Source organism: Myodes glareolus, chromosome 13 (genome assembly GCF_982192425.1).
Source record: "Myodes glareolus chromosome 13, mMyoGla1.1, whole genome shotgun sequence".
NCBI lineage: Eukaryota > Metazoa > Chordata > Mammalia > Rodentia > Cricetidae > Myodes > Myodes glareolus.
The window spans coordinates 47,434,681-47,554,539 of NC_142038.1; the positions used below are offsets into that span (position 1 = coordinate 47,434,681).

Sequence of the window (119,859 nt, forward strand, 5' to 3'; positions counted from 1 at the left end):
AGTCAATGTTGGCAGTAAGCTCGTTTCATTAAGCTAACTTTAAAAATGGAGTGTATTCTCTTAACGCAAAGCCACATGGATGAAGATGTGCATGCGTGAGCAGCTACTGGGTATGCGCAGGTGCAGTCACTCGCTCCTTGATACCGCCCTCTCTTCCCCCTACATCTACAGTTGTCACTCACGGTAGCAAAGTGACTGAAATTTCACATCAGTCCGGTCCACATCTAGAAGGAGATTTCCTCTCTCCACACTGTTAAACCATAGCTCTGGTTTTCCCTCTAAGGAAATATAAGTCAGGATCCTCCTCTGAGCTACCGCTCCCTTCGCTCAAGTCAGCGAACGCTGCTGTCTAAATCCAGAAGGAGGTCACCCTGAGCCTGACGTGATGATTTCTGGTCATGGAACTGTGCAGAATGGAGACCTGGGAGGATGGGAGCCACATCCAAGCGAGAGGAGTGGGGAAAGGGGAGGCTCTGCCCAGGACCGAGCTCAGAACTCCATTGTCTGCAGAGTATGTCATCAGCTAGTGTGGCAGGCAGTACAGAACTGTCCCCAGTCATGGCACAAACAAAAAAGATACGCGAAAGCCTATCTATGCAGCATGACTCAAAGGCTGAGAATCTCTGCTCTCAACCACCAGCAGGAAGATGGGTAAGGTACATTATTTATATCTCTTGCTCCAAGACCTGCTGGGTGTGAGGTGGATTCACCCCAGGCTGCTTTGCCCCCAGCTGTTTCGTCCGCGACATGCTTCAATTATTCCCTTCCTTTACCCCCTTAGTTTCCCTGTCCTTGGGGGTGTCTCAAAAAGAAAACAAAATAGTCTGGCACCCGTCCCGTTATCCACCCATTTTCTGGATAATGTAATTTCGGGGGGAGTTAGAAATGCCTATCATGTGATCAAGTAAAAAAGGCTGGATGAGTGAGTCAGAGTGCTGCTTCCTGTGTAATCCCCATCTGAGGACTCTGACGTCATTTGCCTTGGCTCCGCATTGTGCGAAGCTTCGATATCATTCTTCTTCACAAAAGTTAGTAATAAATTCTATTTCATAGAAAAGCATGATTTAGGGGGGCTAGCGAGATGGCTCGGCCCTTAAGGGCACTTGCTGCTCTTGCAAGTTCCAAGCCTCCAGGTCTGATGGCTCCCAACCACCTGTAGCTCCAGCCCCCGAAGGGTATAAGAGCCTCTTCTGGCTTCTACAGTCACCGCCTCCACACACATGGTACAAATAAACACAAAAGTGTGTGTGCACACACTAAATAAATAAACCTCCTTTTTTAAAAAAGTGTTGTTTAGACTGAACACACCCTCTTTGTTACGTGGAGAGAGTCCACTGGCTGAACGTGGTCACAATAGGTGTGTTTCCTGTTCTGTTCACGTAGATGTGCAGACAGAGAACAGAGGTACAGGTTTCCTTCCTAGGCCCCTGGGAACAGAACCTGGGGGGGGGGGGTCTGGGAATAATCTGTAGCCATGGAGAAGGGGTTCTTCCAGTCAAAGAGAGCAGGTTTGAACAGGCTAGTATGTTGTGTGTAAAAGACATAGGCTTTAGCAGGTTGCACACAGATCTGAAATTAATAAAAAAAAAAATGGTGCTCCACTGGATCACCCGAAAGACATTCCTTCAAAAACAATAATGATTTTACCTGTCTTTACACACGGTAAAACCCCAGTGCAATCAGCTGGCCTGAGCTTTTCTCTCCTTTCCACACCTACACGTCTCTGCTTTACTGGTGGGATTTCAGTTGTGTGCTTATTTTAAATAAGCCAGGCCTGAATCCGTAAGGATATTGGCTCTCTACCTTTTCTTGGAGCTTCACTCTTCCAACACACTGAGTGAACTTTTCATGGCTGTGTGTGTGTGTGTGTGTGTGTGTGTGTGTGTGTGTGTGTAAGACGCCTGCGTGCATGAGCACCTGCCTGCATGAGCACCTGTGTGTGTGTGCATGTGTGCATATATGAAGATTAGAGGCCTTAGTATGAGCAATAGCTATCTATGATCAAGTCAAGTAAGACTCTAGCCCTCTGCGTACTAAGTTCCAGTCAGTGCAGTGACCAAGGAGAGCAATGCCTTCTAGTTGAGCAGGAAATGACAGAGCTACTCACGAGTTCCTTTCCCATGTCCTCACTGATGGGTGGCTCTCCTAGTCCTGAGGTTTCTACACTTGCACTGACTTCAATTCCTCCAACTGTACTGAAAGTTATTTTTCAGAAATTCTGACCTCCCTCTGGCTCACACAATTAGAACATTTCTCTCTTGCTAGCCCTCTCCGTGTAGCCAGTGTGACGTGCTGCTTCCTCGCTCTTTGTTAATAATGACAACATCTGAATGACCCCCAGGACTGTCGCCGATTCCCCTGCTGTCCCTTCAGGTACTCAGAAATGAACTCAGAGCCTCCCACTCCTGCCCATCCCCAAGATCTTAAGTCCACTCTGACCATGTTTCCCCTCTACTTCATCAAAAGAGCGCTCCCATCAAGGTCACCCCTGAACCCCACATGATGGAGCCCAGTCATTCTGTCTTGACTCCAACCTCAGCTTCCAGGACACTTCTCTGTCCTGTGTTTAGTCCTTCTTTCCTACAAAGTTGGAGCACAACAAGGCTACTGGTTTTATTTTCATTCACTCCCGTGGTTACTTCATTCATCCTACAGTTTTAGTCTCATATTGACAGCTCCAAGAAACGGATCTCCAGTCCGGAGCTCTGCCTTGAACCTCAGACTCACAGACAATGGAAAGCCTACATCTCCACTTCAACGTGACATCAGGTAGAGATTGTTTTCACCCAGTAGGCCCAAAATGAGTTCTTGCTTTTCCCACCACTCATTCGTCTCTACCTGACCCGTTAAATTCCTGTACTTCCCTATTTCAGTTAACAGAACCCCAAATCTCCCTTGTACTTGATCCAAACAACTTATCAGCAAAAATTGAGCCAGAGTGCAGCTTCTCCAGTACCCTTTCCCTGAGTCAGACCTTGCCAGGATTGCTGGCCACTCTGTTTCTACATGTACCTCACCACAACAACCACACCAAGGTGCATAAACATCAGACTCTTGAACTTCTGTGACCCAGGGTAAAAGCTGAGGTCCCTTGTATCTCAACTCCCCATCACTCACTGAATCCTCTCCCACCATGCTCCCCTTTAGTCCCACTGCAGGGCCCTGGTCCTCTTGCTCTGCCTCAGTGACACTAGACACACTTCGACCTCAGAGGCTTTGCAGTGGTTCCTGATGCCTGGGAGACACCACAGACATGCATAGTTATTTGCCCCTACAGATATTTGTTGCAGTATCTATTCCTTGATGGATCTTAACAGAGAATCCCACTTAAAATTAAAGCCCACTTTGGAGGTTCCTTTCCTTATGATATCGTGTCAGGGTTTTTTTTATCTTATTTTATTTTTTGGTTTTTCTGTGTAGCCTTGGCTGTCCTGTAACTCACTCTGTAGACCAGGCTGGTCTTGAAGTCACAGAGATCCATCTGCCTTTGCCTCCTGAGATTAAAGGCGTGTGCCAGCCAGCTTTTATATTTTTAATCTTTTTTATTTTCATTTTCATATACATATGAATATATATTTTAATTCATGAATGTATATGAGAATGTAGATAGATAAATAGATAGATAGATAGATAGATAGATAGATAGATAGATAGATAGATAGATAGACTCATATATGTTTATGTATGTGTGTATGTATGTATATGCTGACAACTGAACTACACCCATGCCTGGAGGAGGTTGGGAGGAGATGTTCCTCTAGACAAAACCAGTACCTTTATTCGATCTTAGGCAGCTCACAGCAGAGAGAACTGTCCTGTACTGGCTACTGATCTGCAGAGATGAGGGGCAAGTCTGTATGTTGTTGACTAGGAACATGCAGAACTACCAGCTACCTAGCTAGCCTTCATACAGGCATACCTGCTCATAAAAGCCTCCAGGTAGCATGGCATGAGTAGAAACATACATGCTGATCTCATGTGTGACCCCATGATGGGTCCTTTAACATGTGCCATCTCATTTTAAACACATGTCTTCTCAGTGTCCTGGTCAGACACATGTCATGAGCCCTTTATAATAAGGGGGAATGATTAAAAATTACATAAAGAGCCAGGGCTGCAGCTCAGTTTCCAGAGTGTTTCCCCAGCATGCATGAAGCTCCGGGTTGACACTGGCACTGAAGAAATCAGGGTGGTACCATATGCTTGTCATCCCAGCATTTGACAGGTAGAGGCAGGAGGGTCACAAGTTCAAGGTCATTCTCCGATACATAGGAAGTTTGAGGGAACCCTGGGATACTTGAGATCCTGGATAAGAAAAAAAATAGGCAATGATGATAGTAGAGAGAAATTGTGCCACATACTATAGATATAATTTAATTTCATTTGAAAATAGTTTATATGGAAATGTGTGATTTTTATTATAAAATTTCAAAGGTACACAGCAGGACAAAAATCAATTTATCGACCATCTAAACTTAATAAATATAAACAGTTTTTTATCCTTAATTCAAATATTTGCAGAGTGAAGGGAATAACAATGCCTCACACCCCTGTGACCATACATCTCTTCTCTCCTCTTTCCCATGGGAAGCACTACCCTGAAATTTCTGTCTGGTTTCTACACTTTAGTCCTATGAGGAGCAGGCAGATAACAACACACAGTGATGGTGTCATCTGAACCCTGTGTAGTACAGTGTAACCCTTTCATTTTGCAGTTTGTTCTTGCCATTCTGTTTCCCAGCATCCATTCACATTGTTTATGTGGATCTAACATCTCACTGGATAACCGAATACATAAACCATGGCAAAATTGCAACTTATAGTGTTGCATAGGTTTGTGCTGGAAACCCAGTGACCAGCCAGGAAAACAGTGCTGAGAGCTGGGTCTTTGAAGAGGAGAGTAGGATTATGAAGGCTCTACCTTGAGTGGATTAATGTTGCCACCACAGGGATAAGATCATTATTGTAAGATTTGCTTTGCTATAAAACCAATGCAGCTCCCTCTCTGTAAATGGAGACTACTCTTTCATTTCCTGGTTGCCCATGCCTGAATAATCAATCACACAGAAACTATATGAATTATAGCACTGTTTGACCAACAGCTTAGGTATCTTTCTATCTATCTCTTATATCTTAAATTTACCTATTTCTATTAATCTGCGTATCATCATGAGACTATGGTCTACCAGCAAGGTTCCAGCATCCTTCTCCTTTGGCAGCTACATGACATCTGCCTGACCCTGCCTTCTTTCCTCCTCTATCTCTACTTGGAATTCCCACCTTGCTATAATCTGCCCTGCCATAGGCCAAAGCAGCTGCTTTATTAACTAATGGTAATAAAACATGAGTATGTTTTATTGCATATAGAAGGGAATCCCACATCATCTCCCCTTTTCTGTCTAAATAAAAAGGAAGGTTTTTACTTTAACATAGTAAATTTACATATAAGAAAACAGGTATCAAACAAGAATTACAATTACAATATCTGTTTATGAGTAAAGTTTAATATCTAATTTATCTTTTATCATAACTAAGGAAAACTATAACTATAATCATTTGTCTTCAACTTCACCTAAGACCCCAGAAGGATACACACACACACACACACACACATATATATATATATATATATATATATATTTACCTAAATAAACAAGAAGTAAATTGTAAGCAACTTTCAAAATGCTAGAATTGACAGAGACATCTTGTGGCCTGGACAGTCACCCAAAGTTCTTCTGTAATGTTGGGGCATCCATATTCAGCCTACAGGCCCATAGTATTCAGCAGACATTTCAGTGAAGGAGGGAATTTGAAAGGCTGTTTCACCTATATTGGCAGTTTGTTCGGCTCTTTCTTCTGAGTTCTGCAAAATGTCTGGCCGACTCTTTCATGAAGCAGGATCCCTGAAGAACTGTCTCACCTTCTTTTGGCAAGTTTAGCAGCCATTTTCCTGTGGGTCCAGCATGTCCAGTTCATACAGCATACCATAAAGCAGTCCAGGCAAAAGCAGTTTCTTGCCCAAAAGGCTAGACTTGTTACATTGAAGGCAGATTCCATGATAAGTGTCTTCAATGCCCATCAACCTCTCTGAAGTAATTGATGCTGCCAGAAGCAGGCATGTCTCACTATTGAAAAAAGTCTAAGTTCTTAAAATATTTTAAATGTCATATTCTTTAGGTCTTTGAAAGATTTGAAGAATACCTATCCATCTGAAATATATCTCTCTATATCTAGAAAATCTAACTAACATAATTAAAAGTTTGATTAATAAAGATGACTATCTATTAATCTGTATTTCTTAACTATACATTACATTTTACAATAAGCTATATAAATACAATTCCTTAAACAAGAGTAGAAACATGTATATAACAAAATTGACCTTAAATTTGTATCAATAGACCAAGATCCATACCAATGCAAAGTATTCATCTCTATATCAAATCCCTCTTTAAATGAAAATAAACATTGATAAACACTCATTCTTGGAATTTGGGTATAGTTTTCTCCAAACTGCTTCCTGCTGTTTGTTGGACAAAGTATTTTTAGGGTTCACAAAGACCTTTCGGGGGGGAGGGTCTTGTTCTATCAAACCATATTAGCCTGGAAGGAATCCACAGGTTCCCATCTTCTGTGGAGACAAAAGCAGAACTTCTTTTCAAAAGCAACTTATCTTTAAACCCAAATTTTGAAGTCAAGACACCTTTAAACTATATATGTTGTTTTAGCTTAGCAACCCCCAGAAGCAAATGTCTATTTCAGGCAAGAAATTCAAAGAAAGCACAATATACATAATCCAGACTCTCTTTACATGGTTTATATTTTTGTAACTCTATTGCTTTTAATATTTAATTATCTTTACTCCTTTAATCTATGACTTTCTGTACTCTCATCTATACTCTTGTTGCAGGGGGCTGCTTATAAGTTCCCAATCACTTAGCCCTGAAATAATCACATAGAAACTGTATTAATTAAATCACTGCTTGGCCCATTATCTCTAGATTCTTATTGGCTAACTCTTACATATTAATTTAACTCATCTCCATTAATCTGTGCATCACCACCAGGTCATGGCCTACTAGCAAATTTCAGCATATCTGTCTCTGGCAGTGGCACCATGGCTTCTCCCTAAATCTTCCTCTTTTCTCGAGACCCAGCAATACCACTGAAAGAAGAGTGTTCTTATCCTAGCCCTGTCTCAAGTTACAGACCATTGAGCTGCCTATGTGAGTTCTGATTGGTGCTTCAGCATCTGGTGGGGCACATTCCTGTCAAGACTTCATTCTCAAAGTCAGTAGGGCCCCTGCCCTTGCTGTCCCTCCCAGGAACAAGATACTGCTTTTGGTGACCTCAACTTCCACCCTCTGGGCTTTTCATACCGATTCACCATCCCATGTGTGATATGGGAATTCCCTCTGTGAGCTGTGATTACCATTAATGAATAAAGAAACTGCTTTGGACCGAGAGCAAGGCAAAACTTACATAGGCAGGGAAAGCTAGGCTGAATACTGGGAGAAAGAAGGGCGGAGTCAAAGAGATGCCATGGAGCCGCTGCCAGAGTAAGACATGCTGAAACTTTGCCGGTAAGCCCTTGTCATGTGGTGATACACAGATTACTGGAGATGGCTTAAATTAATATGTAGGAGTTAGCCAATAAGAAGCTAGAGCTAATGGGCCAAGCATTGATTTAAATAATACAGTTTCTGTGTGATTATTTTGGGGCTAGGCGGCCTGAACCAACAAGCAGCCTGCTGCTACACATACGGGCAATGAAGAGGCATGCCTTTCCTGTCAGCCTTCCCACTCTCTCAGCTCCTCATCTGAGAACTGAGTTCCTTTTATACCAGGAAGAAAAAGAACTTATTTTTCCTAGTGAAGGCTAGATAGCCCAGATTCTCTGGAATGTTTTATTTTGAAAGACATTTATCCTTGGGGATAGGCTCCTATCTCTAGCAAAAGGACAAGAAGAAAGGAAAGAAATATCTCTATTAACTCTGCTTTGCTCCGCAAGCTTTTTCGCTCCGTCACCATATTTACCTCCTTTTTTTTTCTTTTTACATTTTCTTTCTTAGCTGCTCTCACAGTCCCCCTCTACTCCTGTGCTATGCAATTTAACTTGCTCAAGTTTCAAATGAGCTGGCTTCTCCGCTTGCCTGCGTGATAACATGTTTCCAGGCCCGCTGCCCCCGGCCGTCACCCAGCTTTCTGGACTAAAGGCTTGTTTCTTCAAGAATGTGCAGAACTATTCCGAGCACAGACAAGGAATCCCAAATCTCCTAAGAAAGGCATGCAGAGCGCTTTCTCATACCTGCTCAGCGCAGGACTTGAGTGCAGCGTTTCCTTTAAGTGATAAGAATAGTAAAACTAAACACTCAGACAAAGTTCGCCAAACTCCACCCTGGAGTATGCATTGGCCTAACTTCCACTGTGGGTCAGTCTGTGGAAGCTTCCCCAGGAAGTCTTTGTTTCACGGGAAGTGAACTGTATTAAAAAGAACTCACTGATTTCCCGCCAGATTGCGAAAGGCCTCAATGCTCAGCTCCTAAAAAGCAAACTGGTATCGCCGACTAGCAAGCAAGTCTGCGCTCAGAGAAATGGGTACCGTTCCTCTCACCAGCTCCTTTCAAGTACAGAGGAAATAAGCTCGCTACTCACAAGGCCCTGGCAGGCAGACTGTAACAAAGAAGAAGAAGAAATGATTTCCAGAGTGACCAGAGCTTGTGTGTGAGAGAGGTTGAAGCTTACGGACTGGCAGCCCCAGCGCTGCAGAAAAGGGTGCTGTGGGCATCTGTAGGGGCCAGAGCTATCTACAGGACATGGGGTCAGAGGGGACTGGGAAGACAGGAAGCTGGCACTAAATATTACCCCTCCCTTCTCTTCCCACCTCTCATCTCCTCCCACTGACCGAACCCAGACAGCAAGCAGGCCTAGGAAGCCTGAGAACCTGAAGAAGCAGCCCCCAGGACAGCGAGGAGAGGGAAAATAACTCCCACTGGGCTGATAGGGAGCAGGTTTGGAATTTGCTTTGGACTGTTTTCAGGGATGGTCTCAGCTCCTCAGACAGACTGTGGGTGTCGGCAGGCAGGGAGTGGCGCGCGGTTTGATGTACTAGGAACAGAAATCTGACTCTCGGAAGGATCTGGACCTGCTATGACACACAGCTGGTATCAGGGAATGAGAAAGCTTCTGGCCTGGTGGATGAGTAGACATCAAATGTCAGTGCTGGAGGCTCACGGTGGCTTTCTCCCTGCCTTGTCTGTTTCTCCCTCCTCCAGCGTCCCTTCTTGTCCTCCAGAACAAGATGCTATTTATTAGATGAAATGCAGCTGTGAATGGAACAAAACCTTGCCTCCTGCAGCTTCTTTAGGGTACCAAGGAGCAAAACCCAACAGCAAAAACGTATGTTGTGAGAAGGGAGTGCAAGCCGTGAAGACACCCAAGGCCAGACAGTGGGTTGGAAAGTAAAGAAAGCGGGGAGTGGACTCGTCCTTTAGCCAGAGACAAGGAAAGCCTCTCTGACTGGCCCTGTTTGGTTTCAATATGCAATGTCATATTCAAACACAGATTCATGTCGGGAGGTTCTGAGGACTTTGGGAGGTGGGAGCTAGCTGGAAGGAATAGGTCTCTGAGTTGGTCCTTGGATGTATCTTGTCTCTTTCCCATCCAGACCTGTCTTCCTACCTACTAAGGAGTGAAGAACAGCCTTTGTGGCAGGCTGCCACCTCCTGATGCTCTGCCTAAGCACACAGGCTGAGAAACCACAGTCAGAACCTCTGAAACAATGAGCCAAAATGAATTCTTCTCCCTCCAAGTTATCACATCACATATTTAGTCAGTGGCAGGGGTCGGGGGGGGGGGGGGGATGAGAAAAGCAATTAATATAGACAGCATGCGACTTGGAAGTGAAGAGCTAACAACATAGTGCCTATTCATGGTAGCCGTTCTTAGCGAGTTACCTGACTGACCTGCTGGATATCCCAGAAAAGAACCCCAGGGGAAAACAGGAAGTGAAGAGCCCAGAAGAGGAACCTACGGAACGTAGAGTGCAGCAACCAAGGCCTAGGGTGCTGGGAGATGAGGTAGACAGCCAGCGGTGGGTCAGACAAGGGGACTTGTGAGTTTGGGGAAACTTTGTGCTGTATTCTCAGGGTGATAGGAAGCCTTTGAAGGCTGGCAAGCAGGCCAGAGTCTGATGCAACTTCAATTTTCACAAGATCCTTTTGGCTCAGTGAGAGATCAAACTGAAGGGGAGTGTTTTAGTCAAGCTTTTCCTTGTCATGGCCTAAAACCAAGGTGAAAACTCAGGGAAAGAAGGAACTTATTTGAGTTCACAATTTCAAAGGTGTCTATCAATCATGGCAGAGAACACAATGACAGAATAGAGCAGCTCCCATCACTGTGACCAGGAAATGGAGAAGGAAGGGCACTATAGGGAAAGGTCTGAGTTCGAGCAAGACATGTCCACAACTAGACCCCACTCCCTACTTTTCACCCCCCCCCCATGGTCATTACACAGTGCGTCTTTTGTGAGACTGATCCATTCCTTTTATTGGAGCCTCCAGGATCTAATTATTTCTAGAAATACTGTCACAGGCACGCCCAGAGGTGTGCTTCACTGACTTCAGAGGTGTTTGTTGGGCTCATTGAATCAGTTAGATTAACCAGCACCGTGAGCAATGGCGGTGGCAGGGAGAAAGGTGAGGAGGCCTTGGAACTGTGAGGAAGGAAAGGGGATGGCTGAGGTTCAGTGATGGCTGTCAGGAGAGGTGCTTGGATTCTGGACGTCCTTGAGCACAGAGGCAGGGATGACTTATGGGTGAGACAGGAGCAGTGAGGAGGTGCCCAAGAGGGTGTCGTGCCAAGCCTTTTGGCTCAAGTATTGTGAAAGACAAAACTGGCACCCCGGGCTTAAAAAGAAAGCTTGGTGGAATAAGGAATAAACAGGTGTTAGATGATGGGATGATGAGCTTGTGGCGCTGGAAAGACTCATTGAATACGTGTGTCTGTGTGTGTGTGTGTGTGTGTGTGTGTGTGTGTGTGTGTGTGGTGTGTGTGGCGCATATGTGTATGTGCATGTTTGCGTCTCTGTGCGTATGAAGTTCATGAGAAGTGTGAAGACTTTGAAGTCCAAGTATGGAGGTGGGATTTAGCCTCATGGAAGGATACAATCATGCCCAGAGTGAATGTACCATTAAAAAATAATAGTAATAAAATAAAAAGACAAAAATGGAACTTAGTGCTGTTCCTTAGAACAAACCAATGATATTGTTAATATTGGTTCATTTTATTATTTCTTCAATTTTATTTTTTATTTTTAGTTTCTGGAACAAATTATTGTCATGCACCCTAGTTAGAGTCAAACTTATGACTCTATGGCCCTGCCTCAGCCTGCAAGCATGTGCCAACATATTTGTGCCCATTGTCATAGCTAGTGTTTTTCAGCACTGCCTGCCAGGGCTAGGCACTTCACATTCCTTGTTAAACTCTGGACTTTCCCAGTTCTGCACATAGTAAAACTGAAGTCAGAGGAATTGTCCTTTCTCCTCAAGTCATACAGCTAGCGAGCGGCAAAGCTGGAGGGCAATCCTGGGGGTTTTGACCCTATCAGAAGTGGAAGGCCTAGGCCCTCAGACACTGTGACAGATTGGGCTAACCTGTTCCCCAAGCAGCACTGCTTCTGCCGATGGAGCACTTCTGCTGCTGTGCAGAGGCCTCTCAGAAGCTCAGGATCACATGGGAACACAGTTTCCAGGTATTAAGCACCTAACCAGTTGCCAAATTGATCTCATCCCTCCCTCTAACACTGAGGAACTGTCTTATTCAACAGCCAGGATTCTATTTCTCCTTTGTTAACGTGTATCTGATATTCGGCACAGGACAGTAGCTCTCTTCTATGTTAGTAGGCTGCCTGGCTTAAAGGTCACTGTAGCTTAAGGAGATTGTTTTAGTGTGGCAGAGCACAGTGTGGGGCCGTATCTTTGTGGCAGAAATCTTTGGCAGAGATTGAAAACTAAGTTTACTTTTTGGAAGATACCCAAGACAGACAACTATCCAATTATATCTGTGACCCATTGAATTGTGTGTGTGTGGGGGGGGGATTAATTAACAACTAAGAACGTGAACTTGAAAGGTAACCCTTGTCTGTCCACTCTGAAGGCTATGCTCAGAGCCAGCGTCTCAAGCAGTGTGGTTGTCTCTTCTCCTGAAAGAGCAGCAGTTTGTTGGGTCTGTGCCTAATTGGGCAACACACAGAGTGTGGCTTTGGCTTTCTACCACTGGCCTTCAGAGATGCGGCAGAACTGCGGGCTGAGCCTTCTAAAGAGCTATCCAGATAAACAGGCTGACAGTTCTCAGTTATAAATAAACTGCCATCAGCGGTCTAAAAGTGGTAAAAGGATAGCAATGTACCAAAATGCAAAGGGACACACACCTCAGAAGGCCCAGCTAGCCAAGACCGGTTACATAATCTGTAACTTCACATATTTTTTTAAGTTAATAGGGTGTAATGTATGAAAAACTTCAGTCTACAGTCAGATGGATCTGAGTCCAAATCCTACTTCAGATGCTCTTTCTGAGGATTTGGGGCAAGATAATTAAATCCTTACAGCTCCATTATCCACACTTATAAAGTGGTTCCCAGTTCACAAGGCTTCTATAAGGATTGAAATAGAACATGGAATCAAGATAGGAGCTGGGATGCCATGGTACCTGATAATAATATTGATGGTAACAAGCATGGAGGTGATGCTAGTGATGCTGCTGCATCTGGGGACCCATGCTGAGCCCAGAACTCTGGGAGACATAAACTAGAAGTCTGAGAGAAAGAGTTGCTGTCTTACAGAAGAAAGTTTGGCAAGCAGAAACTAAAGTGTTTGCATAACAACTCAACTGTTGTTATATTAACAATGATAGTGTTTATTTTTCAGTGTTTGCCATGTGCCAGGAATAGTCACAAGAGTTTATATGTATTTCATTTAATCCTCACAATATTTCTTTGAAGAAAAGAGTAGAATTAGCTCTGTGTCAGATTAGAAACTTGAGGCTCAGAAAATTTGAAGCATCCCATGCGAGGTCATCCGGCTAGAAAAACAAATGCAGGGATCGGTACCCAAAACCCTCCCACTGGGAACCTATTCTCATCCTCATCTGCTCGATTCACTGGGCTCCCCGCAAGAGGGACAGTGAGCAGCTATTCCAATAGAGAGCCTGTCAGGGCGTTTTGAAATGAGTGGCTGCATCCGCCTGAGGTATGCAGTTCTCGTAACAAATTCACATCGATCCCTCAGAGCAGATTTGAGGTGTATGTGAGGGCATGAGCCAGACAAGAAAAACAAGCAAATCCGATAGCTGGTTCCTCTTCTCTCATCACCTTTCTACGTTTGCGCTTAGGAGGTTTGACTATAACATCTACACTGCTAGGTAGAGACTCCAGTGAGGGAGCGCTCGCCTAACATTTGTAAGGTTCGTGATTCAGTCGTCAGAACCACAAACCAATCCGGACTCCCTACTTTCTGAACAAGCTGATGATCCAGGAATCCTGGACTGTGTGCCAGCTGTTTGCCGTGGGCTGGGACAGCTGCTGTCCCTAGCTCCGGTGTGAGCTCTTACGTTTTTTTCCTGTTTCCCTAACTCCTCGTTTCTTTTCCTGCAAGGCATCTTGTTTGACTGATAGATACATGAGCATGACCTTCTGCTAAGGCTCACGTACAGGGCATGGGCACAGTTCAGATTGTAATTCGAAAAGCAGAAGATGTTGCCTAGCAAACCCCACAGCGAAGGAAGCAGTACCCAGCCCTCTTATGGGCTGGGCATTCTTCATCCAGGAAGATCACTCTGTACCTGTTTCAACAAGATAATGCTCTTCTCATCATCTCCCTCTGCCTCTACCACCAACCGTGACCTCCACCACCAACCACAGCCTGCTCTCAGCCACAACCTCTGCCATCAACACAGCCGTTATCATCACCATCGGTCGTGGTCTCCACTATCAGCCATGGCTTCTGCCATCAGCTATAGCCTCCTCCATCACCCATGCTGGACTACACACCCAACCACAGCCTCTGCCATCAATAGTCTCCACCCCCAACCACAGCCTTCAACAGCCACCGCTTCCATCATCAAACATGGCCGTCATTAGCAACCCTAACTGCCACCATCAAGCATGATCTCTACATCAGCCATGGGATCCTGCCCAACTGCCTCTTCTCCTTTCTGTCATACTCACTTGCCGTTGATCTTTAGTTCCGTCCTTTTTTCTTTCCCTACACTATTCTCACCAGCTTCACTCTTTTGCCATTTTACTGTGGACTTTCTAAAGGTGTCTAGGACACTTAACTGTTGTCCCTGCTCTGAAATGTCTTTCTTTCAACTTCCCACATGCGGTTCCCGTGTTAATGGGGGTTAACCAGCAAAATCACCAGGGGTCATCCCTTAAGCCTCTTGTTGAGAAGGCTAGGGCTGGATGAGTGGGCACAAAGTGGAGAGAGGAAAGCTCTTGTCTATGTCCTTTATCACAATTTTCGTGGCATAGTCAAACAAGCCTCAATTCATCCTTGGAACAACTCAGTGAAGTGGGCAGAACAGAAGTAATGCATCCATCTTCAGAAGGGACTTCTGCTCAGAAGTGAAGGGCCTTTTCAAAGCTCAACAGTCAGTGGTCAAGAGAATGTGGGTTCGTAACCAGCCTGATCCAAGATGAATCAGCAAATCTCAGCATTGGTCCAGGACAGCTTTCATGCAAGCCCTAATGCCTTATCTCTTTGTCATGGAATTGTGCTCCAAACTGAAAGCGAATCCTGGGTCCCAAGGACCTTCTCATTAGACTGTCTCTCCTCACTGCTTTGCTTTCCTTTCTTCCACAAAAGCTATTAAATTAACACTACGCTAACCTGGCCACAGGGTAATGTCTGCTGATAAGGACAAAGGAAGGTGACTCAACACTATGATGTCACCTTGTTTTGGTATGTGCCCTGATTTTCAGTGCCCCTTTGCAGCAGTCCTGTGTGGTGAATGTGTACCATTTTGCAGGTGGAAATGAGTCTCTGAACAGTAAAATGGCACACAGCTAGGAAATAGTGAAGCTAAGACCTAAAGTTAGGTCTTAACACTTTGGGTGGAATGTTCTTCTCGCCTCTGCTACCACTAGCTCCTAACTGTCTTAAACATAGCAAATGTTCAGTAAAAGCTTGATAGATATAAATTAGTACCATGCCCCATTTCTGAATGACTAAAAGCATCAATCAGCATTTCTCCATCGCAGTCAGAAACCAGGCTCCTTGGGAGTTGCTCAGTAAAATCCAGTGATGCCTGGGATTAATCACCATTATTTTCACCTAAGGCAACACAGGAAGGTAGAGAGAAAACAAACACCACTGATGAGGCCAATAACTGCAAAGCTTTTATTCTTAGACTTGTTGACATAGTTCTTTGCCTCAGGAGAATCTGTTAGGAGGAAAATGCTTTTCCCCATTGACTTCAAACTAAATTCCAAGCCGGAAGTCCTGAATTCAACAGCAGATAGCAAACTGTACAGTCTTCTTTGGTCCATTTTCTCCAGGTGAGATTACAATTCTACCAACGAGTTCCCTTGCAGTTTTTCTTCTGTTTTGTAATTTGTTGTATCATGAGGGTATAATCCATGGGAAGAGGTCTGATAGGAAAACTTTGGCCTGTCATGGGTTAATATCAACATAGAAAGAGGTATGAGTGTGGCCAAGGCAAACCTAGTCTGAACCAGCCCTGGACTGCCAGGCTGCCCACATCTCTTACCTGGAGCAGTCTAAGACCAGCTGCCTACTACTGTTCTAATCTGCTTCATCTTCTTCGAACAGGGCCAAGTCAGAGTTCAGACTTGCTCTGGAAAGGGCCAGGTGGATGCTGGCAAGGAACAGAGGGCTGTGATGGTCACTGGGTTCCTCTCCATTCTTGGTCTTTATGGCCTTTCCTTGGTTCAACCATGTTTTCACCCCTTCTAGGATTCATAGGCACCTGCACATCATCAGAAATGCTGGTAGGAGTAAGAGACAGAAAAGAATGGACCCCAAACCTCAGGATACGGGACTTAGGAGAAAGAATTTTCCACTGTGTGTGTGGGGTGTGGCTGTGTGTGTGTGTGTGTGGTGTATGTACATATGTATATAATTTTATGCCCTGGCCCCCATTCTCTCTCTCTCTCTCTCTCTCTCTCTCTCTCTCTCTCTCTCTCTCTCTCTCTTCCTCTCTCTCTCTCCCCCCCTCTCTCTCTCCTGTGCATGTGTAGAGCCAGAGGTTAACCTAAGGTCTTGCTCCTCATCCATTCACCTTGCTTTTTAAAGACAGGATCTCACACTGGGACTCAGGCATCACTGAGTAGGCTAATTCCAAGTGTCTCCCTCTCTCAGCCTCCCTAGTACTGGGATTAAGATGCGCTTTGGCACTTTGTATGTGGGTTTCTGGTTTTGAACTCAAATTCTCATGCTTGTAAGCCCTTGATTGACTGAGCCACTTTTCTACCCCCTTCTTTCCCATTTCTGTTTCTTCATTTGTTGTGCGTAAGAAGCCCCTAGAATTCTGTCAGAAGTGCAGATTCTCTGGTCTCACTCCTGACCCACTGGCTGTCTGTGACACCCCACTCCAAAGGAAAGTCTGGTACACATGAGTCTGAGCGGCGCGGGTTCCGGTGTTGTCTTCTTACTGACTTTTGTCCTCCTGACTCTGTCTCCAATCATACTACAGGTGGACAAAGATCGAATGATCATACTAACAAACAAAGCCCTAAAGTTATAACATATAAAGCCAGTTAAGGTGGCATAATTTGTCATTCCAGCACCCGAGAGAAAGAAACATGGGGATCATTATTCCAAGGCCAGCCTGGGCTACATGAGATCATGTCTCAAATAAGAAGAAATAAAATTAAATAGCATGTATTAGAACATAGTACACTATCATAAGAAATTATACCCTCTGAGAATTCAGCTTTAAACACTCCATAAATTGTCTTCAAAGAAACGTGAACATTGATGTCAGATATTGTAACGAGGGCCAGCTTGTTGGGGTATCTGTTTGGCACAGTACCCCACAGCCAGCAAGTCCCAGAGAAAATCAACCACACAGAGATCTCTTTAAGTTATAAAGCTGATTGGCCCATTAGGTCAGGCTTCTTGTTAACTCTTATAACTTATGTTACCCCATTATCCTTATCTACATTAGCCACATGGCTCCGTACCTTTCTCAGCTGGGCAAGTTACATGCTGCCTCTTCAGTGGTCTGCACAGGAGTGGCTGAGGGAGCTTTCTCCTCCCTAGCCTTATCCTATTCTCATTGCCCCGCCTCTACTTCCTGTCTGGTTGACCCGCCTATACTTCCTACCTGGCCAATCAGCGTTTTATTAAAATACATGCTTGACAGAATACAGATAATTCTCCCACACCAAGATATGTTGAGCTCAGGTTAGCAGCTCTTCAGGTCCAGGCCCCCCTAGCAGCAGAATCTTAGACAAGGCAGACACACCTTTGGACACTGTGAATCACGGGTGGACAGATCAATGTTACAGGCGTGTCATGAAGATGAGGTGAGGCAGCTAGCAGGTGTGAGGTAGGCTGAGACACCCAGGGAACATCCGCAACCCACTCTCCACCCCATCTGCAATAAATCACAACAAAAATGCCCAGCCTGCACCTCACTCTTCTTCTTCTCCTCCCCCAAGGCTTTCTCAAAGGGGAGACCCCGAGATCTGTCAAAGGCCAAGTTTTCTCTCAACCTGCTGTTGAGCAAAATGGCCAGCCTCTGACCCTGGGGTTAGAGTGTGCTCAGTCTAGGAACCCTTGATAAGGAAAGGTGATAAGGTATAATATAATATAAATACCTCGGCCCTGCCATGGTATCTAATGCTATCGTCAGTGTTGACGGAAGAGGGTGGAGGTGAATAGGAAGTTCAGAGAAAGGAGACTGCACATTTAAGAGTTTATCAGCATTCGCTCCAAACTAAACGATTCAACAGAAAGTAACACATACTTTATGAATGGAATCCAGTAATTCTGACCTCTGAGGAGGAGCAAAAGAATTTAAAAGATTTTTGACACTCTAGACTAAGGCTTCTAAAGATTTTCTCCACTCATGGCATCTTTTTGCCTGAGAAATTTTAACATAAACTCAGGTTTATAAAATAGGAATACAAGTCAAACATTCATTCATTGGTAGCAAATAATTAAGACATTTATCTTAAGATAGTTATTTGTTAAGAAAGAAAATTTGTGTTCTAATGAAATAAGACATTTTATCTATTTTTAAGTAAAGAATTAAATCTGGGTTGAGTATTTGACACAGACATTGTCTACAGTTCTCAGAATTTGTCTGCATTTTGACTTTATATTCACCAATTCACTACCTTTTTATAGGAACATGCAGTACAAAATGGCAGAAGAATGTTGGAGGCTATTTCAGAAATTGTTGGGAGGTTTATCTTACTCCCGAGTCAAAAGTCATATAATTATTTGTTATGGTATTCAGTCGGCAACTTAAGCATTATGTTGGCACATTTGTGAAAAGGAGACGCAGATACAGACAGACAGACGGACAGGAAACCAGAAGTTGACACTGATTGTCTTTCTCTATTGTAGCATCTCTCATTGCACCTGCAGCTCACCCTCTCAGACTGACTCCCAACGAGCACCAGGATCCACACATCTCCTCCCATAGCACTAGGGCTACAGACTTGTATTGCCATGCCCAGCTTTACATAGGGGCTGGAGGTGCAAGTCCAGGCCCCCATGCTTAGAGAGTAGGACCTTGCCCGCTGATCCACAAACCCAGCACTTCAAGGAGCATTTTTAACACAATACAATCCTATACTAATATATTAATTGGATATTTACAATAATAGTAGGAAAATATCAAAAGTTCTTTTTCCATAATTAAATTATTGTTTCTACAAAAACAGAAAGCCTAGTATATACAATAAAAATATGACAATTCCTAACATATGATAGTCTAATGTTTTATCTAAGGCATTTCAGACAGTATGGGGACACACATATAGTGTTCATGGTCTGTGTTCAGAGTCTAGGCTGCAGTGATGTCACAGGGTACATTGCCGGGAACACCTCAGACTTACTCCACATTTGACTCTAAAAAATATTTTATCTTTGTTGGTTTCCCTTCTAGCAATTCTCATATTAATTTAAGAAATTGAAGTCTAGACAAAGATATCTCTTAAAATGTATTATTCCAGTCTATGGCAGGAATTTAAGATTTTTTTGACTTCCTAAAAGGCCCTATTTCAGGTTAGTAAATGGTTTATTTGCATACTGAGAGGAAATTGCTGCTCTCTTCTTTCTCAAGGTGAAGATGATGTTCTGAGGCAAAAAAAAAAAAACCCTGAAAGCATGGAGACCTTAACCTCTGCTCAGAACCATTACTGTGGAATAATGGTCTTGTACCCTCTAAAGATTTGTCACTTGTATTGGTTTAATAAAATTCTGAGTGGCCAGTAGCCAGGCAGGAAGTAGGGGCAGGGTGGCCATAATAGAGCTCAGTCTGCAGTTATCATCCAGACACAGAGGGAGCAAGATGAGAATGTCTCACTGATAAAAAGTACCAAGCCACGTGGCTAACAGAGACAAGAATTATGGGTTAATGTAAGATATAAGAGTTAATAATAAGCCTGAGCTAATAGGACAACCAGTTTATAATTAATGTAAGTCTCTGTGTGTTTCTGTGGGACTGAACATCTGTGGGACTGGGCGGGACAGAAACCTCTGTCAACAAACCAACAAACCTGCAATCTGTAATTGAGTCTCCCAGGAAGTTCTTTCCTAAGGAGAAAATCTCTGGGATAGCAGAAAGCAGAACATCTAGGCCTTTGTAGTCTTGTGTCTTCATCCCTACCATGATCAGTTCATCACCAATTCAATCCCAGTTCTGAGACAATTCAGAGGGGAAGAAATAAGATGATTGTGTTGGAAAGAGTAAAGTCTAGGAGCCCCGAGGAGGTAGTGGAGATAAATACAGCCAGAAATTCTAGGGATACAGTAGGTTCCTATTTATATGATAAATCTAACCAGTCAGTAGTGAGTTTCTGAGTTTCACAATCGAGAATGGCATAATTGATTAGTCCTGTCTGTCCTGTTGGCAGGAGGTGGCCATGGGATCCATGTATCAAGCATTCACCAACTCTCTTCTAAATAGTAGGATCTTGGGTGATATTGGTGAGTCTACTGAATGCAATGTCTAACTACATTTGGGGAAAGAGTTACCTGTCGTAAATCACATGAGATCACTGCTGTCTAAAAGGGTTCCTGCTCATTCCTGTGCAAACTTGTAATTATTTTTTCAGTCCTTCTGCCCTTGGAGATAAGTTCCTTCCCTCACTTGATAAAAAAGAAAAGAAAAAATCTCTCACTATAAGAAATTGGAGTGTATATGTCGAAAGTGAATTTTCTTGTCAACGGGAAGTTGGTGATGCTTGGGGAAACCTAAACCTTTTTAGCCAACATAATCACAAAATCACAAAATGAAATTGTTAAAAAGAAATTTGTTTCTTTATTTAATTTTTGTGATGGAAGCATGTCTATTTTTTTGAGACTGGGTCTCACCATGTAGCTCTGAATGTCCTTGGATTCATTATGTTTAACAAGCTGTCCTTGAACTCACAGAGATCCACCTGCCTCTTCCTCCCAAATGCTAGGATTAAAGGTGCGTACTACTATACCTGGCTCATGTTTATTTTTTAGATTGAAAATGAACTTTATATAACTTAATTTAGCAATATTCAAAGACTTAAAAAATGGGCATTTTCTAAACTGATAATCTGAAGCAGGCATAGTGAACCCAAGGGTGACACTAGTGAACAAGGCCCAGGCATCTCCACTGAGATACTGAGAGAATGTAAGGAAGTTGGGGGGGGGGAGTGAAGGACTCTACCATGATTTCTGTTTAAAAACAACATTTTTCTTCCCAAATTAGGCTGTAATCTGAATCAAAATCTCAGTAGGGATTGGGTGAGGTGTGTAAAATTGGCAAGTCATCAGTAAATATATCCTTGAACAAAATGAAAGCAGGAAGACTCACATTGCCAAATCCTTTAATGTATCACAAAGTTACAGGGATTAAGAAAGAATCATGATGGCATTCCAAGAGACAAATAAACCAAATGGACTAAAGGAGACCAGGTACATGGCTAACAGACGCTCTGCCAATAGTGTTCGTACTCAGCAATGGAGAAATATTGGCCTTTGCAACTAATAGTGTTGAGCCCATGAGATCCTCACATGGTCAAAGAGACTCATGACCTCTACCTCCTGCCACTCAAAAACATCAAATTCTGATGTGAAAAGGGAAAACTAAACTTTTAGGAGACAACTCAGGCAAATACTGCCACCACACTCGGTTAATAATAATTCCTTAAGCAGAGCATTTAAAATATCATCCATAAGAAAAACTTTTAGAAAATGAATACTAAAATCTAAAACTTCTGAGGTCCAAAGATATCATAAGAAAATGGGAAGAAAAACCATAGAGTAGAAGCATGTGCATATGTAACGTAAGATGCATTGCTCACCTATATGGAACAAGGAGGTGTCTGCATACCTATATGCAACATGGGATGTGTGTGCATGCATATATGCAACATTTTTGGGATGTGTGTGCATACCTATATGTAACATGTGATGTGCATGCATGCCTATATGTAACATGTGATTGCGTGCATACCTATATGTAACATGTGATTGTGTGAATGCATGCCTATATGTAACATGTGATTGTGTGCATACCTATATGTAACATGGGATGTGTGTGCATGCCTATATGTAACATGGGATGTGTGTGCATGCATTTATGTGACATGGGAAGTGTGTGCTTACTTATATATAACATAGGGTGTATATCCACAATATATCTCCTAAAGTTCACATTGATCAATAAGAAAAAGACAGGAAATACAACAGAAAAACAGACCAAGTGACAAGCAGACGTTTGTCTAAAGGAGATGTGGGAGAGACTCCCATCTGAAGCAAGAAATGTAAACAAAGGTACAGTGGGGTAAGAAACACACTGCTGCAACGGCTGCCTTACAGAAGCCCCGTAATCATATATTTTGGTGAGAATGCAGAACAGCCAGAGCTCTCCTAAACTGCTGTCATGGAGAAGATTCATATAATATTGAAATTGTGGTATCATTTACTAAATTTAATTGTGTGTGAGTCTCGTGGTATAGCCCATTTCATCTTTAAAATATAAAACCAGAAACTGGTACATGTGCACATCCAAAGTTGTGTAAAAAACTGCCCTCCATGCATTATTTGCAACAGAGAAATGCAGCAGATGCACAACTGCTTGTGAGCAGGAAGCCTATCTCACTGAACATTCACACAGCACAACAGCACACTGTAATGTGAAAACAAAATGGACACCTGCTACACATGATACCATGGAGGAATCTCACGAGCATGTGGCTGAATTACACAATCCAGCCACAGAATCGCACACGCTATATGATCTGCACAATGTCACTTACAGAAATACAAAACATCCGTTTCTTATAGGAAATGGAAAGAGCCGTTACCTTTGGGTGGACTGGGGATTGATCTGGGTGGCTAGCAATAGTCTAGCTTCGTTTAGGCAATGGTTGAAGCAATGATCTCCCTTAGAGCTCAGGCCTGTATAGTGATGGTACTCAAAATTGTAGGAGCAGTGACTAGAGAGGGCACAAGAGGCTTCAGAGAGCTGCCCGCTTCACAACACACAGACATAGTCACGGGGTGGGTGGGGGTATTCATTACCCCATTTTTTTCAGTGTGGGTTTTTTAATCTCAAATAATTTCTGCTTTTTTATAATCTCAAATAATTTCTGCTTTTTTATTTTACTAAAAAGCAGTATTTAGGGAAAAGGTTACAGACCATCCATAATGGCTTGCCATCTTCACGGTGATAACAAGAGAGAAAGTCTCCTGAATTTGTGACGTGGATAGAGCACCGCTCTAAGCACAAGAATACGTTCTTCTAAGTCTCCTTTTTCCCATTAAAATCGGCCTGTCATGGTCCCACTTTATATACGGAGGGTCTGAGAATCAGCAATTTCTGAGCTCCAACAGGGAGGGAATTGAGGGCTGAAATTACAGCCCCAGGTCTGTTAAACGGGAAAAAAAAAAAAAAAAGGAATTCAGTTAATGTCAAAAAAAAAAGAAAGAAAGAAAGACAGACAGACAGACAGAGAGAGAGAGAGAGAGAGAGAGAGAGACAGACAGACAGACAGACAGACAGACAGACAGACAGACAGAAAGAAAGAAAGAAAGAAAGAAAGAAAGAAAGAAAGATAGACACACACAGGGAAAGGAGATGTGAGAGAGATTCACCTCAGGTTGGCACTCTGCTCTCAGGGCCTGAGGAAGGACGCTGAGAATTGCCTTTTCCTCACAGGGTGTCGTTCCTCAGGATAGGAGAGGGGTGGGTTTGTTTGACTTGGATCTCAGGGAATACTGCTGTTGGCACACTCTAGGTTTCCTCTAACTGGAAGAGTGATGTCATGGTTTTCAGCCATGCTGGAAAACAGACCTCACTGAGAGCCATGTGTGAGGGCTCCCTGTGCTGTGTGGCCTCAGACAGGCCCTTGGGAGTTCTGCCACAACCTGTCCCACTGCCCTTCACACTTCCTCTCTGAGCCCCTTGAGACTGCACTCTTCTAGGACCCCAAGACTAGAAACACCAGTGTTTGCTTTTGTGCCCCATCAAGAACTTGGAGTTGTTTCTCTGCTCAGATGTTTCCTGGCTTAGGGCTGGAGATGGGATGGAGTTATTCCCCGGATCTCTTGGACATCTTCCAGAATGTTTTTAGGTGCCTGTGCTGAGTGACAGATCTCTATCATTTCATCAAGAGGGCCCTTAAGCCTACAGAAATCAAGAGCCAATTGGGTTCTGGAGACAGGGGAGCATCACCATATCCCCAGCTCAGAAGCCTCTTGGCACCTAGGCGGAGAAGCAGGCACCAGATGCAGGAACAGCCTTCAGTGCCTTCAGAAAGCTGTGCATGACAACACAGCCAACAAGGCAGAGCCAGGGCACCAGCTACTAACACGCCTGAATGTGCGGTTCTGTCATTCCTGTGTCCCAGGATGAGACTGTGGTCCTGCTCTTCCCACTAAGAGGTCAACAAGTGCCCAGGCAAATCTTACCAATATTCCTAGAAAACACTAAGATTCAAAGAGATGGCTCACTGTTTAAGGAACCCACGCAGTGGAAGGAGAGAACAGACTCTTGCAAGCCATCCTCTGATCTACACAAATGTGCCATGGTGTGCATAGGTCCACACACATACACTACATACAGAAACGAGAAATACTTTTTAAACTTTTAAAAAATTAAGTAAGTAGCTGGGGTGGGTGGTGGTGGTGGTGGTGCACACCTTTAATCCCAGAACTCATGAGGCAGAAGCAGGCAGATCTTTGTGAGTTCAAGACCAGCCTGGTCTACAGAGAGAGTTCTAGGACAACCATGGCTACACAGTGAAACCCTGTCCAAAACAAGAGAAAGGTAAATAAATAATCCTCTGCATTTAGATCTGAAAGGTCCACGCTCATCATCTCTGCTTTCATTTATTGAGTGTCTGCTGTGTGCTCTGGGAATCAGCGGTGAGAGAGATCCCCTTGTCTTTCCCAAGTCACAGACTGTTTGCATTTCAACATGTATATCTTTCCTAGTTTAGTTTTGAGTGCCAAGAATGAAAGCAACTTGGCAAGGAAGGGGTTTATTTGGCTTATGTGTCCCAATCACAGTTCATTATGAAGGGAATCCAAGGCAGGAACCTGAAAGCAGAAACTGAAGCAGAGACCACTGAGGAGTGCCACTTACTGAGTTGCTCACTATGGCCACTGAACCTGTTTTCTGATACCATTCAGGACCGCCTGCCCAGGAGTTGCACACCCACAGTGGGCTGGGCCCTCTCACTTCAATCATGAATCAAGAGAATGCCCACACAGAGTTGCCGACAGATCGTTCTGGTGGAGGCATTTTCTCAACTGAGGTTCCTTCTTCCCAGAGGACCCTGGCTTACATCACGTTGACAAAGAACAATTAGCACCTCTAAGTAACATTCACGGGTCCCTACTATTTACTGAGCATATTCTATATTTTACACATATTGTCTTGCTAGATAATGCAATTCTCCAGAAAGAGTTCTACTTTTTCTAGCCAAGGAAACTGAGGCAAACAAGCCAAGAGTAATTTCCCTTTGAGCTCCATAGCTAATAATTGGCACAGTTAGAATATAAGTCAGAAAATGCTATTTCATAATCTATGTTCTTAACTGATGAATATGTCTACATAATGAAAGAAACAAATCTCAAAGGTCAAAACCCAATGTCAATCAAATGTTGTTACTTGGGATGAGAAAGAGAGTGGACTACCTGGTATTATTTATGATCCACGATTGCTAGAAATTCTTCTCTCCCTGCCCCCCTTCTTTCCCTCTCCCCTCCCTCTCCAGATCACTTGATTCCCTGTCACACGGACAAGCAGAAGATGGTGACTACTCTCTGAAGCCTTTACAGAACAGCTGTGCTGTAGGGCAGCACCCGCAGGAAGACTGAAGGATGACGTCCCATAGCCTCTACCTCACAGAACAGGACAGGAATAGAGGTGAATCCTCACCTCAGGAACTGGTCAGCGCCTCAGCCAGGAAGGTCTTTCTGTGACATTGCCTGGTACTTATGAATAGGAAGGCTGTGAGCGGGATTTTTAGCGATGGTCCTGTCCCTGTGAGAACAATGTGTGCTTAGGGAACAAACATGTTGCGTAATCACCAGCCCAGTGAAGGTTAAATGCACAAAAATACCTGCTGAAGAGAAGACTTTGGTGTCGGCTGAGATGCTGTGACAGGTTACCAGTCTCCCAGGCGGTAGAAGTTTCGTGCCTCCGCTGTTATCTTGCTGCGAACTGAAGAACCATGCTCTTATTTCAGGGACTTCTCTCATTCTGCTGTCAGTAAGTTCATCTGCAATCAAGGAGGAAGCGTGTCTGTTTGCTTAAAGGGAAGAAGGAATTAAATGTTCATTTGGGAGCAGGGAATCAGGTCCTTTGAGTCAGGTGGCGGAGGGAAAACACAGCCATCCCCGCTTTATGGATGAGAGCGCTGAAGTCAGATAGCTTGTCAAGTTCAGCTTCCCAGGAAATGGTCTGGTAATCAAAGGGAAACTGGCCTTTTAAAAAATATGGAGTGCACTTGAGAAAAAAAAATACTCGTGCAAAGGAAACTGGAGATGATAAAGAAGAAGGGACTGGGGAAAGTCCTCGTTCTTTGAAGAATCCCCTTGATTCTCAAGACGCAGATCTGATGCCCTGTTTGTTCACATAATGTGTGCCAACCAAAGTAACACCTTGAGTCGATGTGGGTAGGTCATGTTTGTTAGTTGTATTTTACTCTGCTTGCCTCAGGAAGCCATTGAGAGGTTTTTAGCAGACACTGACCTGGTCTGATTTGTGTGATGTTAGCTCAGGGCACTGAGGGATAATAGATTGCATGTCTGTCTTCCCATCGGACAGTAGGCACTGTTCTTGATTGCTATTTATTCCCTTGTCTGTGTCCATTCAAATGTCTGCTCCATGACAGTGAACGCCTGCCATTTTTCACTACTGTATAACCAGTGACTGGAACAATATCTGGACCAGAACAGGCTCCCAGTAAACATTTATTGAATGTAGCTGTAAATGAGTTAATAAAAGAAGGAAGGAAGGAAGGAAGGAAGGAAGGAAGGAAGGAAGGAAGGAAGGAAGGAAGGACACAAATGAACATTAAAGCAAGGTGAGTGCTTGGAAAAAAAATAGCTTGCCATGAAAATGTATTGAGAGAAACTTTTGGAGATAGGAGGTTATAGCTTAGAGGGACACATTATAAGACGTAGACTGGGAACACTTTTGTGACCGAAAACTGATGGGGTTTGTTGAGAGTGGAGCTGGAGGTGCATCAGGTTCACAGGCGGCTTCAGCCTCTCAGCCCTTCGATCTGAACGATTCAGTTCCCTAAGATCAATGTGCCACTATTTTCTGAATCCCCAGTTAGTTTTCAGCATAGCAAAGCTGCAGATTTGTAAGCATGGTTTTCCAAACAACGCTCTTGGCAACAGTCTGTCCATGGTGATTTCTTGAACACTTCTCCTTTCGTAGCCTGATATTTCTATCAGGTTTCCATGGCTAGGTTTCCATGACACCACAGCAGCCAGTTCCATCTACGCTGTCAAACATATGACTGGTCAGAAGGAAAGGAAAAGTCTTTTCCTGCACCTGCATGCATGCATCCCCTCTATACACACACACACCCATGAACACCCATACACGCCCATGTACACACATGTTGCTTCTAGCATAGCACACAGAAATTCACAACCACGAGCTGACTTACCCACTTGAGTTTTAATTGCTTTGCTGTCAAACAGACCTTTGTGGACCATTCAATTAATATTTGTAAAGAATAATTTCCAAGTTAAGTGTTCCACTCCATACTCAAAAAAGCAATTATTCTCTTGAGACTAGCTGTTTGATAGGCAGAGAGTCTTGTTTATAAGTTATAAATAAATTCCTTTCTTCTTATTGTGCCTGAAGACTTGCTGTCATGTCATAAGCTGCACCAGAGAAGACTACATTCATATGTATGTGTGATACACATCTTTTTCTTTTTCCTTCAACTTCCTTGTTCTGAATTTGTTGACAAACGAGCCCTTTTGAGTTTGCCTGGTGATGAGTGTTCTTCAGGATTTCCACAGCCATGACATGAATGTTTCAGCTGAGTTCACAGAGCGTCCTTTTATCTATTTTGGGAAGTCTGTACTCTAGATCCAAGACCTCTCTTTCTGTGTCACAGTAAGCTACTGGCTCACTGACCTGGTACCCCGTGGATGTGTGCCATTGGGAACATGATCAAATCACAGCACAAGGAGTAATGAATGTTATGGTCTCAGTCACACCGGGCATCCTCCCCTGGCTATGGCATGCTGACTTTCCATGGGTGGGTTTGTCTTTAGATGGTGGATGAGTTCTGAGAAACAACTGAGACGCTGTGGTCTGCTCAGGCCAAAGGCATTCTGCAGGAAGTCACCACGTAGGACACCTCTTACTCATCAAAAGTTTCTGCGAATCAAACAAAGGGGTGAACATGCATGGGATTTCTTAAACTAGAATTTTTTTGTGGAGGCTCCATGGGCACCCTCATGAGTTGGCAGCCCTCCTATCTACTGTGCTACCCACTAACTTCTAATGTGTTTTCTCACTTTTCTTCAAATGTGAGATTCTTGTAGTTATAAAAGTACAACAAATACCCAAGCAAAGTACATCTGGGTTGAAACATCTTGGGACCTCAGGGGTTCAGCTGGGAACCCTGTATCTTCTCTCTAGTGCTAGCAGGTTGGTCGTGGACACTCATGTCTGTAAGCTGCACCAAGAGCCCAGTGAAGGAACTCTGTAGTGAAAACCTCACAGGAGTGAACCTTTTTGGAAATGGTGCAGTTGGTAACAGGCTCACTGCCCAAACGTGAAGACCTGAGTTCAATTCCCAACACCATGTGGAAAACTAGCAGTGAGTTTATAAACTCAGAACCAGAGAGCCAGAGGCAGGTAGATCCCCAAGGATCACAGACCGGACAAGCTGGCTTAACTGGTGAGCCCCAGGCCAGTGAGAGATTCTTTCTTAAAAAGCAAGATGAGAGAGAGGTCATGACATGTCTAACAACTCCACCTGAGGGGGGGCATTTGCAGCCGTACCTGGAGGCAACTTTCAGTTCAACCCACGGAGCCCACGTGATGGAAGGACAGAACTCACTCCTGGAGGCTGTCCTCGAACCTTCAGATGTACACTGTGGCATGCACACACACACACACACACACACACACACACACACACACAGAAACAGAGACAGAGACATAGGCTTGGGGGGCATGCAAGTATCTTTTAATGTATGTATGTGATTGGTGGAAAACACAGTATGCTTAGAGTTTTTCATCATGGCCCCTTTAGGTGTTTTCTTTATTGTGGTTTCCAGGGCCCTGATACTTTGGTCTTCCTTTTCCTAGTTGCAAGCGCAATCATTTGACCTTATTTCTCTGTAGTCCAGGTGCCTGCCATGTTTCTCTTCAAATCCTTGATATTTCATTTCCCCTCCCACCCAGTGTGTGACAGTTCACACACACAGACATGTGCCCCACCTGCACGCTCACCAGCACTGGACAGTTGTCATGACACACCCGCTCGTTCTTAGTTAATCCTTAGACACTGGAATCCCAGGAAAGTCAGCCTGGACTTTCCTGAGCTCGCTCTAACCTGCAGGGTAGGTCTGCTCCTCCCCTATTTTACATGGTACAGTCTCACGGAACGTACTCTTTTCTTTCTGAGTATTTGCCTCTGTTGGCAGCCAACCAATCACTTGTGGAATTCTTTGTTGACGTTCGTCTCCACCCTAGCTTTTGTAAGCCCTCTGAGAACACACAGGAGCCTCAAGAGTTGGATTGCAGTAAATATTGGCTGGGTGGATGAACCGATGCATGCATGAATGAATGGCTGTCTGGATGTGCCTGAGTTTGTGTGTCTCTACATGCCCATGTGTGACTTTCGGGGAAATAGCCCTGTTCCTAGCCAGCACACACAGTGTATTTTTTTTTATTTCAGGCTACCCTGAAAACAGAGAGTAGACTAGCATTCTTCAGATGAATCAGTGTCTTTGCTAATTCTGCTTAAGGAATTCATTTAGTGATATAAACACTATGAATGATTCATGGGCCTCTGGCTGCCATTCAGGGCAGAAAATTCTATTCATGCAGCTTACAGATATCATGTAAATACTGTCTTGTTATCTGTGCGCCTTTGTTCCTTACATCTTAATCACAGAAACAGCAATTACCCCTAACACCATTAACAAGTTTCTAATGTGCCAGAGATAAATCGCTCACTAAACAAACGTTTAAACACATTAGCAGTGACCAACAGAGTGTTACGTTACCCACCCCGGTTGCCCAGCAGCAGTCTGACGTCACCTTCCCCTTCCCGCTTATCTCCCACCATGAAACAGCCCGTGGTATTTGGGACTGCCCCAGATAAATAGGATGAAGCATAGTACACACATACCTTCAAGCTTAAAGAGACACAGTACTCGAAAGCCCCATCGCCCTTTACTGACTGGTACATATGGCTGGAAATGTGGTTTTGATTATGGACCAGAAAACTTGAATAGTTGCAGAATGGAGAAAGGTTGATTTAAAAAAAAAAAACTACATGAGGAGGCTGAGAACTTAAAATAGTCAAGATTGCATACCAAGGCCAGATTTGAGTTCTAACAACTCCTGGTACATGTCTGCCCAAAAGCTGGCTTAGGAAAATATGGCTACAGCATAAGCCTGCTAATATTATAATTCAATATAAGAAATGAATTAAGAATCACCGTATCTTTTGATGTTTGAGTATATACCGCTGGCCTTGCCTACAGGGCCAAATCCACGGAATCGTGGAACATATTTTCTCTGATTCCTGAGCAATACTAGCTTACGGAGACATATTCATGAGTTCTGGGGTAAACGGCCTCAGCTGTGGATAGTATAGGCATCGTTCTCCCACAAAACCTGTCAGGCTTAAAATAATTCATTTTCTAAAACATGAACTAATTTACATGGACTTTCTATCATATGAATAATTCTCTAAATTTACTATTTGAGCTTTTTAACTGTTGTATATCCTCTTTGAAGTGCTTATCTATATATCTATATGAATAGATTAATATAGAGGTCACCACATTATAGAAGAGACACTTACAAATTTAAAAGTTCAAATCCCTCTGCTGCTTTTCCTGTACAGATAGTAAGTCACTCTCCAAGGATACAGCGCTCACAATTTAATGTATTTACTTTTATTTTGACATTAATAGGATTTTAATCATGTTTGCCAATCTCCAGCCTACTTCAGCTGCCTTTAAGACATACTTTTGTCTTTAGAGAAGGCTCCATGAAGTGTATACAAAATTTACCATAGCCTTTTTCTCAATGTCAAATGAAACTATAAATACTTAAAATACAATATTTTATAAGCAATCACTGGAAATGTATCTTTGTTCAGAGCACCAAGTATAAACACCACATTTATCCCCATTCTGGTGGGTATTTTATCATTAGGATACATGGTACTGCCTTTAATCCATCTCCTGCCTGGGGATGTTCCATCTTTTATCCCATTTTCTAGTATTACTAGGACTACACAGAAGACAGCCTTCTAATTTGCCTTCAATTGGGATCCAGTTTGGCAGGGTAAAACTTCTCAGCTGATCCTACTCGTCAGAAGCGTGAGGCACGTTTTTGAACTTTGCAGTCTTCTGCAACTGTGTCAGGAAAGTTTTAGACAGTATTAGATTTGCCTTTTTTGTGGGAATTTCTCCATCAGAAGGAACATCAGAAAATTACTCAGGGTCTGTGTCTGCTCCTCCCGCGAGGCCTCTGCTTTTCAGCCACACCCTCCCCCAGGGGAGGCAGGAGGCCTGCATTTGCCAGACCTGTATATTCTAAGAGTCCTTCATAGCCTTGAATGGCTGAGTGCTCTTCCACCTTAACATAAGCAAATAAAACCATATACAAGTTCAACAGAGAAGAAACAAGGATTTCCCCCCAAGTTGATTTAAAAAAAAATAAAAGTAAAGAAATAAACTTCTAAAAAATAGTTGCTTAAAAGTGTGCAGTAGCCAAACTTTCTAAACTGGCACCTCTTCCTGTTTGACAAGTGGTGACAGATTTGATCAGGATCCACTGTCCCATCCCTGGGATGAAGCTATGCTTGCCTGGAATATTAGTGCTTGCCATCCTACTACACATACATATTGATACTAAATATAATGCATGTAGGATGCTTGCAATGCAATGGGCACTACGCCATCTATGCATATTCAGATACCAGACAAATAAGACCTTTGTGCACCCCAAATATTCTGCCTATACCAACACTTCTTACCTCATTTTGTAGTTTTTCTTAATTACTTTTCTTGCTCTTGTAAAATATCCAACAAGAGGCAGCTTAAGGGAGGAAGGGCTTCCTTTGGCTTACAGTTTCGGAAGTCACAGTCCAGTGTGGCAGGGAAGATGTGTCCGTTTGTGGTAACAGAAGCATGCAGATGAGACTCCAGGCTGTGCTGACACTCACTTTTCCCTTTTTATTCAGCCTGGGAGCTTAGCCTATGCAACAGTATTGTCCTCTCTCTGGCTAGATCTACTTCAGTTAAAGCACTCTAGAAATACCCTCATGGACAAGCCTAGAAATGTGTCTCCTAGGTGATACCAAATCCAGTTGAGTTGACAGTGAAAATTAATTAACACAAATACTCTAAGAGCATGATGAAAGCTGAAGAACAAAAGAAAAGCATGCCTGTTCATAGAAAACACACACAGAACTCCGGGTAGCTTAGCTAGTAACCAGACTGGGAAGCCACGCGTTCATTCACCTGCATTCAGATTCTCCATAGAGAGGATGACCAACTGAAGAATTAGCAATCACAGAGACATCGCTAGTGAAGACTAGAGCCACACTATACATTTATGGCGCTTTTCATCTTATGAAATGCTTTCCATATCGACAGCCTTCTAGCCACCGTGTCAGATGGGCCAATAGCAGCAGAGGTCTCAAGACTAGTACAAGGTCACTCAGCTGGCACAGCTCTGACAAGAAGCCAGGTCTACGGCATGTGCTCTGTTTTGCCAAAGGGAATGGATAGCTAGCATGAAACGCCATGAGCAGGGTTTGTTTAAAAAAAATACACATGTGCCTCAAATAAAGATGAATATTCAGGAGGCAGAGGCAGGCGGATCTCTGTAAGTTTGAGGCCAGCCTGGTCTAGAGGGAGTTTCAGCACAGGCTCCAAAGCTACACAGAGAAACCCTATCTCAAAAAACAAGAAAAGTTTAGTCAAACTAAAAATTTACTTGCATATATTGTTCAGTTTTAGTCTCTCTCTCTCTCTCTCTCTCTCTCTCTCTCTCTCTCTCTCTCTCTCTCTCTCTCTCTTTCCCACACACACTGCTGGAAGACAGAGACTACAGGTCCCTAGTCGTTGTTCCATTCCCTCAGTGCTTAGCAAATGGCCTGGCACACAGTCAGCATTTATTGTCTGTGAATGAAGGTTCTCTATACAAAGAAAGAGATTAGAGAGATTAGCTTCCGGCTAAGTGTGTTCCTCTGATCGTGCTCTGCCTTCAGCGGGGAGTTCTAGGACAGGAAAGTGTGTCATTGGTTCACTGACACAACACTCATTGTCCCTCCACCTCCCCTTTTTAACTATGATATTTGATAAGTGGAGCCAAGCTGGATTGGGTCTAGTTTAAGCATCTAGCACTAAGCAGTCTTTCGCTTCTTATAATGAAAAAAAAATTTCCATCTTCTATGCCAAACTGGAAGAAATCTTAAGCAATAATTTAATTATTTAAATTAGTTGCAGGGTTTGGATTTTTTTAAAGCTGAAAGCTTATTTGAAAAAAAAGAAAGAAAGAAAGAAAGAAAGAAAGAAAGAAAGAAAGAAAGAAAGAAAGAAAGAAAGAACGAAAAAGGCCAAACTGTAACTGCCCAACCCAAGCCAAATAACAACTTTGGAAAGCAATGTGGTTGCTAAAGCAATAAATGAAGGGTTTAGCCCCTCCTGGGTCTTGGAAACTGTATCCACCCTTGCCAGGAAGGAATAAAAAAATATGTCTGTATTTCATTTAACCGTATTGAACTCCCTAAGGGCAGAATCTATTCCTGATCCATCTTTGTATTCTAGAAGGTTCTCTGGCATGTAGTGAATGCTCAGTAAATTATTATTGAATTAAAATGGGGTTTTGCAAAATTTACACACATCTGTCTGTTTATGTGTGTGCATATGATGTGAATACTCCAAATAGGTGGACAAGCTCTGCCTCATATCTTCTTGGATACTGGCTGGAAAGACGCCATAATATTCATTTAGCTACAATTGTGTTACAGATTTCTAACTAGCGTGTATCTAATTTGGGTAAAGTCCCCCTTGGGTAATGTAATACCAATTCTTTACAATTCTGCCTCTGAAATCCTTTCCTATCTAAGTAGGTAAAGTTCTCTACCAGGGTCTGTGACTAGTGTATACTTCATCCTCAAGCCAGGACCAGGGGTTGTTATTTAGCCTTAGCTAAAAACTTCCACTGTTTTGAACAACCCTTCTCAGCCACAGAGGGTGCCTGATGCCTGGAGCTGAGTATGGTTCTGTATTGTGAACCCGCCCTACATGTATGGCTTCTTCAATTCACATCCACACTGGCTGGGACAGGCGGACACGGACTCACACAACGATGCGAAAGGAAGGCCTACGAGGATGCTGACACACAAGTTCTGTGAAGGCCTAGTGTGTTTTGAAGGAAACGGTTGACAAAGCAGAGAACAAATATCAGCAGGCACTGGGAGATTTGTGAAAGTTATGTGAAAATATAGGAACATCCCTGTGGCTGGGAGGGCAGCTTGTGGTTGGGAGCAGTGGCCTGAAGTTAGCGTGGACTCGGGAGAATTAAGGAACCAGCAGAGGAATCATGAAATTCCACCCCAGGAATATACTTAAGCCCTTCTACTGAGCCAATTCCGTCAACACATTATACCCAGGAGTATATGGATTACTTATCATATACTATCAAGTTACTATGTTTCCTGGACTTGGAAGCATCTTGACATTTCAGGAGAAACTAGGAAGCTCAAAAGTTCCTTTCCTATCTTCTAAGCTTAATTTCCTGTGTAACAAAGAAAGTTGGAGGGCTGGGGATGACTATGTGCCATTAATCCTCAACTCATAGTGACCCCACTTTCTCCACAATCCCTTCTCCCCAACTGGAAAGAGAACCCCAAGGCCTCTCAAAAAGGAAACCAGGTCACCCCCACAACTCTCTCTCTAGACCCACAGTGGCTGAAATGAAATGCAGCCCCTCACCACCAACACCTAGTGTAGGACCTTGCTGTTTAATGAATATTTAGCACTTGCTATAAAAGGGGCTTTGAGAGGAGAGGTGGAAGTGAACTGCCTCAACTTCCAGCAGCATCTTGAGAGCTGTTCATTTCAAAAGAGTTGGATGAACTCCCTCATAAGCTATCACATGTGTTGCATGATATCCTTTCAGGGTTAGTTTCAAGGACTAGGGCTTTAGAAAATAGGTCCCTTAAAAAGAGATACTAGGGCGCAGCAGATGCTGCTCAGCAGTGAGGAGCACTGGCTGCTCTAGAAAGAAGTAGAGTTCAGTTCCCAGCACCCACATCTGGCAACTCACAAGCAGCTCCAATTCCAGCTCCCGAGGACCAGATGCCCTCTTCTGGACTCTGCTGTCAATACACACACACACACACACACACACACACACACACACATAAATAAGAATAAAAGAAATATTTTTTAAATAAAAAATAACTCAATTTTAATTGAAAGAAATGAGGAAAGCCCATCTGAGAAGATCTCATATACCTCATTTTATCAGAAGCAAGCAGAGTGCCGCTGAGAAGAGGCAGACAGGCAGACAAACCTCTGTGGTGACTACATCCTGGGAAGTGAAAGCACGTACGCAGTCACGTGACATAGGCTATGTCATCTGCTCGACAGAAAGAGAAAGTGAGATGGGGAGATAGGGTGAGGACTCCTTTGCAATGGATAAGTGACATATCAGAAGAGATGACAGTCAAGGAAATGCCCAAAATGAAGCTAAGTCCATGTCTAGGAATAGCTGTGGAGAGAGGCTGTGGGTGAAGAGTCAACGCAAAGGCCCTGAGGCCTGAGCAGTCATGGACCAACAGCCACGAAGTCAGTATGTTTGTATGAGCAGGGAGGAACGTCTGAGAAGCTGAGGTCAGGAGGCAGCAGGAAGTCAGAGCTGCCAGGCTTTGTGGGCCATCCGATGGTGGAAAGTTACTGGAAGCTTTTGAGGAAAGCGTGACGAGGTGAAGCTTTGAAAGAGACACCCCTAAACCACATGAGAGCCATCCAAACAAAGCCTTCTGTTTCGAGGCAAAGCAGACTGGCTATTTAGACTTTGTTGGCTTAGCACACCTAAAGATGCTGGACACACACATGTGTGTGTGTCGAGCTGGCAGAAATGTAAAGGAATTCCTTAGGGGCTAAAAATACAACTCCAGAGGGTTGAGTTTGTTAGGGTGGTGTTTATGAGGGGATTACTGGACGATCCCTACTGACTGAGACTCCGGGGCTTAGGAGTGCTTTCTTCTCACGGACACTACGAAAATTCTGAACTCTAAGCAGGAAGTCCCAGAGGAGACTCCTTGCAAAGTCACAGTGCTCAGAGTTCATAGGTAAGACCTCATTGATAAGGAGGAGGAGCAGTAGAGAAGGAGGAGAAGGATGTACGTGTAGACACTATGGAAAGAAATGCTGGGCTGGGTCAGGTCCCGGATGACAAAATGCTGATAAAGTCTAACCATCATTTCATTAGTGTTAGAGAAAGGTCAGAGAAAATGACAGTGGAAATCTCTGAAGAGCAAAAGGGCTTAGAATTTTGCAAAGGTCATGAAGACAGTAATGATATTCAAATCATGGACCCCAATGCATGATTTAGGAAAAAGAGAAAGAAACTAAGAGCCAAGATGAGAAAAAACCAAGAACTAACAGGATGGCTAAGCAGGCAAAGGTACTTTGCCACCAAGCCTGATGACCTCAGTTCAGTTCTCTAGACCTACCGGTAGAGAGAATTAGCTTCTGCAAGCAGTCCTCTGACCCCCACCCACCATGGCACAAGTGGACACATGCATGCACACATGCACAAACACACACACACACATACACACCAAAAAATAAATAAAACTGTAAAATATTTTTTTTAAAAAAATAAAAAATAATGAATAAACTAAAAGAAACAAGCCAGACGCGGAGATACAGGGATACCAAGCAGCAACCAACAAAGAGAAGATGTCTAATTTTCATTATTTTAAGCATCAAAAGACAGAGCTCGATTCTTTGATAGTCATCATACAATACTGCTGCTGGTCAGAATGGAAGTATGACAGTTTAAAAAAAAAACTAGAAAAGGCTTAGCGCCACCCAGCTACATCTCTGTTTGATTGGCTAGAGAAATAAAGTAACACAGAATGATAATAGACAGAAGCACTCCCGCCATAAAAAGAGGCACTAGCGTTTGGGGAAGTACCTGCCTAAAACCACAAAGGACTCGAAGGTAAACTCCACCCATGTCCTTGGAAACAATACACACACCTTGCCTTTGTCTCTAAAATCCCCGGATTAGGTGTCGTGAATTATTGACCTCTGGACTACATTCTACTAGTTAAAACATTACTTTGCAATCAACTTGTGCACCACAGAGCAAGGCCATCTAGGCAAATGCAGAAGTCACTTCTAATAGCTCCCCAGACTGTACCCCTGTCTGTACTGTTAACAACGTATTACTGGTCCTCTCCAAGTTTCAAGGGAACATATGGTCACCGTACGAGCCCCAGACTTGGTGCTCTCAGGAAGACACCACTGTGAAGCTGGGTAAATCTTCTAAACCTTCAGAGTCCCATTTTCCCCATCTCCAAGGAGGTGATTGTTATCACAGAGTCAAGACTCTCCTGTCAAGCAAACAAGAAATAGTTTAGGCTTGAGACAGATTTGAGTGACATGTCCTGGAAACATGGATCCAGGTTATCCCAGAGAGGAGTTCTCACTTGGGCACAGTTTCAGGCAGCAGTCTAAGGAACACAACAAAGAAAATAATAATTACGGGTACTTTTTAAACCATTGGTGGAAACATCAGCTAGACAAAGCACGGCAAAGAGGGAAATGTTACAGGTCTTAGATACTATCCAATGACACTCTTAGCCTTCGGGTTGGTGCAAACCAGGCTGTTTGTACATTCCAAAAGGATTTACTTCACGGTCACAAGGGTGTTAGGTCACACACAGAGGTGCACAATAACTGGCTATTGTGCGGGGCTAAAAAGAGCCCAAGAAAATTTGACTCTCAACTTGTAACCTTCCAATTCTATACAACTCAGGTCAGTGAGCCGTGTAGAATATTTAACACATGTGTGGCTTACCACCCCACTAGACCTCAATCCACGCAATACGTCCCTCGGCCTGTCTACCTCACTGGCTAGCTCTGGGTGGGGGCATGAAAGGACTCTGTGCCAAGGTCATGTTCATTACTGAATAACCAGCATGAGCTGGCTAAGCATGCCCCATCTCACATGCTTGAATCATTTGGACATCTTGTCGTTTACCCAAGGAAAGCCTGTACTTGTGAAGCACACTGTCTTGGAGGACAATGCTGGTTTTAAAGTGCAAAGAATAATTCATGCATGTAATTGATCATCTCCCTTCAGCATTAAATAAACAAAACAAACAAACAAATAAAAGACAGCGCCCTTTAATACAAATTTGCATGGCATTTGCCCTTGTTACAATCCGTTGACACTGTCTAACACAAGCAAATTCCTCACATTCATCCATTGCAGAAACAGTGTTCAAGCCTACTGCAAGAGCAAGTGGTACCTCAGCTCATCAGTTATTAACAACCCATCTTCAATGATCTCGAGTCTGAGGAAGGCAGAGTCTTTTCTGCACAGTCTCTTTGAGAGACAGAAATGACTCCCCATCTCCCCAGGACAGTTTTCTGTCGTTTGGACTGAACTAAAATGAAGCTACAATGAGACTGGGGATGTATGTTGACTAACATGAAGAGATCTGTTATACGGCTAAAGGAAAAATAACCCACTATGAAGCAGTGGTGTGGTATGATCATACAGTTGGAGTAGGAGAAGTGAGCTCTAATCTTCACACAGCTTTAAGTCTGGATAAAAGAAACCTAGGGATGTTATCAACACCAGCGTCAGAGTAACGTGGATTCAAATCCATTCTCTGCCTGGTTGGATTCCCTTGGGCAGATTGCTTCATCTTAAGTGTCGTTTTCATTTTTTGTTTTATTTATTTAATTGTCATAAAAAATAATAGGTTACATGGTGACATTTTCTTACATGTCTATCTTAGTACTTTATTCACCCCCACACTTCCTCTCTTGTCTGTCTCTCCCCACCTACTCATCCTCTCCTTCCCACATTCTGCTTTAAAGACAGGAGTGTGGCCAGGCAGTGGTGGCGCATGCCTTTAGTCCCAGAGGCACTCTTTGAGTTTGCGTCTAGCCTGGTCTACAAAGTGAGTTCTAGGACAGCCAGCGACACACAGAGAAACCCTGTCTCAAAAAAAGCAAAAAAGACAGGTGTGTGTGGGGGGTGAGTGTGTATTATGAGAGTATGTATAAGTGTGTGTATATGTATTATGAGTATGTGTGTGCATGTGTGTGTTTGAATATGTCTGAGTATGTTATGTATGGGTATGTGTTTGCAAGTGTGTATGAGTACTTGCATGTGTATATTTAATCATAATTCTCCATATGGAAGAAAGGTATACTTTTTCTACTTTGAATCTGGCTTATTTCACTTGACATGTCTCCAGCTTCATATGTGTGTGTGTGTGTGTGTGTGTGTGTGTGTGTGTATGAAAATAGTAAGGGTTACTCATACACTGGCTCTATTCTTAGTGTTTTAGAACCTTCTGCATGTATTGCCATAGTGGGATAAGATGGAATTTCAATATGGTTTTAATTTGAATTTCCCTGATAGTTAAAGATGTTGAACATTTTAAATGTATTTACTGGATAATTGTATTTCTCCTTTTGAGAACTGTCTAGTGCATTTGTCCATTTATTGACTGGATTTTCTGGGGTGTTCGATCTTTTAGTTATTTATATATTTTAGTATTAATCCTATACCCAATGGTTGCTCCCATTTGGAAGGCAGTGTCCCCACTGTCCCCCTGTCTTCTCTCCTCACTGCAGTCCACTTCCTGAGCCTGAGACTTGATGTTAGGTATTTTGACTATCACCCAGCCCACAGAAAGTGATCTAGAACTGACAACCATTATTACCATCATACAGATCTATCTATCATAATAATATCTATTGTCATCTATTTTGCATATAGACACAAAATGTCCATTGCTATCACCTCTGGGTATTGGTTTGGGCTGCAGGGTAACTCTCTGTACCTCTTTGGATTCCACTCCACCTTAGTCAATCATCACGGAGCAGGAGAGAGGGAGAAGGGAGAAAAAGAGAAGAAAACAGGCATGATTGTGTAATGTGTTTTCAAAATTGTATGAGATTGTCATCTTTTTAATCACTGAACTTCCCTGTGGGATAATTTCTCTTTCCAATATATTATTATCCCATCTAAAAATATTATTATAAAGACTTTTTCCATTCACTGTATTTTTTTGCTATTTTAGTAATACAACGAATTTCTGTATACTTAGTAGAATTCACGCTAATAGGAATAATGATCATTATCTTCTTTCTGACTGGCTAGTGCTTTTGACCTCTCCCTCTCCGAGGAGTGGATGGGAAGTGTTATACAGGAGGTGGGGCGGAAGAAGGGGAAGGAGACAGAACTGGGGTTGGTATGTAAAATGAAAAAAAAATGGTACCTGTAGACCAAAAAAGCACTGACCTCATATGTTATAATTTTACTTAGTTTATTGCTGTTTCTAATACATGGAATTAGGCTTGCTGGATGGGTGATCAAATATACAAGTGAGATACTTCCTTCTTTCTGAAGTAGGTTGCTCCTCTGACTTACACTGCTATGAGACACAGTTCTGTGCACTCAGTGATGCTCAATAAGGTGTATCTGTCTTTTGTCCATGTGACATGATGAATAGACAACATTGCAGGTTCCTGGGTTGTCCCTTACCCTGGTATATAACCTGAAGGAACAGCCCCAGTCAAGAACACATCAGTCTCACCGCAGAGAAAATCCCGGGAGCCTACAAATCCTCACCATGGCTGCTGAGGCTTTTGCTCAGAACTGGCACACACCCACTGCCCCAAACAAGCCTGTGGTGAAGTCGAGAGAAAATCAGGTAACAAGTGTCCTCTCTCCAGAGGACAGTTCCACATGTCACAAGACACTGGACAAACAGTGGAAGCTTGCAGAGAGGCTGGAAGAAGAGGTGAGCGGAAAGCATGCCCCGCTAACCTTTAATCTGATTAGTCTTCTAGTCAGCTTCAGTCCAGACCTCTTGCGGCAGCAGGGAGTGTGCATTTTCCCTTAAAGGGAGCTATACTAAAGGACTAAGCACAAACACCTACTTAGTGGAAATAAACTTTATTAAGTAAAAGAACCTAATTCATATCTCTATCTTCCTAAGCGTGTTGAATATGCTTTTAGTTGAAACTAGTATGTTTTTTGGTTTTAGTTGATAAAAATCGTTCCTTTTTTTTCTTTCCTTTAGCTAGTTAATGCACTGGTGTGCTCAGGAGTCTCTGTTGTGCTAGCCTTATCTATTCCAGGGGAATTAGAGTTTATCACCCTAATATTTTATTTATGGATCTTGAATGTATAATCTGCTGCTAAGAAAAACTGACCTATCGTGTTAACATGTTATTTTTAAAATAGATAAAACCATGTTTATTGCATACAAGATGTACGTGTGGATTTCCCCCTCTTTATGATTTCCTGAACAATTTATAATAGGTAGGAATTAAGGGGGCTGGAATGATGCTCAGGGGCTAAGAGCACTTGCTGCTATTACACAGTACTCAGGTTAGGCTCCCTGCAGCCATAAGGCAGTTCACAAACATCCATAGCTCCGGTTCTAGGGAATCCACGCCACTTCTCACCTCCAGGCACCCACCAGGCATGCATGCAGTACACAGATCTACATACAGGGAGAACACTCATACACATAAAATAAAATTACAGACCGTATTTTAAAATGTTGAGATAAGAGTTAATGTCCCTGGACAGTTTAGAAGTTTCTAGATCATATGGGCTCGGAGTCCTTTGAGAAAGGCACCAAGTCTTTGTGGTTTCGAGTTATTTAATATACACTGAAGTATTCAATTTATCTATGTAACTGTGCCAGTTTGGCATTTAATCTTTTGTCCTGAGAGTTTATCCAATTTAGCAAGGTCTTTGAACTTACTTCCCTGACAGTTAGCGCATTACAAGTGGAGCCTATCGAGGGCGACTTGCAGTAGCGTGAGCTACAGTGTACGTGGCCCTCCAGTTCCCTGGGTACTGTCAATATTTCATAAACAGTAATAATTACCAGCGCCACCTGACAGACAGAACTCCACCGACTTCAGTGGGATGAAGGGCAATCCCCACCCCTGCTATTGTCTCTGTCCTTTCTGTTTAATGACAATGTTATGTTACCTTGACAGAATCAAGGACTACTTAATTCTTGCTCTGTACCAAAATTAGCCTATAAAGGTTACCTGATTTCAGACGTTATTTTTGAAGCCCTGTGCATTGTTGGATCTGCCTGGGGGGGGGGAGGGGGAGCTGGGAGGCCGATTAGCTTTCCTGCCTGGGGAAGGCATTGCGTAAACAAGCGGAGAAGAGAACTCCAGGCCCACTCCTTCACAATCTGGACATGGCCCTGAAGCTCCCTCTGCGCTTTCAATGTTTTATAAAGAATAACAATTAATAGGCACTCTCCGGCCCTCTGGGATTTATACCATTTATTGTCTATAAAAGGGCATTTTAATCCAACCATCTCTGATACATTGTTTCTGTTTGCAACCAAACCCTCGGAACATGGGTTGTTTGTTCTGTTTGCCATTCACTGCCTCTCCTCTCAGGTGCGGCTTCCGTTAAGCCTGTCCATGTCACTAAAGGCCTTGGAAATGTACATTTTGTGAAAAAAAAAAAAAGGTTTTTCTTGGTATTTCGTAGTGCCTTGTTTCTGCTTGCTCTCCAGTGCGGGTTGCGTGTGGGCCCTGAGGTTTCAGCGAAGCTGTTTTCTTTTGAGAAAGCTGTCAGACAACACCAATTAAATTCAGTAATTGAACAGACACCGGCAAAGAAGTTCGGCTAATTCACATACATTTTCAAACAAATGAGACAGAAGCACGGAGGGGATGTGTAGGGTGAGGTTTTTAACCTTCTCTCCTTCTCGCTAAATGTCTTTCGTTCTCCAGGGAAATATCAACCACGTGCTGCAGGTTGTTGCGTGGTGATTCAAACTAGCTAGCACATCAGTTGGAGGTCCTTAACATAGTCCCTGTAAAAGACAGCACCCACAAGCCAGCTTTGTTTGTACACAGACGTCGGGACATGAGTTTTGACGCATCCTGTTTCCCCTACAGGATCCTCGTTCCTCTGGGAAGAGAGTTAGGATACGCTGTGTTTGAGTCTCATCCCTGTGCAGAGACATTCCGGTGGTTTCAGCTGTTTGCTACCCTCATGCTATGGTAGCACCCTCCCTGACCCTTCAGAGCATTAACACAGTCTGCCCCGACCCCCAGACCATGCCACAGCCAGGGCTTCCCCTGCAGACTCTCTCTGTAGGCCCCTCTCTTGCTCAGCCAGGCTGACCAAGCCAGAGCAGATGCCACCCAAGCCGTAAGAACGGACTGGCAGCGGCGATGCCAAAACCAAAGGCACGGAAGGATCATCATCCTGAAGGAATGCTGCCGTCACGATTCTTGGTTGCCAGTTAAGGTGACGGAGGAAGCGTGCCAGAAAAACCGTGTGGACTCTGCTGAGGTAGGAGACAGACAACAGCCAGTCGGTTGCGTCCCTACCGTCTCAGCAACGGACCGCTAACAGTGAGGCCTTGATTAGCACAGAGGCCTGTATTTTCTCACAGGCTTCACTTGGCTCAGTTACACCGCTGTGGGTTTTTCTGCTGAGCTAAATGACACTGTGGCCAGATCAGCTGAGCTGTGATTTAGCCAGGCTGTTTGGATTAGCTGAATTCCTAGAACCAGCCACTTCTAGCCAGGTGTTTTACATTGTAAAGGCAGATTAAAATTTTCCTTTGACACTCCTTTGAGTTTGCCCTGTTCCCACTGGGTATAGGAACCAATTGTAACCAAGCATAGGCATGCCTGAAACTGTCTGAATGCCTGTGACCCTTTTCCATCCTCCGAAGCCTAAGAACTGTTATGCCCATTTTGTTGAGCAATTCACTGAGGCAAGTCCCTGCGGTCATTTAACCAGTCAGAAGCCAAGTTGAAATTCAAACCCAAGTTCATAATGTTCTTTCTCCATCTACCCCTCCTTACATCTATCCACCCAAGCCACCAAAGCCCAGTTGGCCCCATCCAGCCTGACAGCTTTATCAAACCAGAATCTGACAGAGTCGCTGGTTGTAGATGTGAGCGTAAGGCGAGGTGCTGAGGCTGGTGAAGAGACCAACTTCCATCCACTGAGCATGCTCTCTGCCAAGCGCTGTGCTTTCTGGGTGCTCTGGATGTTGTTCAACTAGAAGAGAGCTCATTTACCATGTTCAGAGCCCCGGGTTCAGTCCCTAGAATGGTCTAAACTGGGTGTGGTGGCAAAAGCCCTACACTGGAAGTGGAGGTGAGGAGGGTCACAAGTTCAAAGCTATCCTTGACCACATAGCAAATCTGAGACCACTGATTGCTACATGGGGTCCTGTAGGCAGAGACTGCTCCTTCATTTCCTGGCCACCCAGACCCGAAAACTCACATAGAAGCTGTCTTAATTACAACACTGCTTGACCAATAGCTTAGGCATATTTCTGGCTAACTTATATCTTAAATTAACCCTTTTCTATAAATCTGTGTATCATCACAAGGCTGTGGCCTACCAGTAAAGGTTCCAGCATCTGTCTCCTTTGGCAGCTACATGGCGACTCTTTGACTCTGCCTACTGTCTATATATATATATATATATATATATATATATATATATATATATATATATACATATATCTTCCAGCCTGGCTATATTCTGCCCTGTCATTGGCTGAAACAGTTTCTTTATTAACCAATGGTAATAAAAACATATTCACAGCATGCAGCAGGGAATCCGACATCAGGGCCTCGTCTCAAGAATTAAAAAGAAAAAAACTGAAATACTGTCCAAGCGTCCAGTCATGCACAGCTCACCTGAACTTTGGCCTCAGGGCTCTGACCCAAAATTCTGTACTATTAACCTGCCAAAGTCCTGCCCAGCTGTGGCCTTCCAAACAGCTAGCTTCATCTAATAGGAACATGGTAGAAAAAAGACACTGACACTAGCAATTCTCAGATACATATATTCTGTCATGTGAGGCTCAGAAGCATGCAAACACTTTAAGTTAATCATTACCTGTCATAGTCCATCTGGACTGTTTCTTGTCAGCAAGCGCCATGTAGCTGCTGTGGCACAGTTGCTCTCTGCCTTGTATCACTTTTTGACTATGCAGCCATAACTAATACACAAGCTTCATTGCGAGGAGACAGTCATTTTTGTAGAGTTGAAGGCTATACAGATGCCTGGCCTAAGTCATCTGGAGAATTTCCTCTGTCTTTTTAGTAATGCGTTTTCACAGATCCCCGTGCGGTTCACTCATGCTACAGGGAAGATGATGCCGTGGCCCTGACAGACTGAGGAAGAGCGAGGCGGAGCTGAACTATGGACAAGGGCCACAAACTCCCCGAACTTGAATTTTATCTTTACCCCTGAATTGCCTTCCAGACTGGAATAGAACTGCTGCCTGTTCTCCTCATTATCAAAGGTCATTGTCCCAGCAATGTGGGCCTGCCGTGTGCCAGTCCCCGTGAAAGCCAAGCTGGCAGCTACGGCACATGCCAGTGCCATCGCATTTCCACTGGAATTGACAGCGAGCCTTGTGTAAGGGAGATGGCAGAATCTTATTAGCAAAGTCACACACCATCTCAGCTCCTTCCTTCCTACGGTCACTGTGAGAGCCTGTTATTGATGTAGTAAGAGTCGGTTTTAATTGGTGTGTGTATCAATGAATTAGTTAATTAAGAAAGCAGAACACAGACATGTGCACATACACTATTTTAAAGAATTGACTCATGCCATTCTGTTAGTTGAGTGATCTTAAAATCTACCATTTACAGTCTGGACACTCAGTAAAGCAAATGGTATCCATTCCCTCCAGATTCAAAGGCTAGAGAACCAGGAGGGGAATTTGTGTGCATTCAAGTCCAAGTCTGAAGGCCTAGAAAGCAAAACCCAAAGGTATGGCCAGCCTCATCTGAAAGACCAGGAAGCAGGAACACCAGTAGTGTAAGGGCCAGAGTGAGGATAGTAGACCAGGGTCCCTACTTAGTTACACTGGGAAAAGAAATTCTTCCACCCTCTACCTTTCCTTTTTATCCAGGTACACAACTGGTAATGGGAAACTCACTCATCACAGTGGGGAGGGGGGCGATCTCCTCTCCTCTGCCTACAGTTCAAACGCTAGAGTCATCCAGAAACTCTCACAGGCAAGCCCAAAATTTAGTCACCTACCTGAGCCTGCCATGCCTAGCAGGTCCACACACAAAATCAACCTATAGCAGTCACTGAAGGACTCTATCTTCCCAGTGAGGCAGCATTTTTCATGGCTGCCTCTTAATGACCTGTGTTCCTCATCTTCTTGCTGCTGCAGGCATGGATACATGAGGAGAGAAAAGGTTAAATTCACAGAGAAACCCACAGTGCACGCTTTCAATCTCTCAGGAAGTCGCAGTGCAGGTTTGCATGTGGAAGGGTCCAAAGCACACTGTGATGAAAGGCATGTTGGCCTTGCTTGGCCCAATCCTATCTGAGAACCCAAGACCTTCTGAAGGGATTATCATTATTCTAGAAAGCCACCTCTGCCCAAATGGCACCTGTCCCAATATTTCGGGACAATAGAAACGACAAATGCAGTGTGCAGAGGTCGGCAGAATGCTAAGAGATTGCATTTAAACAATGGTATCTTAGCTAGCCCTGAGACAGCTGGACTCAAATTCTCACAAAGCATAGACAGATGGACAAAGCTCAATATGAAAGCAACTTCTTAAGATTGCGTCCATCAGTTACAGAATGCTTAGGAAGCTAGGGTAGCTGGCCAGAGGAGACATCTACCTTTGTCTTGATAAGTCTCTTCTCAACTTCCAAATACAGAAAATGTACGTCATCCAGTTTTGGGAGGATATGCAGCTTATGAAACACTCGACACAGAGTTCAGGTTGACATTGAATTCTAATCCTCCTGCCTCAGCCTCTCAAGTCTTTGGAGTTCAGGCTTCATGTGTCACCATGTCCAGGTCTGTGATGATCCAGTGTCAGCATTGTTAGTGGTAGAATTCTAGGCTGGAGGGAGGACCTTGTGTCCCTCATTTCAGAGCCTGCAATCCCCGTAAGGCAAATGCAACTTTAGCTTACTGTCCGTGGGGAGTTTTCCAGGACCATTCAGGATTAAGGAGTAGGGCAGGTACTGTATCGCTTCAGGTCATTTCAGTTCTCTGCTCACCATCGGAGGTATATTTGCATGGCTTTTGTTTACGTTTTGTGCCAAAAATTCCATCTGTCCATGGACCCCATCTGTCTCGTCCATTTCAAAGTTCTCAGTACCTACAGCCACATTTGGCACATAGAGTTGATCCACAAATGCTTGCTGGATGAGCAGGTGGATGGATGAAAGCGTCTGTGGGTAGCTAAGAGCACAGACTGCTCTTGTAGAGGATCTGTGTTCAGTTCCCAGCACCCATATGCTGTCTCACAAACATCTGTGTAATTCCAGTTCTAGGGGACCCAATGCCCTCTTCTGGTTTCTGTGGGCATCTGGCACACATGTGTACCCCAGTGCTCTTAGCTACTGAGCCATCTCTCTAAACCCTTGCTTGATTTTTGAGGAAGCAATATCATGTAGCCTATGTGATCTCTAGTTCTCTATGTAGCCCAGGATAGCCTTGTACCTCTGACCCTGCTGCAATCACCTGCTATTGAGCGCTAGGGTCTCAGGCATGTACCTCCCGACTTAATTTATGCAGTACAGGGAACCAAAACCAGGACTTTGTACATGCTAGGCAGCACTCTAAAAAAATCCCATATCTTCAGCCCATTAAGATCTTTCAAAGAACTGCCCAAAGGAAATAATGGCTTCCAAACACACAAATGTGATAAAAAATCTCACTTTCTTAAAAAGTGCATAGTACTATTTATTCCCTCAAAGAATATCCTCATGTTAATTAGAAAATTAATTAAGTAATATGGGTTAAATCATATTTCTAAATATAATTCCTTGTATTTCTTTATACCTGGGTAGAATGTTAAACCTCACTGTGCTAGCTAGATTTATGTTAACTTGACTCTAGCTAGAGTCATTTTAGAGAACGGAACTTCAATTTAAGAAATACCCATACCAGATTGGTCTATAAGCAAGTCTGTGGTGCATTAATTGATGATTGATTTGGGAGGACCCATATTATTGTGGGTGGTGACACCCCAGGGCTGGTAGTCTTGGGTTCTATAAGGAAGCAGGCTGAGCAAACCATGTGGAGCAAGGCAAGTCAGTAAGCAGTACTCCTTCATGGCCTTTGTGTCAGCTCCTGCTCCCAGGTCCCTTCCCTGTTTGAGTTCCTACCCTGACTTCCCTCAGTGATGGAGTGTGACCTCAAAGCTATAAGTTGAAATAAACTCTTTCCTCCCCGAGTTGCTTCTGGTTGTGGTCTTTTATCACATATCACAGCAATAGAAACCCTAACTAAGACATTTACCTTCACCCTATTTATTTACCATTCTCCACCAGATCAGTAACCAGACCAATGGAAGAATAGGAAAGCATATGATATATAATACAAGTCAAGCTTTTTTTTTATGAAGTTTGAACCTAACTAATCCTAAAAGTTAATCATGAAGTAAGTTTGACTAGCCAGCTACCCGGCAATTTTTCGCTGAGTTTTATAGTCTAAAAATGTGTCTCCTCTCTTCTCTTCTAAAGAGCACCATTTGAATTTTTTTCAAGATTAAAGTCATTATTCCTGTTTTATGAAATGTTTGAGCTGTTTTTACTAGTTCTGCTTGTCTTACAGAAAGCATTGGCATCTCTAAAAGGAGTGTAGACCAAGATGTATTATAAAGAATGCTCAGAGCCAGGCAGTGATGGCACACACCTTTAATCCCAGTGCTCTGGGAGCAGAGGCAGGTGGAACTCTGTGAGTTCAAGGCCAGCTTGGTATACAGAGTGAATTCTAGGATAACAAAGGCTACAAAGAGAGACCCTGTCTCAAAAAAAGTAGGACGGAAAGAAGAAAGGAGAGAGAGAGAGAGAGAGAGAGAGAGAGAGAGAGAGAGAGAGAGAGAGATTGCTCAGGGAAAGTTTTCATGCCATCCTTGAGAAATCAACATTTAATAGCCACAAGCTCACAACTTGCTTGTGTTTGCTACAACTGATACATTACAGTGATAATTTATTCACACTAAAGCTGTTCAAAAGCCTTTATCCAACTAAAAAAGCCTAGCAGATGAGACATGGCCTGCTTGAAGCCCACTTTACTTGTAATTTTAATATAATGCAGAAGTAATCACACCTTCCAGAGGCAGTCAAGTTAAAGCAAGAGACACTAAAACTTAATTTCTTCCCTATTAACCCAGTATCTAAGTCCAATCTCCTGCCCTTCATTTTCCCACCAAAATAAGCATGTTGAGATTATATGTAACCACCCACACATTCCTTCTGACTTGGTACCTAGTGTAGCTTTGATGATGAATTTCAATGTAAGTAAAATTCTTCATGACCCTATTCTCAAATATGAGTTTAAAAGCAGAAAAGTACACTAAACACTATAAAGTAAAACTGTTTACTACCTCAGCAGTCAGTTGTCCCGTCCACTGAGTCCCTGTTAAGGCTGTACACTGAAGAAAAAAAATAGCACTGATTATTTGACTGTGTTTAATTAAGATCAAACTGTGGGGTCCACTCCAGTGGCCAGCTGATTTTACTTACTTTTGAAGGATGCCTCAGAATAGTCCTTTACTTTGCCAGTGAAAATTGATCAAAATGGTACCCCATGCCTACTCATATATTGGACACATGTTCCAACCTGCATTTAGCACAGAAGGTTAGGCCAGGACTTGATTTTCTCTTAAGAGTTAGAGGTCAAAAGTCAAGTCTCTGTGTGGGACCTATCAAGTCAACTACTGGTGGTGATCTAACACTAGAACTGCTGTGGGGAGAAGACTGAGCAGGAGCTACTCCAACCTCTTCTGAGAGAGGCTGTTCACAACCTTGGTTTTCTGCCTGCAGATCAATGCCTTTAGCCCAACCATCCGTTGTCATTCTTAAGTTTTCCTTTCCAGTTCTTATGCCTTCTTTTTCAGCCATAACTATTAAAGGGCGATTGTTACAGGAACAATCAGGAAATGGCCCAAGCCTGCTCCATCAAATAACCACAACCATCATCATTAATCATCACCGTCATTATCATTATCCTTTAAAGTGAGAATGAATGGCAAAGGTCACACTGGTTTTAAAGGAATGAATTTTTGCAAGCTTAAAATTCTTGAGCCACACCAATGTTAAGTTCAAACTAAAAAAAAAGGCACCTTGTCTTTTACCAAATCTGTATCGTAGCTCAAGAAAATAAACTCGCAGGCAATTTTTTGGAACAACTTAAATGGCAAGTTGAAAAATCAAATGCTTCTGACACAATAGCAATTTTGATGAGTGAACCACTGACGGATGTGCCATGTGGATGAATTCCTCTTAAAGTACATGTGGGTGTGCTGAAGGAGAGGACATGCGGGGCAAAACAGCTCAAACGCTTCCCCAAACCCAGACATTCGCCAAAAAAAAAAAATCATTTGAGGTAATTCCAGACACCAGGAATCTCTACAAATGCTCACACACGTCTACAGGCACAGAGCAGACTAGAAAAGAGAGTCTAGTTTAGCTAAGACTAAACTAGTCTTAGCGTTTAGTATCAGATAGGTGCCCGGGGAAGCGACCCTGCTCATGTCCACTATTGTTCTCAGATATTCTGCAGCCACGTGACTTTACTGCTTCATGTTGAGCTTCTTTGGGTCAGGCCTTCTGTCACGAGCTGCTATCAAGCCAAGTTTCCCTGATTTTAGAATATAACATATTACTAAAATTTGGGCTTAAATGTGAGGCTATAGAGTAGTTCTTAATGGCCTTCATCTTGTATGTTTTGACTCACTGACTTTACACACTGAGGTTGTTGTGATCCAAACACTCCAGGTGCTGGGTCACACTTGAGGGTTTCCGGTGTTTCCTGTTACCACACGTGCTCTAGATAAGACTCAGACCTGCTCAGACAACCCCTCAGCTTCTGCTACCGTCCAGTCTGAGCTGGCATTTCAAACTGAGTCCTAAGTGGCCTGCTCTCAAAGTTCCTTCTCATTCACAAGGGGGGTTGTCAAAGTCACCACCTTTAGCGCTAATTTCTCTTGACTAACATCTATTCAATACTTCTTCCCTTCTAGCCAGCCTGGCCCAGTCATCCAAAAGCTGTCTCCCCAGAACCCGGGTGAGCTCTCTGAGTCCCCTAACATTAGCAGGATCACTTTCCCAAAAGTCCCACCCTCTCCTTAACCGTCATCAGTGGCTTGGTGCTCAGAGGGTAAACAAATAGGCTTGTGGTTCTTTCTGTTTCTGTTTCTGACTGAAAATAAAATCAAAGCAAAACAAGCATGGATCAAGTTACACAAAAAGGAGAAAATGTAATGAAGAATTAACCCTTGTAGCTGTACTTTTTCTTCAGGAATATCAGCCTGCAAATACTAACATAGAGACTTTTATTAATTATGAAAGCTTGGCCTTACCTTAGACTTGTTCTTAACTAGTTTTTATAACTTAAATTAGTTCATATTTTTAATATATGATCTTTCATGAGACTTGTTACCTCATCTCTATCCTGCCCATCCTGCTTCCTCCAAGTCTCCAAGCCAGCGACTCCATCTTTTTTTTTCCCCCAGAGTTCTCTCTCTACCTAGAAGTTCCGCCTATACTCTGCTGCCTAGCTATTGGCCATTCAGCTTTTTATTGCACCAATCACAGCAATACATCTTCAAACAGTAATGAAAAGGAAAGGTTTTAACTCCAACACAATAAACCTATATACAGTAAGAACAATTGTCAGGAAAGAATTACATTCACAATGGTCAGTCCATTTGTATTTGGCATATCCAGAGAAAATACTCTCTTATCTATCCTATCTTGATAAGTTTAAAGTTTTATACCTACACTATTTTTATCATAAATTGTATTATCATCCTAAAAATATTAAAAATATTAAGGATTTATTTATTGTGTATATAGCGTTCCTATTTATTGTGTATACTGCCTGTGTATTTCCATGCCAGAGAGGGTACCAGATCTCATTACAGATGGTTGTGAGCCACCATGTGGCTGCTGGGAATTAAACTCAGGACCTCAGGAAGAGCAGTCAGTGCTCTTAACCTCTGAGCCATCTCTCCAGCCACCCTAAAAATATTTTTTAGACCATAAAACATCTTCTTAGGTAAATAACTTAAGCATTCATGTTTTTCAACCTTATAAACTTCACATCTCTTATGAAAGTTTTTAAATTTGGTAACAAGGAAAACTATCACTATTACTATCTAGTCTTTAAGCTCATCAAAGACTCAAGAAGGATAAAATATTGCTTGAGTAATTAGGAAGTGTATAGCAAAAAACTTCCAAAACTGTAGAAACAACAGAGATATCTGGTTGCCTGGACAGTCACCCAAGTCTCCTCTGTAACATTGGGACATCTGTCTTCAACCTATAGACCTAGACTATTTGACAGACCTTTCTGTGAAGCAGGAATTTTGAAAGACTGTCCTACCTTGCCTTGGCAAAGTTTGGTAGTTTCCTTCTTTTGTGTCCTGCTTGTCCAATTTAGGCAGCATACTGTCAGCAGTTGAGGCAAGGTCAGTTTTGTTGGGGTCTGCAAGAAAACACAGTAGATGACAGTTGATATTCATAAAGTTGACCAACCAGTTGAATAATTATCTGATGAAGGATAAACTCATAAGCAAGGTTTATACAATCATTGCCTATGAATAATGGATTAATTCTGTCTGTAATTCTCTTGTGTGTTAACATGACTCTTCTCCTAAAATAGCCATGGGAATCTTCCCATAAGTATTGGCAGTGTGTTCCTCATCTATCTGTCATTCTTGTGAATCTACAGGAGAATGACTTCTTCCCATACTTTGTAATTTTGATGAATAAAATATGCCTTTATAGTTAAGCCTTTGTTCCACAAAACAGTGAGAATCTTAGCCCATTTTCCATCATTAGTTAGCTGACAAAGGGCAATTAAGTATGATTATCTAGACTGAGTGTCTCTGTGAATGGATCATAAGTTAAACTTTCACAGGTAATACTCAAGGACAGAATTGCAAGTATCTAGTTTGTTGAATCAAAGTCTTCTAGACACAAAACCTGAAACTGCTATGCCAGCTTCCCTTGCCAGGCCTAGCTGATAAGGCAGACCAAATGCACTTCCACCTCAAATTCCTTAAGCAATTAACACTTCGTACAAACCTCTAACCTCAGTTGATGGCACAAGATTATAGGCTCAACTAATTAACTGTTTATGTGTTAGTCCTGAAATCTATGTGAATAACAGGATAAAGCAATTAACTGATTAACCAAAAGTGGAGAGAAATGGCTTTGTGCCCAGACAACCATGGGAAAGTCTTCACAAATGATGAGGCCTGCAGAGGATGGTCTGGCCTCACAACCTTGAATAAAAGTTACTAAGCTTCCCTCCTATAATTCCCTCCTTATGCTATGGGGCTGCACAAAGGATAAGAAAATGTATCTTTAGACTTGGAATGCTTTTCAATGCCAGCTCCCTTCACCTCTGTCCCCTGCTTTATGACCTGTCTCCTATGGGTTACCATGGTTACTCACAAACTGCTCCAAAAAATGCACACACACACACACACACACACACACACACACACACACACACAGCCTCTTGGCTGCATTCTCCCCTGAAAGCGGCAGAAACAACTGACACCTTTATGTTTTGCTAATCACACAATGTCAGTCTATATGGTTTAATACACTTAAGAATGTAGAATAATACCCGACTTCTTTATTTCTTTCTTAGACCTCCCAGTAGCTTAGCCTTTCTTCTCTGCAACCCCTTGTAGGTTATCTTCTTAGAGATTATGTTACAGCCGAATTCCCTTTAACAACTGCCCGCAAATCAGAAAGCTGATAAGTCTATCTCATGTGTGTTCTTTATCATTTACTCAAGGAATGCATTGTAACCCTGAGAAATAGCCTTTGTAACTTTTTTATTGCCTAAAGTTTGTTGTTGAATGTATGTAGAAGCTGTGTGCACAGGGAAGCAAAGGAGAACGAGAGCTGGAAATAGAAAGACCATGACCCTCAGATCGTGTAAGTGAATCTTTCCCTTTAGATAGATAGGAAATGTTCCTAAGTCCTGCTTCTTTGAAGCCATTTTTCTGCGACTCTGGTCAACTCTGAGAGCTGGTCTCAAAGGCTGCAATACAGTTTCTCGCCCAAATGCTAGCTTTTGCAACACTGAAAGCAAATTCCACATGGAAGAGAATCTTTGATGCCCATCATCCTTTTATGAAGTAGATTTGTACTGCTAGGAGCAGATGTAGCTTGCAAAAGTCTTATGATATTAACACACCTTAAATGCCATATTCTGTAGATCTCCAAAGTGTTTGAAGACCACCTATCTATCCAAAATGTATCTCTGACTTTGAAAACATACCTACATGACTACAAGTTTGATTGTTATAAATGACTAATTACTAATCTACATTATTCTAAACAGTTTATAGTAACAGTCTTTAAAGACTAGAACTTTACATTAAATTTTTAAAAGACCTTCATAAAAGCAATACTTTAAATAAGAGTAGAAACATATATACAGTATGTTAGAAACAAAAATTTAAATTTGTATCAACATACAAAAATCCATTACCAATGTAAAATATTTTAGATTAACAGGTTTTTTTACTTTAATAGTAGATTCAAAAATCTACTCATTTATCCTATCATTTCAATAGCTCCCATTTTTTTTGTCTTTTTAGAAAAAGATCCCTGAATCTAACTTTCTTTGTTTAGTTTCCTTCCTAACCATGATCAATAACTACTTGTAACTAGCTCCCCTAAACAATGGTATATATCCATGGATCAACCAGAAACCACCTACCCTAACTCTTGGGAATATGGGTTGCAGTGATATTTCATTTGTGCTTTAATAAATAAAGCTTGCCTGAAGGTTAGTGCAAAGCAGACACACTAGTCAGCAATACAAGTCAGGCAGTAGTTGCACACACCTTTAGCCCCAGCAGCCACAATAGTTAACCACAGAGACCAGGCAGTGGTGGTACACAACTTTAATCCCAGCACAAGAGAGAAATATAAGATCGGATGAGACAGGAACTCACTTTCTTTCAGTCTAAAGAATTCAAAGAGATAAGAGCACTCTAGTGACTTGACTGCTTTGCTTTTCTGATCTTAAGGTTGAACCCCAATATCTGTCTCTGGGTTTTTATTAATCGTTATACAGTGGGTGTTATGTTCCCTAGACTGCTTTCTGTTATCTGGGGTGACAGCATCGTCAGGGGACACTAAGTAAATTGGGATAATGAGCAAGTCCTGGGAGAGTTAGCTGTGTCTGTGAGATGGGAAAGTGTAGAACTTATCTGAAGTCCTGACTGGAATAGTCTGTGAGCCTGGACCATTTTAGCTAGCAGCTTTGAAGTTGTTCTGGATGGAGAATTTTGAGGAAACCACAACAGAGTCATCCTCAGAGGCTGAATCACCTGGACTATCTGTCATCATTGGTGTCTGGTCTTGTTGTTCTGAAAACACACAAACCTTTAAAGGTAACATACGTATCTGTATTAACACAAGTATGGAAAGTACAGTGTGCATAAATCAGCTAAAGATGATTTTTGTTTTATGTTGAGCAGGCAAAAGACATCTGTCAATTTTATAAGTCTGTTTGGACTGCATAACCAAATTGTATTATAAATCTCTAACCATGCCATGTGAAAGACTGGCATGTAATGATAAGTCATGAGGACTCTGTAGTCAACAGGATTTATCATGTCTCATTCAGTAACAGATCTGTTCCCATGCAGAGGGATCAGCATGTATGTCACATGTCCTGTAGTCTTTCCTGGACTCTACTCTCTTGTCTGCAGCCAAGATCTTCAGGAGGTCTCTCCCACCATATGTAGTAGCATTTTTCATTGGAACCACCAGCCCAATGAAATAATGACATTAGTATTCCTTATGATAGCTTAGCATTAGCTTAGGTTTGTTCCTAACTAATTCTTATAATGTAAATTAATCCAATTTGTTTAATCTACATTCTTCCCTGAGGTCTACCCCATCTCTGTACTGCCCATCCTGCTTCCTCCACATCTGGCTGGTGACTCCACCTTTCTTTTTCCTGGAGTTCTCTCTGCCTGAAAGTCCCGCCTATACCCTCCTGCCTAACCATTGACCACTCAGCTTTTTTATACCAATAACAGCAAAACATCTTCCCACAGTATACAAATATCCCACAACAAACTCTAATTGCTATTGATGCCAGCTAGGTAGAAAATGTGGGGCATGTTTCCTGGAACAGAGTGGAGCAAGGAACAGCAAGAGAATGCTGCCTCTTCTGTTCTTAGACAGCACATTGGAGAGATTGCTCTTTCTCTCTGTTTCAGCACCAACTTGACTTTAAAGCTTGTAAGCGTATCTACAATGTACACCCTCAATTTAGTAACAGCAGGGGTTTTCCTACCTTGCCATATCCACATCCTAGTACTGAGCGTGCTATGCTACACGTATATGATCCCCAATAAGTACATGATAAACGAATAAATATGAGATTGAAACCTTTTAGTGTCTTCTACTGTTTCCCCCTTGGAGGTGTTAGGGTGCCCCTACCACAGATTTCACACAGAAATCAATTTCATTAAAAAGTGAACAAGATGCTATGTTTACAGATCTTTCAGGGTCTGAATTTGGAGTAAAAATGAAAGCTATCAATTTTCAAACACCTTTATGAGGCACAAGCATATAATCAAACACATACACACACACACACACACACAAGGGGCAGTGGCGAAGGCAGTTTAGAGAACAAATTATATTGTTCAATAACAAGAGTGATTTGAGTCCAGGACTACCTATGACTTTTAATGCTTCTCATATCCTAAAGTATTTGTGGTAGTTTGAATATAATTGGCCTCCATAAGCCCATAAGGAGTGGCACTATTAGATGTGACTGCTGGATTGGTTTTGACCTAGTTGGAGGGAGTGTGTCTCTGGGTGTAACACCCAATTCTGTGTTACCCCCTCAGTACAGTTCGGGGGGCCACTGTACAGTACGTGAGTCGGGTAAGGGCCTGGAGATTGAAAGAATATACAAAGAGACCTGGGTCATTCGAAAGGAGATCAGCCAAATGCCGTTTATTTAACCTTGGGAAAATCTTTATATACCTAGCTACTGCACAAGGATTTCCCCCCAGCAGGTGGGAAATTACCATACCAAAGATGGTGTAAACAATGCCCTATACCTAATCACCAGGTTGGGCAGAGGGAGCACAGGAACAAACAGAATGTTTTAGTTAGCTGACCAGAAACTGTCCTCAAGATGTACCCCAGGAGTAGTGGCAGACCCAGGCCCTACATCTGGGGTTGAGGGGGCTGAGGTTTCCTATGCTCAGAATACCACCCAGTGTGTCAGTTGACTTCCTGTTACCTGCAAACCAAGATGTAGCCAGCACCACATCTGCCAGGATGCCACCGTGATCCCTATCATGATGATAATGAACTGAACCTCTGAAACTGTAAAGCAGGTCACCCCAGTTAAATGTTTTCCTCATAAGAATGGCCGCAGGCAGGGTGACTCTTCACAGTAATAAAAACCCTGAGACGGTATTGTTTTTTCACAACACAGCGGGTGTGGAGAAGGCTTGTCAGCCAGCTCTGGAATCAAAGAAGAGTAAAGTCACTCCCATCAAAAACCAAATCACCAGATTAATTCTGCTGTCATGGAACCAGGAGAACTATAGCACCAGTAAATAATTTCCTAACCTTCTGCTATACATCCCAAAGAAATAGTATCTAATTCCAAAAAGTAGAAGACAGCAAATGGAAGGATTCCTCTCCCATTTCTCTTTCAAATAAAAGATATAATGCAAGTAGGGTCAGTGGGTAAAGGTCCTTGTTGCCACCACGGGCAGTCTAGTTCAGTCCCAGGAACCCACGTGATGCTAGGAGAGAACCAATTGCCTACAGTTGTCTTCTGACCTCCACACCAGCACAACAGACACACACACACACACACACACACATACGGTAAATAGGTAAATAAATGTATTACAAAGATGTAGTACACAGTCAGATGTAATAGGAAAAGGACAATTTGCTAACATCATGGTAGTTAAGTCACTTTGGATACCATACATATTTTTTAATGCCGGGAGCTTTCGCTGAAGATATTAAAGTAAATGAAATCATACTGAGTCTCCTGGCTAAGAGCCCAGCCCATGCAGGTCTGCAGACCTGAGCTTGAGTCCTGTTTTGTCTCTTTCTGCCTGTATTCCCTGAACTTGCTCCATGCCTCAATGTCCTCTGTTGCAAATGGGGTATTGACAATTTCTGCTTCACCGTGTAGCGCTAAAATTTAAATGGCACAGCCCAAAGAGGACGCTTACACAGTGCTTAGCCCCAAAAAAATCACGCAAATAAAAATTTACTGTTTTAGCCACGATGCTTGCAATGCATCATGCAATGCATTTAAGAAGAAAAGATTTTTACCGAAATTGATGGATCAGATAGAAATCCTAGAGAAGGGTCTTATCAGTGAGAAGAACACAGCTATACTAAGGAGGTATCCAATAAACAACTCCACTAGCTAATTACAATTCATTCGGGGTGAAAAGAAGACAAAAACGTGGGTGGTTACATTAAAGGACTGCTGATGGGGATTAGGACTGATGCAGAAATGAGGCAAGAAAGTCTAGCATGCTGCCGAGACTCTTGCTCCCTGCTCACTTGTGAGAACACCCTCTGGAAATTTCCATGGCTTCATTTGAAAGCTGGCTTAACGCCCTAAGAAGGTAATGAATTGTACGTGGTTTGACCTTTGGTAGCAACAAAATGATGCTTGAGTCTCAAGATAAGTATTACACACACACACACACACACACACACATATGACCCAAGGTTGTATGAACCTCCGAACTTGAGGGTCTCCAAGGTGCTAGAACTGGTTCTCCAGGGGAAGTTAATATAACACCCAGGTCTTTGTTGTCAATTTTTTTTCCTTTACTGGAGATCCTAGGGAATAGGTGCTATTCATGTGGTCCCCAGCTTAGTGAGGGAGTAACAGCACATAGTGATGGGCTCCCAAGAAAGTGTCTGGATGGAGTATTTGTGGAGACCAGGAAAGAAATATGAAGACAGAATTGGCAATTGTCTTTGGAATGGACATATCTATGATAGAACATAGAGAGTACGTAAGGTTAGGGAGGGTGGCGTATCCAAGGGGTTCCAAGACCGTCTGTGGCACTGCAAGAGGGAGCGCGAGGACTCACTTTGTGCAGGCCTGGGATGAGTGGGCCTTTAGGAGTTCTAGCTCATGAAATCTGAACAGCAATCAGAGACTCTAGGACTGTATTCACCTTGTTTGGCTAATAGGGAAGTTCAGAATTACAGATATTAGGATTCAGGATATGGAGTTCTGAGCCCATAGTCGGATGGTTGGTATGTGAGCTGGGACTCCCACTCAGCAGTCTGACCACTAACGATGTACCCCCCCCCCCCCCGCAAAGATGCAGCTAGGCCTGCCTCCACAGGGCAGCTGCCCGTGAGCTTGAAGGCATGGAACTAGAGGTGCTTTAGTGTAGCATTTGTTTATGGTTTGTCTGAAGTAAAAATGAAATAATCCTTCAACAACAACAAAAAGACAAATGGGGCAAAGGGAGATGGTTTTCATAGTGAAGAACATGAGTACTTCTCTTGCAGAGAACCCAAGCTACATTCCTGACAGTCAATGACACCTCTGACCTCTGCAAGCATTCACACACACACACACACACACACACACACACACACACACACGTCAAAAATAATTAAAACTAAATGTTTTTGCATTTAAATCGTGTTTAATGGCAATCAGTTTAACTGCAAACTTATGCAGATGACTAGTAACTGCCACCCTGCATGCCACCACTCTATCTCATTCACTGGGTGCTTTAAAACTAAATTTTTAAAAGGCAGAAAGTACATCCAAATATTTCTCTGAGTGCTAAAAGGTAATGACCATGGGCGTTTACAGAATTTACACTCGGGGTTTTTCACCTCTATACACTCCCCATTCTCACAAAGTCTTAGGAGTAGTTTCGGCAGTCTGCTGACAGAGAGGTCTCCCACATGAGAAGAGAGCGCATCTTGAACTGAGGCAAAGTTTCTAGACAGACCTAAGGCCAAATGTCAGGAGAAACAAGCCTGTTGTTGTGCTGTTCTTTTTATTATTTGAGAATTTCAAATAGCATATTTTTGTCATAGTCTCTCCCAACCCCAACTCTTCCCAGATGCTTCCCATCTCCTTACCCATACAACTTCATGTTCTTTATCAAGAAAGGGAGGGAGGGAAGGAGGGAGGGAGGGAGGGAGGGAAGAAGGGACAGAGGAAAGAAGAAGGAAGGAAGAGTCTGATTTGTGTTGGTCGACTACTCCCGAGCATGGAACCTGCACTGGAATGTGGATGCCAAGTGTCAGTCCACCGAAGGAAACTGATTTTTGTTCCCCTCCCCGCAGCTACCATTGAGACCAGCTGCTGGACCAGGAGCAGGCCTCTGCCCAGTCCCTGTCCTCTGTTCTGGACTTTTGTCCAGCTTGAGCTTGTTGTCTGTGCTCTGAGTTAATACGTCAATGTTTTATTTGGAAAATGCTGTTTCCTTAAAATCTTTCACCACCTCTGGCTGTTGCCAAAACTATTGGTTGCTCTCCACAAACTGATAACAAGTTTCAAACACCTACACAATTCATGCAACATGGAGAAGTCGAGCCGGTGCCTACATAGACTCTTCACCCCTGCGTTCCAGTGTCTTTTGTATAGGAAGGCGCTCTGCAGGCGCACACAACACAAGAGAAACACAAACAACAAGCCAGCCATAAACCCTTTGCTCTACAGAGGTGTCTTGCCTGCAGGATAGACTAGGACAATGATGGCACAAAGCTTGTGGGAGTAACCAACCAATAACGAATTTGACTAAATGCCCACTCCACAAGATGGAACCCATACCCTGCACTACTTGGGTAAGCAAAAACCAGAGACCAGATAGCCCGTAGACCTAATACGAAACTAACTTCTAGTCTATAAAAAGAAAATTGCCGTGATAAAATGACTCCTGGTGATATTCTGCTATACTCACAGATCAGCCTGATTTCTTATAGCACCCAGGACCAGGACCACCAGCCCAGAGTGATCTGGGACTTCCCACATCAACCACCAATCAAGAAAATATCCCACAGGCCAATTTGGTGGGGGCATTTTCTCAACTGAGGTTTCCTCTTCCAAAATGACTCTAATTTGCATCAAGCTGACATAAAACCAGCCACCAGACGCACACACACACACACACGAGAAAACATGTAATGTTTGTCTTCATGGATCTGAGTTACTTCATTCGGGATGATTCTTTCTAGCTCCATCCGTTTACCTACAAATTTCATGAATTCGTTTTCCTTAACAACTGAATGATGTCCCATTGTATAAATGCATGACAGTTTCACAATCCATTCTCCAGTGGATGGACATAGTTTCCAGTTGCTGGCTATTATGGGATACAGCAGCAATGAACATGAACGAGCAAGAGTCCTTCAGTAAGGTGAGAATGGTATAGCTTAGTCTTACAGTAGCCGTATCTGTAGCTTTTTTGTTTCTAAACTTTGGGGCACTTGAGAACAAAGAAAAGTCCCTACACATATGAGACTTTCCTGCATACAAATAGCCAGCTAGAACACTGCCATAGCTCCAGCATGATTGCCTACTCGATGATCGCAGAAGTGTTGGGAATAAATGTACCTGCAAGTGTCTGAATAATTACGTGAAAGATTCTGCCCTGGCTTGTGACTTGAATTTATCGCCAAGGTGAGAAAGGTCAGTCGGAAGTCAAAAGAACTAATAATACAACATCTATGACCATGGAGTCCAGTAACCTCAAAGAGATACTTGCATCTGTGTTCCTTACAACATCATTTACAGTTTACAAAAAAAATTAGAAGACTCCAAATGCCCATGATGAATGAATGCATCAACCAAAATTTTAGCATTCGTTAAGTTTAAAATGTGGTGTATATACTCTGGGTTTAATTTTATTCAGCCTGGAAAGTAAAAAGGTCTGGCATGTGCTACAATCTGAACGGACCTTGGGGATATTATGTTAGGTGAAAAAGTCAGTTAAGAGAAAGTGCCTGATTACGCTCACAGAAGGTAGCTGGGGCAGATAAATTCAAACACACAGAAACGGAATGGTGGTTGCTACGAGGTAGAGCTGGACAGGATGGGAAGCTGTGTCTATTGTATTCAGAGTTTCAGGTTCACGCGAAGAAATTCTGGAAATGGATGGTAGTGTCGACCGCAGAGTGTGCTAGCATCGTTGAACTGTGAGCTTGAAGCTGGTTACAATGGTAAATATCATGGTATGTATGCTTTACCATAATTTAAAAAGAATTTTCAGGGGTTGTTGGTATAGCATAGTGGTATAGAATTTGCCTAGAATGCAGAAGGTTCTGACTTTGGTTCCTAGCACCACGAGAAGATAATTTAATGGGAAAATGAAGACATTTCAGACAAAAAATTAATTTGAATTAACATAACATGATTATAACAAGGATGAAATAAAAATCATTCCTAATACTTTCCACATGTTAAACATCTTAAGGTAAATAAGCAACATATAAGGGCTACTTTTATAAATTGTATTATGCATTTAAATAAAAACTAACATCTAGGAATGAAGCTCAAATAATAATAATAATAATATAATAATTAATGATTAGCTTCCTGTCACTATGACACAGCATCTGAGATAAAAAAGCTAAAAGATAGAAAAGCACTTTGGCCCTGGGGGCAGCAGAAAGATGACAAAAGGCACGTCATCCTTTGGAAAGTGAGGCAATAAGACACACACATTGTGTCACTGCTGTGGCTCTATGGCCTAGCACACAAAGAAGTCGACCTGTGGCGAATGCAGCTACCCTACCAACTGCAAGAAGTATAACTGGAGTGCCCAGGCTAAGAAACAAAACACCACCAGGACTGGGCAGATGAGGCACCTCAGAATTGTCTATTGCAGATTGAGACGGAGAGTCCATGAAAGGACAGTATCTAAACCCGGGAGGGCAGCTGTGGCAGCACCCACTGCATCTTGAGGATTTCAATCAGTCACAAAAGAAATGTTTTGGTTTCAAAAACAAAAGCAAAACAAAAAAAAGATAGAAAAGTTAATTTTGGCTCCTGTTTCAGGCCAGGGTCACTTGGCCCTTTCTTTCAGTCTGTGATAAGGTCAAACAAAAGGGTCTCACTGTGCAACTCAGGCTGGGCTCAAAGTCAGGGTCCTCCCACCCCTGCCTCCCAGGACAGAGGTAGAGCGCTAGAACACAGCTCACAGAAGGTCAGCCAGCTGATGCTCATTCCCTGGTTCAACACACTGAGCCTTAGAGGTCCATGTACCTCCCACGTCAGTGTGGAAAACTGAAGACAGTCGCTTTGACTTACCTCTCCAAAGTCATTGCCCAGGCCCCTAGAGACAGGTATAACACAGCAGGGGCAACCAAGGATCTAAGCAGACACTCACCAATTACCTGAGCACATCCCTGCTGGGAATCAATTCTCATCTAAGAAGCTAGTTTAGGAGTCTGGGCTCCTAAAGAGTCTCATACACAAATCATTTATTAGTAACCTTCATGCTGTCCTGTCACTGACAGCGGCTAGCCAGGCTCGAGAGAAAGAACTATGGGGAAAGAATGGCAAATTGCTCTCAAGGCTGAATCTGGAAAGCCAAATTCAGAAAACCATGACAATGAGGCTAAGATAAAGAGTGTTTCTGAGAAACAGCAGCCATAACAAAACACAGGGAGTGCTGCCACATGCCCAGGCAGAGAACTGAAGAACCAAGATATTATATTTCACCCACCCATCAAACCTACAAAGAAAATACTTGCATTGGATACAGAGATATAAGGCCTCCAGTGTACAGGAAAAATGAAGAAAGAGAAAGAAGGAGAGAAGGGAGGACGGAGGGAAGGACAGAGGGAAGGAGAGGAGGGGAAGGAGGTAAATTGAGAGGGAAGAAAAAAATCAATAAATAAACTCCTCCTTGAAGGAATTCAATGAATGTTATATGCATGAATGAAAGTACTATAATGAAGTCCACTGTTGGACCTGTTTATGTATGCTAATAAACATTAATTTTTAAAAATGACTTCAGGAGTCCTGAAACAAGAAATTCTCTAGGGATCCAAAACACTATGAGTGAAGAACTGATCATTCACCTTGTTTAGGAATAATAGAAATAGTCTGGACATTGATTTGTTTCATATTCTGAAACCCAGGCTAACTAGCTAAATTTTAATTATCCCCAAATTACACACACACACACACACAAACACAAACACAATGGGTGGGGGAAGAGAGGAAAGAGAGAGAGAGAGGGTTTGTTTTGTTTTCTCATTTATGGCTTCTTGGGAGTGATGGAAAATTTGGCAATCCTATTAACTGTAGTTTACAATAAAATGTCACTAAATGGATGTTTTATATGCCCTTTGTTTCTCATTATCCTTGGAAGATTATCAAGAGTTAAATGAAACTAATGCTCTGGGATTTCAGCCTCTCAAAACCAGAAACCAGAGCCTCTCCGAAGCTAACAGCTGGAAGCGACTTCTTCCTACGGGTGGCTGTGCTAGGGACTGAGCTGTGTGGTCTGTCCTCTGGGTCCCAGAAGCCCCTCAGCAGCCCTCCAGCGCAGGCACAATTCCTGCTTCTGCTTCGGAGGTAGCCTAGCCTCACAGTGGGTTATGTAAGGTCTTCAAATGGTAAGCAGAGGAGTTGGAATGGGGAGCCAGGCAGCTGTACTCCAGCCTTCCCTCCTTCAGCGCTCACTAAACCCCGAGCTGAGTAAACTTGGCACACACGGGAAGAAAAATATCATCTTCAAATCAGTCAAACGAGTTGCTTGGCGTGGAAATAGAAAACTGTGATTTGGCTGCTTGTTTTCCGCGGCGTTGCAGACAATCCCTCAGAAGGACAGCATCTCTCCCTTATCAGGGTGGTCTGACCTCCGCCCAGAAGGCTGATGAGGCACGGCTGAGATTCCAGAATGTAACCAAGGAGGCCTTGCACCCACTGAGTCGCTCAACACGCTGTCCCCAGCTCCCATTGGAAGGGCACACTGGCCACACAGCTGCACCACATGGGTCAGACCACACCCACGGGACTGATGCATGTGTTCTCTCCAAAGATTTTTAACCAGCTGATTGCCCTGTGATAAAGGACACAGCAGGCTGTATCGTTCCTTCTCACAGAACCCTGCAAGGCAAGCGCATTATCACTTCTGCTCATAGATGGGTAATCAGAGATTTTGATTGGTTAAGTACAGCTGGGATTCTTACCAGGTCAGTTTGCTGACCCTGGAGGCTTCTCTCTTAAGCAATCTGTGATAGTTTGCAGGAAAATAGAGTTACTAATATGTCTTATTCATCCCACTCCTGCATAGAGACCCAGAGGATTCAAAATCAATGTAACACCCAGGAACATGGACATCGCTGATATTACAATGTTGTTTCAGTAATGTTACAATAGTGACGTTATGGAATCAGCGCAGGTGTCTGTCAACAAATGTATGAATGCAGATAATGCAGTATGCATGCACAATAGAGCTCTATTCAGCCATTAAGAAGAACAAAATTGGGTTGTTTGAAGGCAAATGTATGCAACTGGAGATCATCCTACTGAGTCAAGTAAACAGATTCGTGCAGATAAATGTCACATGTTTTCTCTTAGTTGTGGATACTAGATTTTACATAAATTTATAAACGTGTATATTACCTAGGGCATGAAAATGAAAGAAGGCTCAGGGAATGAGAAGAAAAAACAGGAAGGGAAAGTTGGGAAGAAAGAGAAGGCCTAGTCAAAGTACGTGGCATACTTACAGAAAAACGTCTTTATGAAGCGCATCACTGTGCATAATGAATATGCACCAATAAAAATTTTAAATTGTTAAACCACAAAGGACACAACTCCCTAAAGAAAATTACTTCAAAATGGGGGGGGGGTTCTATATCCTATGTTTACAAATATGTATATCCTATGTTCTTCTCTTCCTGAGAGGAACTTGTATAGAAAATTTTATATGCAAACTTTATATTTAGAAATTATAGTGAAAGCATAAAATCCAGTGTGAAGTTCCATGGCTTCTGAATTGGTATTCTAACAGCATAGGTGTTCATTGACATGTGTAGACACTGGGTCTGGTTAATTTGGGTATATGATGTTTATTTTATTTGCAACTTTCTTATAATAAAGTTTATTACTTAAAAAAGAACTCTATAGCTCAGTACAACTCAAAATTTTAAAATGGTCCAATTTCAAAAGTGAGCAAAAAATTTAAATAAATATTTTCTGAAAGAAGATATAGAAATATCTAATAAAAACATGAACTGTTCGACATCATTTTGCAATACAGCCATTAAAACCAGAACCAGGCCTTAGGGTGGCTATAATAAAAAGATAGTAAACATTAGGCAAGGAGGTGGTAGTCGGAACTCTCATCCATCATGGCGGGTGTGCAAATGATATAACCACTGTCAAAACTAGTTTGACAATTCCTCACAACGGTAAACATGGATGTACCATGTGATCGAACAAGGCTCCTCAGCATGTGCCTAACAGAAATGAACACTTTACCCACAAAAACACATGAGTGTTCATGGAAACATCATTTGTAATGGGTCAAGAGTGGAGGCAATCTCAGTGCCGCCAACTGATGAATGCATACACAAGATGTGTGTCCACATAAAGGACATTACTTACATAGAAAATAGATGAAGTACTGATACATCTGGGAAGAACAGAGAAGCTCAGAAGCATCATACTAAGTCAGAGAGATCAGTCACAAGCTTACATGTTGCATGATGCCATTTGTGTGATCTGTCCAGAATAAGAGAATAAATCGATTGATTAATGGTTATGTGAGTTGAAGCAAGGGGCTGGGAGCAGGAGGGACAATGAAATGTGACCTCTAGTAAGTATTGGGTTTCTTTGGAGTGATAAAAATATTATAATATAAATTGTTATGGTTAGCAATTCTGTGAGCATACTATGAACATTCAGTTTAATTACATACTTTCAATATAGTACGTGGTATATCGAGATAAGACTATAAAAACTTTATATAAACTGGAGCTGACATTACAACCTTCAAATTTTCTGTATTACTTGGGGGGCCTTCCCTCTCCTGGCTTCACCTAACAGAAGAAAAACCTTCTTATTCATATTGAAGGTTTTTTTATCCCTCCCCCCACAGAAGGCATTATTTCCGTGTTAAGGTGTAATGTGTCACAATCAAGCCACATCAAAACTCCGCATTCACAGTCGCCTTCAGTTGTAAGTCCCCCTTGTGAGTTCTGAACCATCCAAAGATTAAAACCACTTCCTTCTAATTTATAGCCCTTCACATAACACACACGGTGTGGGGGGGGGGGAGGTAAAGCAGAAAGCTTGAGGTAGACTTTCTCCTGAGTACAAGCCAAGGAGAACAAAACAGGAGCAGCGAACTAACCCAGTCCTCAAGAATTCTAGTTATGTAGCTTTCCCTATAGGCGTGCTGCTGTCATTTAGAGGATTTGGCTGTACCATGAGGAATTTATGTTACACAAAAGTCATTTTCTTGGGAGCATTGCTGAACAATGGGCTATTGAGAAAACATGTAAGTCCTCTTCCCCCCCCCCGTCTCTCTCTCTCTCTCTCTCTCTCTCTCTCTCTCTCTCTCTCTCTCTCTCTCTCTCCAGACACACACACAGATTTTTATTTGTGAATCCAAACTATGATAGACTAGGTCTCCTTATGAAGCAAGATAGCTAATGAGATTTTTTTATAACCCCCTTCCATTCCTATTACCCATAATATTTAATGATTTCCCTTCAATTCTCTTGGCCCTGGCAAGCCTTCCTCTGTTTTATGGTTGCTCATTTTTAGCTCATTCTATGCATCATCCCTCTGAAAATTTCGGGGAATAGTCACGTAAGAGAAGTGCACTCTTTGAATGTAGAACAGTACATTATGTGTAGACTTTTCTATTACGATCCATTTATGCTGCTTGAACATCATTGGATGAACTCAGTGGCAAACCAAAATGACTGCAATGTTTTCCATTTGCAGGGCACAGCTTATTTAGTAGACTTCCAACAGTGTTTGTTTACTTTACCTTTAGATATCACTTGGTGTGTTTGCACCCCAAACCAGTTCTGGGTATCAACCTACCAAATTTGAACTATATGTCACAGTCAATTATACTAGCACCTCAATATTTTGCTTTGTTTTTAAAGTCTTTTCTTTACCCTTAAGAGGGATAAAATTATCCACACAACTCTGGCTACCAAATTTTACCAGATTACTATTTTAAGTACCAACTCTAAATTGTCTTTAGCTAAGAGTCATAATAACAGCTAATGATTAAAATGGACCAGCCACTCTTAAAAGACAAATAGATAATAGCCAGATAGATAGATAGATAGATAGATAGATAGATAGAAAGATAGATAGATAATAGATAGATAGATAGATAGATAGATAGATAGATAGATAGATAGATAGATGATAGATGATAGATAATACATACATACATACACACATAGATAATAATTAATCAATTTATCTAACCCAAACAATGACCCTGTGAAACAGTATTGTCATTCTCATTTTATACATGAAGAACTGAGATACAAAGAGCTTAAGAAACTTGTCCAAGATCACACAACTTGTAAATGGTATCGCCAGGAATTTAAATGAGGAATCTGGTTCTCAAGCCATAAGCTATGCTGCCGTGGTTTAATAGCCTCTTTAAGTGTTTAAGTGGAGGACACAGAACAATGAATGAAATTCATGACAGCAAAATTCCATGTACTCATCCCCATACATCTTTTCCAGACATGTGAACTTCAGGGAGCTTCCCAAGATGGTAGGAATAAGAAGGACATTGTTCTGTCATCCTCCTCTCTGCTCCTCTCGCGCCTCCTCCTAGATGGGAAGGTAGAACCACATTGATACAGAGGTGTTTATGAAGACAAGCATGTATTTGCAAAGCTAGTCTGTTCCCAGGAACCTTGACACCAGTCTGTAACATACAAGGTCAATGAATCTTTGACTCATCGTGAGCATACAAATAAAACAGGATTCTAATGATCTAATAGATTTAGGTAGCATATCTGCAGGAAACAGTAATTTGGAACCCAGAGTTATACACTGCCTTTTAATCTTATCTGCCCTTGTTTTGGTTTTAACACTAGGAATAATGATTAAAGTTGGGCTTTATTAATTACTTTGAAACTCTATCTCTAGTTTCCTGGTTATTAATCAGACAAATTATTCAGGCTGTTCTTTCTTGGTTTCTGAGCCAGAGTCAATACTCACAGGCCCCAAAATTTGTACATTTGGAAGCGTTTAGACATGACACCATTCTTTGTTCAGTGACTGTGGCTTCGTGGGTTCTTGAAACTTCAGTAAGGAGTAGCAGGTCCACATGGAACAGTGTACTGACATGTCTAGAAAGTGAAGACAAGTTCAGCCGAGGTAACTGTGATCAAGTGAGAGAAACAAACATCTAGCAAGCTTGACTCACCTGTTGGGAAATCCCAGTCTGGCTTTCAAGGGTCAAGAAAGCCAATTTGTAGACATTTGCACATTGAATTTGTCCCAACAGCACCTTAGGGTGACTAAGCACCCTCAGTGAAGAGAAGGAAAGCAAAGCCAAGGTTTAAGCCACGTTGTTAGCCATCTTTCCTACCCTTTTAACCATTGCCACACTCCTACCTAAGCATACATCTCAGAATGAAGACAAAAGCTTTGGGAAACACCTGTTTAGAAGTAGGTCAAGTTCTTGCAGCATGCTCAGTGGGCTTTTAGCAGGAGTAGAAACACTTAGATTCCAAAGTATTTCTCTCGAGAACCCGATTCTCTCCTAGTTGGGCTTTAGAAGTGAGGTGTCATTTCTCAAACACCCCCCACGGATCGTAAATAAGGACTGACTTGTAGGCTGCAGTTCTACCAGAAGCGATCCTAGATGGTTTTGTCTTAGTGTTAACGTGGCGTTTCACTGAAACCCTTTTGCACCAGTATGCGTGGGCAATGCATTTGATTGCAGATGCTGCACAGTGCATCCAACTCTTGACACAATCTCAGCATCATCACTCCATGCAATCACCGTGATGACTTTCTGAGACAAGGAGATGAAGAGAGACTATTGCTCCAGATTCACAAACTGGGAATTGCTAAGTACCTGAGTAAGTCTTGGAAGCACCTAGTTGGCATCTACACCAACTTTCTCTGTATTTCTTCTTTAATTATCATCTTATTAGACATATGTATTCACCATTAAAACATAAGCTTCATTATGACATTTCCATAAGGAATCTATGTTCTTGTCCTGATTATACACTGCTTTCCATGAATCCATAATGCTATTTATATACGATCATGAGTTAGTTTGTTAGCAATGTCTCATATAGATTTCAGAGCCTTGGGACAAATCTTTCTGACAGAAAATGAAACAACAAAAAGAACCAGTATGTTGTATACTATAATCTAAAATTTTTAAAAATCCATGGCAGGTCCAAGGTATTTGTGGTGTTTCATAATGCAAATTTCCAGAAAACAATTCATAAAGAAGAAAGCAAACTAATAATCCATTTCCATATAATGAAATACCACATAGCAGTCACAATAACCTCTTGCTAACAGCATGTATGAAACATACAAAGATTGAAACAAAGAAGCTGACTACCAAAGCATGCTTTTATATAAAACTCTTGGAGATGTTTATACAAATTATAGAAAATGTTCTAAGCTCTAGTAGCAAAAATATATTTTAAATGTAGGAAAATAATACTGACTGAATTCAGACTATAATAGTTCCCCCTTATCCATAGAGAATATGTTATAGGCCCCTCAGTGAATGCCTAAAGCTAAAGATTTATTGAACTCGGTATTTACTGTTTTTTCCTAAGCAAGACACCTATGTGAAGCTCAATTCATAAATCAGACATAATAGTAGATTATTAATATTAATAACAAAATGAGAAATGATGACAATATGCTATAATAAAACATACAGTGGCTCTGTTCTGAACCAAAATAATTTTTAGTAGGTGGGGTCTGAAGTTAAGCACAAGTAACTGAAGCCATGGTGGGGGGAAGGCTGCTGTTCTAGCTGCGTTTAGAGAGAAGGATGTAATGACAGAATGATAATAAGGGTCTTACTTAGTATAGGTGCTTTCACTTCTTATCCTATAGCTACTGCATGAGAATTTGTGGATTTTTTTTCTTTATATGTTTGTGTATATCTTAGATAACTCACACTACCTTTCTTTAAAGAGAAAATGAAGCATGGAACTACTTGTAACATGTAACAGTAAGGGCAAGCAACATGTAGGTATTGTATAGAGTGGTGGGATACAGCAGTGGTCATGGAGGACTGTGACCCCTCCCTACCCTGTCCCTCAGTCAATAGAGAAGGTGGAAGAAGCATGTTTCCTTCCGGGAAGCATAGGGTGCTATGGAAATGTAGGACAGGAACCTAATTTCAGGTAACTTGGGAGTCTTTCAAGAGAACATGAAGTTTCATCAGGAACTTACGGCATACTGATAGTCATTCAACATGCCCATGTGTACAACTGCACATTGGTGCCTGGGTAGGAGAAGGGGAGGGCACACAGTAGGGCTGCACAGGGGGTAAGAAGCAAACCACCATGTAGGATCTTTCACCCTCCGCTAATACATTGACCTGCCTGAGGGCAAAATGTGGGGGTGCACTGCTGCACCCTGGAAAGGGCAAAGCAGAGTTGACCTGGAGTGGAGGGCAGCAGAGAATCCCGAGATGTTTCTGTCAAATCCAAAGCTAGCCCCAGGTTCTGCCCTACAGCAAAAGCGATTTCAGCAGTCAGGCATGGGGACAGATTGAATGTGGGCCAGTGAAGGAAGCCTCCCCCCCATCCCACTCCTATGAAGGAATTACTCAGGCAGATTGCCACACTCAAAGTACTCTACCATCTGTCATAGGTGAGTTACACAACTCAGTTAGTGATTAAATTACCAGCGTAGCTGCTATGTGAGCAGAAAAGGGTCAAGGTTATTTCTTGCTTCTGCACTTTGGTTTAAATGGAATTAGATTAGTTCATTCTTAGTTTTGATGTTAGAAAAAGAGAGAGAGAGAGAAAAAAAACAATAAATTCTGCCCTCCCTCCACTCGTGTAGAAAGCTGATTCAAACTCATTTATCACGTACTGGGGCCCCTGTGTCTAACCTTGGTCCAGTGTTTAGATTTATAAAGTGTGAGATCATTGTCAGTTTCATTTATCTCTGTTATTAAATTTACTGGGCCTCCTCCAAATGACATTATATCTTCTTATCTAATTCAAATAAATGTCTTACTCATAGCTGGGATGTAGATGGTGAAATCTTATTGTTAATTCAATAATTGAGATAATCTCATTGTTTTGTTTTCCTAATGGAATCTTGATTTGATTGTTCATGTCTGAAATTCTACTCGGTTTCTCCAAACTTTTCTTGAAACGGCTGTTCTTGAGAACTTCCAGAGTTTCTGAAATGATGAACTCCTCCTGTTGTGTCTTCAGCAAGTGCCTCTCTCGGGTCATCCACGAGGCAGCATTATAGTCACGTCTTGGATTTTACATCCATATTTAATGTCTGGTTAAGAGTAAGTTTCCTAGGGAAAGTCTGTTTCCTTGGGAAAATCTGTTTTCTCCAATGGAATGACTGGGTATATCAACCACTCCAGGGCAGATCTCATATTCAGGAGCAGTTAACCGACAAATAATGAACTCCATCCACTGTTGTGTTTTTGTTTTTGTTTTCTTTTTCATTTTGGATGATGCAGTCTCTGTTTGGGGCATTTTGTTGTTGTATTAGATTTTTGGCCGGCTTGTTGATAAAGACCTTAAGGTTGGATGGGTAGGGAGGAGGAGAAGATCTGAGCAAACTTGTGGCAGTTAAGAACATAGGCAAAATACATTTAAATTTATAAATTGTTTCAGATAATATAAAGATGTTTAAAAAGAAGAATATTTTAGAACAATTGGTTTATTAGATTCATGTGTCATGGGGTTGACTTTTGTTACGTCTCAAATTTCATAAAAGAAACTGGAGGTGCAAAACAAGAAAAAAGACTAACTCTCCTAGTGACATAGGGGATAAAGGGCTACTAGTAAGTTTGACTGTGAGTCCTATGGATCTGTAGGGACTTGGCCTCAGTTTTCCAATCAGTGAAATGGAAATCATTAGGAGTGGCCCTGTATAGGCATGAAAGCTAACCGAGATTATCCTCAGCTTAAATTTGGTTGAGTGCTTTATAGTAATCATTCCAATCTTAACTAAATAAAGGACTATATTTTATAATTAACTTGATTACATATAGCAATTCATCATTTAAATATTTAGATCAGGGTATGGGAAAATAGTTCAGTCAGGCAAGTGATTGCCATCTAAGCATAAAGACCTGAGTTCAACCCCCAAGAACAAAGCCTAGTGGGGTGACACACAGGCAATTCCAGCAAAGAAGAACTGCCATTGGGACTGGAGAGATGGCTCAGAGGTTAAGAGAACTGACTGTTGTTCCGGAGGTCCTGAGTTCAATTCCCAGACACCACATGATGGCTCACACCCATCTATAATGAGATCTGGTGCCCAGAACCCTATATACATAATAAATACATTTTAAAAAAAAAAGAACTGCCACTAGCCCACTGGCCAGCCAGCTATCCTACTTGGCAAATTCCAGGTCAGTGAGAGACACTGTCTCAAAAAAGGTGGAAAATTACCAAGTTGTCCTCTGGCCTCTATATGCATATTAGTGCATGGACAGGCACACTCATGTAAATCTACACAAACAAGCCGGCATGCATGCACATGCACACTTGAAGGCACACACGTGCACATGCTCATGTGTGTGCATGCATGCACACATACACATACACATTTGAAGGAACACTAAAAGAGATTTTCTATCTCTTTTCTGCCATTTTGTGCTCACAATATTTGTATCTGAATAATTAGTCTTGTCTATGTCTGATATAATACAAACCAATATCGAAATTCATTTTGCTAGATTTCATTTTCCTAGTGCTGTTTTCCAGATCCCAAAGATGGGTCTCTTGATCGAGGGGAGGCAGTTGACTGTTCTCAGTGACTTCTTCAAGTGAGCATACCAAAACAGATCATTTGAGGTTCCCAACCAAAGCAGTCAGCAAGCCTGGTAACCAAGAGCAACAAACAGCCTGTGTGGCTAGACAAGGCCACGATGACGGAAAACGGGATCCGCTCCCACAGCCAGCATAAAACAGCCGTAGCTCCCACCCCCAGTCTTGTGAGCTCTCTTGCATTTGGAGCTTTGCATATTTTTCTCTCTGCCTGAAAAGAAAAAAAATTTCCCTACGTCCCTCCTCAAGGATTAAACCCTTCCATCTCAACTTGCTTGTCACCTTCTCCAAGAAACCCTGACCCTGCCAAGTAAGCTTCTAGCTGATAAGCATTCCTATAGCAGTCTCAAGAGGTCCTTATCATGTGACGTCAGTCACTTCATGGTTCTGGCATTGTGTGACTTTTGGATTGTCATTGTTTGGTTAAATAAGACCAGCCCTCCAGCAAGACAATTGAAATTTCAATTATCACAGTATATGACCCGTGAGCAATTGTATAAACTGTGGTCCACAAATGATCTCACAGAAACCAGAGTCACATCATGGTCAGTTAGTTACAAATGGCAGCCCCTCTTCTAGTGTCTGTTGATGACCTTTCCTATAGAGGACACAGCACAGGAGTTATAACGCCCATCACTCAGAAATAAACCCACGTGATCTGTTACAACGAATGGAAAGAAAATAGCTACAAAAGACAAAAAGCCAGCAAAGGAAGGAAAGGTGACAAGCCTGGAAAAAAGATTCAAATCAAACTTAAGTGGCATTAGAGAAGAAATAGTTAACCACAAAATGTGGACTTCATTCGCCACTGGATATACTATGGCTATGCACTCAGAAGAACTCAGTGAAGGCAAATACGGGAGCACAAATGTGCCAAGTGAGTAGGACAAGAGGGGTCACAAAGCCTTAGAGGGAGGGATGTCTTTGTTTCTGTGGCTGTGATAAACAACTGAACAAAAACAACTCGTAGAAGAGAAGGTCTATTTCAGAGCACAGTTGTAGCCTTTCATGCAGGGACTTAGGTCAAGAACCCAGAACAGGAACTAAAGCAGAGGTCACAGAGGGGTGCTGCTTACTGGCCTGCTCCTTGTGGCTTGCTCAGATTGCCTTCTTAAACAGTCTAGGACCACCTGCCAGGGGTGGTGCTGCCCACAGTGGGCTGTGCCCTTCCACATCAGCCATTAATCAAGAGAATGCTCCCAGATTTGCCTGTAGGCCATTTTAATTGAGACATTCTTTTCTATTAAAATTCTTTCTTCTAAGAAGACCCTAGCTTGTATAAAGTTGACTTTAAAAAATTTAAAACTGACATAGAAAAAGCAAAGAGAAAACATTAGGAGCCAATCTCAGCTTACAATGGATTGCAACAGGACTTTCTTTAGAGTGCCAGCTCCCAAACAATTACATGAAGACTTACTATTAATTATGAATGCTTGGCCTTAGCTTAAGATTGTTCACAACTAGCTCTAATAACTTAAATTAGCACATTCCTATTGGTCTACATTCTGCCACATGGCTCTTTACCTCTCCTCAATTCTGTACGTCCAGCTCTATATATGGCTGACTAACAACTTAATCCAAGCACCTCAGATTCTTCCTGAGTTCTTCTCCCTAGAAGTCCCACCTATTCTCTCCTGCCTAGCTATTAGCCATTCATCTCTTTATTAAACCAATCAGAAGTCTTGGGAAGAGACATATCTTCACAGTATACAAAAAGATTAACCCACAACAATAGATAATTGCCAATAGGCAAAAAAAATCTCTTAAGTTACATGAATGCTTAAACTTCTTTTCATTAGTGTTTTATATTAATGTCCAGTATTTCTAATATTCTAAATGCCATGCATTAACTAGATCTGCTTTGCTCTATCTTCATTCCCCCTGCATTCATTGCTGACAATGGGATTTTCTGAAGATCACAGAACAACTATTTTCCCCACTCTGGTGGCCACTATACTGTTCATGGTTGTTTTGATGGTCCTACACCACTGTTCACAGTAAGGAATGCCTGTATATTGAGTATGAAACTCTTGTGTGGCACATGGTAGCTAATTACTACATGTTCTCATGGGATACAATTTCATGTTTGAATGTGAGTGATGAATGAATGGATGGATGAATGAAATCTAGGTGGACTCCACCTATATCAAAATATAATAAGTGAATATTTTCATTCTTCCTAGTCAATATAATTTACTATAATTCCTCCACCATTTGAATGAATGTTCTGTACTTTTAAAAACAGACTTACTCTGTGCCTAAACTAATCAGATAGCCACCATAACAGCCCTGAAGCCAAAGTCAGCTTCTCAGTCATCAAATCAGTGCTGAACTGATGTCTGGTCCTTTCAGGCCCAGCCCCCACCCCAGCGAGTCACAGCAATTACCAATGTTCTCTAAATCTAGAATTAGGATTAGAATTCAGATACTCGCCAGGTGGTGGTAACGCATGCCTTTAATCCCAGCACTCAGGAGGCAGAGACAGGCAGATCTCTGTGAGTTTGAGGCCAGCCTGGTCTACAAGAGCTAGTTGCAGGATAAACACCAAAACTACACTGAGAAACCCTGTCTCAAAAAATTCAATAAATAAAATAAAAACAATAAAAAGAATTTAGCTACTCAAACTCTTAGACTAAGGTTGTTGAGCATAGGGGATATCTCAAATATGTGAAATTTATTACATCTTTGTTCTGGATTCTATACCCTCTTATTCACTCCATCTTTCTTAGAACTGCTAATAAATACCCAGATTCTATGCTCAGTCTCCACAAAAAAGAGTAGCAAAGTAGTCAAGAGGTCAATGTTACCATAGCAACCTCTCAACTCTATGAAGGGATGGATTCTCAAAGTCACTGAACACCTCCCTCCTCCAATACTTGCTCCATACCGTTATCACAAGAATATTGCTGGACATGCTGCCAGGAAGAGACGCCAAGAAGAGGACAGTAGTCTCTGTCCATACCACCACGAACATGGCAGATTTTTGTCTGATCTTGGAAGCTAAACAGGGTCAGGCCTTGTTAACACTTGGATGGGAGACAAAGGGGAAGAAGGTATTCCCACAACTTGGAGGTATCAGCTAAGTAATCTCATTAGGACATTCCCAGGAAATATTGAATACCATCTGAATTTTCTTTTTCTCCTAGAATTTTTCTCTAAGGGTGTTCTAAAATTTGAGTAGCCTCTTTCCAAAGAGTCTTAATAACTGTCCCTTCCATGGTATTGAAGTTTTTTTATCCAAATATGTGGCTAACGGAGAGCCCTGGTGGTCTGGTAGCTAGTGATGTTATCACCGCCAGGGCCCAAATTCTGTTCCAATCATGTAGCCTAGAGTTTGGTTGAACGTTCTTGTTCTTCCTTTTTTATTTCTCAAACATTCATTGAACACTTATTGTGTTTCCCCAACTTTTTCTGGGTACCTAGATCAACTGTGAGGGTCAAGGGCTTGTCCAGACTGACAGCAGAGGCAGACAATACACAGGGAAGCAAAGACGATATCTGGTATTAGACTCATGCCATGTGCCATGAACATGGAGGAGAACAAAGGGGGACTCCAGGGAGTCATTCTTCAGAAGAAGGGGCCAAGAGCGAAGAGACATCCTCAGAAAGAACAAAATCATATGGGGAAGACTCTGGAAAAGCGTGCTTGTATGTATGGATAGCTGAGGCCCATTTCAGAGCAACGTAGGCAATGGCTATAGTCAATGTCAACTGTCAACTTTACACAAACCTAAAGTCACCTGCGGAAAGGAATCCTCACCTGAAGAATTGCACAGAGCAGAGTTGCCTATGTCCATGTTGGTGAGGCATTTTCTTTTTTAAAAAAATTGATTTTATTGAGCTACACATTTTTCTCTACTCCCCTTCCTGCCTCTCTCCTCCCCTTCAGCCCTCTCCCATGGTTCCCTTGCTCCCAATTTACTCAGATCTTGTCTTTTACTACCTCGCATGTAAATTGGATCCATGTAGGTCCTGTGTGGCGTTTTCTTAGTAATAAATAAAAGGAGCTGAGAAAGCCAGAGGGAGCCAGTCAGTAAAGCACCATTCATCCATGGTCTCTGCCTCAGTTTTCACCTCAAGGTCCGTGTATGAGATCCTGGCCTGACTTTCCTCAGTGATAGACTACGAGGTGGCAGTGTAAGCCAAATAAACTCTTTTCTCCTCCAAAACTTGCTTTGGATCCTGGTGTTTAGCACAGCCACAGAAAGCAGACTATGGAAGGGATGAATCTGGGGCTCCAGCTGGTGGTCTTCGGTGGGACAAGACACAGGGAAAATGCCACCAGGGAGACCTAGAGGGGCCTCCAGACCCTGTCTGCCTGCTGTTGGCAGCAGGCCTGAATCACAGTTTGCATCCAAGCCTGCCTCTCTAACCATCGTGGTCCTTGCTTCTTAGCTGCTGCTGGCTCCTTCCTCCAGGTGCTCTCTGTCGACCACTGGGGTGCTACCGTTTTTTGTCCACCTTGTTTACTGTTCTCAAGCAGTAGACCATCGCTGCCTGCCACATAGCCCATGGCAAGGAAAGGGGCTCCCTGGAGGAGTCTGGCTGAGTGGCCTTGAGTGAAGACAGGTTGCTGGGCCAGCTTCACAGGGACGGGAGCTCCCACGACAGGCTGTCATGACAGGCTGCATGGAGCCAGTGGATCTGGTTGCTCTTGTTGTTTTAGGCTTTCAAAAGAATCACACTATCATACCTTTTCAAACTTTGCTAGAGCACACACTGGAGAAAACACATGTCTTAGCCTCTGTGCTATTGCTGTGAAGAGACACAGTGACCAAGGCAACTCTTAAAAAAATAAAAACCTTCAACTGGGGGATTGCTTACAGTTTCATAGGGTTAGTTCATGATCATGGTCGGAAGAAGACAGGTGAGGTACTAGAGCACTAAATGAGAGCTTTGTATCCTGATCCATAGGCAGCAGGTTGAGAGAGAGAGAGAGAGAGAGAGAGAGAGAGAGAGAGAGAGAGAGAGAAGGAAGGAAGACAGACAGATAGACAGACAGAAAGAAAGAGGATCTGACATGGGTTTTTGAAACCTCAAAGCCCATCCCCAGTGACACCTCCTCCAACAAGGCCACACCTCCTAATCCTTCTCAAACAGTTCCTCTCACTGGGAGCCAAACATTCAAACATATGAGCCTCTGGGGGCGGGGTGTATTCTCACTCAACCCCCCACAGCATATCATTTGAACTACGCCAAGAAACTACTTCCTATGGACCATTATGTCATACAATAAAAATCCTAACAAAGCCATAGAGGCTTACACCTGGAATCCCAGCACTCAGGAGACTTATGGAAGAAGGTTGCTATAAGTGAATTTGAAGCCAGCCTGAGCTACAAACCTCCAAGGTAGCTTAGACCACAACTGTCATATATAATACAATCCCCTCAGCCATACTATGCATCAGGTAACTCCTTTTTTGTACGTGTATATGTGTGTTGCATGGCCACATGTGTTTGCATATATGTGATCAGGTGCATGTACATATGTGTATCAGTGCCTGTAGAAGCTAGCATTTAGTATCTGTGTTTTCCTTTATCCCTCTCCACTTCATATACTGAGTCAGAGTCTCTCACTTGAATGCAGAGCCTGCCAAGTGGGCTAGTCTCACCTGTTCCAAGGATTCTCTCTCCACCTCCAGGTATAAGAATTACAGACAGACTGTACTATTCACACAGAGTTTACATGGGTGCTGGAGACTCAAACTCCATTCTACCTTCTGAATTATTTCCACCAACTCCTAGAATACTTTTAAATAATTGATTATAGGATCTTCTTGACTATTTAGTCCAGCTAGTTGAATACAGGGCCTCTGTAATATTTCTATGTTTCTGTTGCCAGGTTTGGAGATCATGATCAGCTGATATGTCCAAGTCATATTTCCTTCTAAGCCTCAGTTCCTTTATTCATTGAAGAATCACGACAGCATTGTCCTTCACAGGACTAAACTTGTGTAGCTGGATTTGCATGCATTGGATCATAGCAGGGGCTCACATTAAAAGCATCAACTTAGGATGAAATGCTAATATATGTGTGTGTGTGTGTGTGTGTGTACTTGTATTTTTTTAATCTTTTTTGTTTCTGGGGGTGTTTTGTTTTGAGACAGGGTTTCTCTGTGTCACAGCCCTTGGTATCCTGGAACTAGTTCTTGTAGACCAGGCTGGCCTCGGACTCACAGAGATCCCGCCTGCCTCTGCCTCCCGAGTGCTGGGATTTTTTTTAAAAAAAAAAATATGTAACAAATTCTTCTAACAGGACCACAAAGGATAGAGTCTATGAGCTAGAGGGATTCTTTTCAGTTTTCTTTATGTCTCGCTATTTAGTTAATCATTTATAGACTGCAGTTGGAGTCTCCTCGTGGACTTCATAGCTCAGGCAACTGAGAAATAAATATGAAGTGAGATGGAGTCCAGTAGGCTACCAGTAGAAAAGATTCAGCAGAAGTGGTATTTGCTTTGATGGAACTAATAGCACATGGCTCTGCAGTATTTATTTACTGTCTGGGTAGGAGACACTTTGATAGCCATTACTCTATAAATATTTATGATCACAACGTAAAGGGCCTAATATTAAACATTGCAAGTTTGACGCCAGTTTAGAATGTGTGTCTGTGTATGTTTTTTTGGTTCTTCATGTAGTTCTCGAGTGCTGACGTGGTCCAGCCTCTGGCCTCGGGGTTGAGTAGCGTTGATCTCTTCTAACCCCATCCATAAGTTGGCTACTACTCCCCTTCCATTCTACAGACAACACACGGGCTTGAAGCTAGAAATATATTCTCCAAGCTCTCCCATCTGGTGGAGTGGTTGCAGAGCCAGGAGAGAGGTCCAAATCTCTGTTGTCTTGACTGCATTCTCTGTGGAAGAAATCCCACCGCCTCATTCTACTAAATGCAGTAGGTGAGAGCACAGACCCCTGGGAAAACCACATTGCCTCTTGCTGCCTCTGCTTTCTCACTGGTAAAATAGGGGCAATAATCCCACCACTCCATGCAGCAGTGGGTGAATTAAATGATACAATACATGAAGAATCAGAGCACTGAGTCAGCAGGAATCCTTTCATGCACTGGGAAGCCAATCCAGCCCCGGCTCAAACATCGCACTTAACTTTCTGGGAAAGAATTTCCCTGGCAGCTCTGCTCGGTTGTTCAAAGCCAAGGTCATGTTTCCTAATTAGCTCCACCCCTTTGTTTTGGCTTCCTCACATGGAAGGCTGATTTCTCATTCTCATCACAGCTTCCTTTCTCAGTATCAGTTGACTCCTTGTCTAAAATAAATAAATAAATAAATCTGTGTCTCCCTTGCTCACGTTCTATTAATCTGGACTAAACAATGTAACAGATCTCCAGAATCACATGACGCTCTGTTCCCAGCCTTCCTTTCATAGATATGAAATCATAAGGAAATCTCATCAGACAGGATCACGGCACCAGGTTACCAGTGCAGCCACACCCTGTGGAGGTCACACACTATGCTACTACCCCCCCCCCCCCCACACACACTTTCTCACCTCACCTCTCTATGCCCCATTTCTGCCCCTCCTACCACCTCTCCAAGTATCTTCTCACTAATCCATGTATTCCCTTGGGAAGACACGGTCAGAAAATAAGCTGTAATACCTTGCTCCCTGGGGGGAAAAATCATGCCTCAATCAATTATTATGAGTATATCGCCTTCCTCTTTAATAGTTCCTTTGTCTTCACACCATTTGAGTCTTGAACTTAAAACATCACTACCTAGCATATACCTAGTTCAATGAAGTGTTACTACTGCTGCATTTAACTGGTACTAAGTTCTGGTTTTGAAAGCTTAAATAACTTGCCAAGGTCACCCAGCCCAAGAGTTGCAGAGCTGGGGCTGGGACCACAATTCTTCATCTCCCCGTGTCAATCATAATCATCCAACATGTGCTCAGCAGTCAACTGAGCATGGTTAGGATCTGGGGGTCAAAATGGACCCCCAAATGCACTTTGGTCGGATTTTCACTCCATAAGCTTGACCTCAACTGAAGCTACTCCATAAAAGTATAGGGACCAGGATGCTAACTGAAGCATGGTTTGTGATGGCATAAGACCGGAAGCAACGAGAGCACCTGTTCATTAAAGACTCTGTAAATAAGGTCAAAGGTACCCGCACAGTGGTATCTTTGCAATGGTTAAACAAGTCAAAAAAGAACATGTGTGTGAGATGAAACTCCCAAGTCCTACAGCTAGAGGCAAAGGAAAGTATGGAAATCGTATCACTGCACAGATATGGAACCCAGCAGCAACCATTGCCCCGGGTATCCTGGACAGAAGGGAGTAGATTTGCTATGCTTATCGGTTTTGCTTGTTTGAATTTCTAACCTAGATGATTTCCAGTTTAAAAAAAAAAATAGAAAAAATGTCATTGCATGTAGACTTGAGCAAATGACTGTTTCATCGGAGTACAAACTTTTATGGAAAAGGTAAATCTTATTTTTTTTTTAATGATTTTAGGAAGCCATCACACTGGCCAGTACTCACAGAGTGGTGCCGAAAAGCCAGGTTTATTCTAGAAAGTCCTCCTCAGAAGCAGCATAGGTAACAAAGAAATGGTTCTGGAGTCTGAGGAATTCAAGGTCCAATCTCAGCTCTGTCACTAATCAGCTGTGTGGACTTTCAACCTGTTTCTTCATCCACGAAATGGAGGTTAACATAATGATCAAATGAGATTTAAAAAAATAACCTCAACACATAGCAAGCATTCAGTGACGGTGTTATTGGAGCTGTTAGTGTCAAAGCTTGGGCCCTGGAAATCCTAACAAGCAATCATGGCCAAATAAAGAGCTAAATGATAGGGAAAGGCTGAGGAAGGAGACGGATTCGGTATGGCCACACTGGGAAGAGAGACAAATGAACAGGTCCAGGGACACTCCCACGTTCTTCTTTGGAGAACTATCCCTAGGCTTCGGTAGTACTGGTCAAGGTGTGGTCCGGCCCATCATTGTCTGGGCTCCAGTCTGTCCTGCAAGGCAGCCTGAGTACTTGTCAGAACGATACGAAATCTTTTTCCAGGAGACAAGTTCTTCCTCTGGCTGGCACCAGGCTTCTTCGGTAATTTCCTTCTCCCAGCACGAGATTCCTGAGGACATTTGTTTCCGTTGTCTGGTAGCCAAAGGGAGGTGCACAGCTGGTCCCTCTAGAGCATCTTTCCTCCTGCCAGGAGGGATACGGATGAGTACAGCTATGTATACAAACAGGTGGGCGAGCACCACTGGAGAAGTAAGACGCCCCAGAAAGGGTAAGCCTCTCACCCTTCCTTTGTTCTCTCCTCTCTTCCCTTTGTCAAGGGTACAGCCCTAGAGCCAGTGACTAGACACTCTCGCAGGAGCCTTATCATGGAGCTGTGCACACACTGGGGACTCAACTGAGCTGAGTGACCTAAGGCAAGTTTAAACGGTCTGAGTCTTTGGGGGAAAACATGGTTGTAAGCTCAGGGAACATCACAGTAGAGGTGGCGGAAATATTGTACGAGCCAGAGGACTAGGAAAGGGTACTGCGTCTCCTAGCAATGGCAGGGAAGCTTCACCCACGATGCCTCAACAATACGGCTGCCCAAACAAGACCTGAGCAAATACCACACAAATAGAAGTGCTAACGTGGAAGGGGAACTTTCATGGGGCCCCACCACTAGGCAAAGAACTTCAGGCAACTCAGGAGAGGAAGAGAAATAGCCTTCCTTAGAAATGAGCAACCTAACTGGTTATCCAGTCCCAAGTGGTCGGCCTTGAAGTTGTATACAAACACTAAATTCATGCAGCAGGTTGTGCTTATATGTTTAAGCATATATGTTCAATTTAAATAATTTAGTATATTAAAAATAATTATATATTGCCGGGTTGTGGTGGTGCATGTCTTTAATCCCAGCACTTGGAAGGCAGAGGCAGGCAGATCTCTATGAGTTCAAGGCTAGCTTGGTCTACCAAAGATAGTTCCAGGACAGGCTCCAAAGCTACAGAGAAACCCTGTCTCTAAAATCCAAAATTTAACAAACAAACAAAATATTGTATATTATATATTAAAGAAAAATATTTTATTTTCATTTATTAAAATTTTCTTTAATATATAATGTATATTAATTTATATGATTAAACCAAATATAATTTAATATACATAAAATATATCAAAGAAAAAGACCATGAATTTGAGAGAGATTGAGGAGGTATGTGAAGGGAGGAAGGTATGAGGAGGTAGGTTGAAGGGAGGAAAGGAAAAATTATGCAATCATATTTTAATTTAAAAAAAGAGCTGTGATCCCATAATACCCAGCATGGATTATGCAGGACTATAGCTAAACAACAATGGCTGCCCTCGGGATGCACAAGAATGAGCCCTTTTGTGTAACATGAGGGGGCCTGTTTGTTGGGGTTTTTTCTGTCCCGCCCAGCCCCCCAGCTATTTAGTCCCAGAGAAAAATCAACCACACAGAGGACTCAGTAAGTTATAATGCTGATTGGCCCATTAGGTCAGGCTTCTTACTGGCTAACTCTCATATCTTGATTAACCCATTTTTCTGATCTATTTTAGCCATGTGGCTCAGTACCTTTTTCAGTGGGGCAGCTCACATCCTTCTGCTTCGGTGTTCTGGGCAGGAGTGGGAGGAATCAACTTCCTCCTCCCCAGAATTCTCCTGCTCTCCTTGCATCATTTCCACTTCCTGTCTGGTTTTCCCACCTACACCTCCTGCCTGGCCAATCAGCATTTATTTAAAACATGATTGACAGAATACAGACAATTCTCCCGCCCCACTTTTGCTCATTGTCCAGAGTTCTCACCTCATCAAAGGATGCCAGGGCCATTGCCTTTACTCTGTCTAGCTCTCCTCCCCACTCTTGCAGCTCACAGACTCCACTCTCTTTGAATACTTATCCAATTCAAGCTATCAGCACTAGCAGGATCGTGCAACCCAAACTTCAACTCTGTTTCCACAGGTCCAGCCCAGGGCTGGTGGATAGCCGAGGTGGAGCTGGGTGGCACATCCGTGGCTACCAGAGAAAGTGTTCCTCTAATTTCTCGCCTTCCTTTGGATCAACCACCTGTAAGGTAAAGATCTGGACAGCCAGGCAAAGTTTAAGGCTTTTTTTTTTAAGTTAAAAAAAAGTTGTTGTGCTACTTAAATTAACACCGTCCTCTGTACGCTTCCCTCTGCGTGTGGAGACACGACCCTTTTTTAAGCTGCATTGAAAAATAGAATTGGCAGGGCTGTGACTCCTGCTCGAGCTTGCCAGGAAGGTTGGAAATGAGCATGCTCCTTCCTGCCTCTCTTGGCAAGGTTCCCTGCTAGGAGCTGGTTGAGACAGAATCCTCTTCCTTGACTGCCCCTCCAGCTGAATGTGGAGTTAAAGGGTGGGGTCTCAGAAAGGCATCCCCTCCCCCACCCCGCCTTTCCCAACCCGGGAGGTGGAGATGTAGAAATAGCATGTGCTGGCAGTAAACTCTGGGAGCTCCTGATCAGGTTCCCATGATGTTGTTTAATCCTTAATCATCCCTCTTGGCACACTTCCCACTGCTACTGCTTGCGTGAAGTTGGAAGTGGCTAATTGCTTCAATCTGTATTTGCTATATGGCCATGCTTAATGCAAGCCCCACAGGGACTCCCAAGAAGACCATTTTGACCTAATAGCTTATTTTGTTTGCTTCCAAGAAATCTCTTCTATCTTTCCCTATCATCTAAAAATCTTCCTAGTCCCAAGTGGACCCTCAGCGACGTGGGATATATTTAAATACTTCTGTAGATAAAGTCCATGTTAGTTACCATAATCTTAATGGGCTTGATTGGCAGTGGGGCTATGATCACAAGCAGGATTCTATGGAATTCTACAGATTTTATGGAGACTGCCCTATTTGTTCTCCTTAAACACTATTCCAAACAACAAAGAACAATGATTACTCTTCAAAGCTTTTATGGCAGAAAGTAAAATGTCAGATCATTTTAGCTAATTAAAATGTGAGGGTTCTTGTGATTGAAAAGCATTCAACTGTGGGCTTTCACAGAAGAAAAGGTGTACTTCTTCAAGAATTAAAGTGCACAATTTCCTCAAATTTTTATACTAAAGCAAGACACTGTAGGCACCAGACGCAGATACAAAGATGCCAACCCTAAGGTCCCCTCTATTGTCAGAGAAGCCTTGCCCTAACCTTTATCTCTCTAGTGTTGATGATGAGACCAATATGGAAAACTGCTCCCAAACCTACAATGGCCACAAGAAGGAAAATAAAATCACTCCCCAACAGTTTGCCATATTGGTTGGCTTCCACATTGTTGGGCTAAAAAAATCACGATGGAAAGAAACTTGGGGAGAAAAGAGTTTATTACATATTATAATATTGCATATTATACATGTGCTTACAGTTCATCATCAAGAGAGGCCGAAGCAGAAATTCAAGCAGGAATCTGAAGGCAGGAACTGTAGCAGAAACCACAGAGTAGTGCCGATTACTAGCCTGGTTTCCATGACTCACTCAGCCTGTTCTCCTATCTATTTTGCCCAAATAGTATTATATCCTTCTTCAACTTTATTTTTTAAAAAAATCATATTATGGTATCTGAGATTTATGCATGCTTTGTCTAGCCCCTTCAGCTTCCCTACTATGTGGTGAGTTTTGCTTTGACTGTTAGAGTGCAGCTCGTTTACAAATTCGCCCACAAATGAAAGTTTGTTTTAGTCAAGGATCCTTGCGACTAAAACAACTGGGGAGATGCCATTGTTGGTAAAATGCTTGGCACTTGAACATAAGGACCTGAGTTCAAATTCGCAGAGCCCACATAAAAGCTAGCTAGGTTCAATGACACACATCCGCAAATCCAGAGATCAGGAGGTTGGGAGAGGGAAACGGATCCCTGAATCTCATTGGTCAGCTAGTTGAGTTGAATTGGCGAGCTGGTCAGTGAGAAACCCTGTTTCAGAACGTAAGGTGGAGAATGACAGAAGACATCCAATGGCAACCTCTGGCCTCCACATACTCACACACACGTGAGCATGTTCACACACACACACACACACACACACACACACACCACTCACTTTTAAACGTTGCAGTAAGTTTACACAGTACCCACTTCTACACACCTGAAATAATTTCTCTGGAGCATAAGCCCAGAGATAAGACTTGCTGAGTCAAATGTCCTGTGCTTTCTAATTTCACAAACCATTGCCAAATGGCTCTTCAAAATGGCTTGTCAATTATCCACCCACCACACTGCATTAGTGTCCCAGCCCTTCAGATCCTCGTCAATCTTTGGCTCCGGCAGACTCTTCAGTTCTGTCAGTCACCTCAGTGTGAAATGGCACCTTGCCACCCTAATTTCTGTATCCTTGGTGACACGTGAGATTGATAGAGTACTACGTCAGATGATTTTAGTTGTTTTTTTTCCCTATTAATTTCCTGTCGCTATTTTCTGCTGTTTTCTAGGGTATTTATTATCTTTTCCTCATCAGTCATAACTCTCTGTGCCCTATATTTTCTCCCAACCAGATTAAGCATCATTAATGAAGACTGATAGCCTCCACTGTTCATTTATTAAATTAATATCCACCATTCATTAAATTAATATTCACTGACTTCCTCATACTTGCCAGACATTGTGGAAGCATTGGACATAGGAAGGCAAGGGCTCTAGCAATGTCATTTATGCCTTTAATTTTTTAGTACCTAAGTTAATAATTTTCTAATTATAAATTTTAATAATTTTAGCACCTGAGGAGGTTTGGTGAATAAATGAACTGCAAACACAGTTCTGAGAGACTGTCTCTGACAGCCTCCATGGGAAAGTCCTCAAACTCAGCCTGTCCACATTCAAGAACAAAGTGGGGGGGAGTGAATATAGGCAGTTAAGAGTACCTGGGAGACCTCATGCCCAAGCATCATGAAAGCTTCCCCACTACGAGACATGTCCAAGGATGGCGCGGTGAATGCCTCACCCCTGGGGTCCTCAGAAATATTGACATCTGGCATTCTGCCATGCAGAATTGTGTCAAGAGTTGCACTGGTTGGATCCTCCCCTGCTTCCCAGACACTGAAATGAGAGGTGGCCTTCTCCGTGCACTTTTTAAAAATCCCTCATAACGATGTGTAAAATTCACCCCTCTCCATCTGACTTTTTTTATATTAAAAACATCTATAACTTGTTCGTCAAATGTCATGCATAAGCCCTCTTCCCATGCCTGCGGTTAGCTTCTTATTTCCCTCCCAGCGCTCACCTCACATAACCCTTCACACAGTGACAGAACGGACTCAGCCCTAGTCTGTGCTGAAGGCTGAAGGTGTTGCGCCATGACTTAGCTTGGGGGTGAAAATGAAGAAATAGTTGTTTCCTGTCCCAACTCCTCTATAAGGAACAAAACTACTGCTCTGAAGTCAATCCCATTTCTGTGTGTGCATCTGAAGACAGGAAAGCCTAAGGATTCTCTGATGGTTAAAGTCAGGGAATGGACAGCAGACGAGGACCTTGGCATCCTCTGCATTTGTCTAGGTTAAACACTCGACGTTAGGAGTGCTAAAGACTCACGCAGAGTCCGCTCTTACTTTCTGAGTATCTGTCTGCTGTGTACATCCTCGGTGGTACACCCCTGTGACACTGTGACACTGTGACACTGTGACACTGCTCAAGCTAGAGCCGGAGCATGCTGTGTGACAAACGGTCTCAGCGTCCCGGGACAAAGTGATATTTTTAGAAAGAGAGGTCTTCTGTACACAGAGAGCTAAAATAACATGGCACACGTATGCGAGAGGCAGAGCCTATAACAAAGAGGCCTGGGACGATGCCCTGAGCTCTGGATTTCATGCCTCGGTGGATGGCAATGCCGGAAAGATCCCAGGAATGAGATACAGCTAAGGATCCAAGAGCGAGACAGAAGCCATTAGAGGAAAGAGCTGAGACAGGAATACAAGTGTGTGAGTCACTTGGAAATAGGTTGGAATGAGAAGCGTGTGCCCGGGGCCATCTTTGCAGAACTGCCGATGTTGAAGGTCTGGAGAATAAAGGATGCCACAACAAGCAGGGAGGGAAGGTCAGGTGGGGAGTAGAGAGACCAAAGAAGAGGAGAGGGCAGAGGGCAGAGTGTTGCCCAAAAGTCACACCAGCAGGGCTAGAGAAGAAGCTCTGCCCAAGATAACTGGGAAGATTTAGAGAGAAGGGACTTGGGCTGTGGCTCCCAGAGGAATGGGGCGGAGGGGATGCGCCAGCATGGAGAGCAGGGGACAGACAGCTGGAAATGAGGGATTAGCACTATCCAAAAACTAAAACTAAACAATGCCATGGGGGTCAGGGAATGACATGTGTCCAAACAGAGATTTCCTACACAGTAACTGTGTAGGAGACGTGGGAGAGGAAGCTCAGGCCAGAAGGGCCTTGAATGTTTGGCAAAGGACTTGGGTTTTCCTCTCCAACAGAAGAGTCATCTGTGCTTTCTGAGCCTAACAGTGACTGCGTGAAGCCAAGAGAGAAGTTTAGTAGCTATGGGAGAGGCCGTCGCTCTCGGTAACTAGGTGGGGAGGCTTCAGAAAGGCACTCAGGCTGCTATTCCGCAGCAAGGGACGAAAACACACAGCCCAGGCAGCTCTCGCACCCTCCTCTGAACTCCTGGGTGGGAAATCCTCTGAGGCCAGCGCTGTGAAGAGCTATTACTGTCATGGAGAAAGCATCCAAGAGCAAGAGCTGGAAAGTAAAGAAAGCCCCAAGCAGAAAGTGTGCAATGTTCCTGCAGCTTCCCCTGGATGGCTTGCGTAGGCTGAGCCTTACCACACTGGGGAAAGAGAGAGGCTGAGCCATAGTGGCTTCTGTCTGCAGGGCTCAGGTTTGTCACCTGCACTTATCTAAGAGGCATTGCCTTTCTGGGCATTTGCCCAGGGATCCACAGTTGCAGCTTTTAGAAAAGAAAGCCAAGGCCCCTGATTCCTCTCCCCTCTGCCTTCTGAGTCTGGCAGAGAAACCGAAGACAGCAGCATGAGGAAGAACTGTGGGAGCTTCTCTGGTGTTTTGTCCCACAGAAGCATCAGGGGGAACAGGAGTCCCCCTGTGCTGGTACCAGGCAAAAGAAGGAGGACACAGTGAAGCTGGTTCCTCTCCGTGCACATTCTTTCCTTTCCCAAGTAACAATAATGGCAACCTTCTCTCCGTCACTTATTAACTGATACAGTCGTCACCCAGCGGATAGCCCAGACCTGTCCCTACTTCCACAGCGCCTGCAGTCTCGTGGGAAAGATAAGACATAAGTGTCCAATCACTTAGGTTGATGGGACTTGTAATTACGCTGAGTTCAGGATGAAGCTTGCAACCAGAAACAAACACAAGCTTCTCCATATGGTCACTCGGGGCACAGCAATCTCTAAAGAATAGTGGGTAAACAATGCTGCGAGATAACCAGGAGCTTTAAAAGTCATCTAGGAAGACAAGCAGTGGAGATGTCACCGGGGGCCCAACAATCCAGGAAGCAAAAAGGATTTGGTTTTTTTTTTTTTTTTCTATAATCGCTGGGCAGCCACAGGGCTTTGTAAAGCAAGGAGAAGCAGGCTAGTGAGACCAGATCCCTACTTGAATCATCAACAGCAAAACAGGCAGTATTGCTGTGAATGCTGTCTACAAGTGAAAAGCACCTCCTCATCCTTCCAGTCCTGGGGTTTGTCCATGACCTTGGCTCAGTATTTTTCCTCGGGTCAATGGATCACTTGGCCGCTGCTGAAGGAGGAGGAAGAGGCAGGCCAGCCGGCAGATGTTCCCCGGAAGAGTGGCCAACAGAATGCTGCTCTCAGGCGGCTGGCACGCATTTAGAAACAGGGGAGTCAGATAAGGGCATCTTGGAACTGTTTGGAGGTCATTCCAGCCTACTTAAGAAAGATATGCATATGGGGGCGTGCCCAAGACACTCTGTGCAGTGGAAAAAGCCAGGAATAAAGCAACAGAGACAGGCTCCGGTGCCCTGGGTGTCTTTATTGTGTGCATACCTTGTAGGTATGTATGTACGCATGCATTTGCATGGAGAAGTCCAGAAGTCATTGCAACAAAACTGCTAACAGTTTTTTTCTTCTTGCCGCAGTGAGTTTTCAAAACTTTTTCCAGTAAACCCATAGCACTCAGTGAATGAAAAGGAAGACGGCTTCTGCTACGTACCTCTAGGTCTGCCCCGGTACTAGTCTGTCCCCGTTAGTCTTGACGTTATCAAACACCTCTGTTCAGTGTAAGTACTGCCTGGGGTGATCTGAGCAGAAACATTCAGTTCTGCTGACCAGTTTTCTCTTGGGCAACAGTTGTGCTTCTTAGGATTCCAAACTCTAGCATAAGAGGGACCTGAGAAATGGTGCCCACTGAGCTGCCCTGGGACTCAGACAACAAGAAAGATGGGGTTCCAGAAACAAATGAGCTTTTGAGGTCCTTTAAACCCAAGGCTTATGTGTTTTGTAGTCTAATGAGAAAGCTAATCTAATGAGTTCGTGTTGTCGTAGTCCATTGGATCTAAAGGTCAGGGTGGAGCTTGAAGGCTAATCGAAGTAGGAAGCAGTCATCCAAAGGCTGTAAGTCCCCAAATGGCACGGCCCGCACAGCTGCCACTTGGAATCTCCTCTACATGTGGCGCCGGAAAATTCAGAAATGTCTCTTGATGTATCTGTGAGAACTCCTCCATAAAGATATAGCTCACAAAACTGATATGGATCAAAAAGGTACGCACATAACAGAAACATCTAGGGCAGAACTTTGTCTCGCCATCCTGGCCTGTACCACGTGCCCACCACAGAACTTCCCTGGAAAGGATAGAAGATATAAATACATAAGGTCTAACACAGCTGCAAGCCCTTGAGGTGTGGGGAAAGAAGTTCCCTCCCCCTGAATGCTCAAGTTAAAAGAGGAATAGGAATGGCTCCCCCAAAGGAAACCAGGTGTTGTTTCAGATAAAAGAATAGATGCCTACCTGGTAGAAAGAGCAGATGCCCATGCAGCCAAGGGATGCACATAGGGTCACTAAGGCATCTGCTTCCAGCTGGGTCGTGGAGGCATCATGGTATGAAACTGATGGACTCTGGGAGCAGAAGGAAGAGACTACTATCCTCCTCTGGATCTATTCTCGGATCTGTTTCCCATAGACTTCCCAAGACACTCTACCTAAAATGCAAATCTAGCCCCAGCTCAGATAGAAGCTCCTCATCACACCCAGTGGCTTTTCCCACAGCCCGCCACTCCCAGAGCTTGCAGGATTGGATGCTAGGCCCTAAGAATCATGCAACACCCTCTGTGTGTGTTTGCAGCTCTCTCATCCTGGCCTCACATTTCTCTTAGCAACTCCGAGCTCCCAAGCAAGATGCAGCTCACACTCGGGCACACACCGGACTGAACCCACTGGTTAGGGCTTTCCTCGTGCTTTTTCCTGAAACAGTCCTTGCTTTTGTTCAATGCAGCATTTTAGTTTAGTTTAGTTTAGAGACAGGATCTCACTATGTAGCCCTGGCTGTCCTGGAACTTACTCTATAAATCAGACTGGTCTCCAACTCACAAGGATCCACCTGACTGCCTCCCGAGTGCTAGGATTAAAGGTGTGTGCCACCATGCCGGCTTCACGCGGTATTTATATTGCTATTTCCATCTCATCCTTTACTACTTGGCCTGATGTCTTCTCCAAGAAACTGTCTCCTCCGTCATGACCTTTTCTGGGCATCCTAATACCTATATTTGTACTTAAATATAGTATCGCAATTACGGATGTGTGAGTACGGTCCCACAAAACAATCACAGGAAGAATGATTCTGATCCTTAATTATATGTGCAGTCCCAGGTACCAGCATACCTTCTGGTCCAAAATAGGTCCTTATTCAATGACTATAGAACTGAACATTTTTTAATTCAGTTCATACACACACAGACATATACAAACCTACGTACACACACACAGTGAGGCCACTGAACTACAGGGGCTAAGACCCTCCTTCTAGTTCTTGAAGGCCATAAATCAAACCAGCTCTTGTCATACAACATAGAAGAGAATGGAACACATAGAAGGTCGATTGGATGTGGATAGTGGAGCGTAAATTCAAAATAAGTCCTCAAGAAAGGGACTATACAGTGGCCAAAGAGGACAGACCATAAATGATGTGTTTAAGATTTAGGATGCTGTGAGGTTAGCAATGTGTTTGTTTGGTTTTTTTAAATAAAGGTGATAATGAAACTAGATTTATTTTCTCTTTCATGGTAAAAAAAAAAAAAAAAAACTAACCACAAAGAACGTCTGGGCATGCGCACAGATGATTGCATCCACTTGCACTGGCCAAAGCCTGAGAGCTCCACGGTCATGTCATATCCCAGTAGACCGTGAAGTACGTAGATATTAACTAGGGTAACTCACTCTTACAAATACCACCAACTTCCTTGGTTCTGTGCTGTTCTTTGCACAACCGGTAGAGACTGGATATCCGTGGCCAGTGAAAAACACGTGTGTAAGATAGTTCTTCGCCATTGCTAGCCAGCCTGGCTTCCCCATCTGACAAAAAGAAAGTATGTCAGTTACTTAAGGAAGGAAGAATGTAAATTAAATTTTTATGAAAAATCACTTATTTTCGGACAAAGTCTAATTAAGAGCTTTCAAAATCCATTTGCATCAAAATAAAATTAACTCTCCTCGATGAATCCAGCATTGATTTCCTACACTTTAGGGAGAGTTCTTTTGCACAGATATTACCTCATCACTGTGTTCCTGGTTTTTGTTTTTGTTTTTGTTTTTTTTTTAAATCCAAAGAGTTTGTGCCAAAAGTCCTATTTCGTCTCATGACTGGAGTTTGCTAATACAGATGTCCTTTGCTTCATTTAATTCGCTCATTTAATTTCTGCCTAGATGATAGTCGCCTGCCTTCTTCTAACTCGGGCATCCTGACAATTTCATGTAGAAAATTAAAGTAATAGTCTTTCTGCGCCTGAATTGATTCTGCCCAGGTCTTGTTTCAGAAATAATAACAAAGAGAAATAATAGCCTGGGAGGCCTTGAGCTTCGCAGATTCCTGCTTTGCTGTCTGGCTGGGAGCCATGATGTGAAATAGGAGGATTTTGCAGCCTCCTCGCCATCTCTCACACAGAGGGGTAATCACTGTCCCTGGTTCCTACGGCTTTGTTGTTGCTGTTGAGAATAAATCAGTTCAGGGACTGGTAATCAAATCACCTGCTTATCCATACTACACCCTCCCTGCCTGTAAAAGTCACTCCAAACCAGAAACCTTTTTACCCATGTTTCTGCAAGGCAGTGTCCAGGAAACCATAGGTTCAGTTCTTAAGGTTGAAGAAGACTCTCAGAGTAGGCCAATCAGGCCAAATGGAGGTGGCGGGAGGAGCCCACATCTGCCACAACTCAGTCCCTTTCTTCTCCGGGCAGTTCTAATTGACCTCATGGAGCCAAGTTTTAGCCCAGACACTTTCGCTTTCTCTCCGTAGCTTTCCTGACTCTCCCTGTCTGTTTGACTCTCTTCTCTACAATGTAGTACAAAGTAACTGTCCTAGTGGACCAGGCAGGATAGGCAAGCATATGGTGAAGGAGAAAGCCCATACCCACCAGCACCTTTAGCCCTTCAAACAAAACACAAAACCACGTTAGCAGGTTGCTTGCTTGTTGGACCGATACACATTAGGAAGATGGCGCCTATGAAGATAACGTGTAGGCCTCTAGTCTAATTAGACAGAGTAAGTCCTGAAATGTAGTGTCTGGTCTTCCAATGCTGTGTCATTCTCGATGAGTTTTAGCCTTGTTATTTTGGCCCAAGGCATCTGATTTAGGGTTAGGACTTGAGAGGACATTTTAGGACCTGGACTGTCACTATCCCATTGTATGGTTAATAAAACCCCTTAAGTCTGTGGGTCTCCGTTTCCAAGCATATTTTTTTTCCTCAAAGTCTCTTCCAATTCCAACATTCTAGATTCTTTGATCTCTGCCGAGAGTTTTCTTGTACCCCAGAACTCTGTTACTAACCTCTTATATGCTTCTCAAAAGAAAGCTAAAGCTGCATTAACTGAGGTTTTCTCTTTTCTCTTTGACGGAGCATGCTTCCCCGACGGCGCGCATAGGGCGTGCAGGAGGATAATAGCGGGCTCTGACAACCCAGATGGTCCCACTTTAGAGAGCCAAAGTGGGGTACCGCCACTGCCCCAAGAGTATGCTGTGCGACACCACCCTGAGTGTGGTCTTTCTCTTCTCTCACCCCGACTTGTGTGGCTCCCCAGCAAACTGCCGCCCAAAGGAAAAAGAACATTCCCAACCTCATCTCCCTAGCTACCCCAGAGGCCATAATGTGAACTCTAGACCCAAACTGTCCGATAAAACAGCTACTAAGCCACGTAGCGCTCTCTAGTGTGGCTACTGCCCCGCATGCTAAAATGCACTGTGAGTATAAAAATGCCTGCCTGCTTTCAAAGACTTAGCATGAAAAGAAAGCATGTACTCCATATTGAAAGGATAATGCTGTGGATACATGTTGGTTACATAAAACACGTCACTGAAGTCAATTTCATTGTCCCGTTTTAGTCTGTCAGCACCTATAAAATTAGCTACGCAGTACACGCGGAGACCAACAGCACAGAGGTTTCTCCCACTCCCAGCTGCTAGCTGCTACTGGGATCTTTCTGTCGCCGTATAGGCGCTCACCAAGAGAACCCGGATCAATAAGAAAATGTTAGCAGGCCTGAGGAGGGAGGCCTATTCGGAGTTGACTTTAAATGGTGACATTTCCTTGCACTAGGCCCAGCACCCAAAAAGGATAAAAAGTGTTTCTCAAAGCCAAGTTACATAATTGCTTTCTTCTTCTTCTTCTTCTTTTTAAGTTTGACAAATTCACACTGATTTCAGCACCAGGAACTCTGCCAGTTTGGCAGTTCTATTCTGAGTTTTCTCTCTGATCTGAGGTACAAAGTTCCTGGACTGGGTAAAGTTTTCCTTCCTGCTCTAGGACTTCTGACCTGTTTGGAAAGGTTGCGATCGAGAACTTTAAACTACTGCAGCGAGACTGCAGGATGATACAGGAGAAAGTCTGTGCAAAGAGAACAAAACAGAACCCGGACAGCATAGCCAGCATTCATGCACACGGGGAGTGGGGTGTGGGGGGGACTTCCTCCTCCTAGGAGGCCGTCCTCCACTCAGGCACACATTCCAAGGCCCCCTCTGCTCGGTCTTATCCCGTGACTCCGTTTCCACCTAGCCAGTTCCTCCCAGCCTCCCTTTCTCCTACTCACCCTTGAACACTCTGCAAACTTCCTGGGCTCAGCAACAGCTTGGTTCTCTTCCTGAGACTCGTTTAAATGCCAGGCCCTTGGACACGCTTCTGACACTGGGCAGCGCGCGTGTAATGTGTGAGTGGGCACACTAGGCTTCAGGGTTACCTGCAACTGTGTTCCCATTGGTGCCGACAGAGTCCCCGGCCTATCACAGGTATGGAATAGGCGTATGGAATGAGCAAGGGCAGGAGTAAATGAATGCTTTGCCCCTGCTATCTCTGTGTTCCGACGGAGATTATTTTAAGCATCAAATTAAAACATTTTTCATTCCCTAACATGAAAACCATAAAACAGTGTTGACTTTTGAACTTTGAGCTTGTAACTCCTCTGAAGACAGAGAAATGGTGTGTTCACTCAGGTCGAATTTGTGCTTAGTTATATTTGCTAGCAAGTGCTCAGGAGATAAGGTTATGGGGTAGTCTAATGGTGTCAATGGCAGATGACCTGTCTTGGATTGATGATCAATTAGTCCAGATCCTTGGACACAAACCTTTATACTGTGCTATGCATGCAGACCCCTGTAATAAGCATCATGCATTTTGTAGTTATGCATACCCTGTGATAAATAACATGTATTCTGTGGGTTTGATGGGGGATAAATTTATTTATACAACTATAGAATAAAAGGGAGAAATCAACTAGCCCAGATGGAGATGGGGGCCATGATTTTGCCTCCTTATAAAGACCCTAAAGTATATTAATTTATCTGCTATTTATTTATATAGGGTAAAGCATGTGTCAGTGAAGAAAATTAAATTACTCTTGGTTTTATGCCTTCTGGAACAGACTATGAGCTTCTTAAGAGCCAAGCTAATGACCAAAAGGAAATCTTCTAGTTTGCTTTCCATTCCTGTGAAAAACACCATTGAAAAAAAGTACCATTGGATAAGAAAAGTTTTATTTGGCTTACATGGCCCAATCATATTCTGTCACTGAGGAAAGTCAGGGCAGGAACTCAAAGCAGGAATCTGGAGGCAGGAACTGATGCAGAGACCATGGAAGAATGTTCCACACTATCTTTCTCCTTATAGCTTGCTCAGTTTGAATTTTTATGCAACCTAGAGCCACCTGCTCAAGACAGGCACTGCCTATAGTAGGCTGAATCCTTCCACATCACTAAATAATTAAGAAAATGTTCTACAGGCTTGCCTACAAGACAATCAGATGGAAGCAATTCCTCAGTTAATGTTTCCTCTTCCTAACTGACCCTAGCTTGTGTCAGGTTGAAAAGAAAACTAACCAGTACAAGAAGAATGCCCTAAACATTTGGTGACTAGAAATAATACTTTTATGTGAAGTAGAAAATGGCACATTATTAAAATAGGCTCCTAACAAGGCAGTGGTGAGAATAGCTCACTGTAGGTAAGCACACGTCCTTTGTAAAGGATTGAGGGGATATATCATTACAACATGGCTTTCTGCCCACACCATTCTTGACCGTAAAATTCAGAGACATGCTTTATGTTAAAATCCCAAAAGAATGATAGAAATGGCTTTCATTCCGGAAGTATCAAAAGCCAAACACAGAAGAGCATGTTTCTGCAAAGAGATCACACTGGCTGCTGCTCCAAAGCATCCATTCCTAAAGGGCACAGCCCAGGCAGGAGAAAGCAGTGCATGGGAGCTGGAGGTGCAACCAGCTGCCTGGCTCTTTATTGGGTCAGCAGGGTCCACAGAAGGCCATGCTGTGTTTCTGGGCTTCTTAGTTATGTGAACCCTTCTAACATACTTTGAAGCCAGAAGTTGGAAAGCAAAGCTACTCCACTCCAGAGTTATGACTGCTTAAAATAATTGTTTTGCAAAGAACAGCGTATTTTCCCCAAAATTCACAAACCCTTGCTGATATTGCTCTAAAGTCATCCTAGAAAGTAAGAAAACAGTGGGAGACACATTCATTCTTACCAAGTAGGCATCTCTAAACCTGAATACCTTCAATTCAGTAATCTAGAATTTAAAATTGGAGAGAACTTTTGAGTATTTTGCATTTCCCATTTCTCACAGACAGCATTTTTCTGTCCTTGTCACTCTCACCACCATCAATGTGTTTCCAAACTGTGGGGGTGCGTGGTGAATGCATGCTGCATGCTGAAGGGTGAAAGCTTGCTGCCTGCTGTGCCTTCCCATCCAGCTCAGTCTTCTATGCCTGAGCAGCCTGACTGTGGGCAGCTTCGTTAACCTCTCCGAGAATGGGCATAATCATGATCTCCCAGCTTCCTTAAACAGTGGCTTAGTCAGCTGTCTGTTGCGGAGATAACTACCTTGACCAAAACTAACTGGGGGAGGAAAGGTTTACTTCACCTTATGGCTTGTAGCCCATCATGAAGGAAATCAGAGCAGGAACCTAAAGGCAGGAACTAATGCAGAGGCCATGGAGGAGTGCTGCTTATTGGCTTGCTCCCCGTAGCTGACTCAGCCTGTTTTCTTACACAGCCCAGGACCTCTTGCCCAGGCCATTCTGATGGAGGCGCTTTCTCTGTGGAAGTTCCCTCTTTCCAGGTGATTCTAGCTTCTGTAAATTGACAAGAAAAAGAAAAAGAAAAAGACCCTACTCAGAATAGACAGGGTATGTAAGCAACTGCAAAGCTGAAAAGCTAGTATTTGATGTTTTTCTTGTCATTGTTTAATGTCATTGTCCTTGTCAGCATCATCATCATCACAAAAATAAATATTTCATACAGTCAGTCATTTGAGGTGGGACCAACATGTCTGTTTACTTTGGGGAGGTGGGGGAAAACACATCCTGTTAGGCAAAATAAGGAACTAAACAAGTTAGTGGGGGGGAAGAGCCATGTTTTCAGAATGATTAAATCATTGTTAATTAAATAGTATTAATTAATAATTAATTGGTGAGAGTCATCAGAAACAACAGAAGCAGTGGATTCTGCTTGCTGTTGAAGTTTGCTCCTTAACCTTGAAAACCTTCATAGTAGCAACATTTCCTTTAATGTTTTCAGTTTTTATTTGTGTCATTTTGCTTGACTGCCTTAAATTGAAATCCATTCATACCAGGCTGTCACATGCTTTTAATCCCAGCACTCAGGTAGCAGAATTGGGCATCTCTGCAAGTTCAAGGCCTAATGAAACATAATGAAAGACATAATGAAACAGTTTCTCAAAAGCAATTATGCTTTATTTAATATGTTCTAAAAGTCAGGTTTAATACAATGTAACCAATGGACTTAGTTGAATAAATGAGTTTTCCAAGTATATGAAGAAAGAAATGGAAGAAAAAAAGAGGGTGGAAGGAAGGAAGGAAAGAAGGAAGAAAGGAAGGAAAGTAGCGGGAGGGAAGAGAGAAAAAAAGAAGGGAATTTCTTCTACAGATTACTTCTAAAGAGGTTGTTACTAGAAAACGCATTTCCTGTGGAACAGCCTTTGCCAGCAGAAGATGAACCAGGCCTCCCTGCTAAGCCAATCTGGAACAGGTGCAATGACCGAGAAGCCGAGTCCTGTTAACTGGGTTCTTTGTTCTCTGGGATTTCTCAGAACCTCAGCTCAGTATGAGGGAGCTTCAAATAAATCCTGAACACAGAGACCAGACAGAAGGCCTAGTGATCCAACCCCAAACTGTCGCCTTTAAGCTTGATCTGGCCCAGTTTAACCTTGGAAAGAGGGTTTGGGGTTATAAAAGAGGCCTTTCTGCACTTCTCTCTCTCTCTCTCTCTCTCTCTCTCTCTCTCTCTCTCTCTCTGTCTTCTCTCTCTGTTTATCTCTCTCTCTCTCTCTCTCACACACACACACACACACATACTTAAGCTTATGCATTTTTGTTGTCTTATGTGTGCAAGATGGAATGAGACTTAAGTCCTAGTAGAAATTTTTTTAATAATTCAGCTATGTCCGATTGGGTTGGCAAGGCTGTATTGTATAAGAATTATGGACTTAACAATATTCAATTGCAGAATACTATGTCAGCATTACTTGACCATTACTTGACTCAAGGGGAAGAGGATGTTAAATACAGAGCTTCAGTCATGTCCCAAGATCCTGATGTCAGACTTCCAGAGCAGAGGTTGTGGGAAGAATCCCGCATACTAACAAGACCCCAGTTGATATAAAGGCAGTCATGTTTTGACTCTTGCCTAGATGACTCTGAGGATACTGTGACCTTGTCTCCAAGAACTCCAAATGGCAGAAATTCCAGGAAGAGGCAAGGCATGCTATAGGTGTCCCTCTCATGCTTCCCCCTGCTCGTCACATTCCAAGAATAATGTCTGTGCATACGCAAACAGGTTTGCAAATGTTGAGTGCCTGGGAAGTGTGCTGGGTGACCAGCACAAGGAGGAAGAGTCGTATGCTAACTAACTCAAGCATTCCCTGCTGCCAGGCATGTTTTCTGATATCGTTAACAAACTGCAGTGGGCACCCAGAGGAAGGAATAGACTCTGCAGGGAGAAGAGCAGGGCAGTACAGAGGACTGAGCATAGGAAGGGACACAGAACCACTTCTAGACTTAGAAAGTTGAGGCAGGACTGTCCAAAGACAGGGAGATTCTTGTTCTTGATGTCTTTATAAAATGGCTAAACGCTCCTGGAATCTCACCATTCTCATATAGAAAATGGGAATAATTCATTTCTAGCCAAGAAGATATGGACTCCAGGGTCATATTCTGGAAGCAAAAACTGTATTAGTGTCTAGACTTTGGCTTCTCTTTCTTAAAATTCATTTTCATATATATATATATATATATATATATATATATATATATATATATATCACATATGTGCAGGAATCTGGGGGCCAGAAGAGGGCATCAGATCCCCTGGAACTAGACTTACAGGTGGTTGTGAGTCACTCTGTGGGTGCTGAGAACCCCAAACCCAAGAGCAGTAAGTTCTCTTAACCATTTAGCTATCTTCCTGGATCTTGGTTTCTAAAGATAATTTTCCAACAAAGGGGACCAGAGCTCCCGGGAGGCACACCAAAGTCAATGTCTACAGCTTCCTGTGCCAAAAATTCTAATTGTTTTAATAAAGCAGTATAAAATAAATCATAGTTTTCCAAGACATAAAATACCTTCCATGAGTCCATATACATGGAAACAATAAAGTAATAAATGAACAGGTGGGGGAAGGCAAAGTTCCCATGAAGCATTGTAGATGCTGTCAAAGAGACAAGCACGAATCCACACCCCTAAGTGTAAACTATGCCTAGAGAATCTCAAAGGCAATAATGGGTCATGGTAGCTCCAGGTACCTCAGCCAATGATCGGCATTAGCATCTTCCGTGAAGAGCCGTGTTAGTAGTACCCATGGCAGCTTGTGGTGAGAAAGACACTGTGGGACCTCAGTATGAGCTTGAGAAAAGCAGTAGAAAGGTACTGAGAGATGGACTAGCCAACCCTCCTCAAAATTATACAATCACGAAAGAAGAGGAAGTATAAAAGCCATCAGACAAGCGATATCCAAGTAGACATGACAGCTAAATGCAACATGACTTCCAAACTCGAATTTTAAAATAGAAAAGGAACAAGACATCTAAGTAATACTGTATAAACTTCTGCTGATGTTATTCATCCATACGGGATTATTAACGTGTCAAATGATTCATATTAATATAAATGTTGATATTATAACAGGAGAGACTAGGTATAGACTGCTTCGGATCCTTACTGTCTTTCAGATTTAATGTAAGTCTAAATATATTTGAAAACTAGCAGTTTACTTTTAAAATATAGACATGATCATACCTGCTCCCTTGCCTTTTATGGTGTTACTATCAAGTGACATGTGTGTAAATGTATTTTCTAATATCTGATGTGTATTATGAGAGAGTTTAAGGGTTGTTTTTATTTGGTGGCCTGGAGATATAGCTTGGTTGCTAGCGTGCTTGCTCGCCCAGCATGCTCAAAGTCCTAGGTTCAATCCCTAACACTGCTTAAACTGAGTGTCATGGAGCTCACCTACAATCCCAATGCTCAGGTGGTAATATTGGGAGGATCAGAAACTCAAGATTATCCTCAGCTATCAAGAGAGTTCGAAGCCAGCCTGGAATAAAAGAGACTTTGTCTTAAAAGGAATAATTATTTTTATGTACTTGTTAAAGATTTATTTATTTTCAATTATGTGTGTATGTGTGTGGGTGTGCATGTGTGCATATGTGAGTGCAGGTGCTCACAGAATCCAGAAGAAGATGTCATCTTCCCTGGAGTCACGGGAGCGTGAGAGCCACACAATGTGTGTGCTGTGACCTGTACCGGTATCACTGGCAGGAGTGGCGTATGCTGTAAGTCCTTAGCTGATGAGATGTCTCTCCAGGTCTAAATATTTCTATTTAAATACTCTTTTGGTTTTAATTTTTTTAATTTACTAAATTGTGTTTAAATATTTGAATTAGCCTTAGTATGAAGCTGAGTATATATCAGTCATGGCCTGACAGTATTGTGACCCCCAACACTTCATTAGGAATTTAGATTTGAGTCATAAGACAATGAGCAATTAAAATGTCTCAGTGGAAAAGGAATCTATTAGAGTTCAAACTGAGGATGGAGACCGGGATCATGGGCTATCTGGGAAGAGATGCTGAGACAGGGAAGGGAGGAAAGAACCAAGTAGCAAGCCTGAGTTCCTGCTGACAAGGATGTATTCTCTCTTGTGTCTTAGTTAGGGCTCTGCTGCTGTGAAAAGACACCATGACCACGGCAACTCTTATAAAGGAAAACATTTCATTGTGGCGGCATACAGTTCAGAGGTTCAGTCCATTATCCTCATGGTGGGACTTGGCACTGTGTGGGCAGACATGATGCTAGAGAGGTAGCTGAGAGCCCTACATCTTTTGGCAACAGGAAGTGGTCTCAGACTCTGGGTGGTACCTTGAACACAGGAAACCTCAAAGCCCTACCCTATAGTGACACACTTCCTCCAACAAAGCCATACTTACTCCAAAGCCACACCTCCTACTAGTGCCTCTCCTTAGGCGCTTATGGAGGCCAGTTACATTCAAATCACCACACCTTGTTATCCAGATCAGGAACTTTCAACTTAGACTTTCTAAGGATAATGGTTAGTTTGATATCATCTTATTCTTTTTACATTAATTTATTTATTTGGCAGAAAGGTGGGACTATGAGGGATACACACATGTGCACATGCCACAGGGCATATGTGGTCAGAAGACAACTCTCAGTAGCTGGGTCCTGGGGATCAAACTCAGATCATCACATTTGGCAGCAATCACCTTTACCTGCTGAGGCATCCCCCTGGTCTTCAGATTAATGTTTTCAGGAACAATTCATTGATTGAATAAGCATACATAATGTTTTCGAGCTTATTAAACCTCTTAACAAATATATAAACCACACAGAACTCTCCCATGTATCTACTTTGACTTTGAGAAGGCTTCATCCATGTCCTAGCAACCCAGCACAAGTTAGTGAGTGATTATATGTCTCAGTTTCCCTGCCTGTATCATGGGAATATAGTATGTCTCTATGGTAACACTCAAGAAAATTATCAAACAGTGAAATGCATCAATTTCTGCTGATATTCATACCTCATATTCCCATGCTTTATGCATCTGCCCCAGTGAGAAGCCCGGGATCATTCATTCCTACCCAGTCCACTTGGGAATGTTTTCTTCCAGGACCTTCCTCTTGAAGCCCATACATAAAACCACCTCTTTTGTTCTCTGTCCACTTTATTTTAATGCACAGTGACATGAAGCAAGCGTCAGCCATTTTTAAAATCCTTGCCGTACCAGTCTTTCCAAATTGGCAGCCCTATGGACTGGATCCACTCAATTTCGGCTGCCCTGGAAGACCACCATTTGGAATCCCCTCCTACCATCTGCCAAGGTTAATTCTAGCGCACTCCAGAGAGACCAATTTTTGGTTACTTTAGCCCAGATACAACCCCTGACTTGCTTTCATCACAGCTGGCTCCTGCATGGCATTGATAGACAAACTGACAGAAATTTGATGCTGGGAATTGAAGTTGAGATTTTCTTGTGACCTGCTGTGACTTTCTGAAGAGACTGTCTTAGTTAGGTTTCTACTGTTGTGATAAAACACCATGCCCAAAGCAACCCATAGAAGAAAGGGTCTTTGTAGGGCTCATGATTCCAGAAAGATAAGAGGCCCTCGCCATCATGGCTTGAAAGTATGGCAACAAGCACCAGGCATGATAGCGGGATCCGCTGAGAACTCACATCCTGAACCACAAGCAGGAAACAGAGAGAGAAGAGAGAGGGAGAGAGAGAGATAATGAGAGAAAGAGAGAACTAAAATTGATGTAAGTCCTTGAAAAAAATTCAAAGTCCACCCCTAGTGACTTACTGCCTCCAGCAAGCGATGTCAACCTCCTAGGCCTCCCCAAGCTTCCCTAACAGCCAACTAGAGACCAACTATTCAAATGTTGACCACGGGAGCATCTCATTCAAACAACCACAGAAACCGTAGGCATTTGAGGGCAAACCCCTGTCCTCCAGACCTGCTTATGAGGCTTGGCCTTTAGCTGGACCTTACTGGAAGCTGGTAGTGACAATCACTGCATGATTGAGACCTCTGGGGAAAGCACTCCATTTCTCGCTAGGGGTCCCGGGGCAGAGGCACAGCACACCTTCCACACCTTCCCATGGGGCTCTTCTGGGGGAAACCTGACTGTCTCAGCCACTTCTAAAAGAATCGTGGATTTTTTAAACAGAGGAATCTATTTTCTTCCCTACTTCACCATTCCAGGACTCTATCTGTAGACTTTTTAAGGCAAGAACCGTCTAATAATGAGTGATTTCACTGTTCTACTTTTAGCACCTAGGAAGATCTTTTTAAGGTCACTGCTTTTTTAACTTCACTGCTGCAGGGAAGTTCTCAAAAACCGTGCAAGTTGGGAAGTTCCAGCTGTTGCCAATTCTAGATCGTCTTCCTGTTCTAGAGCAAATGATTCACCAGTAGGAACCAGGTCACAGGCAGGTAAAACGTCAGTGTCTTTCCTAGAAAATGGGTACCAGGGTGTGTGCCCCAGATTTCTTTGATAAAAATACGCAAGAAGGCAAATGCCCAAGCAGCCACACAGTTGCCCACCTCCGTGTGTCCACATCCCAGCCCACACACCCCTGCCCTCTCTCTTCTGCTGTCCAGTCCCCATGCTAGTCCCTGACACTCAGATCTGTCTCATTCTTCGTCTTGCTCTGGTGCAGGAGAATTGTCTGTATTCTGTCAGTCATGTATTTTAATAAAACGCTGATTGGCCAGGCAGGAAGTATAGGCAGGAAAACCAGACAGGAAGTAGAGGTGATCCAATGAGAACAGGAGAATTCTGGGAAGCAGGAAGCTTCCTCTGTCACTCCTGCCCAGATCACTGAAGAGGCAACATGTGAGCTGACAGCTGAAAAAGGTACCAAGCCATATGGCTAACACAGAGTAGAATTATGGGTTACCGTAAGATGTAAGAATTAGTTAATAAGAAGACTGAGCTAATGGGCCAATCAGTTTATAATCTTATGGAGTCTTGTGAGTGATTTTCCTTGGAAGTTGCCGGCTGCGGGGTACTGGGCAGGACAGAAACCCCAACAAGCCGGCCCTCATGTTACAATGCTCAACTCTGGGATTTCAAGTGCTTCCTAGAGCTCCTTCCAGATTTCATCTGCCCTGGACTGGCCCTCCTGGCCTCCATTACTGCGCTACCTCCCATAGTCTGGAGTGGGCTTCTACTAATGCCTGTGCAGTGGCTCGCAGCTTCAGGGCACTTGGTTTACACTGGTCCCTCTTTTTGGCTATCCCTTCTGATCTTCCCAAGATGCCTTCCAGTCTCCCCCTATAGTTCAGTGCCTCAGAGACATGGTTTCTGCTGCTCTGATTCTTCCTGTCTGCTCCAATGAGAAGTGGAACCTTGCTGTCTTTAGTCCCACAGCCTCCATGTAGTTTTCTTGTGCTTCCTGGTAGCTTCATCTGGCTCTGCTGTTAATCCAGGTATGTCTTCAGTCCACCATCTATCAGATGCAGTGTAACAGTGGATCCTAGGACCAGATTGCCTGGGGTCGTATCCAGGACAGGGTCCTTCCTAGATGTGAACTAGAGCAAGTTCCTTGTGTCTTCATCTCCCAATGTGTAAACTTCAGATAATGAAAGCTGAGATTTTCACAGCTAAAGTAGCTATCACTGAATGAAAGGACCCTCTCTGGAAGATTGCATACAGGAAGATTTGAACCATATGCCATCCTAGGGAAAGGGTGTCATTGCTTTCTACAGACTAGGACAGGGAAGGATTTGGGGGGCAGTAAAAATATTCTGCATGATACTGTGGAGGTATCAAGGCTTTTGTGCACATACAATGTACCAGGAGTGGATCCTAGCATACACTACAGATGCTGGATAGTGGTGACATTTCAATGCACGTAATGTACCACTCTGGAAACAGAGGTTGATAATGGAAGAGGCTAGACCCACGGATATGTAAAACATAGCTGTACCTTCCTGCCGATTGTGCTGTGAAACCTCAATTGTGCCCATTGTCGCCACTCACCTGTGGCTGTGTTTGAGGACACAAGCAACCCCATCCAGAGGCCTCTGTGACAAGAAACTGAGCCCTTCAATAGATAACTAATGCAGATTTAAATGAGTTCTTTGTGTGGGGTTCTAAGACGGGTGAATACTAGCATAATGACAGCCTTTGAAGTTGTGGTTTTCAAATATTTTAAGCATACAGAACACTTAGAATACTACAGCAATACCCACACCCTCCCACTTATCCTTATCAATAATACATTAACCAATTGTCTCATATTTTAAAACTTTTATTATAGTATTGTGTGTATGTGTGTGTGTGTGTGTGTGTGTGTGTGTGTGTGCACGCACACGTGCATGCAAGTGTGGACACATGCCAATTTGCCCTTCTTTTCTTCTACCAGTTTGGTCCAGGAGATCAAACTCAGGTCATCGGGCTTGACGGCTATATAGTTTTTATATTTTTCAGAAGCAAAATATTCCAGATAGACTTAAGTCCCTATGTACCTTTCCCTATCCCATTTCTGCTGTGCCTTTGTAGCAGTTGATAAAGTACTGAATTTTAACCTACATTTCCACAGTGTGAGTTTGTATTCTAACATTTTATTTAAGTTATAATTCTGTCTATAATCCTTTGTGAGTTGCAGTTTTCAGTCCTCACTATGTTTTGGAGATCTATCAATGTTGAAATAGGTAATTTCAGCGAACTTGCATTTACTACTATGATAATTTACACTATAAATATTTATTAATTTACTCATCCCATTCTTTGGAGACATTCATATTGAGTTTCCAGAGACAGAGGAAAGCTCAAAGATCACTGTGCCAAGGAAAGGGTACAGTAGAAGAATGGAAATAATTAGACCAAAGTCCATAGAAGATGGTGGGAGCCAGGACTTTAAAAGATATTACGGTAGCCTAGAGTGGCCAGTTATTGTCAGTTGGGTGGAGTCTTCCTGTTCCCTTTCTTCAGTCTCCTTAGAGAAACTTGTCTCCTGTTACATGAGATTCCTCAGGGTCCATGAGACAGCCTGTGACTAAGCTTTTATCAATCACAGTACACTTCTTGATATACAATGATTGGCTCAGGGAAGAGCATGTGACCAAAACTCAGCCAATCAGAATCTAGTCATTTTTCTACACTGGAACTACTGTAAGCTGAGAGTCTGCAGAACATCCCTCCTGATACGTAGGGAGGGTCTGCCTCTGGCTGAAAGAGAGAAACTGGCACAGGGAGAGTGGCGGTGACCAGCAGACGGGAAAGAAATGGTAGAAAGGTGCAAAGAGCATTATTTGAGCTCCTAAATCTCTCTCTTAAGAAATCAGCCCTTTGCCAAGCAGTGATGGCGCACACATTTAATCCCCGCACTGGGGAGACAGAGGCAGGTGGCTCTCTGGGAGTTCGAGGACAGCCTGGTGTACAAGAGTAAGTTACAGGGCAAGCTCCAAGCTACACAGAAAAACCCTGTCTCAAAAAACAAAACAAAACAAAAAACCAGAAAGAAAGAAAGAGAGAAAGAAAGAAAGAAAGAAAGAAAGGAAGGAAGGAAGGAAGGAAGGAAGGAAGGAAGGAAAGAAAGAAAGAAGAGAAAGGGAGGGAGGGAGGGAAGGACGGAGGAAGAGAGAAAGAAAAAGAAGGAAAGGAAGTCAGCCATTTTGGAACTGTTTCCATCTTAAACCAGCTTGACTTGTTTTCTGTAGCCTGCAGCTGTCTTCCTCCAAGTGCATCGTTCTTCATTGTCGGCTGTAGCCGAACCTAGGACCCTAAGTAGGTGAGGGATTGAGAATGATCATTTATCTCGGTGAAGCCCTAAAAATACCTCTAACCTCAGACTAAATGGATGAACCAAGGTTTGCTGTTCTCAAAGTTCTAATGTGCCACTTCCTGACTCGAGGACACCATTCCCTAGCCTGTCATCCACGCATCCAGTAAATATTCAGCATGTCCTATGTGTGGGTGGACACTATATTACAAAAAGAGCATCAAGGACACGGTAGGACTAGCAGTTTTATAGGTATTTAGAATAGAGTAGCATAGTATTAATTCTTAATAGTTGGCCCTTAATAAATAGAACACATTTTAGTTCTCAGAGAAGACCGAAGAGTGAATAGGGGAAATAAATGAATTATTTAAAACTATTTGATTAGGTCAACAGGAAGTAGGAAAAACAAATAGAGGAACCCAGAGAGACAGACACAGGGAAAATGAGTAACTGGGTAATGGACGTACTCACAACTTTATCAATAAGTACACTAAAACAAGCAAGTTGAGCTCATTAAAAAAGCAGTAAATTTTAAAGTAGCTGTAAAAGACGCTTAACCGCCTGTTGTCTGCAACAGCTGTGCTTGACTCATAAAACATTCAAAGCACAACAGTTTAAAGAAAATACTGTGTTTTAAGTTGTGTGCATAAGGAAGCCAGTGTAGCTATAGACATGTCAGAGGTGACAACAGGGGTGCTATCAGGGATAAGGTCAGACATTTCCAACTGACTGAAGGGTCCTCTCTTCAGGACACAGCAAGCTTAGGTGTGTGTCAACTTCAGAACAAGTTCAAAACAAATAAAACAAAAGCTTCTAGAAGTAAAGAAAGAATTAGACAAATTTACAATTTGAGTTGGCAATCTTACGCTCCCTCTTGGTAATTGACAGCACGCAGGCCAGCAGGCAGTAATGGCTAAAACAGACAATTATACAGAATATCCAAACACTATCAATCACCTTGCCTTACATAATATTTATAGACCAGGTGAATCATTGCAGAAATATATTCTTCTCAGGTGAGTATGATGGGACGTTTCACCAAGACACACCATACACTAAATCGCAAAGTAAGTCCCAATACATTTCCAAAGATTAGACCATTCGCAGCACATCCCCTGAATACAGCAAAATCAAGTTAGAACTCAGAAGCCAGTAATAGCTAGAAAATCTCAAAATATTTGAGACCTAAGCAATGCCTTGTGAAATAACGAAGATACTATAAAGGAAGTTAGGAAACATTCCAGAGCGAATGGTAGTGTAATATAACTAATGCAGTTTAGAACAGGTTCGTAAATACAAATGTCTGCATAAGCATTAAAAAGCTTAAAAATCAGCAATCGATTTCTACCTTAAGAAGCCATAATAAGCCAGGCGGTGGTGGTGCATGCCTTAAATCCCAGCACCTGGGTGGCAGAGGCAGGTGGATCTCTAAGTTTGAGGCCAGTCTGGTCTACAGAACAAGTTCCAAAACAGTCAAGGCTATGAAGAGAAACCCTGTCTCAAAAAAAAAACCATAATGAGGGCCATAATGATGAATCAGCTGCATGAAGCATGAGGAAATATGAGTAAGACTCAGAGGTATGAAAACCTGAATTCCATGTCCAGAACCCACATATAAATTCAGGTGTGGTGGAGAACTTGTAATCCCAGTTTGGGGAGGTAGAGATAGGAAAATCAACAGAACTCATTGACAACCAAAATAGACTGGTTGGCAAGTTCCAAGCCAATGAGAGACCCTGTCTCAGAAACAAGGTGGACAGCTTGGAAGGACTCACATTGGAGGTTGAGCTTAAGCCTCCACAAATACTCAATTGCTCAACATGAGAAGTAGAAAAAGACAAGATCTCCTGAGTAAATTGGGAGCATGGGGACCTTGAAAGAGGATTGAAGGGGAAGGAGAGAGAAAGGGAGGAGAGCAGAGAAAAATGTAGAGCTCAATAAAAATCAATAATTTTTTTTAAAAAAAAAGAGCAAGGAAAATAAAGTTTTAGTGCTTCATCTGCAAATGTGTTTATTAATCATGTGTCACACCAGAGGCTATTTGTACAGCGCTAAGTAAAAAGAGAGCTGAGAAGGCTCACAAAGCACCCTCCTGGAATCCGCTCCCCCCCCTCTCTCTGTGTGTTTGTGTGTGTGTGTGTGTGTGTGTGTGTGTTGGGAATTGAATCTAGAGTCTTATGCATGTGTTCTATAACTAAGTTATATTCCCAGTCCCTGAAGACAGAATGCCATTACATAGCTTAGGCTGGTCCCAAACTTGCAATCCTCCTGTTGCTGTTGTAACATGAGGGCCGGCTTGTTGGGGTTTCCGTCCCGCCCGGTACCCCAACAGCCGGCAAATCCCAAAGAGAAATTACACACAGGACTCCATAAGGTTATAAACTGATTGGCTCATTAGGTCAGGCTTCTTGTTAACTCTTATAACTTATATTAACCCATTATTCTCATCTATGTCAGCCATAATGGCTCAGTACCTTTTCCAGTGGGGGCAGCTTACATGTTGCTTCTTCAGTGATCTGCGCAGGAGTGGCAGAGGAACCTCCCTGCTTCCCAGAATTCTCCTGTTCTCATTGCATCACCTCTACTTCCTGTCTGGTTTTCCCGCCTATACTGCCTGCCTGGCCAATCAGCGTTTTATTAAAATATGATTGACAGAATATAAACATTTCTCCTGCATCATTTCCCTCTTTTTCTTTTTAAACAAAGGAAAATACCCATAGTCCATTTGTTGGGAATGTGGGCGTAGTATTTCAGGCTACTTCCTGCTGGTTGGGGGCGCTGATAATCTTATGGGGACCTAAAGAAAATTTAGAATTATCATCAAGTCCTGACTGGAGTATCCTGTGAGTCTTGATCATCTCAGGCAGCAGTCTTGAACCTGTTCTGGACGAAGAACTCAGACATCTGGGCCATCTGTTCCTGTCGGAGATTTCTCAGGTGGCCTTCCTTGATCGTACTGGATTTTTCTTAACTCAGAATGAATCCACAACCTCTCATTTTCTGTGGAAACAAAAGCAAAATCTCTTCTCCAAAATAACAAACCTTTTGACTTCAATTTTGAAGCCAAGGTATTTTCAAAATACCTATCTTGGGCTAGTTCAGCAGTATTTATAAACAAAAGTCTTTTAGCAGCTGTTGCTCCTTCCTCAGCATTCAAATAATTCAAAGAGAGCATAAAAACATACAGTATCAAGATTCTCTGTGTATTTTCCATCTTTATTTTAACCTCTATTTCTTTTATTTCTATTTTTACTTTTTGAGACAGGTTCTCTTTATATCTTTGTCCTGGAATAACATTGTAGACCAGGCTGTCCTTCAACTCACAGAGATCCTTCTGTCTCTGCCTCCCAAGTACTGGGTTCAAAGGTGTTTGCTACCACACCTTGAACTCACAGAGATCCAAGTGTCTCTGCTTCCCCAGTGCTAGGATTAAAGGTGTGTACCACCACACCCTATTTCTCCCTTTCTTTCTTTTTTATTTGTAATGACTTTAACCTTTAGCCTGCATATATTTTTAATACACTGTAAACCATTTAGAGGTTTTCTTCCTCTTTGAATCTCTCTTTACTGTATATTTTTCTTTTTCTGACCACATGAGTCTTTAATTTACTAAGCAATATGGAGAGCTGTGGCTTTGACAGCTAGATCCAGTCCATTTCTTAACTTTCCAGCCTCACGGCTGTGATACCAGCCAGAGCTGTGTTCACTGCCACAACTCTATGGCGTTTCAAGGTCCTTGCCAGCAAGCAAGCTGCAGCATTCTGCTCACAGACCACACTCAGTCTGACTGCCTGTCCGAAGTGTTGGGAATTGAATCTAGAGTCTTATGCATGTGTTCTATAACTAAGTTATATTCCCAGTCCCTGAAGACAGAATGCCATTACATAGCTTAGGCTGGTCCCAAACTTGCAATCCTCCTGTTGCTGTCACCAAGGACAGTAGAAAGCCAAAGGAGAACCTTAAGCAGCAAGAGTGTCCATCTGATTGACCTTTCAAAAAGACTAGTCTGATGGGTTTTATGCACTATTTGAAGTGGACATTCATGGATGGTGCATTAGTCAGTGTGTTCTTTAGAGGTACAGAAGCAGTAAAATGAACATATATTAGAAAGATTGATTTAGGTGGTCAGTTTATGCAATAGGAACTGGGGACACCAACAATGTCATCTGCACACTAGGGAGGGCGAGACCCTGTAGTTGATCAGTCCATGAAGTCAGATGCCTCAGCAGTGCCAGTCTGGCACTGAGGGCCTGAAGGATTCCTGGAGATACTGTTATATCAGTCCACCCTAAAGAGCCTACAGATCTGGGTTCTGATGACAGCCACAGATGTCAACAGCATCAACAGAATACGCTCGACAGCAAGACGTGAAGACATCACTGTCTCTTTTTATACCATCTAGAATCTCAGTCCATGGGATGGTACCAACCATATTCTTGGTGTTTTTCTTGCTCAGTTAAACCTTTTTGGAAACATACAGGTACACCCAGAGATATATCTCCCTGGTGATTTTTAATTCCACTGAATTAACAATATTAATCATTGAGTATTTAAGTATATCCATGAAAGCATTCAAGAAGCAGAAGAATAAGGAGAAAGAGAGAGAGAAACTAAGATCTAAGCAATAGTGAAGAGGGTGCCTGAACTGGCCTTCCCCTCTAATCAGAATGATGACTATCTTAATTGTCATCATAAAACCTTCATCCAGCAACTGATGGGAGCAGCTAAGCACTGGGTAGAGTTTCCGGAGACCAGTTGAAGAGAGGGAGGAGCGATAATATGAGCAAAGGGTTAAGATCATGGTGGGGATAGGCACAGAAACAGCTAACCTGAGCTAGTGGGAGCTCACTGACTCTAGACTAACAGCTGGGGAACCTACATAGAACCAAATTTGGCCCTCTGAAAAGTAGGTGACAGTTGTGTGGCTTGGGCAGTGGGACCAGGATTTATCCCTAGTGCTTAAACTGGCTTTTTGGAGCCCATTCTTCTTATAAGGATATCTTTCTCGGCCTAGAAATAGAGGGGAGGTCCTTGGTCCTGCCTCAAAGTGATCTGACAGACTTTGTTGACTCCCCATGGGAAGCCTTACCCTATGTGAGGAGGTGGGGGAAGTGGGAGGAGGGGGAGGGAATGGGAACTGGAGTAGATAAGTAAAATGAGAAAAGATTGTTTTTTTTTTAAAGAAAGAAGCTAATGAGTGACAGGTGGGCACACCACGTACCTACATGCCTCCACTTATCCTTCACGTGTGTAAATGGACAGTGTCACATATGCTTAGGCTTCTTGATAAGCTGTCCCTGACCCTGACTCTGACCTGCAGTGAGATTTACTGTCCCTCCCTTGCTCATGTAACCCCCTCTGTCTCCTCTTTTTAGCTTTCCTTCTTGTTAAGAAATGATTTACAGTGGAAACCACGGGTCTTAAGTATCCATCTTAATGAATTTTGGCAGTTGTATATACCTAGGTAATCATCAACCCAAACAACACATAAAACACTCCCTGTGCCCTGTGAGTTTCCCGATGCACCTCTCCTGTGACAGTCCCTCAGACCCAGGCACGTGCTTCGGTAGTTCCAGCGTTATAGGTCGCTTTGCCCACCTTTGGGTTAGCAAAGAGGAATACGCAGCACCTACTCTTGGTTTGAAAGTTTTAATGTTAATAAAATATATGTACTGTAAAACGTGCCACTTGGACTAGGATTCTGTACACAATTCAGTGGCATTGATTACACCCACTATGCTGGGTACCCATTGTTCACCTCTTCAGAGCTGGTTTCACTTCACTGCCCAATTCACTGATCTCCCTACGGCCGTGGCAATGCAACCCTGAAGGAAAAGGGATGTGTTCTACCACAGTGGTCGGCGTGGAGAACGTAATGATGTTTGTTGGTCAGCTGGTTGAAGAAATGACTAGCTCATTTATTTCTATGAAGGAACACTATCAAACCACCCCTTTGTTCTTCCTCTATTTCCTACATGTGTAAATGTTTGTAGGTGTCTGTGCTAGACTTTAAAAATCTGAAAGATGAGCCAAATGAAACTCCTGTCTGTGAGTCTACCGTCAGATTAGAAATTTATAGAAATACATCACACCCAATAAAACAATCCCAGCAGAGAGATGAAGGTGGGAAGGAGGGGTGTAAGAGTCTATTCCCTCACTGTCTTGAGAACTGAGAAGGGCTTCACGGAGATATAAAATCAGAGCTGGTGCTCTCAGGGTGCAGGGCAGCAGTGGGAGAGTCTGGAGGGACTACAGGGGTTTATTTCTTCAGAGATAAATCAGCCCCTCCTCCCCTACACCCTCACTTCCACCTCGGTGCTGAAGCTCAGTGGGATGTGTCTGCACACTCCTCTTTCCTCCTAGAGATGTTCTTTTGCATCTCAGAGTTACTGTTGGGCTAATTTCTCGTCATCCTCGTGTGCACAAACTCCTTAAATAGGTGGCTTTTATTATGGGTGGCTTCTCATAAAATGTCCTTGTTCAAGACCTTGGACTTGTCTCAGGGCAAGTCACATAAATCTCTGACATAGTTAAACACATTTGTTAGTCTCTTACTTCCAAAGCCACGGCCAACTGCCTGCCTGCCTCCTTGTCTGTCGTCATTCATCCTGTACATCATTCTCAAAACTGTACATAGTTTAAGAATTCAAGTTCTTGTTTTGGATTTAAAGAAAAACTGGCCCTTAGTGAGTTTCTTCCCTGCCAGTGTTCCCCAGGTTTTGCCTTCCTGTTGTTTTGGGGCTCCTTTGAGCTACTTAGGTTCATTTTGAACCATTTTGGTAACTGGTATTTGGGGACTGGCTTTGTCTTTAAGAACTCTAAACTATTTGAGTTATGTTGAACCATTTGGGATATTACGTCATTGTATGAAATGCCTTGTCAATTTGGATATTTGGGGGGAATCTCTGTTGAGCCAATTGGGGTTCTGCTCAACCACTTGAGACAGGGAAACAGGGTGTTAAGGAGAGAAAAATTCAAGTCCTGGGAGTGGGGAGGTAGCTCGGTGGTTAGGAGCACCTACTGCTCTTACAAGTGACATCAGTTTAGATTCCACCACACAATGGAGCAGCTCACAACCTCCTGTAGCTGCAACTCTTAGGGGTAGCCACTGCTTTCTCCTGGCCTCCACAGGCAACTACATGCCTAAACATATACCTCAACACAGACACATACATATATATAATTTTTAAAATAAATAAATCTTTAAAAAAGAATTCAAGTCATCAAGAAAAATCTGGCTGTAGACAAAATGATGTCACTAAAGCAACTTGGGAACCAAGACTCTCTTACTGGGGTAGAGCATGGACGGATGAATAAATGAATGAATTGCCCAGATAGTCAACTCTACTAGGCAACTTAAAATGGGAGTCGGAATGATAATGACAATAGTATTGGTTACAATGTACTGTGATAAAGCTACAATAGCTATATATCAAGGTTTATTTTGGGGTTAAGTCTATTAAACCTCTCAGGGTTAAACTGTGTTTGGGAGGAGAGTGACCCAGAGGGTAAACCTGTTTGTTATCAAAACTGAGGACCTTAGTTCAATTCTCATGACTCATATGGTAGAAGAAGGGAACTGATTCTCATCATGAGCTGTCCTCTGACATCCATGACTATGAATACGTGTGTGTGTGTGTGTGTGTGTGTGTGAGTGTGTGTGTGTGAGTGTGTGTGTGTGTTTAAATGTGGAGACCCAGTAGAGATGTCAAGTGTCCACCTTAATTACTTTCCACCTTAGCCTTCAAGCCTAAACCTAGAATTTCCATCAGGTCAACTAGACTGATTGGCCAATGAACTCCAGACATCGTCTTGTCTCCGCTACCCTCACCTCTAGCTCTGCATTTACAGATACAAGCCATTGTTCCCAGCTTTTACATGGATGCTGGGGATCTGAACTGAGGTCTGCAAGGCTGTGTGGCAAGCTTTGCTGAACGAGCCATTCCCCTACCCACCCCCCAAAGTTGTCTTATGGCAATATCCGTTCTATTTTCTAGTCAAAATGATATTTATTATCAGATAGTTTCCACAGTGTTTTTTATAGCTTTCTGTCATAAGGGGTTCACCCTCCCTTGAATTGTTCAAGAAGTCCAAATAAGATTGTGGCTTATTTTAAGATTGGCATTCAGACCCACCCACAACTCTGCCCCGTGAAGATGGAGGAAGAAGGCATGGGGAAAGTAGGCGTGGCTCTCTTCAGCTCCCTAAATGATTGATGTGGAGTGAGACACGAAGATGACAGAGAACATCCCATGCCTTCCTTTCATCTTTTCGGTATAACTAGGGTAAATTATGTATACCAATTGGGAAAGCCCAGTGTGATATTGACCCAAAGTTTCTTCTTTTTCCACATGAAAGAGGGACTAGCGTGTGACAATAGCCAGAAAGCCTTCCAGAGAATACAAGAAGAGAGCATGATGTTCCGGGTGCCTGGCTCCTGTCCAGAAGAAATTCGATACTAACACCAGAAAGAGAAATACCTTGAGAGTCACACAAGCCTGGAATTAACGTTAACTGACCTAATTGTCCTTCTCTTACAAGCGAGAAAGAGGGAATATGAGGAAACACGGTCACCAGTAGCAGGAGACTAGAGGTTCTAAAGTCTAGAATTTCGTTTACAGAAAAGCAACAGGAGCTTGAGGGTGGTCTCTGTTGCCTGGACACACTCCCCGAGCCACTCATTGTTCCTGTCCATTCCAGTTCACATGCTCCACACAGAGAGAACCCTCCCGACCTGCTCCATCCGCACCCACCGTTCTCCATCCCCATCTCGCCGGAGAGTGTGCTCTCCTCAGATCTGGATCGCCCTCCCTGTCCCATCCATCACACACCATTCAGGAGGCATCTGAGGCATTGTCAGCCGCTTCTCTTCCCCCACGCTGCTCTGGGAGCTCCCAGAGGCAGAGAGACTATCTCCCTGAGGCAGAGACCATCTCTCTCATCCCTCACTCTGCATGTTCCTGTCTGGTGAAGATTCGGGGAGGATTCTGGAATGATTGCACGAGGAGAGCCTTTTCTCTGATGCGAATGTTAGCTGGGGAGAAGACTGAAGTGAAGGACAGGATTGGTATAGAAGGCCCTTCTGTATTTGTGTTGATTTCATTGGTTGAATAAAGAAGCTGCCTTGGCCTTTTGATAGGGCAGTCCTTAGGTGGATGGATTAGACAGGACAGAATGCTGGGGAAAAGGGAAGTGTGGCAGACACCATGATTCTCCTGCCCAAGACAGACTAACAGTGGTTAGACTCATCCCGGTAAGCCACAGTCAAGTGGTGATACAGATTATTAGAAATGGGTTAAACTAATATGTGAGAGTTAGCCAATAAGAGGCTAGAGATAATGGGCCAGGCAGTAATTTAAATTAATACAATTTCCGTGTGGTTATTTCAGGGGCTAAGCTAGCCAGGCGGCGAGACACAGCCCACTCCTTCTCCTTATTACCCAGGATGCAGAAGGAATGGACTACCATTGTTGAGTCCCAAGAGATACCATCAGTCTGCAAGCAGAGCCAAGGCTTATGTAAGTCCAAACCTCCAAGTAGGTACATTTATTTTCTTCCCGGTGTGTGTCTCTAGATGCTTGAGAACAAATCATGATGAATTCTTGGTTATCCACATGTGTCCCCACAGCCAAAAGCCAAGAGATAGAAGTGGAGATGATGTACCATGTAAGAGGAATTTGTCTCAAAGCAAAGTACCACGCAAAGCCTCGGAAGGGAGCTGCTAAAGGAAAGATTTATCTTAACCTCATTTCTTATTTCTTACATTTCACGGAAAATTACTTCCCTCTTCTCCATGCCCCTCTATTTGACTCTAACTTCCCTGCTTGCACAACATGGCTGCATCATTCTGAACATTGCTCTGAAAACAGAACCCTAATTGGTATTTTATTAATTGTGGTAATACACAATTATTTTTTCATTTGTGATACTGTACAGTCTTTTCTCTCTGGAAGTGTGAGAAATGCTTTTTCAAAAATATCATATTTGAATAAATAAGGCCTTTCCCTTGTTTCAGTGGCCTTCTCCATGCTGTGGATGTGATTTAGACATCATACCTGTTCCACGGTCAATTTTTAAACTTTTGGAGGTGTTAGAGTGTTTGCGTGAGAATGGCAGAAGCTTGTTTTAAATCAGCATTTCATGGACCAAATAATTCTTTACCAGGGAGAATCCTGTTCTTGGGGGTGTTAGCAGGACACCCCATACACACTTCTACTCACCGCAGCCACTAGCAGTCACCCAGGCCCATTTATAACCCCACAGAGAAGGTCTCCGACATTTTCCAATATCCTGAGAGGTCAAGGCTTTAGAGGAATATAGATGCTAATAGGGAGACTGTTTCCCTAACAATCTCCAAGAAAGACCTAGGCACGGTCAGGTTTCTTTTGTTTTTGTCAGTTTTATTGTTTTGCTTACCAGTGTGGTATCATCACACCATTTTGGATGGGTACAGAGAGACCACAATGTACTGGTGACATCATGGACCAGAAACTGTCTTTCTGAAGTTCCTAGATGCTCCTTCCCCCAAACAGGAGAGAATACTGTGTGAGGCATGGTTCTATCAGCAGGCTGTCCCTCTTACCACCGTGACCTACAAGGGGTCCCAGGTTTCTCATTCACATAATAGAGATGTAATACTTACCTATTTAGATGAGTGTGTAGTCTGAATAAAAATGACCTTCATAGATCCATAGGGAGTGGCACCATTTGAAAGTGTGGCCTTGTTGGAGTAGATGTGGCTTTGTTGGAAGAAGTGCATCACTAGGGGGTGGGCTTTGGGGTCTCAAAAGCTGAAACCATACCTAATGGCTCACAGCCACTTCCTGCTACCTGCCAGTCCAGATGTAGAACTCTCAGCTCCTTGTCCAGCACCATGCCTGCCTGTACGATGCCATGTCCCACCATAGTGATAATGGACTAAACCTCTGAAACTGTAAGCCGCCCAATTAAATATTTTCCTTTATTAGAGTTCCTGTGTCATGGTGTCTCTTCACAGCAATAAAAATCTTAACTAAAACAGTCAATGATTAGTTGGAAAAATGAATCAAAATGTTCTAGATTTTGTTTCTCATTAGTGGCAGAATCAACCCACTTTTTGATATGTCGCTTTTTTTCTGACAAAATGGCTTTGACCTTACAGAAGGGATGACAAACATAATGGAGCATGTCTGA

General features: G+C 42.9%; 1 long non-coding RNA gene across 4 annotated transcripts; it reads right to left on the reverse strand.

The window, feature by feature from the left end:
• Positions 1–15,384: 15,384 nt before the first annotated feature.
• LOC125390577 (uncharacterized) lies at positions 15,385–84,839 on the reverse strand. 4 transcript variants are annotated; one of them, XR_015005393.2, is made up of 7 exons: positions 84,793–84,839; positions 52,577–52,678; positions 27,368–28,092; positions 25,805–27,194; positions 25,621–25,725; positions 15,769–15,987; positions 15,385–15,668 (listed from the first exon to the last, which is right to left on the reverse strand). It is a non-coding gene; the product is annotated as an uncharacterized LOC125390577 (long non-coding RNA). The 4 variants fall into 4 exon arrangements; XR_015005392.2 differs by lacking the exons at positions 52,577–52,678; positions 84,793–84,839 and adding an exon at positions 45,097–45,383 and having other exon boundaries at positions 25,805–25,963; XR_007228798.3 differs by lacking the exons at positions 52,577–52,678; positions 84,793–84,839 and adding an exon at positions 45,097–45,383.
• Positions 84,840–119,859: the final 35,020 nt, after the last annotated feature.